At 37.3% G+C, this 127,267-nt stretch overlaps 5 protein-coding genes across 7 annotated transcripts; 3 read left to right on the top strand and 2 right to left on the bottom strand.

Moving 5' to 3' along the window:
• Positions 1–7,785: 7,785 nt before the first annotated feature.
• LOC129740193 (serine-aspartate repeat-containing protein I) lies at positions 7,786–33,266 on the top strand. Its single transcript, XM_055731811.1, has 12 exons — positions 7,786–8,177; positions 26,519–26,599; positions 26,659–27,056; positions 27,705–28,268; positions 28,437–28,529; positions 28,639–29,091; positions 29,225–29,698; positions 29,817–30,138; positions 30,205–30,377; positions 31,484–31,675; positions 31,746–32,009; positions 32,076–33,266. The coding sequence occupies exons 1-12, from the start codon at positions 8,117–8,119 to the stop codon at positions 32,484–32,486; spliced, it is 3,486 nt and encodes a 1,161-aa protein (XP_055587786.1). The 5' UTR covers positions 7,786–8,116; the 3' UTR covers positions 32,487–33,266.
• A 22,149-nt stretch (positions 33,267–55,415) lies between these two features.
• Positions 55,416–56,037, bottom strand: LOC129740190 (protein Abitram). Its single transcript, XM_055731807.1, has one exon. It carries the CDS (start codon positions 56,035–56,037, stop codon positions 55,474–55,476), a length of 564 nt encoding a protein of 187 aa, XP_055587782.1. The 3' UTR covers positions 55,416–55,473.
• A 1-nt stretch (position 56,038) lies between these two features.
• On the bottom strand, positions 56,039–56,558 carry LOC129740191 (COX assembly mitochondrial protein 2 homolog). 2 transcript variants are annotated; one of them, XM_055731808.1, is made up of 3 exons: positions 56,431–56,558; positions 56,271–56,365; positions 56,039–56,206 (listed from the first exon to the last, which is right to left on the bottom strand). In XM_055731808.1, exons 2-3 carry the CDS (start codon positions 56,349–56,351, stop codon positions 56,039–56,041), a joined length of 249 nt encoding a protein of 82 aa, XP_055587783.1. In that variant the 5' UTR covers positions 56,352–56,365; positions 56,431–56,558. The 2 variants fall into 2 exon arrangements, with proteins under 2 accessions (XP_055587783.1, XP_055587785.1); XM_055731810.1 differs by having other exon boundaries at positions 56,460–56,478.
• Positions 56,559–64,645: 8,087 nt separating this feature from the next.
• Positions 64,646–66,880, top strand: LOC129740189 (protein BCCIP homolog). The gene is made up of 3 exons (XM_055731806.1): positions 64,646–64,921; positions 65,009–65,135; positions 66,201–66,880. The coding sequence occupies exons 1-3, from the start codon at positions 64,796–64,798 to the stop codon at positions 66,854–66,856; spliced, it is 909 nt and encodes a 302-aa protein (XP_055587781.1). The 5' UTR covers positions 64,646–64,795; the 3' UTR covers positions 66,857–66,880.
• Positions 66,881–68,402: 1,522 nt separating this feature from the next.
• LOC129740187 (putative aminopeptidase W07G4.4) lies at positions 68,403–120,134 on the top strand. Of its 2 annotated transcripts, XM_055731804.1 has the most exons (5): positions 68,403–68,601; positions 68,673–68,739; positions 82,188–82,231; positions 114,617–115,982; positions 119,723–120,134. In XM_055731804.1, exons 3-5 carry the CDS (start codon positions 82,221–82,223, stop codon positions 119,888–119,890), a joined length of 1,545 nt encoding a protein of 514 aa, XP_055587779.1. In that variant the 5' UTR covers positions 68,403–68,601; positions 68,673–68,739; positions 82,188–82,220; the 3' UTR covers positions 119,891–120,134. The 2 variants fall into 2 exon arrangements, with proteins under 2 accessions (XP_055587779.1, XP_055587780.1); XM_055731805.1 differs by lacking the exons at positions 68,403–68,601; positions 68,673–68,739 and adding an exon at positions 81,893–82,104.
• Positions 120,135–127,267: the final 7,133 nt, after the last annotated feature.

Raw genomic sequence — 127,267 nt, 5'->3', positions numbered from 1 at the left:
ATGTATATGACATATCAAAAACAGAATAAATAAATGCATTCCTCCATGCGACATACACAGCAAAAAATTTCTAAAAGTACACGGAATCTAAAACACGAGTGATCTATTTTTTCACTAGTTTAATTACAAAAAGATATAATTTAAGCTCCTTTCGATGTAATATAAGTCTTTTTTTCCAAAATTGAATACAAATAAACGGTTTTGATTTAATTTTACATTGCGTCATGCAAAAATCAACCGGTCAATGAAATTCATATCATTTGGCCGCCGCCCGTGGCGTAGAGGATAGCTTTCAAGTCTTCTAAGCCAGCGGGCATGAGATCGAATCCCGGTCACGGCATACACAGTACACTTTCTGTGGGTTGGTGGTTTTAGCATTTGTAAGATGCTACACAGAAAAAAATAATGACTATTACGTGTCATTGAAAATGGTTACCTTTAAAATAAAACTGCCTATAATCGAAAAAGCATGTACATTTAAGTTAAAATCATTCAAATTTACAGCAAATGTCCTGTAACAGAATGGAGCATGACATTTGCCGTAGTTTTACAGGTCAAAGGCAATAATTTGTAGTGAGCAGGTTTTTTACAGGCTGGTTTCAAATTCCAGGACAATGAAAATAAAGGTTGTCAATCAAAATCACAAAAGCTATTATGCTAGTTACTGTTCGACTGCCAACATTTTCACAATTCAGGAGATTACACAAGTCAGCTAAGCAAAAGTGACAATTACTCCGAAAACAGCGATGCGATGAATTTGCAGGACCAAGCAGGAGGAAGAAGAGGTAACTTTTTTTTTCATTAGAAGCTCAGAACAGATTTTCAACTTTAATTTTTTTTTCTAGCTCAAAATAAACCGGATAAATGGAAAAATTGTTTTCGGTTGGCTTTTTCAAAAGCCTTTCCTGTGTGATTGCTATTGATTTCGACGCATGGAATTATTTGCATCGATGGAGACGGTCTTACCGCCAACAAACTCGCTGATTTGGCTAAATTAAAGCGGCATTTGACGGAGCAACCTGTACGGAGATGGGTTCTTGTAAGATGGAATTCCATCCGTGTGTTTTCGTTCCCAGGAACGATAGGAGAAAGTATTGACATGATGAGATTAAATAATAATAAATAATGCTTACTGCAAATAGTTTGTTTTTACTCAGAATTGAAAAATCGCCATTAATTCAGGTTACTAAAACATAAACAAGACAAATTCCAATAGGAACGTTCTTTCCAAATTTACAGCCTGTAATTTTAGAGCAGCCTGTAGAAAAATACGATCACGTAAAAATAAATTTCACGTGATATATTTTCGACCTGTAAAATTGCGGTAAAAGTCCTGCTCCTTTTTGTTACAGGATATTTACCGTAATTTTACAGCAATTAATTTTTTCTGTGTAGTTTCATCAAGTTTCATTGAAATTCTGTATGTGTTTGTGTTCGTTTTAAAAAAAATAAAATAAAATAAAAAAACAGTGTAAAATTATATCTGTTCACAGCAAAAAATTTCTTAAAGTATACGGAATCTAAAACACGAGTGATGTAATTGTTCTCGAGTGTAATCCAAAAAGTAAATGTAGGGGAGATGGGGGCATAATGGCCACCTTAAGGAAAACGCTTATTTAACCATAGAGAACAGCTGTAATATGTGAATTACATCATTGTTTCGTGTTCTGACACTCAAATAGTCTATTGCCTAACTGGATGAAACTTGAAAAAGTAGATAAAAACGTTTAAAAATGCATTTTAAAAAATATTGCCGAAAGCTGAAAACCAGTCACTGTAGAGGCATAATGGGAAACCCCCCGAGGCAGTATGAGCACCTTTAATGAAGGCATAATGAGCGTTTTCTGCCGTATATTCTAGCAGCGAATTCGACTCGATGAAGTCAACTGAGTAATAGAGCTACAGCTTAACTTGTATCGTCTGACGATTTGGCCTATTGGTTAGATGTCGGAGAGGTAATCAGAAGGCTCGAGTTCGATTCCTGGTGGAGGTGATTTTTTTTTCATTTATCATTCATGATCATGATTGCACTAAACGCTGAAGCGTAGATTCATCAAACAAAGCAATAACAAAATAATCTAGGTCTGTTTGTAGAATTCAAAGAATTAACAATTGCTCATACATTATGTTTCTGGTGTTTTGTTTGACGGATGATGCTTTGATGCTATTAGCCGTATAATGTAACAATAAAAAAAAAATCAATCATGAATGGTATATGCAAAAAAAAATCCCCTCGAATAGAAATCGAACTCGAGTCTACTGATTACCTCTCCGACATCTAACCAATATGCCAAATCGTCAGACGATACAAGTTAAGCTGTAGCTCTATTACTAAGTTGACTTCATCGAGTCGAATTCGCTGCTAGATTCCCCGGCAGAAAATGCTCATTATGCCTTCATTGATCATGCTCTGTTCGCCTCCAGTGAACAAACTAAAGTAAAAACGCGTTTTAAAATTGGTTAAAGTAAAAAATCAAAAATTTTATGATGCTGAAAATTGAGAAACAATGTGTAAATCATGTTGCAGTGCGTACATTTCAGATCAAGATGATTTAAAGGTCATAAAAGCTTATTTGGTGGTGCTCAAAAATTATAATTTTTTTCTTCACTTGAAATCCTAGCTGGTTATTATTTAATATTTCTGTAAAGATGAAAAGTAATGGTCCGAAAATCGCTCAAGAAAAGCAATCAGGAATGGTTTCTACCTAGAATGATGCTTCCTCCGAGTGCTGTGATACGCACGTGGTAAAAGTACCCATTGAACATATGTCGAAAATCAACACTAACTTGATACAAGAAGATATACCATGCCCCATCGGAGGCTACCGTTGCTATTCGTCACGTGGCTAATCGACGATGATCGACATACTTGGTGATACATTTTGAACGTCGCTCCCTCAAACATTCCCGAACGTCTATCCTCGCATCATTGTTGATAATGCTCGTTATTGATAGACGATCATTAATGTTTCAAAAGAAAAAATCTGAATAAATACCAGGACCACATGTTCAAAAAAGCTGTAGCACATGCTGGACAGTTCATTGTGGTTACCTAGTCATGATTTTGTCCTTCTAGGTAAAGCGAAAAATAAAAAATCATCTGATAGCCTACATAGATCGCTCAGAACTGATACATATCAGTTATGATCCTAAAGGTTGAAAGTCGTCAAGGGAAGGAAATCAGCATCGAGACGTTCGTTGCTGAAAGTCTGCGTCCTTTTTTACCTCATCATGTATCGCAAAAGTGTTTCAAATACGGAAGCGTCGTTGTCATGCATGATTGTTTGTATGATTTGGTTGAAGAAGGAAAATTTGACTGCTTTGATTTTTTGGCTCTGAATGTAGTCAAGCATGGCTCGGTGAAAATGATTGATTTTCAGAAGATTGATGAAAAGGATATTTCTTTTTTGGTGAAAAATTAATACTATAGGTAGTACGAAACAAGTCCTCATGAAAATTTGTTTAAGAAAATACGTACTTATGTAGAAAAATGTAGTGCTTATTATGCCCTGGGTGCTCGTTATGCCCTCATCTCCCCTATTTTCAAGCAATTTTTCTTAGAAAAAACATTCTTGATGATTTTTAGCTTGACGTTTACAACTAACTACGGAAATTCGGTTTTCAAGATCTTATCGAAATAATCGTGCCCTAAAAAGAATAAACAACTAATAAAACCCTTAGCTCCGACGGAGTTTGCAGGGATAGAATTCTTTTTAACTAATAAGAAGTCGGAACAAGTCTAATAGTTATTAAATCTAAAATCTCAAGTTGACTTTTAACTTATAAGTTTAACAGATGATACACAAATGTTACAGATGATACACATAATTCAAAAAAAGTTATTTTTTTAGAAATATTTGGTTTCTGTTAATCCTATAAGATTTAGAAAAATCCCCAGAATTTCATTCGCATGAAGAACTATTTACCAGAGCGGACCATTCCCCAGAAAAGTTTTCACCAGAAAGGATCGTTTCCCAGATATTTTTTCTCCATTTTCAATTTTTGGCGATTCGGCGAGTTTGAAAGTCAAAGCTAATAACAGATAATTCAAAGTAGATAACAGAAGACAACTTCCGATTTATGTCGTCTCAAGCGAGGCCGGCTAAACTCAACTAGTTCATTATATGTATATGGAGCTTTAAAAAATTGCTTTTAATGAAATGGAAAGCCTGCACGATTTTTAAACGAAAAAAAAATTACATATTACATAATTCCTCTTAGTTTTTGTAGTAGTAGTTTTTGCTACAGCCCGTGTTAAATCCTAGAGCCACCAAAGTTTGCACAGTACTTATTGGGACCAAAGGGAATCCGAAACCGTTTGATACTTTTTTGCTTCATTCTTGACTTGTATGCCATATCCGAGAATAAATCGTATGTCCGTCTACAAAGAAGTATACCTAAGACAAAATTGCTCAAGTAAACGTTGAATCTTTCGCACCTGTCCTAAGGAGACTGAAGAAACGCCAATATACATTTATCTGTCTAGTAGAATTCTCATAGAGAATTGTAAGGGATTTTGCTAGAAGCCATATAAACTGAGCGCGCATGACAGTCTGTAAGATCTATCTTTAATCTTAACGAAAAAAAATCTCGATCGTTACTCTCCTAAGTTGAGCGCCGGTTGTTTCGAGTTAGGATTGGACCGGAACAGTTCGCGATCTCCAACCCGTGAAACCATCTTTCTAACGTCGTGGTTTCGTCCTCCTGGATCAACGGTGACGTGTGAGTTATTCGATTCGTTCCGGACGATGTGCTTCTGCTTTTCACATTTACAAGCGCTCTAGAGGAGGAAGTGATGTGCAGGTTGTGTGAATGGCAATGTGAAAATGTCCAACGCACGCCTCGAAGCAGCTAATGCGTGGGACTTTGAACCCTTTGCACAGGGGTCTCTTCTGCTAGTGTCGGCTCCGATCGTGTGACATCACTTGGTGATGGTTTTTGAATCCGATGGACGTTTGGCTCAAAAGATCAACTTCGAAAACGTTATCCCGGTGCGACGAAAAGCCGAAGAAAACGAAGGGAACATTTGTAGGTTAAAAATAGTCTATTTCTCGTGAGAAAAGTTCGGAAAAATCATCCCGAGCCGGCTTGGTGGTGTGTGGGAATAATATTCGCCAAAAAACAACAGTGGGAAATCTTCAAACATGCTGTCAAAAACGTTTCCGTCTCAACAGTCATATTTCAAAAATTATAAAATTTATAAGATATGCGCCAATTTTCTGTTTCTGAGTTTCAGTACGTTTGTTAGTTTTTAATCCCGCTAACTGACGATCCCATTGGAATCATAAAATTCTTAAAATGTTGGAAAATAATATTGGGGTATAATTAGTCACAGATTTATTCAACAACCCCTATTTTTACAATTTAACGAATTTTTGTTCATTGGATCTACCTAATTTGGTTAATTCAATAGTAGGTACTAAAGGTACTGTCAACGATAAAATTGCCACACACAAAATTGATTCGCATCATTCGAGTTTTCATCCGATTGCCATCAAATTTTCAGGAATTGAAAAATAACTATAAAACAACATTTTACTCGTATTTTTCATATAGTCCATTCGCAAATGCCCGCCTTAACCCCAGCCATGAGATTCTGCACAACCTGTGAATCAACCGTTTTTTGCATGTAAACCCATACTTTCTTCAGTTCCTCGACTGTCTTCACTACCTTAGGTCGTTTAAGAAGGTGCTGCTTCATAATCGCCCAGTACTTCTCGATGGGGCGGAGCTCCGGAGTCTTTGGAGGGTTGAACATTTTCGGCACGAAATTGACCTTATTGTCCGCATGCCACTTCAGCACGTTCTTGGAATATTGGTATGAGGCCAAATCCGGCTTCCCGCACATGCAGATGGCTTACCAAACCAGGAATTTATTCGTAAATTTTGACATCTTCTAAGTCGGGATATGCTCCGGAACGCTGAACAAATCTTTGGCCGTGAAAAACAGGCTGCCGGGGATCTGTTTGAAGTCGGCCTTTACATATGTTTCGTTGTCCATGATGCAGCATTCAGCCTTTGTAGGCATTTTGAGGTACAACTTCCAAGCACGGGTTTTGGCGGACTTGTTCTGCTTCTCGTCGCGATTAGGGGCCTTTGGTACCTTGAACGTTCGAAACTCAGCTTTAGTTTTGGCCTTCTGGACAAAACTTTAGCTTAGGCGCAGCTTCTTAGCCATATCTCGAACGGAGGCTTTCGAGTTTCGGTTGAAAGCCGTAGTTGAGGTTGTACTTTTTGGTGTTGTACGGAATACTTTTTCCTGCCTTTCTGGGCTTCCGATTGGTGGTCAATCGTTCTTTGAACCGCTTACTCACTCGCGACACCGTGGAATTCGCGATTCCCAACGTTTTAGCGATTGAACGATGTTAGAGATCCCTGTTCCCGTAATGAATGCGCCATATTTTGTCACGCCCTACCTGTTCTTTCGACTCCATTTCCGCGAGTTTTGATCACAGGACTTTAAAACTTGCAGGATGTAAACAATGCACTATGAACTTAATCCACTCAAATTTACATTAAATTCTACCCAACGGTGAAAAAGTTAGAGCAATTTCAAAGTGTGGCCATTTCATCGTGGACACCCTTTACAACTTTAGAGATATCCTTTTTATTCTATTTGTGTGGGAAAAAGGGAGTATAATAAGCTTTATATTTTCATCTTTATACCCCCCGTTTAAAAGGTTAAACGGTGTCTGAAATCAATGGAGTTTTTCAGACATTTGAACATAAGGAAAGTATTTTACACTTTCAATCTTCCACTAGCAGTAAACATATTGATTGTTTTAACGATTTATTTATACCCTTTTTGCCCACTTTGAAAGTGATAGTAATCAAATTGTGAATAAAAAATATTTAAAAAGAACAAATGGACAAGTGAGTTTGTCAAGAAGATTTAGATTTTCTGTGAATGTTAAGAATATATAACACTTCAGAAAAACGCTAAAACTAGGTGTCAAAAAAATGGCCAAAATATTCTCAAATATGAAGCTTCAACCCGAAATGATAAGGGATAATCGGTTTTGAAACAACACTTACTAACTATTACAGAGCTTGAAGAGGTTTCAATTGACGATGGTTCACTCACTTGGAGATTCAATAAACAGTGAAATCTGAAGTGTGAACTCATATTCTGCTTACTGATTTTGATCAACCACTGATTTGACAGTTTGAATTTTGCGATCGCTGAAGCTGTTCAAACTATCGATCGGTTCTTCTGCCTGCATCTTTAGCATGGTTCTGAATCCTAATTTATAAATTAAATTTATACTTACAATTTCCACTCCAAATCTAGATTCTATTATACTTTAGTTTGCGAATTTGGCTCCGAATTTCGGTGGATGATTTCCGTTTCAATTTCCCACTGTTCGCCGGCTGTTAGACTAGGAAAATTTTGTGCTGGCTGCCCATCTGTTTGCGGGGAAAAACGCTCTCCCAGCTTAGGCTAAACTCAGAGAATGACTTTTCCCATTGCCACCGTTCCCGCTCGGGGTGTTTGGTCAAGCCACTTGAAGCATACCAAGTACGAATGTGAACTAAATACGCCAAAAATTCTATACGCGCTCTTGTCCGTCAGCTATCAGGTTGGAATTTTTTGTTCAAGAAATTCGACATATTTAATAGAACCTGGATGATTTTTTTTCGAATGAAGTTTTTGCCCTAAAGTGATTCATTTTTTTGTTGTTTTTCAACCTAGTGCCGATAGTTGAACAAATGTTTTTCGCCACCAATAGGCTAACTGATCTTGACTGAATAAATCGAAAGCTTAAATCTCGAATAGGTAGTGAGTGATTTTCGAAGCAAAAACGACCCTCAAACGAGGATGAAATATTTCGAATATTAGCAAAAAGATTTAAAGACTTTTGTGTCCTTACGTTGAAAGTTGGTGTTCTGTGCTCGTCACTGTCTTTTTTTGAATCCCTCTTCGCGAGCGTTGGAGAGTGAAATTTTTCAAGCCCGTCGAGAAATATAATTTCAGTACGTCTCAGGAATTCAGCGAAAATACTGATTTTTGTTCGTTTTTCCTCGCGTTCGAACCCGTTTTCTTTTCATCCGAAACAGGACGAAAACGCCAGACGACTCCCCGGAGGATTGAGACGCAGACGACGGAGTTTCCAGCATGGCGCGGTTATCGGTGTGGGTCCTGCTGGGACTTGCACTGTTTACCCTTTCGGTTCCTGGTAGGTCTTGTGAGGTTGAAGGGAAAGGAATAAAACCAAATTTCAAAGGTCAACCAAAGAGTGCGATTTTCAAAAATATCCCAGTGATGCATCCAAATGTGGCACAAAAAGTGATAAGAATTATTCATGGCGGCGAAAAACCTTGGAAGAAAAGTGCAAGTGCTATCACCCATTGCCAAGGGCAGGATCGTGGAAAATCGACAACGATGGCTAGCTGACAGACGAAAATCAAAGTGGTCAAATTGAGTGTATATTTGGAATTTATATAACAGTCGTTATGCAATGGTGGACCGATGGTGAAGATAGTCAAAGCAGAGTGGCGGGGTTTTGAGGTGGAAAATGTGTTCAGCTGATCTTGAGGAATTAAGAGCAGATCAGCTCCGAACTTGCTCTAATAAGTGGCGGTTCGGTTGGATTGATGGTTCATTTACGAGCTGAGGGACATGTAGGAGCTGATCCCAGGTTGCGTCAGCAAAGAATACACATGTGACTGTGTAGACGAGGGAACAGTGCATGATGTTTGAAAAGTATTTTTAAATCCGTTGACTATGCACGGCGTATGACACATTCACCCACGCGTGCATTTTGATAACGTTTACACGAACTGCAGGTAAGGTGTCTGGGAGATTTCAAGTCCAAATGGCAAAAGATCCATAGCCGTGCAATATCATATTTGATGTGTTGTTTAAATTCAACAGATAAGTCAATACTTAAGTAACCATGTTTATTTTATTTTAAGCAAATCTGAAAGTATAAATACAATAACATAAACTTAGAGGTTAATAAATTTTTCGACATACATCTTCTACAATTCTGATACAAGAATATGGCCTGTTCTCGAAAAAAAAATTTTTTTTGATTAACTTTCGATTGCGTGGATGGGATTCCATGAAATTTTCAGCAAAGGTGACAATCACATCACAATCACAATCAAATTTTGAAATAGCTAAATCATGGATCACTACAAATCTGGAAGTATTAAAAAGGGTCTATCTCGGAGCTATGTAAACGAAATAAAAATGTTTTGTGCTCAAATTGTAGGGTTTTTACTGCACTTTTAAGGAAAAATAATAAAAAAATATTCCGATGTTGTTTTGATGAAATTTCGTACTTTTCGTCAAGAACCACTCATCTAAGTTTGGACACCCTATTCACTTACCTCAACGGCCATTCCCTGCCCTCAGCGGCCATTTTGTTCCACAATCTCTTCATCTCTGTTGCATCCCGAGTCATCCTACCATTCTTCTTCGTCTTCTGATTAACAATTGCTCAAAATTTTCCATAGGGCGGAATTGAGGGCAGTTGGGTTGACGTCCTTTTCGACAAAATCCACCAGTTGGCCCGATACCACTGTAGTACCTCTTCGCTGTAGTGGCAGCTAGCTAAATCTAGCAAAAACTTTACTGGTTCTCTGTGAGATCTAACAAAAGGAAAAATACATTTTTCAGGCACTCCTCCTTGTACATTTCGGAGTCCATGGTCTTGTTTTTCACAAAAAACCGGGGTTTTTCGGCCGCAGCTCCAAATATCTTGCCAGATCAAACACTTTTCTGCAAAGTTATTGGCAAAAACGAATTTGAACTTGATGGGGACATCACTCCGACCAGTGGCTTTGTAAAATTTTTGGTCAGGAAGCCTCCTCAAATCAGATTTCGCGATTTTTGAACCAAACCACATCGGATTTTTGAACGTGGGTGTCCAAAATTAATTTCGTCTCGCGGCTTCTATCACGTGTAACTTTTTTGTAACAAAACGAATCGTAATGAAATTTTCAGCACTGATAGAGGAAACATTTCCCAACAAAGTACTGTCAAAAAATTTCAGATCCGACAACTAGGAGCGCTATGGTATAATAAACAGTGCGTCCAGATTTCTGATGATCCATGCTTCAAGAAACGTGAAGAACATAGAAACCAAAAAATGTATGCATTAAATTCAAAAACGTTTCACAGGTAGATCCCGAAATAAATGGAAGTGCACCATTTGATGATTATTTATGTGGTAAAACCGTTAAATTAGGTTTCGAAAACGCAGTTTAAATGCAATGAATAAATGAAGGCATGGAATTTAAAAGGTTCATTCAAGCTTAATCCAAACGCTTCGACTCTGGAAGTGACCATTTTTCTTTCCGATTCGTCTAGCGGACAAATCAACAGGTTGGATTGGACCACCTTCCTGATTGTTCGAAAATCTCGGCATGTGCCGTTTATATATTCCTACAAAGCTCTAGAAGAAAAATGTGACAAATTTTCTACGCATTATATAATATGACTGTAATCTGTGGGTGTAGCAATTTCAGAAAGTCATTTTTAACAATTTCTTAGACAACGGCAAAATAAACGAGGAAAAATGCTCGAAAAAGCACTTACTTAGGTATTGTATCTGCTGAAAGAGAAAAATATTCCAAATCCGTCAAAACTACAATCAAAAGGAATATTCTAGGCTATTTTTAAATGCAGGTTCCAGGAAACGGGAACAGTCCTCTGAAGTGTCCGGCATTTGAAAAAAAAGAGTTAACTGTTAGTGAGAAAGATGGCACCAATAGAAGTTCACAAAATTTGGTTTCTATGTTCTTCTTTACGAAAGCTAACTCAAAAATCTCTTGACAGATTGTTACCGAATTTGCACACAATTCATTACTAACTAAGTTTGCTGAAAATATCAATGAATTCCTTTGACGCAATCAAAAGTTATTCACAAAAGAAAATGGTACCTACATATAGATCTTAGATGTACCGGAAAATTAGCTTAGCTTAAAGCTTGCTTCATTTAATATTGGAACAAATTCTTTTGCTCATTGTGGCGCTCCTAGTGGACGGATTTGGAAACTTTTTTCACCCACGTGTCGGGAAATTCATTACCTTTCACCATGTATTTATGTCATAACACCAACGATAGCATTTTGTAAACAACCGCCATGGAAGCCGAACGGAGAGATCAAATTGTGCACAGTTTTCTTACGAGTACGAGTACGAGAATTTCTTCGAAACAGCAATGAATAATTTTTTTAATTTTTTTTTATGAAAGAGTAAAGAAAATGCTACATTTGTATGAAAAACAAATTATGAATTCGTTAATAAATGACTGAACTACACGCAATTGTTTGTGTTCCAATATTAAATGAAGCAGACTTTACATCCGTCGAACTTGGTCAGCACTTGGTCGTACAGCTTTCGATCACGGATTCTGGCCACATTGTTCTGCTTCAGCGTCCGATTTGGCTGTTTGCTGGCTCGGAATGACCTTATTCCTTCCCGGAGACGAATTCGTCGCACCGTACTGTGAGCGGCCTGGAACTTATTGGCCAAATCGCGGTCTGAAAGATTGGGATTCCTCTTGACGGCCTTGATGACTTTCCCACGCAGTTTCCGGTCGACAGTTCCACTCCGACGCTTCGAATGCGGCTTCCGAGCCGTCGACAATGTTTCCTTGTACTGCTTGATAACACGCCATACGGTATTTCTGGGCATTTTAAGCTGTTTAGCTAGCTTCGATGCCGACAACAATGGATTTTCAAGAAAACTGTGCACAATTTGATCTCTCCGTTCGGCTTCCATGGCGGTTGTTTACAAAATGCTATCGTTTGGTGTTATGACATAAATACATGGTGAAAGGTAATGAATTTCCCGACACGTGGGTGAAAAAAGTTTCCAAATCCGTCCACTAGGAGCGCCACAATGAGCAAAAGAATTTGTTCCAATATTAAATGAAGCAGACTTTAGCTTAATTGACTACTAACATCCAACAAATCATTGAACTTGAAATGCAACATGCAATATAATCTCAATCAGTAGTTCTTTATAAGCTTAGTGAAACTTTAAATGTATTTTTATCGAAATTAAAGCAAACGCATTTCAAATTCCATGATCGCAGGCGTGGCTCAGTAGAACTAATTCCACATCGCCAATGCACAGTGGTGCAGAACATCAATCTAGCTGTACGAAATTAATAGCGCCCAGGGATGAAAAGATAGATATTTGATGTCTTCAGCAACATTGTTCAGTTTTACAAGGAGCATATTCTAGTATCCAAATTTTGGTTGTACTCCATTTACCCGAAAACCATTGCCCAGAATGAAAAATCCCCAGAATTCCAATCGCCAGAAAGAACCATTCCCCAGAATTTTTTTCCCCAGACGAACCATTCCCCAGAAAAATTTTCGCCAGAATGTACCATTTCCCAGAAATTTTTTCACCAGAATGAACCATGTAGGGGGAAGTGTCCCTAAATGCGCATGTTGGGTAATATGCGCATACAGCCGATTGACAATATGGCTGGATATTCAACGTATCTAATCAGTGCAGTTTGAGGGTAATACGCTATTGAAACATGGCATGAAGAAATTTGATGGTTATATAAAGCCAAAAAAATTTAAAAATTCAAACAAGATTTTTGTCAGTTTTGTTATAATATATTGAACTTTAAATTATCGTGCGCACAGATTCTGTGAATAAAAATTTTAATGGGGTTTCTTTCTAATTCATCTGGAAATCGGAAATTCAACAAATTGAAGCTTTTGGCAAAGTTGTAAATGATAAGATATTGGAATAATAGACAGGTTCTGAATGCCCATATCAAGGCAGGTTAAATGCCTATATCAAGAAAAATAGATTAGTCTTATAAATTTTTTACTTTTTTTCAGTTAAACATTTAATCTACGCTCAAATCACGATCTTACAGCGAAAAAAGAAGAACTTCATACTGATCCGATAAAAATACGATATGAACAAAATATTACCATAAAATATGGCCATATGGCATACCTAACTATGTTTCATGCATTAGAACAAGTGATGTAAAAAATTTCACCAAAATTTCAGCCTTGACGTATGCTTAACATCCGTTTCAACCATTTTCAATTAAATAATATCAAAATATTGCAAGTGTTAATGAAATATAGCTAAAAACATAAATATGCGCATTTAGCCTGCCAGTTTCGGAAATCGGCTATTTTGACTTCTTTTATTATAAAATTATTTTCACAAAAACTGTAAGAGATTTTAACAGAAAAATTGCTCTAACGTATATAAAACAGATGTCCGCTCATGTGTATATAGTTTTTAGACTCCTATCTATTGGAATATGGGAGAAAATGAGTGCTTTCCTTAATATGCGCATATAGCCCGCCTCTCCCCTACCAGAAATTTTTTCGCCTGACAGAAAATTGAAAACATTTATCTTCACTAGAAATTATTTAAAAAAAAAAGAATTGTTACAAAAAAATGGGGTTTCATAACTTTATTCTTTTGCGGCAAAGCCGCAACCAACGAGGATGAAGGGGCTGAGGCGGCACAAAGCCGCCAAAGCTCCCAAATCCGAGGAGGCCGCCGACCCGCCGTCGGAAGCGGCGGCCCTAAGACATTGGTCTAGGTCTACCGGGCTTCCTAGGTCTGCGTGAAAGCTAGGGGTGATCCCTTAGCCCCGTCCGCCACGCGACAGCGTGAAGGACAAAACGTCTTTCAAGTTCGAACGCGCAGCGTGAGGAGTCGGATACCAAAACGGTTTTCTAAAGGACCATGGTAAGCATTGAATCAATTAAAGTACCCAAACGATAAACAAAGCACAGTATTGGTTATAAAATAAATTTCGTTGGAAAATTTCAAAGTCGTATTTTCATTGAAAAAATCATTTTTTTAAAAATTAATTTCGAATCATATGAAATATTCAAGAATTCATTAGAAAAAAAAACAAATAAAAATACTAGGGGAAAAAATCTGGGATTTGTGCCATTCTGGTAAATGTTTCATTCTGGGGAAAAAAATTCTGGGAAATGGTCCATTCTGGGAAAAAAAAATTCTGGTAAATGGTGCATTCTGGGGATTTTTTTTTCTGGGAAATGGTTCATTCTGGGGTTTGATTTCGGGTATTTGTCATTCTGGGAAAAATTCATTCTGGGCAATGGTTTTCGGGTAAATGGGATACAATCCCAAATTTTTGCCAAGGGGTCCACCGATAGCGAGATAAAAATGCTAACTTTTTTGTTTTTCAAATTCGGGCTTTGATGTCGTCGACAAAGTTATTGATCTGATCAAAATACATAAGTTTGTTGAATATGTTAAAGTCTTATCACATCACCCTCAGGAGTTACAGTCAAAGTAAAAAAAAATCTCTTGAAAAAACAGTTTTTTTTTGGACCTGACACGTTGTAGATTAGATAAAATAGTTCGCTGTCTTTGAAATAAAGTTGTAACAAGTCACGATCTACAATTGTCTCTAACATTATGATGGGTTTAGAAGTTGCTGAAGCTCTATAGAAAGCATTTAGTGTAATTATTGGCAATTTTGGAAGGCTCGTCGATCGAAAAGTACACATTTTCGCAACACCCCTTTTTTGTGATTATTTTTGATGATAAGCGGAACCATTTCCATTTGAAATTAGCGGGGAAATCGGTGGAACTTGTAGCAATTTGAATGATTGAAAATACACATTTTATGTAAAATTACTTATTTTACTTATAGAAAAAACTTTTAAATATTTAATTGATTATTAAAATGTTGCAGTTTTATTTTATATATTTTGATTTATTAAAAGGCATTTGTAACTGTATCCAAGTAACCAATCTTACAAGCAATTCGCTTTTGTCTTTTCGTTGAGTCATAAGTTTTAATCGAATTTAAATGTCTTTTAATCAAACAAAATATATAAAAGAAAACTACAACACTTTATTAGTTAATTAAATGTTTTTACGTTTTTTTACAAAAGTAAAAAAGGTAATTTTTACATAAAATGTGTATTTTCAATCATTCAAATCTCTACTAGTTCCACCGATTCCCCTGCTAATTTCAAATGGAAATGGTTCCGCTTATCATCAAAAATAATCACAAAAAAGAGGGTGTTGCGAAAATGTGCACTTTTCGATGGACGAGCCTTCCAAAGTTGCCAATAAAATACACTAAATGCTTTCTATAGAGCTTCAGCAACTTCTAAACCCATCATAATGTAAGAGACAACTGTAGATCGTGGCTTGTTACAACTTTATTTCAAAGACAGCGAACCATTTTATCCAATCTACAACGCGTCAGGTTCAAAAAACTGTTTTTTTCAAGATTTTTTTTTTACTTCGACTGTAACTCCTGAGGGTGATGTGATAAAACTTTAACATATTCAACAAACTTATGTATTTTGATCAGATCAATAACTATGTCGAGGACATCAAAGCCCGAATTTGAAAAACAAAAAAGTTAGCATTTTTATCTCGCTATCGGTGGACCCCTTGGCAAAAATTTTGATACTAGAATATGCTCCTTGTAAAACTGAACAATGTTGCTGAAGACATCAAATGTCTATCTTTTCATCCCTGGGTGCTATTAATTTCGTACAGCTAGATTGATGTTCTGCACCACTGTGCAATGGTTGCTAATCTTAGATGTACCAGAAAATTAAAAAAACAGAAAATGAAAGATTTGATTTGTATCACTTAGTACGATGGTGATCTGTGGAAACGCCAATGTCAGTAAGTCATTCATAACAATCCCACAATTAACTGAAAAATATGTGAAAAAAATTACTCTTAAAGCTACCGCTTCCTATTCATAGGTTCCACAATGTTGATACTCTGATTCGGTAGGAACTAGCATCATGCCATTGCGTGAATTCGCTGATGAAATGGTATGAAGACAAAGATGTTATTTGTTGCCGAAGGAGGAAAATCTTTAAAAATCTGAGCTACTCCGAAGGGCAGGATCCAGGAAATAGGTAACATCTTCTACCGAAGATTTGAGAAAAGGTGGCTCAGTGCAAAAATATTACACCAGTAGCGCCTTAAATTTTATGTCTATGTTTTTTTCTGGAAGTCCTTCTTAAAAACCCCATGAGAGATTTTTACCAAATTTTGTGCGAATTCATTTTCAGTTTGATGCTTAAAATAGTATCAGATGTTATTCACAAAAGAAAGTGTTGCTTTTTTAACGTATACAGTCATTCATAAAAAAAAAGTTTAAAAACGATGATTTTGCTTAAAAATAGCTATCAACAAATAAACTAATCAAAATCAAAGAAACTTTGAGAAAAATTTCTACTGAAAGACGATGTTGTAAAGATCGATCGAAGTATATTTCGATATAAATAGATATAACTATTCAATACAACAAAGTGTCAACCATTTCCCAGCCTGGTGGAGAAGATATAGCAACAATTAAAAAATTTACTTACATAATTCAACAAGCTCCCACTAATTGCATCGATGGGGAACCCCAAGTCGATGCCATCCTTCCCAGCCGACTTGTTTCTATTCAGCTGGCGAATGGCTTCCTTAACCTCACTCATCGTTGGGAGTGGCTCCTCTACGTCGTTGGCTACGCCGGCGATGTACCTTCCCCCACCGTCTTGATCTCCTGCATGTGCGCCGTTCAGGTGTTCATCGAAGTGCTGCTTCCACCTTTTCATCACCTCACGATTGTCCGTCAGGATACCCCCGTCCTTATCCCGGCACATTTCGGCTTGCGGTACGAAGCCTTTGCGGGATGCGTTGAGTTTCTGATAGAACTTTCGTGTTTCTTGGGAACGATGCAGCTGCTCCAGCTCCTCGAGCTCCTCCTCCAGGCGGCGCTTTTTCTCCTGGAAAAGTCGGACTCGCTGCCTCTTCCGCTGTCGGTGATTTTCCACATTTCGACGGGTGCCTCTCTGGACTACTGCCGCCCGCGCGGCATTCTCTTCGTCCATCACCCTCCTACACTCCTCGTCGAACCAGTCGTTCCGTCGAGATCGCTCCACATAACCGATGACGTTCTCCGCAGCACTGTTGATGGCTGTTTTGATGGTATCCGAACAGTCCTCGAGAGGGGCTTCGTTAAGCTCGCCCTCTGCCGGCAGCGCTGCTTCGACCGATTGCGCGTAGTCTGCCGCGACCTCAGGTTGCTTCAGTCGCGCGATATTTAACCGAGGCGGGCGCCGGTTTCGCGTGTTGTTCACTACGGAGTGTTTTGGGCGCATCTTCACCATCACCAGATAATGGTCCGACTCGATGTTGGCGCCCCGACAGGATCTGACGTCGATGATGTCCGAGAAATGCCGGCTGTCGATCAAAACGTGGTCGATCTGTGATTGAGTTTGGTACGGTGATCTCCAAGTGTACTTGTGTGGGAGGCGGTGCTGGAAAAAGGTACTACGTACGGCCATTCGTTTGGAGGCGGCGAAATCAATAAGTCTGAGGCCGTTTTCGTTGGTCAGCTGGTGTGCACTGAACCTTCCAATTGTCGGTTTGAATTCCTCCTCCTGGCCGACCTGAGCATTGAAATCCCCGATGACGATCTTGATATCATGTTTTGGGCAACGGTCGTATTCACGCTCCAGCTGCGCGTAGAATTCGTCTTTGTCGTCACCGGTACTTCCGAGGTGAGGGCTGTGCACGTTGATGATGCTGATGTTGAAGAACCGGCCCTTGATTCTCAACCGGCACATTCGTGAGTTGATCGGCCACCACCCGATCACGCGCTTTTGCATCTTTCCCATCACTATAAAAGCTGTTCCAAGCTCGTGTGTGTTGCCGCAGCTCTGGTAGATGGCGCGACCATCTGGATACGTTCGTACCGTGGAGCCCTTCCAGCATACCTCCTGCAGCGCTACGATGTCGAATTTGCGGCTCTTCAATTCGTTGGAGAGCACGTGGGTACTGCCCACAAAATTTAGAGATCGGCAGTTCCATGTTCCAAGTTTCCAATCGCTAGTCCCTTTTCGTCGCGTGGGTCTTTGCCGATTTCCATCCGAAATTTGTTGTTCGTTGTTCGTTGCTTATGTTTTTTGTAATCACAGGCTCGCAAGGCCCGCAGCTAACCCCACTATCTCGCAGGAGGACCGTCGTGATGTTGCTGTTTTGGGTCCCGAACACCACCAGGACGCTGTTGCACTTCGCACGCCGCCCCTGACATGGAGAACAGACGCGTACGAAGCCCCCTGACTCAGTCTGCATGCGACCAAAGCATCCACCGGGGTTGGGTACCCGATCTCCGCTAAGGTTGCTCGCACCCCAGCTAGCACCACGGGGAGGTAGAGAATCGGAGTTGCAGACAAGAGGTGATATGACCACTAGACTGAGTCGATTTGGGGTCATTTTTGAATTTCTCAAACCCTGGGGTCTTAAAAGCTATGGTATGAAAAGTGGTCTTGCAATACTTTGCTAGGCAGCCAGCAGTGGTGTCAATTGAATTTCTTGTTTATCAATGCCAAAAGACATACACCTGTTAAAGAGCTAATAACTTTTTTGTCTAAAAAGATACGGAGTTATGATATTCGACAAAGTTGTTCAGCGGAAAATTTCCTTGAAGAAATTTATAAATTGGCACAAAAACCATTAGCAGGCTCGGTTCCACAGAAGAAACAAAAATGATGTTGATTTTTCAGTACAAAATATTCAATTTTCCCATACAAACCTAAAAGTTCAAATTTACTCATGTAAACGTTACTTAAAAATTCTGCAAAAAATCATGGATGAGTTTTGGACCAAAACGAAGCTTTTAAGACCCCAGGGTTTGAGAAATTCAAAAATGACCCCAAATCGACTCAGTCTAATGACCACTACCCGAAGGTTGGGTGTATGGGGTCTCGAGTTGCACATTGTCTACTTCACTAGCCAGGCAACAAAATGCAGTCAAAATTTGAATATCTGATTTAGTCTATGAGCTATCAGTAAGGTTGCCAGAATTTTTTCCAATCCCATCCGGGCCTAGCAATTCCGGGCATTTTTTCAAAAAAACCTGGCAAAATCCGGGCATGGATTTAAATTTTTCAAATCCAAAAACCGGGCAAAAACCGGGCAAAATTTAGGTGTTATTATATATAAAAGCAAAGAAAAAATGCAAAAAAATGAAATTAATATTTTATTAATGTAATTGCAGACTTACAAAAACATTTTGGAACACTTAAATATTTAAAGGTTTAATAAAGTAAATCAGCGAAATTATTTGAAACAACCGTTGAAAATATCCATACCGTAAATCGATTTTGCTAAAACTTACTCAAATACTTTGAATTTTTTTTTGGTTTCTTTGTGAAAATTGTGAAAAAATCCGGGCAATATCCGGACTTTTTTCACGATATCCGGGCAACCGGGCCGGACCGGACTTTCTCGAAATTTGGCATCAAATATCCGGGCAAACCCGGATAAAACCGGGCAATCTGGCAAGCTTAGCTATCAGCAAATAAAAGTTTCCTATTTCCAAAAGAACTAAGCTTTATTAGCATTTTTCATATTTGTTTTAATTCATGTGCAGTTTTTATCACAATACATAGAAAGAAGTTTCTATGATGAGTTGAAAAAAATAACTTAAATGTAAACGGAAATATTTGAAGTTCCTGAATTTCATATTATCATTATTATTTTTATCATTATTATTATCATTATTTTATTACCATTTTTATGGGATTCATGTCTTCAAATTTCTTTAAAGGTAATTAACATAATGACATCCGAATAAAAATTATATTTTATTATATTATATATTATATTACACTGAACTTTTCAATAGCTCCATAAAGCTTGAAATAGCTGTTTCATCCGATGAATCGTTGTGTAGAATTCCAAAGATATCTCCGGTTATTCCATAATCTCGTCTGGCTTGATCGAATCCATCACAAATTACGAGAATATGTTGAACAGTAATCCGTACTCTACAAAATTGACAGAAAGGTGGCGAGTAAGCTCATCAAATTTTCCGTTTTCGAAACAGTTTTCAGTTTATATTATCCTTCATAGCCACTAAAATACGTCTCGGTGGTCGAGTGGTTAGCGTGATAAGACGAAAATCGCTGGTCCACTGATGGCATGGGGTCGATTCCCATCTCGGTATTAGGTAAAACTACCGGCGAAAGGCTCACCATCAGAATCTACATAAAGGGTGATACGGTCAAAATTTGGTCAAGGGAAAACGTAAATCGGTGAAATCGTTTATTTAAAAAATCAAATTAAATTTCTTTTTCAAGATTAATTAGTATAAAATTCAGGAAAAATATTCAGTTAGGCTTCCGCTTTTCCAAATCCGAATTGCCGGGCCGCTTAACCCCTGCCATCAGATTTTGTACAGCCACCTTGTCCACCTTCTTTACCACAGAAAGCCAGTTTGCCTTGAACTGCTGCTCGTCCTTAGCAGTTTTTTTGGTCTTCTTTAGGATCCGCTTGACAATAGCCCAGTATTTCTCAATTGGCGGAGCTCTGGTGTGTTGGGAGGGTTCTTGTCCTCGGGAATCACCTGCACGCTTTTTACCGTAATGGCAAGATACCAAATCTGGCCAAAACAGTACGGAACAACCGTGTTTCTTCAGGAAAGGCAGCAGACGTTTATTCAAACACTCTTTCACGTAAATTCTTGGTTGACAGTCCCGGAAGCTATGAAAATGCTGCTTTTCAAGCCACAGGTACAGATGGCTTGCCAAACCAGATATTTCTTCGCGAACTTTGACAGTTTCATATGCTTGAAAATATCTGCTATCTTTCCCCTTCCTTTTGCCGTATAAAACTCGTGTCTCGGAAGCTGCTTGTATGTAGTCGGCTTTGACGTATGTTTCGTCGTCCATTACCACGCAGTCAAACTTCGTCAGCATCGTCGTTTACAGCCTCCGGTATCGCGCTTTGGCCGTCGTATTTTGTTTATCATCGCGATTTGGAGCACTACCTTCTTGTAAGTCGATAGTCTGGCTCGTTTTTTGGTTCGATGCACGGTTGTAGACGATACACCCAGCTTATTTGCGGCATTTCGGAGAAAGAGGTTAGGGTTTCGCTTGAAACTACCGGCAACTCTCTTTGTCGTCTCAGAGGCTTCCGGTTTTCGATTTCCCCCCGATCCAGACTTCCTGGCTGTCGACAAACGTTCTCCAAACACTTTAATTACATTTGTAACGGTTGATTTGGCAACTTTGAGCAATTTTGCCAGCTTTGCGTGCGAGTAGCTCAGATTTTGCGATGCGCGAGCAAAATTTCGATACGCTGCTCTTCTTCCTTGGACGGCATTTTGACAACTGAAGAGTGAATTCCAAAATCAAAATAGGAGCAACATTCTACACACACACACACCTTCATAATGAGGGGTGTTTAGGTTTTTTAAATGCAAAATTGAAAGAATTACGTCAAGTTGATATTGGCCAAATTTTGACCGATCACCCTTTAATAAAGGATCGAACGGTGATTGGAAACGTATAACGATGAAATCGATGTGAACATGAGCAAAACATCGGTGACTTCACAATGGTAAAATCTATGTCAAGACCAAGATCGACATCGTTAAAAGCTTTAATAGCCATTAAGACTGGAATATAATTTTAGCTACTACAAACATTCGATTTCAATGACGTGAAAAGCGAAAGAAAAACGGCAGTTTCAAAAATAACCTGCTAGTGCGTAATATCTTCAGCTGACCCTCAAAACGCCTACCTATAAAAAAGGAAACAGTGTGACGTATGCGACAATTATCGGAGGGGTTGCCATGTCAATGTTGAAAATCTACACACTCAGAAAAATACTATTATGTATGCCATAAGATTCTCTTATGAAGTGGCGCCATAAGAAAAATTAATGAAATTCATAAGATTGTCTTATGACGCGAATGAATTCTGAAGATGAACGCCTACTTCAATGAGAGGTTGTTGCTTTTCATAAGAGATTCTTATGGAAACAGTAAATCACTCTCTAATAAGAAAAATTCTCGATATTTCATGCTGAAAACATTCACTTTATTGTTTGCCAAATTTGTTTAAAATTAAATTCTTCATGGTCACCATCAGCAGCGCATCAACAGACGGCTCCATGAAAGTTTTTTTTTTACCGCATCTTAATCTTCGACCTTTCATTTTTTGCCGATCAGCTTGCTGAAAAGTAAACAAATAATGTATTTTAGTTTACTAATATATTCAACGTTCACACCAAAAACATCAAATCGAACTTACCATTCCGGAGATAACAATATCATTTAACATTGAAGGAAAACTATAATAACTATGAACTGGCGATTGCTTCGTACTGTTAGATGATGAAAAAAAACTGATGCTATGAATGAATGTGTTCATCATTTTTTCACAATGCCGTTTCTTCTATTTTTCATAAGAACATCGTATGAAAATTGAAAGAATTTCATAAGACTCCTATGAAAAATTAGTTTGGACGCAAAAAAGTGGTTCATAAGATGTATCTTATGAAATTTATAATAAGATTTCCTCTGAGTGCATGTGTCACGTGTAGTTTGTCCTTGAGATAATTAATAAATGCAATCCAAGAGAATGATTTTTTTTTTATTTTGGTTCGTTCTTTTCATTCAAGAGATGTTTACCGATACAGAACAAAATATTTGGCATTGCGGACACACCAGGCGTCTAACATCGAATATTCGCAAAATGCAGCTATTATAGTAAAGTGGTAAAGGTAAATTTAAGAACCATAAAAAAAGAATTCCGTTCTTGTCTAAACTAAGTTGAACCAGTGCCTAAATTTTGAACAAATAACTTGCCGCGATCTAGCATTGCTAAGATCTGCTCGAGCGCAAGAGAAGCAAACGGCATAATAAGTTCACAGCGATAACGTGCTCTTGCCGCTATTGAAGGTGGTCGTCTACTGCTTCGTTAAATTTAGAAATGAGCTACTTAATGAGCACCAACGCGACAGATTTCGGTGCTGGGAATAGCTAGATATTTTTTAGCTTTGACAAGCAAGATAGAAATAAATTAAGTTTTTCTCACCTTTATGTCGGACGAAGGTATCCTAAAGGTATCCGTCCATCAATAGTATAAATAAATATCTGGTTTGAAGTGTTCAAAATAACATTGAAGAAATGATATCTTTGTATTTGATGCATATTCTCGTTGTTTTTTCCACAATCGAAAGTTAAAAAGTTGAGTATGGAAGTATGTTGAAGCTAGCGGAGTGCAGAAATTTGATTTCTTTATGAAAATTTCACATCAGGGATCCGCATCCTTTATCTCACATTCCTCCAAAATATTATTTAGCTAATAATGATCCATTGACCAAAAGCTGCGAAAATTCAAGTCAGAATCGACATAAATAACGTGTACAATGTACCTACACAAACTCGAAGCAAGGAAATAGAAGCTTTTCGTGAGACTGAAAATATTATGATATGTTTTAAGTTACAGGGGAGTTGATCCTTTACTAAAGGAAACTTGATCCATAATTCAGGGTGCCCTGGCCCTAGGCAAAAATCTAGTAAAATCCGAAGATAAAAGTTCCGTTAACTTTTTTAGATAATTACTACCTGGTTCCTTGGTCGTCTGGTCACCCCTTGCAGGTCGGTGTCAGGTCGTTGACCTCAGGCCAAACTCGTGATCGTCAACGGAATACCAAGAGTCGTTATTCGGCCTCGGAGACGCCTTTTGGTTCGGATTTTTTGAGATAAAGAACACTCGCGGATTCAACTAACTGTTCATATATTAGGATTTAGGCTTAAAAATATAATTTTGTATTTATAACTAGTAGCAAGCAGTTAGATACAGTTCACGAGCGATCGCATCAACATGCGACTTAGGTAACCGGGAGTGGATGCTCAACTGGTCGGTGATGGCAAGATCAATTTGTGTGCAGGTCTCCAGATTGGACTCGGATATTGCGATGTTTTTCAGACAATGGACCACTCTCTTATCAGCTGTAATCTCAGCCTTGGTGATCACCGATGATGACGTTTACTAATGATGATGGTGCCTATTGTCATAGGTAGAAAGAGATCCACCTAGGACTCAAGACTAGATCATCCCAGAGCGAATTCTCCGTACGTGGTCACCAAGCAATTTTATTCATCTTCGGCTCAATATTATGCTACCACAGTGGTTCCTAAACTTAACACTAGATGAACATTAGTTATGGGACATATACATTAGGGTGTCCCAAAATTGCATTACTTCTGGGAATCTGGGGGCTCACCCTCCAAATGGTAGATTAGGATGTGCAGAACAAACTTTTGTATGGAGCCGACTAAACAAAATCATGTTTAGAGGTTCCGCAAGCGCGATCTTTAAAAAAAGTCCACTTTCAAAAGATTTGATTTTAAATAAATTCTGGGTCCATAAATTTTCCTGAAATTTATATATTTTATATTTTTTTTAATTTTGTTTGTGTTAAAAACTACACGTAAAAAATACAAAATGAACCAAATTTGTATCAAAATGTAAAACTAGCAAGCTATTTTCAAGAAAAAAAAATTTTTTGGTCCAAAAATTTTGAATTCAACTGACCAAAATGTGTACCAAGTGTAGAATATTTTTGATACCAATGCCATCAAAAGATGCGGATTTTTGTGCACTTAAACTTTGCTGAACAAAATCGTTGTTTGTATCAACGTGTGAACAGCTATTCACGATTGAATGCTTAACAAAAATAACAATTTTGGATATTTTTTATTTAATTTATCAAATTTGTCTTAATAAATACCTACTTTAAAATCAAAATACTTGCAAAAAAGGACTTTGATGGTTTAAAGGAGTCATCAGAAGGCCATATGCCGAATTTGAGCAGAATCGGACAACAGGAAGGGGTTGCACTGAATCTAAAGTGTGAAAGGGATTCTAGGACATAGTGTTCTAAAGAAGAATAAAAAACTGTTTTTTCATCATGCATTTTTGTCTTTACCAATCGATTGCTTGATTATGAAAGTTTTATTAAAATTTCAATTATGACTAACATTTCACTTGAAGACTGCAACCCGATTGGACTTAAAACAAAAAAGTTATGGCTGTTCCAAGATTGTATTTTTGTGGCAAATTGTCGTTTAACACACAATGAGTACTTTTTACTCATTGAGTTTTACAGGACAATTTGTAACCAAAATACAATCTTTGAACAGCCATAACTTTTTTGTTTTAAGTCCAATCGAGTTGCAGTCTTCAAGTGAAATGTTAGTCTTAATTGAAATTTTAATAAAACTTTCATAACCAAGCAATCGATTGATAAAGACAAAAATGTATGATGAAAAACCAGTTTTTAATGCTTCTTTAGAACACTATGTCTTAGAATCCCTTTCACACTTTAGATTCAGTGCAACCCCTCCCTGTTGTCCGATTCTGCTCAAATTCGGCATATGGCCTTCTGATGACTCCTTTAAACCATCAAAGTCCTTTTTTGCAAGTATTTTGATTTTAAAGTAGGTATTTATTAAGACAAATTTGATAAATTAAATAAAAAATATCCAAAATTGTGATTTTTGTTAAGCATTCAATCGTGAATAGCTGTTCACACGTTGATACAAACCACATGTTTTGTTCAGCAAAGTTTAAGTGCACAAAAATCCGCATCTTTTGATGGCATTGGTATCAAAAATATTCTGCGCTTGGTACACATTTTGGTCAGTTGAATTCAAAATTTTTGGACCAAAAAATTTTTTTCTCTTGAAAATAGCTTGCTAGTTTTACATTTTGATACAAATTTGGTTCATTTTGTATTTTTTACGTGTAGTTTTTAACACAAACAAAATTAAAAAAATATAAAATATATAAATTTAATGAAAATTTATGGACCCAGAATTTATTTAAAATCAAATCTTTTGAAAGTGGACTTTTTTTAAAGATCGCGCTTGCGGAACCTCTAAACATGATTTTTTTTAGTCGGCTCCATACAAAAGTTTGTTCGGCACATCCTAATCTACCATTTGGAGGGTGAGCCCCCAGATTCCCAGAAGTAATGCAATTTTGGGACACCCTAATATACATATTAGTAATTTCATGATAACCAACGATCACGATCCATTCAGATGAAAAATATATCGTTTTGGACTCCAGGGATCAATTATACCCATAACATACACTGGGGCCGTTCACATACCTCGTGGTCAACATAGGGGAGGGGGGGGGGGGTGGGGTGCTTATTCGTTTTTCTTCCAAAATCAGCCAATTGCAATATCAAACAGGCAAAAATTAGATTTAGAAAAAAACAATTTCAAATCTGTCCAAATCCATCCGGGGGGCATCCGGGGAGGGGGGTAGAGGTTTGTCAAATGTCCACGCTTGTCCACGTAGGGGGAGGGGGTGGGGGTCAAAAATCTCATTTTTCTGTCCACCTGATGTCTGAACGGCCCCACAAAACTTAATTTTAGAAACAATTGAGAGTTTAATCAAGGAATCAAGTATTCTCAGGGTACAAGTGTCCTCATTCTCCCCTATACATATATGAAAGTTTGGTTAATAATCAATAAGCTTTCATCATGCGAGGAGCGAGGGCAAAAAACGCTCGATCTCGTTTGAGGCTCAGGAAAAACTAAGACTTGGCACTCTACATACGATCACAAAAAATAATATATGTAAAAGCACTGAAACATAAAAGTTGGTGCCGATCATCACTGAGATATTTTTAAACTTTTTTCATTTCTTGCATGATGTACAAGAATAGAAAAAATAAAATTGTTATTTAAATTTCTAGATCTCCGGGTAAATGCAGAAGCTCCTACGGAATACGAATGTCGGCCATACATTGAAAAAGCACTACAGGATTTAAAATCCGGTAAGAATTGCAAAAATTGTCTTTGCTAGTGAGTATAATTTACACTTCACGTTTTCAAGGAGAAACTGCAAGTCCAGAGCAGGAACCGACTGATGAAACCAGTACAGAGGGATCTCCCATAGATGTAACGAGTCAAGAAGAAGAAGACAACACTGCCGCCGAGGAAACCAGTATTGAAGAAGACGTTCCAGCTTCACCTGAGCAACTGACTGCATCCGAGGAAGTCCAGGAAGCATTGTTTGATGAATCCGCTGAACCCACAACAACGGAAGGAAGCCAAGAAGTTGCTGCAGAAGATGAAGATGACGATGAAGATGATGAACAGACTGACGAAACCGAAGGAGTTCAGGATGAAACAGCGGATGACGAAGAAGATGACGAAGCTGACGATGAAGAGGACGCTGGTGATGGTGAGGAAGATCAATTGACTGCTTCGGAAGAAGAAGCCGATGAAGAGGTAAGACGCATTGACTAATTCTGAAATTTATGCATTAAAGGGAAGAATTGTTCATAGAATAAACTTCAGAAACCATTATTTTTACAAGAGTTTTCAATAGAACTCAAATATGGAATTGTAGGCCATTAGCCTGTATTAAATTCCTAAAATATTTTGTAAAAATTATACTGTGTAAAAAACATCTTAATCTTTAAATTCAAATGCAGTATGCTAACCCATCAATGTAAAAGTTGATCCCGAGATCTATTCTTAACACTGAAACTAGGAGCTGTGAATCAAAACCTCGTTGAATATTATGTGAACAGTTTTTCTGAGCCATTTTTTACTTATGAAGGGTTAAGCAAATCATTTGTGATTGTTTTCCAGAATCAGTACACTGTTATATTCCTTTTTTATCCTTCTAATTCACCGATGAACTAAAACTCTTTGCTAAAATTTTCTATCGCCTATCTTTCGACTTGAGCATGTCGACCATCCCGCCAAAGTCAAACCTGATCAACCGCCTCATTTCGGTCATCAACAACGTTTCCACCAGAACCGGAAGCTTTCTCGTCTGCTTTTATTTGTGTGATGGGTGACTTTCTTGTTTTGTTTGTTTTTTCTTCTAAGTGGCCTTATTAAAGAAAACATTCACTATCACATATATAGGAAGAAGACAACGAAGCTGTCGCCAGTGATGAAGCCGTCGCAGATAATATTAGCGCCGAAGAAGATACTGCCGATGATGACGAAGATGAGGAAGATGAATTGAATACAGAAAGTCAAGAAGCTAACGCTGATGACGAAGATGAAGATGAGGAAGCCGAAGAAATCACTGAAAGTGAGGAAGCTGCTCTTGTGGACGACGAAGATGATCAGAATGATGAAACAACTGAAAGTCAGGAAGCTGCTGCAGCGGAAGACGACGAGGAAGATGACGATGATGAAACTGCTGCAGAAGATGATGATGCAGAAGATGAAGATACGGTTACTGAAAGCCAAGAAACTGCAACCGAAGCTGCAGAAGATGACGATGAACAGGATACGGTAACAGAAAGTCAAGAAGCCGATGATCAGGAGTATGATGATCAGGAAGCGGTTGCAGACAGCCAAGAGGCCGAAGAGCAGGAAGATGAAGCTGACGAAGATGATGCAGAACAGGCTGATCAAGACGATGAAGAGGATGACGAAGAAACAGACGATGATGAAGATGATGGCGAAGAACAGGACCAGGTAGGAAGTTGACGTAGTATTGAGGGCTATATAATACAGGTGACAAAACATAGGTGTTAAGAGTAGGTGTTGGAAACTGAATCGAGTCGATAAATGAAGCACCTGGTATAAAGTCACGTGCTTCGTTTAACCGAGACGATACAGCTCCATGAAGGGTATATGTTCTAGGAAGATGATAATGACGAGACAAACGACGAAGATGATGAAGACATCGAAGATGATGAAGACAATGACGCAGCAGATTTTGCAAGTACAGAACAGGTACATTTTCCCCGGAGATCCTTGAAATGCATAGAGAATTCTTGTGTGCAGAAATAACATCGTTTTCCTAGAGCAATGGAAAGACTAAGCCTCTTTGTATATCATTTAGGACATTGATAAAGAAGAAGAAAATGACGATGACGAAGATGATGATGGAGAAGGTTTAAACATGGATGCTGATGATGAAGCTGATGAGGATGCTGACGAGGAGGAACAGCATGCGGAGGAGGACGATGATGCAGAAGAGGACATGGATACGGAAGACGAAGAGGATGGAGACGATGAAGAAGATGAAGATGATGAAATAGATGAATACCAGGCAGATGAAGACAACATTGATGGTGACGATGAAGAGGTCGATGAGGATGAGGAAGACGACGAAGCAGATATTGATGAGGATGATGGAGAAGATGGGGATGAAGAAGAAGATGAGGATGAAGAACAATATGATGATGATGAAGAAGAAGACGATATCATCGATCAGGATGAGCATGAAGATGGACACGACGAAGATCTAGATAATGTTGACGATGAAGATGACAATGACGAAGATACCGAAGAGGTATTGGAACCCCCGAATTGTCTGTTACTTGATCCTAAACTAACTAAAGTTATCAATCATTCTATGAGGAGGAATTGGGTTACCGTGTTTTGACATTAAAACTTCATTTATAACAGTTAATTACTATTTACAGGAAAATGAGACACTTGACGCATCAGAAGCAGATGAGGAACAGGTGGATGAAAACGCGCAGTCTGCTGAAGTTACCGAAGATAGTGCTGAAACCGAAGATGTCCCAGTTGTCAGCGAAGAAGTGGTCGAAGAAACGTCAACTGAGCAGCCTGATGAAAAAGATGCTGTTGAAGCTTCTGAAGAAGAAGGTGAGGCCGAAATTGCTCCTGAAGATGACACACTCTTAGAAGAGCCAGAAGTCAGCGAAGAGGTTCCAGTCGAAAGCGCCGAGCAACAAGAGGCCGAAGAGGCCACGGATTCAGCTGAAGCAGTCGCCGAAGAAACTGTTGTCGCAGACCAAGCTACTTCAGAAGAAGCGTTATCTGGAGAAGAACCTGTTGAACCCGCGGCGCCAGTGGAGAGTGCCGAAGAAACTGCTACACCAGAAGAAAGTGCCGAAGAAGTTGAACCACTTCCCGAGGAAGATTTGTTACTGGTAATGAAAATCATTCTCTATTTTTTTCACAAACACGCACTTTTCAATGATGTCGAATAATGCTCTCGTTTGTTTTCCATTGTTTGTATCCACTTGAAAACCGTTCGTGTCTCACTAGGAGTACGAAATTCCTACCAACCTTAGAGATACTTCGCACATTTATGAGCTCCTAAACATCAACGAAGAAGCTGTCGAGAAAGAAAAGGCTATCCAACAGGTTGCGGACGTTATATTACGGGATCTGAAGAAAACTTACGATACCGCCATTAAGCCCCTAGAAGTTTTGTATAAGTATCGCGATCTCAGCAATCGCCACTTCGGTGATCCAGAAATATTTTCGAAACCTCTCATCCTCCTTATGGGACCATGGAGTGGTGGAAAGTCTACTATCCTGAACTACCTTACCCAAAACGAGTACACACCTAACTCTGTCAGAACCGGTTTGTATTACAAATGAATAAGTGAAGCCATATGTGACTGAATTAGCTTTCCCATTTTTTTTGCAGGAGCCGAACCATCCCCGGCATATTTCAACATCCTCATGCACGGCGATGAGCCAGAAGTACTGGACGGTACACAGCTCGCAGCCGATTGGACCTTCTCCGGGCTACAGAAATTTGGACAAGGTCTTCTTGATCGCCTCAGGGGTCAAAAGCTCCCTAATAAATTACTTGAACGAGTAAGTAACTTTGAAAATTATAAACGAAATGGTTTGAGTAACTAATTTATATCGGTTCTGAATATGAAAAAAAATATTTCATCCAAGCATTACCAACTTGAAATGTAAGATCTAGAAAAGCTGAATTCGAAATCTTGTCGGCGGGCCGCACTTTATATAAAATTTTAAATAATTATTAATTTTTTTAAGTGACAAATTTTAGACAACAAAATTACTGAAAAGGAAAATAAAACTAAACTCGAGTTTAAAAAACAACAGAATTTAACACCGTTTTTTTTTAATACAGAAGAATAATAGCAGAAATTGAATAGACACAACATTATAACTTAAAATGAGAAATACATATTTTAACAAAATCACTGTCTTCTCAGCGTTGAACGTTCAACCGTATAGAAATTTGAAGACTTGAAATCCTTTTTTCTGTGAGCATTTTTGAAAAGTATTTTCACAATTTAAATTTTGCCCTCAAAGACCCGATTTTTTTTTCTACAAACGGTGAAAAATTCATAATTTGACAGATCCGCGAGGAAAATGACCTTAATGGGACTTAATTTGGAAGGTTGAGCTCAAAAAATATAAAAAAAAATATCATAAATGATTTTCACCAGAACGTTAACTAAAATTAGAACATTGATTTTTAAATGAGTATGAAGTATGAAGATAAAGCGCGAAATGCTGACCAATGTTTTGCGTATTAAATTGGAGTGGTCATTCGACGTTGTATTTTGAATCTAATCTAGGAATAAATTGCATAAAATACCCTGACAGGATCTTGTGAATTTTTGAAAATAGATTGTAAAATTGCGGAGTTATTGGGCGTTGAAATCAGATACATCCAGATGGCGTACCCTAAATATCTCAGGTTCAAAAAGGCCAAATTTGTGAAATTCGTATCAGTGGAGGGCAAGTTCTAGCTGTTTGAATTTTTAGGAACGACTGTTTATGGACATTGGCACATTGAGTGTTACAAGTATGGGCTAGAAAAAAAACAGTGGGTAGTAGTAGAGACGAATACCTTCTGAGGAGTTCAAACCCCTTTATAAAATAGATAAATAAATGGGCCAGTAAAAATAGTTGTATATTGTTTAACTCAAAATAAATTTCAGGTCAACATCGTCGAAATTCCTGGCATTCTCGAAGTGCGCAAGCAAGTCTCCCAATACTTCCCATTCAACGACGCCTGCCAGTGGTTTATCGATCGTGCCGATATCATCTTCCTGGTGTACGATCCGTCCAAACTAGACGTCGGACCAGAAACCGAGGCAATCCTAGACCAGCTCAAGGGCCGAGAGTACCAGGTATTGCTTTTCGATGCCCTCACCATTTTATGCAAACATATATTGATGGTTTTCTTTGTTTCTTCTCCAGACTCGCATCATCCTGAATAAGGCCGATCAGGTTAAACCTGAAGAATTACTTCGGGTGCAGGGTGCGCTTATTTGGAACATTTCACCACTGATGTCGTCCGCTCAGCCACCGGTGATGTATACCGTATCCTTGTGGTCCAATCCCTACGAAACCGGAGCACCCGTCAGACTGTTACAGGCGCAGGAACGTTCTCTGCTCCTTGACCTTGGCCAGGCTATCGACAAGAGAATCGAAAATAAGATAGCTAGCGCGCGTCGTTTTGCTGTAAGAAGTGTTGAATATTTGCAACTTCTTTTTTACCCATATAACCCTTCGATTTGTTCCCTGCAGGTACGTGTTCGCAACCACGCCAAGATGGTCGATTGCTACTTGACGACTTACTACAATCACAAGACCTTGTTCACAAACAAGAAACACATCACGGACCAGATTATAGGAAACCCACAGCAATACCACATCTACGAAGGCTTGTCGACGCTAACCAACATCTCGCGCTACGATCTGCCCGACCCGGATGTGTATCGTGATTTCTTCCACTTGAACCCACTGTACGAGTTCAAGAAGCTGTCCGAGACATGCACTTACTTCCGAGGCTGCCCGATTAACAAGCTAGACATCGCGATTGCATACGATCTGCCCGAGTTGGTTGGCAAGTACAAGAAGATGGTCGAGACTGCCCTGGCCAAGCTGCAAATTCCGTCCCCAACTACCGATTTCGGACGAGTAAAATCCAGTAGTTGAGTGCGAATGGATGTGTGATATCGAACTGTAGACGGTGAGCTATCCTTGTGATCCTGCCGCCCTCAACATTGATTCAGACTATTTCTGTTATAATTTCCAACTTTCTGTCTGTCACTCCTAACCGTTGATTTTTTGTTTTGAAATCCGAATTTGTTCCGATACGATGTTATAGTTACTTAGAGATAGACAAAAAGATACTCTTATACTTACTGCAAACGCATACAAATTGTTCATGAAAGTGAGTAGCGGACGAATGATCTTTGTATAAATCGCAACCTGTCATTTAAATCAATGCATTAGATGAAGAAAGTTTGTATGATCTTATTTATTATTTTTAGTGGAATAGATTTCCCCATATTTGATCATGTTTCTAGTGAAACATCTTGACGCATCTTCTAGTCCAAGCTCCGCGCTGTGTAAAAATAAAAAAAGGGTTACCAATTTTATCTCATTTATCGAGAAGCTGAATGAAGAATAATTGTAGAGAAGAAAGGACATAACCTCAAGAATTTGTTGCTTTATGTGAGGGAGATGCAACATCGTTGGATAAAGTACATCAAGCCTAACTGAGGTCAACCCATTTAACACAATCTAATTCGAACGCTGGGCAAAGAGATCTGCTGAAGCTTCTAGCGTTAACGTGTAAGCATTTAAGTAAATGTTCATCAAACTGGAAAAATTATATGGTTTACATGTTGTTAGAAGAAATTATTCAAACACTGTAACGATATCAGCAACAGCACGACCGCAAGTGTATAGGAAATAAACAAATTGAATGCATGTTGTTTTTCTTTTACATATTTTCGAATTCCCTTCCCTTTAAATGAAGAAAAAACGTGAACAACCTCACAAAAGATAAGCCTACGCTATCACTTCAGAGGTGCAAAACAGGGTTATTTGGTCGATAGTCGTTAGGCCGGATGGGCGATAAGTCGAATGGACGATTGGCAGAGGGCTGTAAGCCGCACTGAACCCAAACTCACACTTACACGCAGAGAAAACTAGGGCCATTCAAACAAAAGAAATACGTTTTTGAATCAAGGTTCTACCACTGACCATACACACTTAGATTGCATATATTCCGCTCGGGACCTCGATTCTCCGAACCACAGGGGAACTGCTCAATTTTCACGAAACTCGTACGTGAACCCACCCGAATTTCCTGATACTTCATTTCTCCTGAAATTTACAGATTCCGTTGAAGCAAAGGAGCCTACGAAAGGCAGGTGTTGATACGTGTGGGGTAGTTTTGAAATCACAAAAAGTGATGGTATTTTGTTGATGGTGGTTTTAAGTGTGTTGCGATATTTGCCTGCCAGGCAATGGCTTTAATTTTTGGAATAAAATATAGTAAAGAGAAACGTGCCTAGTGAAAAAATAGAAGTGCAGAAGAAGTATGGGCCAGCATCATTTCGTTTTCCATTCCGCGACGTGTTCATTCATGAGCATGAGAATCTACCGGCTTGCTGCGATTGATCGCGATGAATTTAGCTTCCAACTAATTGATGTGACCGATATGGAAAAAAAGGGCAGGGAATTGATTGTTTAATGCGTGGGCGTGCAGGGGCCATTTCAAACTGAGAAATCAAGTGAAGCATGATGTGTTACCTTGTTTTGTCGATGGAATAGAAAGTTTTGATTGTGTGCTACGCGGGAGTTTGTTACGGAAAATAGTTTAATAATGGGCGCTTTTGAAACCCGGTTGCATCGATAGAAGAAATTACCAGTTCATTTCTCCAGAAGCAGAGTCGGCGCTTGCGGAAAGGAAACCGGTGAGGAAATTCCATGTTGCTATTTAACTATCTCTCTTTTATCCCGCTTTAGTAATATTAATCAGGTTATTGCCGCTCTAAGAATGGGATACATCTATACGTTCCCACAGGTGCAAGTGGGATGCAGATACCATAGATAAGATCCTTTATGAAATTTTTCTCCTCTCTCTTTCCTTTAATCACTTGATGGTGGCTAGTAGTTTTCGCTAATAGAAAAATTCATTCAAATCAAGTAGGCGACGATTGTGCTTCATTCGGGTCCGCGTGTTGTTCGGGTGACCGAAGACATGACTGAAATCTATTCAAAAATGGCTAGTGGCACAACTACGGTACGGTAAAATGAAGTGATTCCATTCGCTATAGTTTTTCTCATATGCGGGAAAAATGAAATGAAATAATTCAAGACTGGAAACAGGGCGCTAACAATCTATTCTAAATTTTTGTTTTTTCATCTAATGCTTATGTTTTTTTTGTTAAGATAAAAAAAAATCCATTTACTGATTTTTTAAAAGGATTAAAACCAATAAAAATTTTACAAGTTTAATCTTTTAGAACCATCCCAATAATAATTTTTCTTCAGTATGCTCATCTTTTTATTAAACTTAATTCCATTTACTTTCCACCCAGTTGCCAAATAAGAAAAAAAAATCCCCGCCTTAATATTTTAACTATTTTAACGATTAATTCAAGTCCCCACTGGGCTTTCCTAGATGCAGCAGATTTACGATTCGGTGGAACAACATGCGATTCGTCGCAGGTTACAAAACGATTCAACCGTTATCTAGAATGGAATAGGTTGTAGTTGTAGATGTCAAATCGGCATACATACGGGCGTGATTTGCTTAGGAAACGTTTTAAATTTAGTTTGTTTAGAGGACATTTTACATTCAATATTTTGGGAACATCGATAAGAATCTTCAATTTTTAAAATAACTGGGACGTTTATTTGAGTCCCCGCGACGTGGCTTGTCGGTGGAATATGTTTTTTCCTTAATTTTTCATGATGAAATATGGTAATTTATTCAATTTTCAGTTATCGACTTAGACATTGCCCTAAATATGCACCTCAGCACCGGATTCGATTTAGCCATAAATATTAATTCATTTTCGGATATTCGGATTTACTTTGACAATATAACTACCCTGAATTACTATTTGTAGGGTGTGGTCATATTTACTGTTCTTAGTTTTTTATACTTCAACTGAATTTATCTTTTTCGATACTTTGTTCACATATTTTGTCTGCAATTTTTTAAAAAGTTAAAAATTGTTTATTTTAGATGAGATGGAAATAAATATGGTTATGATACCTAATAAGGTCGGTTACATCTAAAGGTAAGCTTAGAGTGTTTTGAGGTAAGATGAGTATAAAGGTAAGGTTATTCTGTTGTATAACCATTTCATTTATTGATTGTATTATATAAGAACGTTCAATCAGTTGCCAGCTGGGCAGGTATCTACACGCATGCGGAATACCTGTCAAAGATTTATAACACTGAAAATGTTATGAATTTTATACGGTTGCGAAACTGTTTGCTTGTTCTACAAATAAGACATACACATACACGAAATACATTCATTACATGACAGTTCAAACGAAGCCATGGTGTCGGGTATGTGGTGATTTGCATTGAAGATTGGCCGAACTAATAATCTAAAGAATGCAATTTAACACATACGTTGGCGAAACTGCGGTGAATCCGTGCACCCATGGTGGATTATCTACATACATACATACATACTTCATTTCTCCTGAAATTTAGGTCGACATTCCTACGAGTGCATAGGAACTCAAACAAACTCCGTGAATTCAGGACAGTATGCTCCTGAATTCCTGAAGACACATTTCTTGTCAAATTTTTTTTCTCTTGCTCTCCTGTAATAAAAAAACAAAATGATTTCTTTCTCTTTCTACCATTGCTTAAACGTGCTTAAACTAAAAAGTTTAATTCGCCCGCGAAAGAGTTCAGTTCGTCGTTATTTTTTTCGGTTGCTTTTCGTAGCAGTTTTAACAAATTTTAAATAGTTTAATGTTTTTTTTTGTTCAAACTGCGAGTGACGACAAACTCAACAGGAGTCTCGTAAAGCGCTGCCGGTTCCGTCGGCCGTGCTGAGTGCATCATCCAGATGAGAATCGGTAAGTTCCATTTTGGTAATCTGGTGGCTCATAAATACTAATGATTAACGAAATTGTGTCCCGCAGATAATTTCTTTGGCTTAAGTGATCGATCTATCGACTTCTTCACCAGGGGCCCCGCGAGGTTTTTGCAGAATGTCTAAGCAGCACCGCTAAAGACACACGTACAGCAGCTTGTTCAGCCGATTTGTCAACATCTTCGAGGAATCCCTAACGACTTCCCTTCGATCCGATTGAACCATTTCTTTTTCAAAATGGGTCGGAAAAAGTGTTTTTCTAGTCAATTGCGTCGATTTTGTAAGTATTCAATTGTGTTGTGTGATAAAAGAAAAGTGTGACAATAAATTAATTAATGTGTGAACGAATAAAACATTGTTTTTATTTATAAACGAGAAAAATCTAAATTGGGATGGGGAACCTGGGGAAAAATCAAAATTCCCTGTAAATCGCGGAAGGAAAGGGTCCCGAGCTTACAGAAAACCACAGGAGGAAACCGTTTCGAACCTACAGGACAATTTGACAGTTGTTTTCCTGAGCGATTTTGCTGTCCTGAAATCGTCCTGTAATTTCAGCTGTTGAAAATACAGGACGAAATCGTCCCGACCACAGGAGAAAAGATTAAGTGTGTACTGACTGGACACTCGATTTCGTTTTCTGGATAATTTTTCCAACAGTACGCAATATCGATTCCAGAGTGCGCATAGATCGATTTGAAGAAATGCTATCCCAGTAAGGAAATGCCACCCAACTTTATCAAAAAAACAGGCAGTTTCTACGATAAAATCGGGCTAAACAGTTAAATTTTTCCTACAGGGCATTTTATGTCAAAATTTTCAGGTTCGCCACCTGCCGTCGATATTGCGAACCTGACCAAATCTGACAAAAAAAAATAGACAGAAAATCTTTGAATTTTTGTTCTAAGTGTCATGTCAGTGTGATCAGTGGTTCTACTGTGCTTGAATGCAAAGTTCATGTACAAAAATTTTGAATTAATTTCAAATCAATAAAAAAAATTCTTTGATTTTGATGAAATTTTCTTCGAAACCAACAACGATGGAGAATTCTCATTGCCGTGAAAGATTTTTGGCGAGTTTTCTCCAAATTTATCTGCAGTAAATTATTAACGTTTAAAAAAAGTTTTATGAAGGATTAATCAGCGTAATTTGTATTTGTAGATTTAATTAATCGGCCTAGCAGTGAAAAGTGATGTCCTTTTTTTTAGTAGGGACATCTAAAGACTATGAATTTTTTTATATAGGTGGGTAGAAGGTTAGATGAAATGAAAGATGTTGAAAATGAGCCTCACGGGCCTACTACTATGAAGCGGTAGATAAAGATAGAGTTGCATCTACCACCACACATTAATAGGCCAAGTGTGGTTCGCCCCATAAGGGAAAACTTGCAGTGCGGACGAACAAAAAGATGATAAAGCATGGATCACTACAAATCTGGACGCACTATTTATTTTACCATAGTGCTCCTAGTTGTCGGATCTGGAATGTTTTGGCAGCACTTTGTAGAGGAATGTTTCTTCTACCAGTGCTGAAAATTTCATTACGATTCGTTTTGTTTCGAAAAAGTTACACGTGATGGAAGCCGCGAGATGAAAATAAATTTTGAACAACCACGTCAAAACCCGACGTGGTCGGGTTCAAAAATCGCGAAATCGTTAAAAATGATCAAATCAACCGTGTGTAGCGTTCTCAAACGGGTCTGTGAGATGCGTACTATAGATCGGCAGGTTCATACCAAGCGTCATAGTGGAATTAAGGATCGGAAACTGCATTTGAAGGTGTTGAGAACGATCAAGGAAAACACAGGGTAGTCGGACTATGACATTGCCAAGAAATTCAACGCCGACCGGTGCACCGTCAGAAGAATTCGTCTACGCGAAGGAATACGATCCTATCGGACCAGTAAGCAACCAAACCGGACATTGAAGCAGAATTTAGTAGCCAAAGGACATGCCTGCAAGTTATACAAGAAGATTTCAACGAAGTTCGACGGATGCATCCTCATGGATGACGAAACGTACGTGAAGATGGATTTTGGGCAGCTTTCTGGCCAAAAATTATGTAAAGCCACTGCAGTGGTGCACTGCACTGGTCATGGTGATGTCCCCGGCAACTTCAAATTCGTTTTTGCTGATAAGTTTGCAAGAAAGTGTTTGATCTGGCAAGGTATTTGCAGCTGCGGGCGAAAAATTCCGGTTTTTTGTGAAAAACAAGACCATGGACTCCGAAATTTACAAGGAGGAATGCCTGAAAAACTTTTTTTTCGTACATTAGATCTCACAAAGCACTAGTTAAGTTTTCGCTAGATTTGGCAAGCTGCCACTACAGCTAGGAGGTTCTACAGTGGTATTGGGCCAACGGGTGGATTTTGTCGAAAAGGACATCAACCCACCCAACTGTCCTCAATTCCGCTCTATCGAAAAATTTTGGGCAATTGTCAAGCAGAAGATGAAGAAGAATGGTAGGACGACTCGGGATGCAACAGAGATGAAGAGATTGTGGAACAAAATGGCCGCTGAGGTCAGCGAATAGGGTGTTCAAACTATAATGAGTGATACTCAACGAAAATATTTCGAAAATTCATCAAAACAACATCGGAATAATTTTTTTATTATTTTTCCTTTAAAGTGCAATAAAAACCCTACATTTCAAGTACAAAACATTTTTATTTCGTTTACATAGCTCCGAGATAGACCCGTTTTAATGCGTCCAGATTTGTAGTGATCCATGCTTTATGTGATCGCTCAGATATATTATGTGTAAAGCACCAAACCGAATAGCGACAGTAGGACTAGCGACGCTTTTTTACTAGCGGGATTCCTGTCATGCGCTGGTTTGTTTTTCTTTTTTCAGTCCAGTAGGCGATTTTGATGTAGTACTCGAACATTGTTTATGTTATTTACTGTACATTTTCCTTAGGGCGTCAATCGCATACTTCAAGTCTCCTAGGAAACTCGCGCTGCGTCGTTATTATTTTCAACGTCGCGACGTATGCGACGTGTCGCTAGTAGGCAAAGCTGCTATGATTACTAGCGCTCATATTTTGGATTTTTTCTGCATCCATAATACTCCCTTTTAACTCGCATCTATCGATGTATAGTCTTCTCAGTTTGTTATCATCGCACTGGTGCTGGTAACTTCTACTAGTTACAAGAACTGTTCAACATTGATTGGGAAAATGTGGTATAGAAATTTTGACACTTGTAGCACACTACGAAAATTTTACCATGCCAAAATGTTTTCAAAATCTTTGGGCGTTGTATTTTTGTAAAGCACTGTTTCTATTTCAGCCGTATGTGATAGAAATAAGAGTTATTTTTGCATGCGAGCATGCGAAAATAGAACACGTGTTGTAAAAAATAGAATTGAAGATCTTGAAAATGTTTTTGCATGATAAAGTTTTCAATATGTGTTACCAGGTGTCGAAAACGACCAAGCATTTTAATCGAACACGCTCAAACAACCGCCACTTATCGAACCGCTCTTTCCGAAACTAGTCTGTAAACTGATTCATTATTTCTACTTCCCCTGTGTTCTTTTCTCTCTTACTCTCCCTTATTGCTACGCAAGATTTTTCTCCGTTTAACGCATTTTAACGACAAGTTCTGTCATTCTGAGAGTCGATTGTTGCACACTTTTTCGTTATCGTCTAGGGTAACCATAAACATTTTGAATACATAGTCCTGGATTATTATTTGATCATGTTCATCTTATTCCCTAAGTATCATCATTTTTTAAGCTGTCAACTTCCGTTTATTCTACCAGCGATATTTATTCTAAATTTATTTCCTACACCAGGGTTTGCATCAGTCATCGTCATTAGTCAAATGACTGTGACTGTTGAGCCGTCAAACTCAATTGACTGTTCCTTATAGGTACCCCAGTCACTTCGTTCTCCAGTCACTAAACTCCAGTCGTTTGAAGCTAAAAAAAATCATAGTCAAGCATTCACCAATCGCATTTGAACGAGTCGTCGATCGAACTGAAGACGAAAAAAGAAACGCATTTATAATTATTGTTGCTCCTGCCCGTTTTCAGTTTTTGTTATTGCTATTGCTGCTCTCTGCTAGCAAGTCGTTCAATTAGTTGTACCTGTCGTCAGCAGCCGATCGAAGTGTAAAGAGCTTTGTCAGTCACTCTCAGGAAAAATTTGACCGTGTGTAGGAGCTTCGCCAGTCACATGACGGAGAAATGTTGATTCACGGAGAAAAATATATAGATTTATCAGTCATATTACGCGCCTACATGAACATAAATATGGTTGTTTGGTTCTGACCTGAAAATACATTCAAGCCAACAATCTGATTATACGTTGCCACAAATGGATAAATGGCTGATTTAGCGATCGCATCAGCTTCGAAAATCCAACAGGAATTTTTAGTCAATCATTTGTATGGCTGTTTTTACTGTAATACGGCTCCCCATGAACGTCGTAAATTGTAGATTCAAATATTAATAAAAATCAATTTGAGCAGTTAACTTTTTTTTTTTTTTTATGCGGCAGCTTGTGAGAAATCACAGAGCCTTTTTAAGGCTAAAACTTCTCACCGCGGGGGAAAGCTAGGTACATGAATTGGGAAGGAGTTGGACGAGACCGTAATACACCAGAGGGACTAAGCACTTGCACTCAATTGAACACTGGTTGCTCCCTGATAGGTTAGAAGGTCAGGGAGCTGTATTACGAGCAAAAGGGTTTTACTTTTCATTGCTTTTGTGATGTGAAGTGCTGTGTTGTGTAATGTAACATACAAATAATAGCCACTATGGGCTGAGGTTTGTTGTTACGATGTCTAATACTGTGTTGTGTAATGTTACAGACAAATAATAGCCACTGTGGGCTGAGGTTTGTTGTTACGATGTCTAATGCTGTGGTGTGTAATGTAACAGACAAATAATAGCCACTGTGGGCTGAGGTTTGTTATTACAATGTGTTATACTGTGTTGTGTAATGTAACAGACAAATAATAGCCACTGTGGGCTGAGGTTTGTTGTTACGATGTCTAATGTTGTGGTGTATGATGTAACAGACAAATAATAGCCACTGTGGGCTGAGTTTTGTTATTACAATGTGTTATACTGTGTTGTGTAATGTAACAGACAAATAATAGCCACTGTGGGCTGAGGTTTGTTGTAACGATGTCTAATGCTGTGTTGTGTAATGTAACAGACAAATAATAGCCACTGTGGGCTGAGTTTTGTCGTTACGATATGTAATGCTGTGTTGTGTGATGTAACAGACAAATAATAGCCACTGTGGGCTGAGTTTTGTTGTAACGATGACTAATGCTGTGTTGTGTTATGTAACAGACAAATAATAGCCACTGTGGGCTGAGTTTTGTTGTTACGATGTGTAATGCTGGACTGTGTAATGTAACAGACAAATAATAGCCACTGTGGGCTGAGGTTTGTTGTTACGATGTCTAATGCTGTGGTGTGTGATGTAACAGACAAATAATAGCCACGGTGGGCTGAGGTTTGTTGTTACAATGTGTTATACTGTGTTGTGTAATGTAACAGACAAATAATAGCCACTGTGGGCTGAGGTTTGTCGTTACGATATGTAATGCTGTGGTGTGTGATGTAACAGAAAAATAATAGCCACTGTGGGCTGAGTTTTGTTGTTACAATGTGTTATACTGTGTTGTGTAATGTAACAGACAAATAATAGCCACTGTGGGCTGAGGTTTGTTGTTACAATGTGTTATACTGTGTTGTGTAATGTAAGAGCACCTGCAACGGTTCAGGCGTAAATATTGGTTTTAAGTATACCAGTTTTAGCACAATTTGAAATTTTAGGATCGGCTAAAACACCCACTCCCCACCGGTGTAGGAGCAAATTTAAAACGGAAACACTTTCATTGCAGACACTCAATAATTGAGAAGAAAAAACCCATTTTATTAGAAAAATTGCATAAGTTTAGAGTTTCACGGTTAATTGTCTTAAAATTAATTCTACGAATATTCTTTTTGACAGAACAATGATTTCAACTATTCTACCAGGATTTCATTAATTTAAAAGCAAAAATGACTACACAACGAGGAAAAAAGGTCAATTGTAACAATTCTTTAATTAATTCATTCAAATTGCTTTGAATCAATGGAATAAGGCTTTGTTAAAATGAAATGAAAAGCAATATTTTTTCAAGTTATTGCTGACATTGATAAAGGAAATGAGAAATGTTTATCCCAAAATCAAAGGAAATTTTTCTTTGATTTGTCGACATTTTTGTTTGACAAAAACTTGATTCACTTTGGGGCCGTTCACATACCACGTGGACAACTTAGGGGGAGGAGGGGGGGGGTATGGAAATGTCCACGCTTGTCTACGGAGAGGGGGGTAGGGGTTTGGGTCATGTCCACGTGGACAAATTTACTTTCAAAATATTTTCTAAAGGTGAATTAATATTCAGATGTTTAAATCAAAATCTTAAAATGGCAAACCTTTCCAGTTTAAGTTTAAACAAAAAGTAGCTACTTAAAAGCAAGTGATAAATATGATAATTAACAAGTTTAAATTTTTTTTATATCAGTAAATTCTTTTTCGGTTTTACAAAATCAGCCATTTTTATAACAAAAAAGGCAAAAAGTGGTGTTTTCCAACTGTCAAATTATAGGTATCTAAAATAAAAACTTTTCCAAATCTGTCCACGTGGACATCCGGGGAGAAGGGTAGGGGTGTGCCAAATGTCCACGCTTGTCCACGGAGGGGGAGAAGGGGGTCAAAAATCTAATTTTTCTGTCCACGTGGTATCTGAACGGCCCCTTTGTAAATTTATGTATGGATACAGAAAAATATGCTGATATTGACGAAAACTCCGAGCAATCCATACGAAACTAAAAATCTCTCAATATCTCAAATAAAACAAAAATTATAGAACAAACAATAAACATTTATTTTACCTAATCGAAAAAGTATTAAAATTTTCTTTTCGTTTATTTTTTTTCAAATTTTAGAACGCTGACTGGATTCACTAATACGTCTCGAGCCCAAATGAAAAGCTTTTTATTCAATTATATTAAATCGAGAATAATGTGACATCTATTATTTATACTTGATATGGTTTTTATTAACATCTATTCTCAATTTATGTTACGTATAGGGTGGTTGAATCGAAAAAAAAAAAACATTCAAATAATATCTCAAAAAGAAACTATTATCACACCCAATGTTACCCAAATATGTGTGAAAGAAATCATTGTTGGCTAAAATTTTCTCACCGTGAACTAAATCGGTCTGTCGTATATTTTGAAATCCTGTTCCAAATTTGCATGAATTTGGAACAAAGGCGTATAACTGTTGGGAATTCTGAAATCGATAACTGTGCTAAAACAGCAATATACGCCACCGGTGCCAGCCGAAATGTTTTAGCGTGGTCGAAAACCGTGTTTTGCATCTACCGTTGGGACAGCCCTAACAGACAAATAATAGCCACTGTGGGCTGAGGTTTGTTGTTACAATGTGTTATACTGTGTTGTGTAATGTAACAGACAAATAATAGCCACTGTGGGCTGAGTTTTGTTATTACAATGTGTTATACTGTGTTGTATAATGTAACAGACAAATAATAGCCACTGTGGGCTGAGGTTTGTTGTTACAATGTGTTATACTGTGTTGTGTAATGTAACAGACAAATAATAGCCACTGTGGGCTGAGTTTTGTTGTTACGATGTGTAATTGAAGAACACGAAAACTCAGAATTTAAAAACAAGGAAACAATTGTTAAAAATATGTCTTAAAAATTAGTTGATTAGAAAATTGAAAAAAAAACTGTACAATAAAATTCGGTAAATTTATTTGAAAATTGAAAAAAAAAACAATATGGAAATAAAAAATATTAGTTTTAAAAAACATTTCAGGAAAAGTTTTTTCCATAAACATGTTTCACCATAACCATTTTGGTGCTTATTTTTATAAATTATTGATTTGGTAAATAGTGTCCTCTACTAGAAATTTCGTCAAATCCGGCCGAACACATTTAGTTTTGGTGATAAAGAGTTTATTACTAGTAAAATTGATAGATAACTGACTATGGAAAAATGTCATTACAAGTATTTTTGACATCACAGCAGAAAGTGTAAAAAAAAACTTGATTCTATTTAAAGCGCATAGATTCATATAAAACTTTTATTTCTAAATAATATGGTTTTGATTTGAGTTTTTGTAAAAAAAAAGTGCAGAAACTTCTCTAAAGATTTTTAATTATTTTCAAAGTCATTTCAATAAAAAAAAGCTGATAGAAATATTTTTTTTTTTTTTTTTTTTTGTATGGGTTTATGAGCTACCTGGCTGACCCGGAAAAGAAAAACAGATCGGGGGACAGAAGAGGAAACTTTACATGAGAGTAGAATAGCTTAGAGAAAGATAGCGGCAACAGAACCCGAGGGTTCTGAAGCACCAGTTTAGGGAAGCGTTAAGATAGTGCTCGACGGACTGGGACAATTGGGCCCTACATGAGCTTCGAGTTAACCCAACCTCCAATTTAACCGAGCAGTAACAGTATGGTAGCAAAAGTTATCATATGCTAACGTCTCGATATCATTGTCAGAAGGGTTCACTATCTTACCGTAGTTGAGTTATTCCTACCTGTCACCTAACCTTACTCGATTCAAAAACTTTGAATTTATGATCGTTTTTACTCGAGATTAATATAGATTGACTAATAAAACATATTTCCCGTATTCAGCACAAAACATCTAGATAAGAAGCTATCTCTCAATGCTGCAATTATAAAATTTCGCTTAACACAAATATTAATTGTACCAAATTTTTTGGAAAATTAAAAAATAAAAAAGAGATACAATTATGAATTGCATGATCAATATCTTTTGTACTATTATTGACTTTAAAAACAACAGGATATAAACCATAAGGCAAATGGCGATTCTGTTCTTCTAAAACCTCAATGCTAATTTTGAACAACTTTTCAAAACAACCTTCCTTGATCTTTGGTTTGGTTAAAATAAATGTCAATTTTTAAAACCCCGATATTATTTTCCTGGACGAGAAGGTTCTTGTTTATCAAAATCATACCTTCGATCTTCTACATCCTTATTTGAATTTCAAACCTAATCGAGCTATAGATGGAACTACAAAAAAAGTAATAAAACAAGAAAGAACTAGATTCAGATTGATTGGGTAAGATGTTTCCCAATGTGTGATTCCTTAGGAATTCCAAATAAATACGCGGCTGCTCTGTAATTATATTAACAACTTGGATACCATAAAACAGAATTTTTAATTGTCTACCCCCAACTTTTGTATTAATTTTACGTTATACAAACAATAAAATAAATAGCATGATTGAATTAATAATCGGACCATACACTCAGAAATGAATAAAATATAAAAATTATTTATTTTTAATTATCCAGTTGTTTTAAGGCGATTAATTTTTTCAGTCATTAAAAAAAAGGTATTGGTATATTATTTTTTAATGCACTTGAAACATTTCTCCATGAGAAATCATCCGGTGCATAAAAATTAGAATCGCGAAACATTTCAATCCATCATCTGTCATCGCTTTGTGGTTTGTTTTCATTCGAAATTCACGCAACCTCACTTTTTCCGGATTGTTCTTTTATGTTAATCAGCCGAAAGCAGGAAGGATCCCAGTCATATTGATTCTTAAAATCTCGACAGCGGCATGAAAAGATGCTGAGTGCATCCGGTGCGAAGGGGGCTTCAATATTCCGGGTTTCCCCCGGAGGTCCCATCAAGCAAGATATCGGTAGTGCAAGCTTTCCCAGTATACTCGTCCGTGACGGTAGGTAACCTGTTATAGTTATGTCTTGTAGGGGTATTTAACAATTTGTTTGAAACGGAAATTGAAGCTCTCCTCTTCCTTTAGACATCTCTGAAAAATAACAGAAAGTAACCTGTTCATTTTTTTTGCTATCGTTGACCATGTACAACAGTTACATGTAACTTCAAAGCTATCGTAATTTAGAATATTTTTCTTTTCAATTTACAGATGGTTCCCGAAATGCTGATAAAAAACCAGAAGTGATCATCCTATAGAAACATGCATGTTCAAAGAAAATCTATCACCGCCACATGCGTCAGCTCGTGTCCTCCGGGTTTTTGAAGCAACACTCCGAGGCATGAAAGTGATTTATTCTCAATGATCCGGGAACGATTTTGTTAGGGTTTTTAGGGAAGTTTTCGGCCAACTTTTTTTTGCAGAAGAGTATGGTAAAGGGGAGGGGAGGGATGGTAATGATAAATTTATTTATTGAATAAAGTTGAAAAATCTCAAAAGATTATTTATTTCCAATGATAATGCGTAATATCCACAATAGTTCCTAAGGTCAACCGTCATATTGAATTTCGTTCTAATAATCACCACCAGATGTCACTGTCGTAGATATTTCTCAATGCATAAATTTTAATAACCGAGATATTGCGGAAATTGCACCTATTTAGACTCCTGTGCAAATAATTTCCACGCAGAAATATTTTCGCACTGACGCACACATAGACAACCCGTGTCAGTTTTTCAAATCAGCCGTTGCTCGCTTCTGATTTTCGAATCACATTTCCAAACGGCATAATTGTTATTGTTTTGGCGAAAATTATTATGAAATGCAAACCAAGAAGTTTAATAACGAAAATTGACCGATCAACAAATGAAAAGAAACGAACAGAAAACAGAATGCATTCTGTACATTCGGGTACAAGAATGTAAGTGGAACAAATAAATCATGCATTATTCGGGCGTTTTTCGAATTACTGAAAAATTAGCCAAAAAATTATGGATTCACTGAAAACTTTTACTGACACACCAGTCGCAATTGTTTTTTATTCAATTTTATCCAAAGATGTAAAAAATATCGATATGTGTCATTGTCTATGTATAGGTCTGTGAGCAGATTTTACTGCGTGCAAATTATTTGCCCGGGGGTCTAAATAGGTGCAATCTGCGCAGTTTGTTAAGGACGGCAACGGTGCGTATGAAAGTTGATTGTTTGGTAGAAATAATTTGAAGTAACTGAACTCTGATGTTGGTCCTTTTTTCATATAGTCCCTTTTCAACTTTTAGCACATGATAGTTTATATAAAGAATGTGATGGTGTTAGTGAGTGCGGAATTGTTACCTGTCAAATCAGATTCTCTCAATAGTCTAAAAATTCATGCAATTGACAATATTTCTAGGCGAGAAATATTTCAATTGCTACACGCCGAGAAATAACTCTGGGAGTGGGCACGGTGAAGCGTGAAAATACATGAAAAATAATAAATTTACATTTTTTTCAGTTCTGAGTGTACTGCTAATGACAATGCTATTCTTCTAAAATTTCGAACGCTTAACAACTTCTTAGAGCAAGTTTCCTCAATCTGTTTCGGATGAAATAAATTACACTCCTATTTATAAATCTCCAATATTATTTTCCTGGACTATCATCTATCTTTTACTTTATTATTTCAATTTCACACCTAACCAAAAAACTGACAAATCTATCAAAAAGTATTGAAACGAAAAGGAAATATTCTTGACAGGAAACTGTCTAAACAGCATCTTGATCCAATTAGCCTCTAGTTCTTGTAAAATGCTTGATTTAAGAATAAGCCTTCGAAATTCATAAACCGCAAATACACACTTACTAGAGCATTGGGGAGAAGAATACTGTTACTTTACCTTGCCTAGTAGCACATTGAACATTGAATACCTAACCATTATTTATTTATTTACATAGTATTCCGTCTCACGACATAACTTGACGAACATAATTCCTAAAATTCACTCGGTTCATAGCAACCGTTCTCCAATTTCTCGGGCACCCCACGTTCGCCAGATCACGCTCCACTTGGTCTAACCACCTCGCTCGTTGCGCCCCCGCTCGTCTTGTTCCTACCGGATTCGTAGCGAACACCTGTTTTGCAGGACAGTCGTCCGGCATTCTCGCAACATGTCCCGCCCAGCGTATCCGGCCAGCCTTCACCACCTTCGGGATACTGGGTTCGCCGTAGAGGCGCGCGAGCTCGTGGTTCATCCTTCGCCTCCACACTCCGTTCTCCTGTACGCCGCCAAAGATGGTTCTTAACACTCGTCGCTCGAATACTCCGAGTGTACGCAGGTCCTCCTCGAGCAATATCCATGTCTCGTGCCCGTAGAGAACAACCGGTCTAATGAGCGTCATATACAGGTTACACTTCGTGCGAGGGCTAAGTCTTCTCGACCGCAGTTGCTTGTGGAGTCCATAGTAGGCACGACTTCCGCTGATAATTCGCCTCCGGATCTCACGGCTGGTGTCATTGTCTGCGGTCACCAGTGAGCCGAGATAGACAAAGTCTTCGACTATCTCCAGCTCGTCGCCGTCGATCGTGACCTTGTTATTACTGGACAAGCGGGTTCGGTCGGTCTCGGATCCGCAGGCCAGCATGTACTTCGTCTTGGACGTATTAATCATCAACCCAATCCTTCCTGCTTCGCGTTTCAGTTTGCGGTAGATCTCCTCCACCGCCGCAGATGATCTGCCGACTATATCAATGTCATCGGCAAAGCAGATAAGTTGACTGGATCTGTTGAAAATCGTGCCCCGCATTTCGCCCACTGCTCGTCGAATAACACCTTCTAGCGCCACGTTGAACATCATGCAGGATAGACCATCACCTTGTCGAAGCCCTCTGCGCGATTCGAATGAACTCGACAATTCACCCGAAATCCGCACACAGCACTGCGTTCCATCCATCGTCGCCTTGATCAGTCTGATCAGCTTCCCGGAAAAGCCGTTCTCGTCCATGATTTTCCATAGCTCGTTACGGTCGATCGTGTCGTATGCGGCTTTGAAGTCGATGAATAGATGATGCGTAGGGACTTGGTGTTCACGGCATTTTTGGAGGATTTGCCGCAATGTGAATATCTGCACTGAACAAAATCGGGCTATAAGGTTTATAGGGTCAATTCAATGAATTTTAACATTTAGTGTGTGATAGAAGCTAACAATAAATCCAATACAAAATATAGAAAAATCCAATGAATTTCAGTAACTTGTTATACCTAGAAAAATTTATAGAAAATTCCTATACATTTAATCATTTTGAAGTTAATATACATATCAGCGTGCCTGAATCGTTGGTTAAGAAGAAACAGGTTTCATTATTGTTCGGGAAACATAAACCGAGAAGAACGATTTTATGTGTACTTCGGTACCAGTAATGTTCCGCCAAAGGATTTAACCAGCTGAACCTCATCGCCGCGACATTAGCCAAAAATTTATGGAGGTAAGTGGAACGACGAAAATATGTAATGGCTGAACGGCTTGGTTTGTTAATATTTTGGAATTTATCCCAACAGGTAAATAATTGTTGGGCTTGGAATGCCGGACAGCAGCACAGAAAAACAGCTTCGGATTTCAGCGAGTACGAGCACAGTACTGTCTTTAACATACATAGGTAATTCATATTTTTGAAAGATTTCTTTTGAAATTCTATATGCGGATTTTTTTCAGAAAACACAACCTCGCTGGAAGAACGTAAAATTTTATGTACCGTGTTTAAAAATCAATGCGTTTAATGATCCGAATATGTCGAGTGGAGCGGATATAACGGAGTCATAAATTCCATCTAGAACAGGAAAGTTTTCGACAAGTTTGTTTGTCATCAGCACCCCGGAATGAATAAGGATTTCGCGTCGGATGAACATGCATCACGTAAAGGAACAACATCCCATTATGGATTTGTACAACAAAAAGTGTTAAAGTGCAGTGCAGATTTAATTATCCATTTTTGCAATTATTTTTTTTAAGTTAGATTTGCTGCAATAAATGTTAAACATCGAGAAAAATTTGTGAATTTATTAATGATGAGAAATATTAGAATAAAATTATTTGAAATACCAGGTATACTTTATTACAATGATAGAACGATTCATTACACAAGGTTAAACAATAAAATTTATTAATTTTGCTCTCTATAATATTCATTGGATTTTCCTTTAAATAAAATCATACGTCTACTGATAAAAAGTATTGGATTTTCCTTTAGTGCGAAATCACTAGAATTCTCGATAAACCTTATAGCCCGATTTTGTTCAGTGTGGTCCGTCGTAGACCGTCCCTCCATGAAGCCGGCCTGATGACTTCCCACGAATCTGTTTGCTTGTGGCGTTAGGCGGCGGAGTAGGATTCGGGACAACACTTTGTAGGCGGCATTGAGGACAGTGATCGCTCGGTAGTTCTCACAGTCCAATTTGTCGCCCTTCTTGTAGATGGGGCATATTACCCCCTCCTTCCACTCCTCCGGTAGCTGTTCTATGTCCCAGATCCGGATTATCAACCGATGTAGGCAATCGGCCAACCTGTCCGGGCCCATTTTGATGAGTTCAGCTGCGATGCCATCCTTCCCAGCCGACTTGTTTCTATTCAGCTGGCGAATGGCTTCCTTAACTTCACTCATCGTTGGGAGTGGCTCCTCTTCGTCGTTGGCTACGCCGGCGATGTACCTTCCCCCACCGTCTTGATCTCCTGCATGTGCGCCGTTCAGGTGTTCATCGAAGTGCTGCTTCCACCTTTTGATCACCTCACGATTGTCCGTCAGGATACCCCCGTCCTTATCCCAGCACATTTCGGCTTGCGGCACGAAGCCTTTGCGGGATGCGTTGAGTTTCTGATAGAACTTTCGTGTTTCTTGGGAACGATGCAGCTGCTCCAGCTCCTCGAGCTCCTCCTCCTCCAGGCGGCGCTTTTTCTCCTGGAAAAGTCGGACTCGCTGCCTCTTCCGCTGTCGGTGATTTTCCACATTTCGACGGGTGCCTCTCTGCACTACTGCCGCCCGCGCGGCATTTTCTTCGTCCATCACCCTCCTACACTCCTCGTCGAACCAGTCGTTCCGTCGAGATCGCTCCACATAACCGATGACGTTCTCCGCCGCACTGTTGATGGCTGTTTTGATGGTATCCCAACAGTCCTCGAGAGGGGCTTCGTCAAGCTCGCCCTCTGCCGGCAGCGCTGCTTCGACCGATTGCGCGTAGTCTGCCGCGACCTCAGGTTGCTTCAGTCGCGCGATGTTTAACCGAGGCGGGCGCCGGTTTCGCTTGTTGTTCACTACGGAGAGTTTTGGGCGCATCTTCACCATCACCAGATAATGGTCCGACTCGATGTTGGCGCCCCGACAGGATCTGACGTCGATGATGTCCGAAAAGTGCCGGCTGTCGATCAAAACGTGGTCGATCTGTGATTGTGTTTGGTACGGTGATCTCCAGGTGTACTTGTGTGGGAGGCGGTGCTGAAAAAAGGTACTACGTACGGCCATTCGTTTGGAGGCGGCGAAGTCAATAAGTCTGAGGCCGTTTTCGTTGGTCAGCTGGTGCGCGCTGAACCTTCCAATTGTCGGTTTAAATTCCTCCTCCTGGCCGACCTGAGCATTGAAATCCCCGATGACGATCTTGATATCATGTTTTGGGCAACGGTCGTATTCACGCTCCAGCTGCGCGTAGAATTCGTCTTTGTCGTCACCGGTACTTCCGAGGTGAGGGCTGTGCACGTTGATGATGCTGATGTTGAAGAACCGGCCCTTGATTCTCAACCGGCACATTCGTGAGTTGATCGGCCACCACCCGATCACGCGCTTTTGCATCTTTCCCATCACTATAAAAGCTGTTCCAAGCTCGTGTGTGTTGCCGCAGCTCTGGTAGATGGCACGACCATCTGGATACGTTCGTACCGTGGAGCCCTTCCAGCATACCTCCTGCAGCGCTACGATGTCGAATTTGCGGCTCTTCAATTCGTTGGAGAGCACGTGGGTACTGCCCACAAAATTTAGAGATCGGCAGTTCCATGTTCCAAGTTTCCAATCGCTAGTCCCTTTTCGTCGCGTGGGTCTTTGCCGATTTCCATCCGAAATTTGTTGTTCGTTATTCGTTGCTTATGTTTTTTTTAGTAGTCACAGGCTCGCAAGGCCCGCAGCTAACCCCACTATCTCGCAGGAGGACCGTCGTGATGTTGCTGTTTTGGGTCCCGAACACCACCAGGACGTTGTTGCACTCCGCACGCCGCCCCTAACATGGAGAACAGACGCGTACGAAGCCCCCTAACTCATTCTGCATGCGACCAAAGCATCCACCGGGGTTGGGTACCCGATCTCCGCTAAGGTTGCTCGCACCCCAGCTAGTACCACGGGGAGGTAGAGAATCGGAGTTGCAGACAAGAGGTGATATGACCACTACCCGAGGGTTGGGTGTATGGGGTCTCGAGTTGCACATTGTCTACTTCACTAGCCAACCACTACCTAACCATGTGTTAACCAATTGTTAACATCTTCATCCACTAATTCTTGTACAATTAAATTGCCTTTCTAATTTTGGCAGCTATCATTCATTTACAATACTGTCTATTCTAATCTAACTTGCGCATGGTGGAAAAGTGGAAATATCAACATTTAAACTGCTAATTGTGATATTTCCACTGCGCAATGCTGTTGTTGTCCAACGGAAGGGAGGGCAAGTGTTTCAACTCCCATTCACCTTATCAACATGGATCATCAAAGAAAAAGTATACGATATTGAAGCACCTTTTAATTTACTTTCTATGATCTCATATCGAATAAGGCTACGTGCAACCGCCCTTTCAGGTTTATGTTAGTATAGAGTCTGTTTCCAAACCGTCAACTTCCATAAACACAGTAATGCACGCCGTCGCCGTGACCCATTACAGCCTAGGGTACGGAAAAAGCTGATAGAAATATTGCATACATATTTAGATTCGGGAAACCCAAATTAGTTGAAATTACCGTTTAAATTCATTGCACCTAAGAAAAATGCAAATTTTGTGGCCTTGTGTAAATTTTTCAAACCATTTTTTAAGTATTTAGAAGAATAAAATTACGAAATAAAATTGAATCTGAAATTGTTTTTTTAAGAATATTTCATATCATCATAACATTTGTATGACATAAAAGATTTTTTTAAATAAAAAAAAATGGTTCGTTTCATTCTCAATCTTAGTTACACTTCTTAATAAAAACGCATTCTAAAGACGAGAAAGGGTATTTGTATATCAAGTTTTGAGTTCTAATACAAAAGCTTGATTGAACTAAGCATTAGAATCTACAATCAAAGTTAGTTTCAATTCATGAACGTTAAATAATGTCGTAGATCGAAATGTCTCAAGCCAAGGGTGATTCATGCCGAAATTCCGCCGGAGGCAAAAAAAGTTCTAACTGACTGATCAAGTAATTTACCGTTACTACCGTCAATATTAACACGCGCAATTCAAATAACTCTTTCATTGATTCATTATCGGTGAAAAAAGTGACTTTTGGTGATAAAAGTGACCATTTTTCGGAAAATAGTGACTTTAGTGACCAAATGATGAAAAAAGTGACTTTTTAGTGACTGATCCAAAAAAAAGTGACCAAGTCACTAAAAAGTGACTCGCTACCAGCCCTGCATATGAAATATACCCGCATAACAGTCCCATATGTGAAATAGGTACCACGGATTTAGTTACTCTTCAATGTTTCTTTCGGCGAAATAGTTCTTGATTTATTGCTTTGAACCATCTAAAAAAGATTTAACTCACTCGATGTCGAATTATGTACACTGAACCCCAATTCACTCTTAAAATACACATGAATTTTCACTTAAAAACAAGGATCCAGTGATTTTCTTCCATTCAAGTGCGACATAAACATTTCACTTGGCAGTCACTTAAATTTCAAGTGAGTTCATCCACATTCACTTCAGTCGTCACTTGAATTTGAAGTGAGAAAAAATATTCACTTCCCCATCACTTGAATTTCAAGTGAACGTCGGGTTGTAATTGTGTTTATTTTCAGAGTTCAAAATGGCAAATTCTAATGAGCAGCGTTTGAAGCTTATGCTGGATTTGGATTTTTTAATTCTTTACTAGGCGATTTTGGCGGTAGTTTGTGTTAAACGTGATGTAAGAAAAAGTTATTTAAAGGTGTTATCATGTTTCAGCTTGTGGGTTGAACTGGACAGATTTTCTGGTTTGCAGCAGGGAAGCTTTAGAAGTCGCACTATCCGCAGTAACCGATCTGCCTTGGGATAACGATGGAATTTTCCAAACAATAAATTTATGGCGAAAGCGTAATGTAAGTACAGACCCCGTTCGTTTTTGGCAACATGCCTTAACATTTTGTGTTGCCAAAATCGAATGTTGCCAAAATCGAACGGTTTTTATTCTGAAATATTTTTTCTTCTGTTTTAACAAAATAACTCTTTTTTTTTATCATTAACGTTATTTTAAGTCAATTTCCGACCATGTTTAGAATTTTTGAAGTTTTTTTTCATGTTTTTAATGCATTTTGCACTATTTTTGTTTTGTTTATAATCTTTGTTTTTTTTTTGTCATTTTTGCTGTTTTGGTCATTCTTCATCATTTTTTAGTTAATTTTATCATTCTTAGTCTTTTGTATGTATTTGTTTTTGATTTTTTATAAATTTTTCATATTTTTGCAATTTTTGAGTACTTTATCAATTTTTTAAAAACTTTTGTTTTTGTTTATGTATTCTATCACCATTTCTGAACGTTAAAACGTTTTTTTGGTGTTTGTCCAAATTATGTTGGTCCTGTTATAGAGAAAACTAAAAGATAATGTCGCTTCTAAAAACCGTTCGATTTTGGCACATGTGCCAAAATCGGATGTTGCCAAAATCGAATGTTGCCAAAATCGAATGTTGCCAAAAACGAACGGGGTCTGTATTTGAAATCGAATTGGTGTTCTATAAATGTTCTTTTATTTAAAAACGCGAGAGATAATTAACTAGAAACTTACTAAAAAATTCAGATAAATTTCGCTCGAACGTCATAGTGTAATTCTCTTGACCGATCACTTAAGTGAATTCACTTGCCCATGACTTAAAATTCAAATGAAATTACTTATGGCGAGAATTTACTACAGATGTCACTTACTTTTTAAGTGAAAATTATTTTGCGTGTGGCTATACTTTTAAATTTAAATCTTGAAAAAGTTTTGAATGTTAAAAAATCTTCACCTAGGATATACGCTTTCTTTTTGTTCTAGAGTAAATAGGTATAAGAGATATTTAAACATTATTGTATAATTATCAATGAAAAATAATTATTGATTTCTAAGAAATATCTTATTTTTTAGTTATCAATAGCTGTTCTTTTGTTAAAAGTTTCGCTTTGATTGCTTCACATTGCTCCGGCTTAGGCATAACGATTGCGATAAACCCTTCTCCTTCGACGGCCAGCCGGTCAATATCTTTTATTACCCTCTGATTGACTTCAACTAGTTTTCCCTGGACGCAACCCCGAATTTTGAAAACGCTTCCATCTTTACAGGTCAACAGTGCCAGGGTAGAATCGGCCTGAATAATCATTCCACCCGCCTTTTTCTTTCCACTGACCTGATTACGGCTGCGATCGATCTTGCCCACCTCGAAGCTGATCGATTCTATACCACGTGCGAAAGCTTCATGGCCCGGAGCTAGACCAACCAGACAAATACGATTGCTGTGGAAAAGAATCTGGTGTGGTTCTGAATCTTTTCCAGATTGAATGTAATAGTATCTTGTATAGAAACGATCCACAATGGAAGGAAAGTTGGGAAAGTAATCCTCAACGATTGACGATACCTGTTTTCCACAGATTGTTTGTGGTTCCTCTTTTAGTAAATAGCTTTCCAACGCCGTAGCTGTCATTTTACGATTTTTCTTCGTCAAACTTCCGCATACGTTCTTGGACCAGGAGCTGTTTAGCTTTGGCTTGTTCCCGATTCCGACGACTTTGGTCTTGCCTTTCTTTACGCAGGCAATTCACTACCTGCTGATCAAATGTGTTGCAAACTCCTATGAATTTCGCAAACTGGTTCTGAAAACGATTAAAACTTTAGTTAAGTCTTAAAACTAGCGAGAAAGTCACTAAGTTAACGAACCTCTTCGTGACACTTTTTCAACAAATTTATCAGCTGGTTACACTCTGGAGTGTGCAGATGAGGCGACAGATCAGAATGCATCACTGGTTAAAAACCTGAAAGTAAAAAGTCGAATTTAAGTTAAATCATATATTGAACAAGAGCAACGTTAATAAGTTACACAACAAATGCAAGAGAATATCCGCGAACCATCTGAAAATCCCGAAACACTGACGTTAAATAAAATTTTTATTCCGTGCATCGCCCACTGCAGCTGCATAGTGCACATGTGTGAGGGTAACAGAGGTGCCAGTTGTCCTGATTTATCAGGAGTTGTTCTGATTTTCAAGAGACTATCCTCCAAGGTGTGTATATATAGGAGGTGTAACGATATGAGAAACTTCTGATTCAGCCATTTTGATTTGGCTACTATGGGGTTCGTGGAGTTTGTTTACCAACAAAGCCCTCAGCTCGAACAAATTTTCCGATGTTTACAAACAAACTCACTGAGCCTCACCGCTGGACATATGGTCGATGCTACCAGTCCAGCGAGTTTTCTCTCGAAGAAACTCAAGTGTGGAAAACCACAAACAGAGAAGAAGAAGAAGAGCCTCACCGCGTTCTCTTCGCCTTCTTAGTGACAAAGTCAGAGAACCTTGTGATCTAATAACCTTGCCATCCTTAAGTCAGGTCCCGGGCAGGCAAATAGAAATTCGTAGCAGCATTTTTTTTTTAACTTTTCGTCAAAAAACGGAGCACTATTTGAAATGGGTTGTAATCGTTTCAGACAAAAACTCGTGCCGGAGCCAATAAAAAAACTAAACTATATTGTTTCATAGATAAAGCATGCTCAGTTTGGTGAAATTTGTAAACCTGTACAATGCAAAACTCTCATAAAGACTTAAAAAAAAAATGATAATATTCATTCTGATAAAAAAAAACTTTTACCTACTCTCTGGTCGATGATTTAATCAGGAAAATTTGAGGTTTGAACGCTTTTTTTCTGTTTTCCAGCCCTGGACCATCCTGAGTTATTTTCATCAACTCTTGAATTGAGCTCATTTTTGAATGTATTTCACCTTTGTTTATGCGATATTAGCACCACCTGGCACCCCTGCTTAAAATGAATCTTTAACCAAGGTGTGTATATAATCAGGAGGTGTTACCGAATATCGAATTCCCGATTCAGCCATTTTGGCTATGTAGGCTATGCAACTATATGGAACTCATGAAGTTTGTTTACCAACAAACCACCGAAAAGCTGGGCAAAAAATAAACAAACTCATTGAGAGCCCCGCTCACTCTTCGCCTACTTACTATGGAAGTCGGAGAACCTAGTGTATCAAAAGACCTTGTCTTTAACGGCGTATTCGTAAACTGATTTGTTTGGGTGATGCATCGATTTGTTTGGTAGATGTCAAATCACCTTCCAATGCTTTTGCATACAGTTTGTTTAATTTTTAAATTTTCAAAATGTGCCGTAACTGTCGAAATTTCTACCACTTTTTCCCAACACCAGTGAATTTGCTCTAAAGACTTTAAAAAAAATTGATAATGATCATTCTGATAAAAAAAAACTTTCACCTATACCCTCTGGTCGATGATTTAATCAGGAAAATTTGACGTTTGAACGTTTTTTTCTGTTTTCCAGCCCTGGGCCATCCTGAGTTTTCAAAAACTCTCAGATTGAGCTGATTTTTGAAAGTGTGTCTTCAAAATGGCCTGAAGTGTCCTGATTTTCAAGAGAAACTTCTCATTTATAATCGAATTTATATATCACCTGTATTTCACCTTTGGCACCCCTGCTTAAAATGAATCTTTAAATTTTGCTTTTTTTATGAGTGCAAGGGTGGCATAAATTGTCCGAACCAGGGGTGCCAGGTGGTTTCGTAAAAAATCAGGACAACACTAAGTTCAAAATCAGGATTTTTCAGGACACCTCTTGATTTATGAAAATACTAAGGATTTCTGCTTAGATTGCATAAATACAGGTGCTGTAAACGCCTCAATATATGCAACAACAGTACGCAGCTTGTTGGCTAGCCGGTATTTTATATCGAAAAACACCATTTGAATATCATCTGAACCGAAGATTACCATATGTTAAATGAGTTTAACAATTTTATAACCTATGTATACGATTTCCTCATAGTTTAACTACAAATTCGATCACATTTAAGAAATTTTTATGAAAATCAGGACAAATCAGGACATTTTAGGGACAAATTTTCAAAAATCAGGACCACTCGAGTTTTTGAAACATCAGGACGGTCTCTCGAAAATCAGGACACCTGGCACCTCTGCCTCTAGGCGGCTGAAAAGAGCAGCCGCTCGCTGTCAGGGCTACCAGGCGTCCTGATTTTTAAAAAAAAACCACTACTGAGCAGAGGTGCCAGGTCGTTTTGTCAAAAATGAGGACACCTCGAAGAAAAAAATCAGGATTTTTCAGGACACCACTAAATTGGTGAAAATAACATGTAGTTCTACACCGAAAAAACTTTTCACATGAACGCTACGTGAAAATGTACATAGATTTTTGCCACCATGAAAATCACGTGAAACCTACGTGAATTTCAGGTAGCAAACAGAGCTCGCGCAGCAAGCAGAATTCACATAATTTTCATATGAGTTGTAGGTGAAGCGTACGTGAAAATAATGTAGATTGGATGTGAATAAGGATTTGATCTACTGCCTACTTTTCACGTAGATTTAATTAAAATATGAACGCATTGTGTTGTATTTCACATCAATGAAATAAAAAATTAAGTTCGGAGAAAAGATTTTATTAAGCTGAATTAAAAACACATCACAATAATTTTTTTAGTAACATTTAACTATTTAAAATTTTACTTTACTTTTCATTTCACTCACTTCACTACTTCTTCGAATAACTGTATTCAATTCGTCTTCATATAGCGGTTGGCTGATCGTCCCAGCTGTTCCAATTCCGCATCCCGTTGAAATATCAAAATATATAAATACCTAACAACCAAACAAAGATATTTTTCCTACTTACAAAATTACAGCTTCTCCGTCACAAAAAAAAAAAATATATTTTTGGCAGACGATAGAACTTGGGTTCACGTGATTCGCGCTTCGAGTGTCAAGCTGAATGGTCGTTTTTTTTTTTACTTCTCGTCGTCGGTCGCATGATGCCTCTAGTATGGTGATCTCATATGCCAAATCGCCATTCCGCCATATTGAAAAAAGTTTTAACAGCTGGCTGTAGTGTTTACGAAAAAAGGGGTCCAGGGATGCCAGGTGTTTGAGATAAAAAATCAGATGGCAAAAAAGTGTGTATGTGCACAAGCCAATCGTAAACGAAAGATCAAAAGATTCAAAACCGTACTGGGGTTTAGTTTATTTTATTATATTTAAATTGAGTTTTCGGAAAAAAAGCAATGATATGAGTATATTCAATGAATTAATTTGTATTCTAAACACTTTTTTATAATAAAATTACAATACAGTTCGGTCTATCCGTATGTTCCGAAAAAGAAAAACTTTTCATTGACCGTTATAATAGAAAGGATCTTAAAGGGTGGAACAAACAACCAAAACCCTAAACCGGATGTTGCATGTTCCTTATTCTTGTTACCTTATCCTAAGAGCTATTTTGTTTCCCTCTAATCGAAAAGTGTTGGATGAAAATAAAAGTAAATCGGTTCTGCTAAAGGAATGCTATAAATTCTGCTATTGATAATTTTCATGATTCAATGATAAACGATTTTAAGGTTCGAATTTTTTTTTCAAATAACTGTTGCATCATGTAAATACTGCTTAAGCCTTTTTCAATATTAACATATTCAGTTAATCTACCTTCACCACCACCCACGAGCAGCGCTGAGCTGAAGCTTTGCTGCACTTGAGGATGACTAGCAATTGGACAGCATCACCTGCAGAATCCTTCAAGGGCTCAATCCATTCCGGACAATCAACAGTCTGCAGTGGATCGAACTGATTCCCTAACCCACTCATCGGACTTATCGTCATGCTGCTCAGGCGCCTAACGTTGCGCCTATTTTCCTATTTAAGCTCATCGGTCCCATCATTCAAAAGTGCCAAAAACTTCATCTGATTTTCCCAAATGCTACTCGATTGGATCTTCTGGAGCAGCGATGGCAACAGACGGGGGTCCTCCTGAAGCAGCTTTTTCATCTCGATAAAGATCGGATGTTCCTGCAGGAGGGCGCTTCTCGGACGATGGAATGTAACGTCTCGCCATGTTACCATCCGATTCGATGACTTTCTGCTGCTTATAGATAGCTCTTGAAAGAAAAAAGTGTTGAATAAGCATAAATTTGTCATAAGTAATGCAAAATTAATGTTACTCACCGCTACCGACAAAGCTGGCACCGTCGTTTATAGGCCCAACTTCTTCCAGCTTTGCTTACCAGCCCGGAGCTCAGCCGGAAGATTTTGTTTCGATTCTATGAATTATATTTGCAAAAATCAAGGCGAAATCTTTGTCTAAGCAATATCTTGGTGATTGGCAAAACTTCGTGTTTTACAAAAAATCAGAGCACCTGGCATCCCAGCCAGCCAGCAGCCAGCCGAACAGCCAGCTGTCAAATTTCGGCTCCTCCTCCGCATCCAACCCTCGTCTACTTTTTGCCAAAGAGAGACCACCATATCTAGAGGCATCATGGTCGGTCGATTATAATCCAATCTTAAGGAGAGTTGGCTGCTGAAAGTGAGGATGGTGATGTTGGTGATAAATTTGTGATAGGAGATCAAAGAAAAGTTTTGATAAAGTCTACAAAAAATTTAAAATATGTGGTTAGATCGAAACTTATCATGTAAAAAAGTGATTAGTTTTTATGGAAACTTACGATTGATCCAATGAAGAGGAATAGAATTGTGCAATTTTTTTTTTTATTACGAATCGGATTACGGATTACATTTGTGATAAAGTGATTGTTAGCAGTCGGTTTAATTATGAAATTGGTAAAAAATACATAGTTTTAGCGCACAACTGGAGTCAGACCAACGCAAGTTCGAACGTGTCGAACGTTTTCATTTTCGATCACAGCAAGCGGCGACTTTTGCAGTGAAGCCGGTGAGAGAGTTCTGATTATTTCTCTTTATACTATCTTTTCCTCTCCTTCCTTTTATCCTAGCGATTCAAAAATAAGCTAATCAGGGTTGTAGTTTGGGGATAGTTGAAGATTTTAGTTTTTTAGAGGTGTGGGTGTGTAACTATGAACAATTTCGTTAGTTCCTTTTTAATCATTAGCACCATATTCAAACGCTGTACGTAAACCGGTTTTATTTAATTTACTCGGATAAGTTATAAATGCGAAGATACGCTCTCCCGAATTTAGAAAATGGAACAATCTTTTCCAACTAATTTTTCATCAGGAAATGTTGACTTAATATATGTACCATAAATTTAAAGTTTGATTTAATAAGGCTGTTATTCTTTCAGTATTCCATGTCACTAAATTTTCATTGCAATAAAAATTATAATCTTATTTCAAATTGACAAACGTTCATTGCAAGTAATTAAGAATCTATTAATTTTGTCAATTCATATCACCGTTTTTATTTCTGTATTATTTTGAGATTTCACCTTTTTTAGTTTATTTTCTTCTAACTGTTTCTTCATTTTACTAAATACTACCTCTTCATCTTACATGTTTCCTACAATATTATATTAGCTTTTAGTTGTCAATAATTCCATTAATAAATTCCACTGTTTATAATGATTAACACTGCCCATCCAGAAGATCTTTTGAAATTGTATCGAACAACGATTCTCTCAGTGATGGAATATGGTAGCTTCTGTTTCCAGTCAGCTGCCAAATCTCACCTCATCAAGCTCGAGCGTATCCAGTACCGTTGTCTCCGCATCGCTCTGGGCTGTATGCCTTCAACACATAACATGAGTCTTGAAGTTTTGGCGGGAATACTCCCTCTTAAAGATCGATTCAATTTACTATCACTCCGGTTCCTCATCAGGTGTGAGGTCATGAACCCATTGGTGATTGTGAATTTCGAAAGGTTACTTGAGCAAAATCTTCAAACTAGATTTATGTCTATATACCATGTCCTCATGTCAATGCAGGTAAACCCTTCTTCATATTCTCCAACTCGTGTTTGTAGCCCAGACTACGATCATTCTTCTGTCCAGTTTGATTTGTCTATGCAGCAGGAAATTCGTGGAATCCCGGTCTCGCATCGCCCTCTACTGATTCCAAGAATTTTCGAAGCTAAATATAGACACGTCGATGCTGATAAAATGTACTTTACCGATGGATCACTTATAGAGGAAACAACAGGATTTGGAGTATTCAACGAAATATCTAGCGCCTCTCACAGTCTCCAGTCACCATGCTCTGTATATGTAGCGGAGTTAGCAGCTATTCACTGGGCTTTAGACAGTGTCACTTCACGGCCAGTTGGACACTACTATGTTGTAACGGATAGTCTGAGCTCTGTTGAAGCAATCCATTCAATAAAACCGGGAAAGCACTCGCCGTACTTCCTCGAGAAGATACGGAATAGTTTGAGTGCTTTATCAAAACGTCGCTTTACCATCACCTTTGTTTGGGTTCCCTCCCATTGCTCAATAGTGGGCAATGAGAAGGCAGACTCTCTGGCAAAGGTGGGGGCGATGGAAGGCGACACGTATCCACGTGAAATCGTCTTCAACGAATTTTACTATTTGGTTCGAAGAAACTCTCTTGTCAACTGGCAGCGCAAATGGGACGAGGATGAGTTGGGTCGGTGGCTCCACTCGATTATCCCAAAGGTAAGCCTTAAACCCTGGTTTAATAGATTGAACCTGAGTCGGGATTTTATTCGTATATTTTCCCGTCTCATGTCCAATCATTATTCCTTAGACGCGGTACTCTATCGTTTTGACATTGCTGGCAGCAATTTGTGTGGTTGCGGCCAAGGTTACCATGACATCGAGCATATTGTTTGGTCGTGTGAGGTCCATCTTGTCGCTAGAACGAATTTCATAGACTCCCTTCGGGCCCGAGGAAAACCACCCTATGTTCCAGTGAGAGATGTGCTGGCCGTGATAGACTTGGACTACATGTTCGAAATATACCTTTTCCTAAAAGCTATTGATCTTCGTCTATAATTCTTTTTATCTTCATATTTCCCTATCTATTTTCTTTTCTATTCTAATAAAAAGTGATGAACTAGATTTAAGCACACAATTGTAAACAAACAAAACGAGTTTGGCTCCTTAAAGCCTAAAGGTATGAGCCGTTTCAAATAAAGATGTTACAAAAAAAATGATTAACATTTCAATTTATCAATATATGAATGTCATTTGGGGTTTTGGGTTGGGCCATCCGGGCATCCAATTGAAGCGATTCTTGAGGAGAGCATTGGGCTACCTCACCAGCACTGAATCGTGAATTGAGGACGGGCTCGTCTCCCCACCCAGCTGAGCGCTCTGCATTGTAATGGTCGACTCAAATGTTAGATAGGTTTATTATGTTCTTTCGATGGAGACAACTCAATCCTTTCCCCATCTAGAGCTATAAGCGCTTCTGCTTATATCTCTTCTCCTTTGGAACAGTCCATTCAAAGGCATTTGAACTTATCAATCGGATGAGTCTGGAACAAATTACAGAGCAAGAGTTGCTCGCTGCTACCGGCTGTGCCTTGCTACCTGGGTGTTAGAAATACATACATACATACATACACGATAGAACTTGGGTTCACGCGCGCCATATTGGGTACCTTTTTTCTTTCACATAGATTTTACGTAATTGAGCCATTCAGAGCTACGTGAACATCACATAGAATTCATCAAACCTGATTGTGATTGTCGGTTCACTGGATTTTCACGTAAATCGAACGTGCCTTTGTTTTGAAGCATGACAACTATGGGAATTTCACGTAAGGATTAAGTGATTTCGTATTAGCTTCTAGGTGCTTCCCGTAAACCCATCAAAAATTCACGTAATGAGTGGCTACGTGAAAATCCAGGTGAATTTAATGTTTCCTTCTCGGCTGAGTGTATACTTGAATTGCATAGCTTAAGGCGAAATATAGGTGCTGAAAACGCCTCTAGTTATACAAATGAAGCAAGAATAACCTTAGCTGACCTGCAGTTAATATTGAAAAACAACATTTAAATATCATTTGAACCTAAGATTATCATTGGTTTAACTGGTTAAACTATTTTATCAAAGATTTTTTTGATGTTCTCATCATTTAACAATAAATTTAGTTATAATTTAGATATTTTTTGAAAATCAGGACAAATCAGGACATTTTAAGGGCCATTTTTGAAAAATCAGGACAATTCAAGCGTTTTTGAAAAATCAGGACGGCCTCTCGAAAATCAGGACAAATCCTGATAAATCAGGACACCTGACACCCCTGGTCCGAACCCTCTTCTGGAACCGGCAAAAATGACAACCGAATAATCCAATTAGATTTCTATAGCAATGTTATGATTGATTGTTTTCTTACTAGAATTTCGTCACTTCACTCAACAACGCGGTCGGGATTGGATCCGGAAATTTTGCTCTAAGTTGAGGAAATAATTTATCTAATACTTCTTTATCATAACCATAATGAAGAGTAAGAAATCAAAAGTAGAATCCTTGGAAGGAACTGAAGAGAATCAGGAACGCATGGAAGCTGACAGTGAAAACGATTCCAGTGATGATGAAAATCCAGATATCTATAAGGGTGACGAAGTAAGTCTTATTGGAACGGCGCGAATGGCAACAGCCATCCGGAGCCTTTAAGGATTGATGCCTTTCTCAACTGTAAAATACTTTCAGGGAATTACTGTCGATTTTGAAGGACGCAATCCGATCGATTCGGATCTGGACGGAGTAAAACAGATGCTGGGCCAACTTTTTGTCAAAGCGCATATTGATTTGGGGGAACTCGCTGGAATTGTAATTGGTAAGCACAGCAGTTTGGGTATGTTGAAAGGGGTGTTGGATTTTGCATGCGCTGTTTTACAGCAGGGAGTGGAATATTTTGAAGAAGGGGATTATTTTCGCAAGCTTTTAAAAGGGGTTGTCATTCGATAGGGTTCTACTTTTCCTGCCTTTCTTAGGGGGCATCCATAAATTACGTAACGCTCGTAGGGGGGGGAGGGAGTAAGCTCGAGCGTTACAAATTGTGACATAGGGGAGGGGGGGAGGTATGCTCATCGTTACGTAACGATTTGTTCCTTAAAAATTTTAGTTTAATTGCAGCTTTTTAGATGTCATGCAATTTTTGCAGAAAATTAGCAAACCAAAATCAACTTAAAATTTGAAGCTTCAACAAGATTGAAAATGGTTTATAACCTTTCCTCTTTAAAGATCCTGAGATAGACTCCATAAAATATGCGTTGAATATCTGTGAAACAACCGTTGGAAAGCCGAATATTAGGTGTATTTACCCCCAAGAACTCAATCCAATCTTAAAACGGAAATTTTACTAGTTTTTTCTCAATTGATTTAAAAAATGTAATTTTGGTTATTCCCACGAATACTACTAAATTTAGTATTTTTTGCATAATAAGTTATGCTCCTGGAACAAAACAAGGTAGATCATCAGTTATCAAGCACAGAGTAACTAGTAATAAGACAAATAATTTATTTTATCAGAGAGTTATCATCAATGAGTTGGAGAAGCGATTTGGATAGATATTAATTCCGTTTTTAAGAACGTTAAATACATTTATGTTAAAATCTTTTTTCAACTTCGAAAATCAGTATTTAAAAACAAGAGAAGATAGGGGGGGGGGGGGGGGGGGGTAATTATCAGCGTTACGTAATTTTCAAAGGGGGGGTACGTCGAAGCGTTACGATTTGTGACATACGGGGGGGAGGGGGTAAAAAAAAAGCATTTTTTGCGTTACGTTATTTATGGATGCCGCCTTATGCATTTAGAAATAAATATCTTTTTTTTCTCAACGTTCATTTTTAATATATAATGTTCACTATTATCTAAATTCGTATTTTTTCCGTTCTTTAGGGCAAAATTACGTCGGTAGCGTTCTCAAGCAGGCCTACAATGACGATGAAGAAGACGAAGACGAAGATGAGGACATGGAAGATCCGTGCCAAATTGTGTTTGGTGTTACCACTGCAATCAATTTAAGCAACAAGCAGGATCAGACCAGCGTCAAGCAGTTGCAAAAAATGATTTTTGAAAAGGCAGAAAAATATGCAACCGAAACTGTCCTGCAACAGTTCAAAGACGCACTTCAGGGTGGAGCCAAAAGTACGGCGCTGCTGCTAAACGAACGCTTTGTCAACATTCCAGCAGCCGTTTCGGTTCCGATGTTTGAAAATTTGCTGGTAGAAGTGGATCGAGCTTGTGCCAAAGGTATGCCATACAAATTTGACTACTATCTAATGTTTGTCAAATACTACCAGAAAGCTGCTTCGGGGAATAAATCGGCCGAGGTTCTGTACTCGAATGATGAAGAGGAGTACTTTATCAAGGATTCAATCGCCAGTTTTGATTACTCTGTCCAAAAAGAAACCACCACTGCTTTGGCTGGAAATTGGCTAGAAGAGGACGAAGAACTGCAACCATTTAGAAAAGTGTTGCTTATCGAGGCTAGCAAAATACCGGAAACGATCGGTACTATAAAAACGCTAGTTGCTAGTGCTGCAAACAACTGAAATAGAAAAGGAATTTTTCTCTTATGGAATATCAAATTATTTCAATATCCGAAGCAATGCTCTAAATCTTGAAGAACATAATTCGATTTGAATACGCTTATGTTGGAAAACAACAAAAAAAACTTGGCAATTTTGATTGTTTTTTTTTTTTTAATTTCTTCCAAATTTTTATATTTTGTTGACATTTCTTACGCAAACTTGCTGAGCGTAAACAAATGAGTCGGGACTTCGGGACAATTTACCTCAAAAACTTTCGATACAAAAAACGCAAAAAACGGGCAGCCGGTCGCCAAACATGGTCATTTTTGGGGTTAATGTTCCCAAAACTGAAAAATGTTTTTTTTTATTTATTTGATCCTTGGGATATTAACATCTGGATGTCATTCATCCCTCTGAAAAATGTTGGAGAAACAGTCACGTCACGAACACTACCAGGCAAAAAGGACTTACCAATATAAGGGTTTCTCGAAGAGGCGAAAACGGCAATTTTGTCTTAGGAAAAACGCGTTTTGAGTTCTTCCTTTTGATACAATTAATCGTTTCATTTTATTTAGAGGTTAGGGCTGAGACCTTTCGGTAAGGTAGTGTTCGTAAAGGTCAATATGTCCTATATTATATTTCAGTAGTTTTTCATAAAAACTTTATTTTTTTAAATAATTGGATACCAAGGAATATTGAAAGAAGGTAGTGCCGAGAGCCATATTGGATTTTTTTTCGTGACGTCACTGTTGCCAAGCTGTCGAAGGTTTATACTGGTAGAACTCAAATTTCAAAGTTAAACACATTAAAGAACTAAATTAAAATTCAATTTGATTCGGATCATGTGTTTAATAGACTGCAGTGTGTATAATTCTTGAATTTGTTATTGAATGCACAGTCATGCTCTATGTGAAACGAGCAAAAATAATAATTTTCCCCTTTCAAAAGGTCTGATTGGTAGTTTATGGCAGTGCACCTCATCGTCATGATTTGAATCTAACATGGTGTACCATATGAATTTCTAATTTAGAACAATTAACCCCAATAAAACCATTGCATGCAACTTTGGTTTACTAAATTCCAATAAAAGATTGTGGTTGGATTCGAAAAATACTATTTTTGGTTATTTTATTTTATCAACGGTTCAAACCTAACTGATTTCAACATTTATAAGCAAAATTTTGAACTAATTATCAAGTTTTGTCAATATGAGTTAGGATACCTCAGCAACTTCAATCGTCTGAATTAAAGAAAAACAATTACTACATTCAACTTTTTTAGTATCAGTCTTGAAGAACAATAATATTTCTATAATTGTGTGCCTTCAAAGTTGAAAAAATCTTAAATTTTTTTTAAATGCTAACAAAAATTGAAAAAATTCCATATAAATTCACAGATTTTTGGCAACAGTGACGTCACAGGCGGTACTAATACTAAAGCAAGGCTGCCTCGGCACTACCTCCTTTAAATATTCCTTGATTGGATACGACTTTTTGAGAAAAACCCACAAATATTAATGTTTACATGTGTTGGTGAAAGGCATCTCGCCATTTTTCTGTCAGTTTTGTTATCATGATCAAAATACTTCGTTTGTTTTTACTGTATGAGCGCTTTGCACGCTTTGTCTCGTGCGTTGCAATTTTGGCTTTTCTGTAGTTTCCACACCGGGAAAGTTATTCGGCAAGGCAGACATACTTTTTTTTGTCAAGTCAGGCCACGCGACTGGTTGTTCATATTCTGCGGAATCATCGTGCGAAATAAAAGTCGTAAGCATTTAGTCTCCGGTTTTTGTGGGTTGCGAATATGAAACCAATCTAAATTGCTCTTACCTTTCTAGTTGGAACATACCGGAACGACTACTGAAGGATCTGGTTGGCATCAACAGCTCTGATCAGGAAGCAAACGTAAGTTAATCCCATAATATGCATAATATAGTTTACGAGCGATTGAATCGGGTAGGTCTGCAAGAAGCTTGAATTGGCAACATAGAATTTTAAAACAAATTTAAGCTAGTTCATTCAGCAATACTACTGGTAGATTACTGGCTTATCTTATGATTTGTACTAGTATACTAGCTGACCCGGCCAATTTTATAGAGCCTTAGAGTTTTCACGAAAATAATGTTGGTTTGTTTTGTTCTTATTTACTCGAGAAGGATTGCGCACCGTGTGTGCAATGACTTTTCGAGGCTATAAAGCCTCATCCACACTCGGTAACTTGAAGTGCGATTTCGGTTGATGAGACTTGTTTTCTAGAATTCCAAAGGTTTTAAAAGGGAGTTTTAAGAGATGCTCCTCTAGTGTTATTTAAGGAATGTGATATTTGAGCTATAATACTTAATCAAACTGCTTGATTTCTTCATTAACATTCATTAGTATGATGCAAAATGATGGAACAAGTCAGGGGAGGGGGAGGAGGGGGTGGTGGGGGGTTCTCTCGACAAGGTTATAACACATTACATGCATATGCAGAAGCTGTATTCTTCCATATTTTCTTGTTTTGTCAATTTCGAATATGATTTTTCGTTTCGAGATATTAGTCCTAGTACCTCCGTTTAATGAAATCTCTTAACAAGTTTTTAAATTTTAAAACGCATCGCTTATGGTCCGATTGTTTTTGGCTTTCTGATAATATTTACCGATTTTGTGGAGGTAAAAGTTCTTTCATATAATTATAATATTCAAAAAAATATTTTTGTTTAGGTTATCAAAAGGCTTTAAATTCCCTATTGAATCAAGTTTTGGATCAAAACTTGTATCGTATGTCGACAGTCCTATCTGTTTTACCTAATATATGTAATTTCTCTTGTATTGACACATGTTCCCTTAGCTTTAGAATGGTTATAGTATTAAGAAGAGTCAAAGCTCCTCTAATATCGTACTCTGATATTTCGTTATCATACGCCCATCCTGGTTCTGGAATCCACTGCTACAGCTTCGTGCAGTGTTAATATCGCTTGTTTCAAATTTGGCGTCACATAAGCTCATTGTAGTCGTCTAACCAGAGCGCTAACTGATCAGTTAAATAAAAATATATAAAATCAAGAATTTGTGCTCTGAATCTCCTGTATGGTTAAGCTATGATTCAGAGGTACTATTGTACCTATATTTACCTTCCACTTAGTGTGTACATGTCCCTCTTTTGCCCACTCTTTCTTCAATGTATGGCAGGATCTAAGTAAGTTAAAAAAAAGTCCTTATTTCCAATAATAATTGAAAAATATAGCTTTATTGCTTAAAAATCCCTATGTGGATAAGCTAAATGCCAACTTAGCCATTAAAAAATCGTTGTATTTGCCCTCATTGAAGCATCCTGGTCAGAACAATTTCTAATCATTATAAACACAAATCTCCTGAACCCTGAATCAATTCGTGATTATGATCAATTTTGATTCATTTCAGCTGATATATACCTGTTTTTCGTTTGCTAGAAAACTTTTATGACGCCTATCCTGTAAAAAGTGTATCTATTTCTAAGAAATACAACTAAAATAAGGTTCTGTCATTTTTCACTCAATGTAGTTATAAGCTTCAATGGTTCAAAGTCCCTTGGCTTTAGGCCCTATATATGTATTAACCCTCATCCGCATTAGGGTGTCATTTTGACACCATTGCAAGTTTGAAGGCTTGTAACTTTTTTCAGAAGCTTCAAAATACAAAAATTTCTTCGGGGACCCTAAATGAATTCAAAAGTTCTTCAATATTGCATCTTTACTTTTTTTAGCTTAGCTTAGCTTAGCTTGATTGACTACTCACATCCACCTTTAATCATTGAACCCGAAATGCTTTGTTCATAGTTTTAAGTAATAAATTAAAATTAATGAATTCCTTTCGACTTTTTAAGTGTATTTAATTATCATTCTTTATTTGCATGGCAATTATGTATTTTAAATTAATTGCATTTCGAATTCCATAATCGCAGGTGTGGCTCAGTAGAACGAATTCCACATCGCCAATGGTTGCTACTCCGTGATTGACCGAGGCCATCAGTTTTGCCCAGAGGTCAAAAGAATGGCGTCTGGGATTGACAGCTCATTCACAATGAACAAAACTGATGCTCTCTCTTTACACATCAATAACGGCGCCGGCCACGTCCTAGTAGTCAATGGATAGGTTGAAAGAGAGAAAAGGATGAAAGATAAATTTTATGCTTTAGGACCGAGGTTACCTCTGCATCCTAGCAAATAATTTTGGTTTGGAGGTGTGGGTGATTGGATATGTTCAGGAGACACTTTTGACTAGTGTGATCTCATTTTAGCATCCTAGTGTCCTACTATTTTGATGGCTATAACCATTACTAGTGCTTTTTAAGTGAGTTGAAAGTTATTGAAAAAAAATCTAGTTAGCATTCCTCGTATATATGAAAAATCTAATATCCCTTACTAAAAATTTTTATTCATTAATGATGTAGCTTAATATTTTCTCCCTGTATTAATTATTTTACAACCAACTCGTTTGAAAAACTCAATTGGATATTCTGTACTACCAAACATTATTTTGACGAATAGGCAAAATATTTTCAAATAAAAGAGTGATTTTCACGTACCAAACGTACAAACGATTTTTAAATTCTTCGATGCTAAATCAATATTTGTCTCAAGGTTAGTAGAAAGTTCGTTTCACGCATGTATCAGACCTTCTTCTCTAAGCTATTTTAGAAAAAGTTTATTGATATAATAGTTTTGAAATAATGTAATGAAAGAATTCTAAAAAATAAAAAATAAAATAAAAATTTCATAATAACTTTTATGGTTCCATATTTTTTAACTTGTTTAACCTTTTTTGCCAACGATATGACTACAAATGTCAATAAACATTTGAACATATGATAAAATAGACAAATCAACAACAAATAACAATGCAATTCTTAAAAGTAAACATTTGAAGATGAATAAAAAAATATATATACATATTTGAAAATAAAAAAAAAAAACACTTGCTGACTAGAAATTAAGAAATTAAAATATTATTCTTCTTTTTAACAATCATAACTGAAAACACCTCATTTCTTATTTAAGAGATCTTATTTTATCAACTTGGGTATAAGCTTGAGTTTGCTATCATCAATTGAGCAGTAAAGAACACGTCAGTCAAACCTAGTACTATAATGATATGTAAGTTACATTTTGATTCAAGCTTCTGTTAAGCAAAAAAAAAATCTTATGTGTAAATTATCGTAAATGATTTCTTATCTGACTTGAGATATCAATCGACACGAAGACTCTTCTCAAAAAAACGCGTTCTTATCAATTTCAACTACCTAAGGAGATATGAAATTCCCATATACGCATTTGATATAATATTTTATAGAATAACACCAATTAACTCTCAAGCGTGTAGTAGAAATTTATGGGGCGGTGAAATGTTTCCTTGAAAATATATTTTGAACTACCCTATGAAGAATAATAAATTTTCAACTCTAGATTATTCATTCGTATTAAAAGTATTAAAAAAACCAAAAAAAAAAAAATGCACTTATCTTGAACGAGGAACAAACGAGAAACTGCATCTTTCTGTTCAACTCTCTTGGAAGGCTTATAACTTATGGTGTTTTTCGATTTTCTGGAAGTGTCCGGGGGCGTAACATTAGCCCCTATCCATTCAGCGGCTCAGGAACCGAAACTGCACTTCAGATTTCAGAGACGAAATCTCACTTCCACGCAATAAAAACACAGCACAGATATTCTTTTCAATTCAACAACCAAGTTTCGGAACAATATTTTAAAAACACAAATTTTCTATTAGTGAAAAACTTACAAACGGAAAAAACGCGACGACAAAAAAAAAACACGTCCGTTCGCAAGCACGGATTGCTGCGACTCCCAATATTGCATCTTTACTTTTTTTATGGACAAACCCTGGAAGCCTGGACAAAAAAACTCCCTTTTCCGACTTTGGGTGTCATTTTGACACCACAAAAGTAAAATCTATTTAAGTCGTTTGAATTATTATGAACTTCATATAAAACTTATATCAATAGAAACCTTGTAATGTCAGTAAAATATGTTTAGAACATTATAGATAGCTAAAGTTACAAGTTTTCTCGTTATTCAGCATGAAAGAAAAAAAAATCCGAAAAAACATGCCTCACGAAAACTGCTGTAGTTCATATATTACACGTCCAAAAAAATATTTGCCTTATGCATATGAATTAAAATTCTGCTTGTAGTTCTAGAAATTCAGGAATGATTTTACGTTTATAATTTTCATATTTTTGTGAAATCTCACAGCGTGAATTGTAGCACCTCACTAGAATGTAGATTAAATTTGCTTTCCAATGAATATACTCTTGATTGGTCCAAACAAAGTAAAAGCACTGATAATCCGGGTACAACCTGACGGTGGACCACAAAAACAGATGAAATTTCAATTTGTTTAAAAATCGCGCAAAGTAGTGAACTTTGGAAAATTCTAGTAAATTCAATTTTTGTTGCATCAAAAATCTAAAGACAGCAAAATGTTGGAATTTTAATACATTTTGTAGTCATATTTTTTTTCAAAACTCTACCATCGCTCAAACAATATTTACTAGCAATCGAATGAAAAGTAGGTTTTTTAGACCACTTTTTTGAACTTTTTGTGACCATTTCATTAAAAAAAATTTTAAAAAATATTTCTTGTCTTCATGATGTAGGCATTAACTTCAGACTTCATATGCATAAGGCAAATATTTTTTTGGACGTGTAATATATGAACTACAGCAGTTTTCGTGAGGCATGTTTTTTCGGATTTTTTTTCTTTCATGCTGAATAACGAGAAAACTTGTAACTTTAGCTATATATAATGTTCTAAACATATTTTACTGACATTACAAGGTTTCTATTGATATAAGTTATGTTTAAATCGGTTTAACACGCCAAAAGTTATAACGATTTGAGCTTGTGGTGTCAAATTGACACTCCTAGTGCTGATTAGGGTAATGAAATCTAATGCGGATGAGGGTTAAATAAATTTTTAGCCCGTCCGAAGTATACGTGTTCACCAAATGTAAACTTCGGACCAACCAGATTTTATTGTATAGGTTAAGGTAGTGCCACCTCTATCCCGGTACTACTTCTCCTAAATAATGAAATGTTGCGGGGTAAAGTATAGTGTACGATAATAAGTTTTCCTCGCAACATGCTCTTTCGCTCTTTTCAACATCTGTAAATTTTCTCCTCACTTTTCTATCCATCTATATCAATTTTCAATTCTTATATTCCTTCTCCAAGAATATAAATTTTCACCGATATGCCGAACATAAATTTACAAATATTAAATAAATTTTCTAATCCTTTTTATGGTTTTCAGGTTTCTCAGGTATATGATGAAATCTGTGAAAAAAGGTTAGGCACAATTATCCCGTTTGTTTTGATAACGTGCCTCTTTCAAGCCTACCCTTTTTCTGATATTGATGGTATCTACCTAATGTAATAAGTTATATTTTACAGAATTGCTAGGGATATTTCGTTTAGAAATTCCAAAGTTTTTCCCGATTTTATCCCGTTATTTTCCATTTTTTTTTGTAAATTCTTTACTTGAAACGGCTTATATCTTGAGGTTTTAAGGAGCCAACCTCGTTTTGTGTGTTTACAATTTTTTGCTTAAGTTTAGATCATCACTCTTTGAACAAAACAGGAGAAAGATAGGAAAATATGAAAATAAAAAGAATTACAGACGAAAATCAATAGCTTTTAGGAAAATATATCATCACAGCTAACCCATCCCTCATTGGAACGTCGTGTGGTTTTCCTCGGGCCCGAAGGGAATCTATGAAGTTCGCTCTGGCGACAAGGTGGTCCTCACACGACCAAACAACATGCTCGACGTCATGGTAACCTAGGCCGCAACCGCATAAATTTCTGCAAGCAATATTTATTCGATAGATCACCACATTCAAGGAATAATGGGTCTTATTCTGCGACTCGAGTGACGTGACTTACGGAATTTCATATCGTTTTGTTGGCTTAAATATCCTCTATAGACTCGAAATTTTCATTCGGATGAGCTGCTATTGGTCTTCAGATCTCATCGATATTCAAATTTCTTTCCTCAAGCCATTTTCTGAAGTCAGGACGAAGAAGTGAAAATTCGTGAGTCACGTTACTCGAGTCGCAGAATAAGCCCCTATGATTGGACATGAGACGGGAAAATATACGAATAAAATCCTGACTCAGGTTCAATCTATTAAACCAGGGTTTAAGGCTTCACTTTGGGATAATCGAGTGGATCCACCGACCCAACTCATCCTCGTCCCATCTGCGCTAGATATCACGCTGGTAAATGTTGCCTTCCATCGCACCCATCTTTGCTATAGGGAATCTGCATTTCATTGCCTACTAGGCTTGCCAGATACTTTCAGAAAAAAGCGGGACACAGCCGAAAAAAGCGGGACATTTTAGAAACTTGTAAAAAACAGCTTAACTGTATAGCCAAACATCATCTAAAGTTATCCATAGAAAGTACACTAAGGTTTTTTTTTTAACACGGAATGATTTCGTTCACTTTTTTCTCACATGGTTTCTATTTTCCTTAGCTTTTGACACAAACACGTTTAATTTTTACGGTTCTCGAGAATTTGAGAGAAAATATATTAAGTCCTAAATGTTAACAGCGGATTTCATACCGCGTATAAAACCATTGTGTATTAATAAGTATATTTCAAATTTAAAAACTTAAAAAAATCAAGAAAACTTCCATCATTGCATACTTTGGCTAATTGAGTATTAAAAAAAATTGGTTTATAATATACGGCAGTTTAATTAAGATTCAGACGAAAAATTAAGATCTTTAACCCTTCATTTCATGATTTTTTATTTTTTCTCGAAAAAATTCTCAATAGTGCGCAATGATGAATACATGAAGGGAAAAATAAGGAAAAAATATTATTTTCACATAATTCGGTTATTTAGCAAAAATATTAATTGTTGCATATTTGCAACAACATGAAACGGTTACACCTTTTTTTCTTCACACTTGACAACTGGAAATAAATGCTTATTCCTAATTTCTTTTGCACTAATCATAGTTTTCGCACAAGAACTTCGCAAATCTAGATTTCTGGACACCGGAAAGTTAAGAATTTATCTGGGAGTAGTTATGTATGTTGGTTTTCCACCATGGGTGCACGGATTCACCGCAGTTTCTGCCTAAGTATGTGCTCTCATGCATTCTGGAACCGACCCCATGGCTTCGTATGTAGGTATATTTTGGAAGAACGAGTCAATCAGGTTACTTAGAGGTATTCCGGCATCCGTGCATATACCTGGCCAGCTGGCAGCTGGTTAAACATTCATATAATCAGTTATAAGAGGAAACACATCTTACCTGTCGGCTTCTTATGGGATTCGAACCCAAAAGTTGTCTCGCCGATACCGGGAATCGAACCCAGCCTGGCACATCGGAACCAGACTCGCACCAGCTTATCCACTAGACTACAAAGACTCTCGAGAAATTAGCTAGGAGTAGTTATGCGATAATATACCACCTACTGAGGAAATTATTTCTTACGTTTGCTTGAAGGTGCTAAAAAAACGAACACACACATATAGGATCTCAGTGAAACTTCATGTTTCTTTGAAGAGATCTAATTTACTTAACTCTAAGGCGTACATCTTTCAAGGATTTTATGGCTAGCATCTTACCACCAAACCACGGAAAGAGCACTATATGTGTCGTGATCGGGATTCGATCTCATGGACTCTGGCTTAGATGGCTGGAACGCTATCCTCTAGGCCACGACCGGCGGCAAAATGGAAAGCTTCTTACCTATACAACTTTTCTGAACATAACCTTGAACAAATCAACACATATCAATTCTGAAAACGTATTTAAATTGGTTCTGATAAAGATTCTTAATCTTAAATCATACCATAACTTTATGCCAGTTTTAATAAACAAACTTGATATTGAAGAGCAAAGTCTCAATTTAGTTTTGAAGGAATGATCCAATTACAAATTACATTAAACTATTAAATATCATTTGTTGGCAAAACTAAAAAAACAATAAAGATTTCTTCGGAATGAGCATTAGAATTTGGAACATGATTCTAAAATTAGAATTCAAACTTGAAATCAGTTTAAGAATAAAAAAGAAATAAAAATAAAACTAAATTCGAGAACAAAAAGTTTCAATTTAAAATCAACTTCCAGAGCTTCCAGGAAAAGGTTAAATAGTATAAATAAAGAGCATTTTTCGTCGATTGATAATAAGAAACGGCTCATACTTTAGTAAAAAATAATGAGCATTGTAATTTTCAATCAAATCATTCCTTCATCTCTAAGAAAAAAAAAGCAAAACAATACTTCAAACCTCGGTTATCGAATGTTGGCAGATAGTACTGAATTTTCAAGTGGAAAAATAAAAAAGCGTATTCGTTGTTTGTTTTTAGATTTTTAAACTCTCTGGATAAAGCCCCGTACTTGAGTTTGAATCACGTTGAATAATATAGAACTTTTGAAAATTGGTGTATGCTTATTTTGCAAGTTGTGAAGGCATCCGACATTTTTTTTTATTCAAAATATGTATTTGTTATACCAATGGGCCGCGGAAAAAAAAATCAAAATAATGTGTTTTACATACGCTGAATTACAAATCCCAAATAAGTTAATTATTCGGACCCGTCCTAGTTTAAAGCTTGATAAATTTTGAACTTTTTATAATATTTTTCTAGTTTTGATAACGGTTTAGAGCAAAACTTTTATTTTTTTCACCTCGGGGGCCCTCTTTATTCAGGGGGGGGGGGGCAATTTTTCTCATCCCCCCCCCTCTTAATACGGCCTGAACATGATAATAAATCATTTATAACGAAAACATTGTCATCGGGAAACAAATACACTGTTTAACGATGCAAGTTTCGAAAACACACTATGGAACCCATATAACTAGCTAGGGTACTACCGTTGCATGGTGTTGCAAATTTGCAACAGTTATTGAAAACCCATTATATCAGAGAAAAAACAAAAAAAAAATCTCAAATTTTGTTTATTATGTAAATTACTTTAGTGGGAATACGAAAATATTTTTTTTGAGTCGAAAAAAAATTCTCAATATGAATTACACTAGGCCAAAAATTTGAAAAATTAGGCTTTTTCCACATTCCATATTTTTCAGATTCAAGTGGGTTTTTTTGGTTCCTATAAACACTAAAAATATTTTTTTTTTAATTGAACGTGATCTTGAAATTATAAATATTATTCCCATCGAAAAAAAAATTTACTTTTTAGCTAAATGTGAAGTTTAGAACAGTTTTAATTAATTGTTGCATATTTGTAACTTTATGAAACGAAGGGTTAATCATTTATAAGCAACTTAAACAACATTTTCATCATACCATGTTATCATAGTAATTTACATTGCATTGGTTAAACATGCTCCGAGGACGGTTAACTGAATCAGAATCTTTCTGAAATACTAAGAACATTAGAGTTGTCTTATATTGTCTTATATAAAATATGAAAAATGCTGCATTTTCAGAGAAACAAGTTTTTGAAAGCTTTTGTGTTGAACGAATGACTTTAAATTGAGGCTAAAGTTTGATTTTTTCTATTGTAAATAAGTGAACTTTGTAAAAGTTTTCCAAGAAAAAAAGCGGGACATTTTGGGGAAAATGCGGGACAGCGGGACATTCAACAAAAAAGCGGGACATGTCCCGCTTTTGCGGGACGGATGGCAACCCTATACTATCGAGCAATGTGAGGGGACCAAGCCAAAGGCGATGAAAAAGCATCGTCTTGAGAATGTAATGCTTAGTTCTTTTAGAAATGGGACAGTAACGAATGCGTGTATCTCAAAACCCATTCGTTTGGAAGGTAATCTTATGATAATTCATTAAAAAATTAGAAAAAATTATTTATCGTTTTTTGTAAGAAAAATCTCTACTTTACTCTTGTTACCTCCTATCGGCCGGCGCACACTTTTTTCAGTCATGATATGGCTCAGTTTTTTCAATTTTTACTTCGTCCAATCTGTAAGCTAGGTGGCTGCATTCTCCTCCTTCAATTTCTACTACTTTTTGGTCCAATACTTCTCTTTTAAAAAAAACTAAGAGCAATTTAGTGGATAAAGGTGTTTCAAAATTAACAAAACTTGATTATTTTTGAGCCACTTAAAAGCGTTTTAAATGGAATTTCTGCTGGCAAAAGCTGGCAATAACGAAGTAAAACCATCATGAGATTAATATAAAAGCATAATCGGTTAGTGTAGATCATAGGTTGCGAAGGGTACATGAAAGATTACTCTTTTTAGACTTTTAAAAACTGCAAAAATCGATGTTTTTGTTTTGAAAATTGTTGTTTTTCTCCATAGGATCAGAATCTTGGCAATTCATTATAATTTATACAAAACAGCCATCAAATACATACTTTAATATGCGAGTGACCTAACCACAAGCAGACATGTTATGGCATTCAAGTTCTTGAATTTGTTTTATATAGAGTTTTTCACAAGTTTTGTCGTTCTTCAGAAATCACCTGTCTCATTGCCTCGGTATCAGCTTTACAGCTCACGAGCTCTGGAACTAGCAATTTTTTTTTTGTTTGAGGTTAGGTTTGAATTACTTATAATTAGGCAACACTGTCAGCTTATCACAGAAAAATTTTTTGGACATTTCACCGATCTACACTTAGTTTTTCATTTATTCAAAATTAAAAATTCTGGTCTGAGTCTTGGCTTCCCTGCTGGCCCTTAACCGTAGTTGCTGATTATGTGCTTAACTAAAATGCTTGATTTGAACTTAGTGGACATTTTCGACAGTGTTTGCATGCTTTTCCACTACTCACACACACTAATTCTTCGAATAATCAACGATTTTGTCAGCTATCCATTTGATAATGATGGTTTTTAAAGGAAACTGTGCAAGATATTTTTTTTCTTTTTCTCTTGCGTCGTAAATATCTCAAAAACGCCTGAATTTAAAATCTTGAAAAAATAGGTCGGTTAGTAATTTTCACAGGCAACAAAATGCTGTCAAAATTTTGAATGTCCGATTACTAGTAAGTGAGCTATTAACATGAAAGTGTCCCATTTCTAAAAGAACTAAGCTTAAGTCAATATGATTTAATATAATATTGCTATATTATAGCGTATTTTTTCGAGGAAGTACGGCGTGAACTTTCCTGGTTTTATAGAGCGGATTGCTTCAAAGAGTTGAGACTATCAGTTATAATGTAGTGTTGGCTACATTGGCCCAATAAATCGCTGCTAACTCCGCAATGTAGGGAAAACTTGTCTACTACAGGTTTTTGAATATATTGAACATTCAATTAAGCCTTTTAACGCTTACAATTTTTTTTGACAAACCAAGATAAAACATTTGTTTCGAAAAAACTATGACCGGATAACAAAATCCAAAGTCAACCCACATATCACGACATAAAGATTTTAGCGAGAAAATCTTTCAGAGTCAGAAATAAAAACTTCCAAATAAGCTCTACGAACATTGATTCTTTATTTTGTAGCGGAAAGTGTAATTCTTTTGTTTTATTATAGAGATTTTTAATAGGCTCATTCATTCGTCTCTGTCGCAAAAAAAGTGTAGCTCAATCGAACGCATGCTTTATCGTTTCTAACAAAGAGCATAATAATAGCGCTCAACGTTGTTCAACGTTTAAAATCTTCCGTCGATGACATATGGGTATGACTAAGCAACTACATTACAGAAGCGCATCTAGATTTAGGGGAAAACTGTACAAGACGCACCAGCGGGGTAAGATGGCCCATGCCATTATTTCTCAAATATACACTAACCTACGGCTTCGAATGATGTTTTTCTTCATTTTTATTGTAGCAAACAAGCTTTTTCATCATTCAATAGATGAAAAGTTCAAAAAGTCTACTTTAGTTCTCAGAAACTGAGGAATTTATGGAATCAGCGTGAAACTTGTAATTTTTCATAAGTAACATATTAGGTTTTATGGTAAAACAGCCTGCGCAATCTGATCAAACTACAGCTTATCGTTTTATCACTCATGTGCACTTTGGAAGACTATAAATAATTTGTTGTATTTTATTAACTTCCTACAAATTTTTGTCGAAAACCATTCATATGAAAATTGGGGCAGAATGCCCACAAGATCACGTGTTTTACGCTCAAATTTTGAATGCTGTTAACTTTTGAGAAACCCCGAATATCAAAACAAAATGCCATTCTTTTTATTTGCTGACTCCCAAATTACGATAACAATGCATAATTATAACATATTTTGTCCTTGTTCGAGTTAAAACGGTGCACCAATATTCGACTCGAAAAAAAAAAATCGGCCGCCATGTTTTCCGCGATATCACTATATCAGGCCAAAAAATTGAATTTCGTTGCCTACTTGAAGGCGTTTTATCTTTAAGGATATAGAAAAGTTTATTTTGGAAAGTGAAATTTTCGATGAATTTTGCAATGCTAAATGATTTTTAGCCAAAAAATGGTAGTTTACAAAAATACGATGAACATGTAATTAAACATTTGGTGTTACAATAATTACATTCCGTATAATCATTGTTCTATTTCTTACCACCCTTCCTGTTTGGTGCGTTCTGTCCACTAGTTTTGGCGTTCTACCCCGCGGTTTGTTTTCTGGCTGTTTTAGTTTTTTACAAAAATATAGTCAAAATCGTGTTTTTATCATATTTTTCCTTTTCGATAATACGTAAATTTCATCCTTGAATCGTCGTCAACTTTCAATTTGGTTCTTAAATGATTGGTATCGTTGTAAATAGCAATTATGCTTAGCTGGTGCGTCTTGTACAGTTTTACCCTAAATGCGTCAACGTGCCCTCCAAAAACGGGTGCAGCTGATTACAGAGAATACTCCTTGTAACGTGATATGTGTACTGCAGAGACCAACATTTCGGCAACATAGTTCGCCTATGAACTGGTTATAAAGAAGAAGAAACAAACATTAAAATTCTTGAACAAAAGAGTAAAACTTCTTATTTCATTTCCTATCTTAGGAGACGCATACTAGAAAATGCATAACTTTACTAGCTTCGCAGACGTCTTATGATTCAGACATGTGAATACCGCGGAGTCTTTTGTTTGCGGGCAAAATATGTTTTAATCTCTCTAGCACCAGAAGCTCCCCGCTTATCGATCAATTCGTATCGGACTGGCGAACGGTTTGGTGGCATTGTGTTGTTTTGCTAGCATTCGCTGGCGAGTAGTTGAAAAAGGGGAGGGAGCTTTATTTCTGAATTATTGTTGTCTTATCTGACGAAGTGGGGCTTTCATTGGCACTGAATAATCTTCTCCGTAAACCAATTGGTGTTGGTTTTACGATAACGAGTGTACCTAAGTGACGGTGCGTTGTGATGAATATTTTGAATTAATCTCTGTGCTTCGGAGCCAACCCTAACTGACAGTTGTTTCGTTTTCTACTTGCAGTTGTGAAGTACAAAGTGCGAGCTACCGAAAGTGATGAGTGAACGGTAAGTTCCCTAACTGATTGTTAAACTTTATTTAAAAAAAGGGTATTGATGAGCGGTTTTTGTTATGAAGTATATATAATTCGAACAGATCATAAAGTCCAAATTGGCATACTGGAATTATATTTTCCTGAACTGTACTATCCACGAAATTTTCAACCCTTTCAAGTAGTGAACTCACTGCTCTCTTTCGAATTCTTGGTCATCTACTGAATTTCTTATCAATGAAACACCTAGATTGTTTGTTGCATGCTGGCGTGCGCATTTTAAAGAAGATCGCAACAAAGTAATGATGTCATACAAACTCTACAGTCTTAACATCTGCTTAACTCACAATGAATGTCAACATAACTCAATTCAAAAAAATTTCAGTAGAAAAGCGTTTGGGGTTAGCGGAAGCTTGTACATATAATCAGATATACTTTAATAGATAGACACCACTTAACCAGAAAACGGGAGACACGAATAGTTCTATCTGGCGACAGAAGTGGAAGTATTAACTGTTATTTTTTCGGAGCTTTGTCAGAGGGGCTAGGTGTGTTCTGGTTATTAATGATTTATTCTTATTTTATGCTTTTTTTTCTTTTGTAAAGTTTTTCATTGAAACGGCTCAAACATTTAGGCCAAACTTGTTTTGTATTTTTTCAATTTGTATGCTCAGCTTAACACTTGTTTAGAAGAAAAAGGGGGATAGAAAGGGATATATGAAAATAAAAAGGATCAATAGCTTTTGGGAAAAGATATATTTAGAACCACAGCTCCAAGTCCATCACAGCTAACACATCCCTTACTGGAACGTCGGGTAGTTTTTCCTTGGGACCGAAGGGTATCTATGAAGTTCAAACTGGCGGAAAGGTGGTCTTCACACGACCAAACAATATGCTCGATGTCATGGTAACCTCGCATGAATTGCTGCCAGCAATATTTATACGATAGAGTACCGCATTTAAGGTATAATGATTGGACATGAGATGGGAAAATATACGAATAAAAGGCCGACTCAGGTCCAATCTATTAAATCAGGGTTTAAGGCTTATCTGATTAAATGTTTGTTATGTTGTATTTATGATTTTAAGCCTTTCGGTTTTATTCATCCCGTACATACAGTTTCATACATACTAAAGTCCTGATTTTCAAAAGACCGTCGTGGCGTAAGTCTGGTAACCTAGGCGTTCTGGGTTCGATTCCCGGTATCGGCAAGAAAACTTTTGGGTTCGAATCCCATAAGTTGCCGACAGGAAAGATGTTTTTTTTACTTGAAGTTGTCCCTGATATGGGGGCCGCTAGGGCCAGCGTTGGCCCAACTTGCGTTGGTAAGATGTTTTTAATTGTATTAATAACTAAATGCATTAAATATTTCAGAGGGAATGCATCTGGGGATAATCTGAAGAGACTATTGCCAGCGGAGTGGATAGCCAAACCATTGTAGGTCTCTGAAGGTTGGATGCCTTCCCTCGACGAACCATCGGCCAGGGCTTCCACGGCACACAGGATTAGGCTGAACCTTGCTACCAATGGGGGAACCATACATACATACATACATACATACATACATACATACATACATACATATATGTTTATGCAATCTAGGGGTGTCCTGAAAAATTCCGTTGTTTTTCTTCGCGATGTTCTGATTTTTGACAAAAACGCCTGTTGGACATTCGCAAAAAGTGCTGAAGTATTATTTTTTATTTAATATAACTGGCATCCCCGACTAAGTCGTGTCCAGAATACACGCTAACAGAAGTTACAGAAATTTCTCGAATTAATGCTTCCCTTTTGTCCGCTAGAGGATGCTGATGCTCTCGCCTTTTCATTGTATGGAGAAATCGACTGTGATCAATATTGGTTAAATATATTTGATATAATTCTTGTTTTTTCATCATTGGGATTGCTTCTGCGATTGTCTCAAATTCGTTACCTAGGTCGATGACATAGTGAACGCCAAAAATAGCGAACGCGATCGGGAGCGAACTGAGGTGGAGCTGTTAAAACCTTTTCTCATTTACTAACCATTGATATCGCTTTGAGCTGACATACTGAACGCGGCGAAGTAGATGCAAATATCTCACAGCGATTGAGTTCGCTTTTCCAGCCAGAGGTCAAGAGATCGAGTCACGGTCTCGGTATAGTGTTAAGTAAATTAAATCTCTTCAAAGAAACATGAAGTTTCATCTCGATCCTATATGTGTGTGTTGGTTTTTTTAACTGACTGCTTCGCAGATTTTCGCTCTCACTATGTCATCGGCCAACCGTAAATCTGTTCCATTAGCAAAGGCTTTCTTGTTGAGACTGTTATACCGGTTTCAGAAAAGCCTTTGGCCGCTTCGACATACATTTTTTAATCCTTGATTAAAAAAATATCTCCCATCCAAATCTACCTTCCTGGTTCAAATCATATTCCGATGTCGAATCACAAATCGTTCGGTTCAAAAATGAATTATCCAAACTCGTAGCTGTAACCTCTGGTGTGTCTCAGGGGTCTCATAGAAGACCTCTTCTTTTCATACTGTTCGTAAATGACGTTTCCTTTATTCCTAAATGGATTGAAAAGAACATCAAATACGCTATATTAATATTAATATTAATCTAGTTCTGAATATCAAAACAACCGAGGTTGTTAAAGCGTTTCAAAATGAAATCAATGTTTTCTTTGAATGGTGCATAAATCTACTTCAATTGTGCATAAATCAACTGTTGTCATTATGTTCGTTTATTAACTCAGAAGTTTTGCCCGAGTTTTGAACCTCAAGCAGGCGGTTGCACCCAATGAGGTACAAAGAAAGGTGACGAACAAACACGCACACTATTTCAGAACTCGTTGTTAAAGAGGTAAAACGTGTGGAACAAAGTTTACAAAAAATCACACTAATACACACAAATACACTGACATCGTCTGTACTCGCCGAGCTGATTCGATAGGTACCTATAAAGGTATATCTAAGACCCATAATTAATGATCTCCCAAATCGACCGATAACTATACCTTTCTGAAAGAAAGGCAAAAAGGTAAACAACGCCTACGTCACTTGCCAGGATGTTTATGTGTCCTAGGCGAGAATCGTAAACAGCAGTTGCCAATGATTTGTCAGTGTTGGGATGGGTATAAGGGGATGTGTAGTGTAGTGTGTATATATGTATCGTCCTGGGTGACGATTTTGTTTGTTAATAAATAAGGAAATTAATTAGTACAAGAATGTACGTAAATTAGTACGTGTATGTACATTATACCGCTGAAAGATTGTATGGAAACTGAAAATTAATAATTTTTTACACCTCCCATAACTTTTTAGGTTGCTTTTACTGTCAAAAATAGCAGTTAAAATAATAAAATTTTTGAAAGCGATACTCTCAGTCCTGAATAAGCGGATAGAGCTTTAATTTTGTACAGAGTTTGTATGGAAAAACAACATATTTCGTTCAAAAAGCATCAAATATGTACCGAAAGTTAAAAAAAATATAACCCTAATTATGAAATACCCAAAACTTCTCAGGTGCCATTACTTTCTTTAAAACTTTGCTATGATAAAGCTTAGTTCTTTTAGAAATGGGACACTTTCATTTGCTAATAGCTCGTTAACTAGTTATTGGATATTAAAAATTTGAACAGCATTTTGTTGCCTGTAAAAAGTACTATTCGACCTATTTTTTTCAAAATTTAAAATTTACGCGTTTTTGAGATATGTACGATGCTTGAGAAAAAGAAAAAAAAATTTTTGCACAGATTCCTTTAAAATTCGTCATTATCAAATTGATAGCTGAAAAAAACCGTTGATTATTCAAAGAATTACTGAGTTTATGTGGTGGATAAGTATGCAAACACTGTCAATAATGTCCACAAAGTTCAAATCAAGCATTGGAGTGAAGCAGATGATCGGCAACAACGGTTAAGGATCATCAAGGAATGCAAGTCTCATACCAGCATTTTTAATTTTCAATAAACGAAAAGCTAAGGGTAGATCGCTGAAATGTCCAAAACAATTTTCTCCGATAAGCTGAAAGTGTTGCCTAGTGATGACTCATTGAAATCCAACCTCAAACAGCCATTTTTTGATAGTTCCAAAGCTCTTAAGCTGTAAAACCGGTACCGAAAAAAAACGTTCAAAAATGTGATAAAAAATAACCAAATTTGTTCATTTCGAAACAACTGTATCCACTAAAATGCTTCCAGTTTCCAGTTTCCAGAGAAGTATTGGACCAAAAAGTATCAGAAATTGAAGAAGGAAGGTGAAGCCACCTAAAATATAGATTTTACAAAGTATAAGTTGGAGAAACTGATCAATACCATGACAGAAAAAAGTGTGCGCCGGCCAATGGGAGACACCAAGAATAAAGTAGAAATTTCTTTTACAAAAAACGGTAAATATTTTTTTTCAAATTTTTTCATGAAATATCATAACATTGCCTACTTTTCCTTCATAGAAAGTATTTCGTTCAAACGAATGGTTTTTGAGATACAGGCATTTGTAACTGTCCCATTTCTAAAAGAACTAAGCTTTATAATCGGTTCAGTAATTTCTGTGTCATTGATAATCACATAAAAAAATGTCTCTTATTTTGATTGGTTTTTTTTGAAGTTATTGCAACCCTGAAAGAGTCAGTGTCGAATACATTAAACGTTTATCAGCTCATGAGATAAACGTTTAATGTATTCGACAAAGTTTTATGATTTTTTTTAAAAATATTGTAATAAAGTAGGCCTCTATCTTTTCACAGCTAAGTCGGTTACGATCTGAAGGGTGTTAGTGCCCAAATGAAAACGCGCTTCAAAGTTGCCAAGGTGCTCGACTTTTCATATATTTTTCGAATTTGAGCAATTTTATCTTTCAATGGGTTTTTAAAATATATAAAAAAGCGAGTTTTTCACCAGATGTAAAATGAGATATGACAATTCGAGTGGGATTGGTGATTTTTACACACCCTTTGATCCTGAAGGCCTCAGAATTTTTTGTCAGTGTCTCTGGAATTTTTAACCACCCTAAAACTGTTTCAGTCAAAATAACTGCTTTCAGTTGTCGAAATTGCAGTGTTCGGCATCGGTAACTGAAACGTTAACAGCGCTTCTTGGTTCGCTAACTCGTTCAAAGTTAAGGCTGCCTCACAATACCGCGTCGGACGTCGCGTCGCGTCAGCTGTCAACGCTGTCGTTGAGTACTAAAACGCTGACGCGATGCACTGGAATTTATTTGCAGCACAATACAGCGTCCACTGACTAGGCTTTCCATTTTTGAGACAAAACTCGGGGTGCCTTACATTACAAAACACAGAAAAATGACGATAATTTTATTTGAGTATATTTGTGTCAAACTTTGACAAAAAAAGCATAAAAAAGGAATATTCAAACCCTGCTGACGCGCTGGATTTTTGATTTATTTCAAAACAAAAACGTCGACGCTGGAGAACGCTGCTGTTTAGAACAAGTTTAGCGTTTTAGTACAATGCTGTCACTGACGCGACGCACCATTGTGGTGGCTCAAACGGAAAACGGTATCCCCAAAATGAAATGTCAACGCGACGCGACGTCCGACGGGCTATTGTGTGGGCGCCTTTAGCGATGGCTAATTAAAATCGTGCAATGTTTCGTATATCTCTAATAAAGCGCTTATCGTTAACCCCAAAAGAAAATTTAAAAAAATGTTAAACAATATACAACTTTTGCATACATTATTATTATATTGATTGATAGAGTGGTAATGTAAAACAAAAATAACAGGGACAATTTTTGGATTACTTTTGTAATATTTCTGTCCAAGCTTCGTCAGTATACGACTAGATTTAATGTGGTGGAAAGGCAGAACCAAAACATTTGAACAGGCTTATAAAGTTACCATCAGCACTAAAGCTTTGATTTTTTTTAGCTTTATACCAGCATTCAAGTGCTAAATTACACTATATCAGCACATCAAGTGCAGTTTTGCATTATAACAGCCCTTCGAGTGCTATGCTCCATCATATTAGAACTATAAGACTCTTAAAATGCCACTTCGTATCTAATTAGACAAAAAAGTTTTAGGAGTTGAATGGGGGGGGGGGGGGACATGACTTTTGGCATTGAAAAACATTAAATTCAATTGACATCACTGCTTGGTGCTTAGCGAGGAATTGCAAGACTACTTTTTATGCAATACTTTGCGGGGCACCGGCAGTGATGTCAATTGAATTTATTGTTTTTCAATGTCAAAAGACGTACCCCTATTAAACAGATAATAGCCTTTTTGTCTGATTAGATACGAAGTTAGGCTCTTCAACAAAGTTGTTGAGCGGAAAATTTTCTTTAGAAATTTTATAAATTGGCACAAAATACAATTTGCAGGCTTGGTTCCACAGAAGAAACAATTTTTTTTTTCAGAACAAAATATACAATTTTCGCATACAAACCTCAAAGTTCAAATTTTTGCTCATTTAAACGTTACTTGAAAATTCCGCAAAAAATCATGGATTAGTTTTGAACTAAAATGAAGCTTTTTAGAACCCAGGGTTTGAGAAATCCAAAAATAACACGAAATTGACTTAGTGCACTAATACAGTGCTTTTATAGGGTTATACTCTGACTAAAGCAGCAGTTTATTTCGCCAAACCTGGCTCAAAGAGCTAATAAAATGCCCAGAATCAAGTTCAATAGCTGACATTAGAGCAGAATTGGTGGTAGTTTTTAGTGCTTATGGTTACTTGGGAATTTTATGTTTATCATAACAATGTTCTCGACCAATCTCATTAAGCCTCTGTATTGGGATATAGGGAGGAAGCATCCGTCGGGATGAAAATCTCGGAAAAAGTGACATGATTGTGTGCCATAAAACAAGTTTTCTTACCGATCTCCTATCGATTCGTAAAAAATCAGATCAAATTTGAATTAGGTAACTAAAATTTCAAACTAAATTTTGTCCACTTATATATTTTTTTTGTGAAAATTTCAGTGTGCTATTGAAAGAAAAAAGGATTTAGTGAAATGTCTTTAGAAAAATGTGAGCAATCCCATCGTCCAGACTCTGATGACGATGACTCGATTGTTTTACAACAAACTTATCAGAGAATAACCAGTAGTGTCGTTCAGAATGGTTACGCAGATGGTGTGGCAGATGGTCGTGATATGCACTACCAAAAGGATTTCGATCGAGGGTATCAGGCTGGATTGGAAATGGCTTTCCGGCTAGGTCAACATCAAGGATACGCTTTGGGGCTCGGTCACAGACATTCGGAAACGGTAGAACAACACACCACTCCGATCGAACAGTTGAAGAACGATCTTATTTTAAAACCGGAAATATGTCGTGCACATTGTCAGATGTGTCTGGATAGGTCTTTGGAATCCAAACAGATGGAGGAAATATGTTCAGTTCAAGCAAATCACAACCGAATAATATGTGAAAAACTTCTCGAAAGATACCGATTGTTTGAATAGAACTTTGTTTTAAATGATATTACTTGTTTAAGTATCATATATATTTGGACGGAAAAGTCTTGTATAATAATTTACTGCTCCGCTGAATAAACGTCTGAAGTGAAGTGTTTTTGTTTCCTTTTTTCGAACAGTTCTAATTACCCGTTGACGTTTATATTTTCTCCGTCTTATAGTGGTCCATTTTTCCTTAAAAACGAAATGAGGATCCACTCGTGCCGCTTGCAATAATCTCTTTGGGTTATCCCCAGATGCATTCCTTCTAAAATCATTTGTATCTGGAAATGCAAAGTATAGCTGCATTCAAACCGAGTAGTTCCTTCCACATTCCACAGCATAAAACGAAAAGAGGATCGAATTGCATATAAACTCCGTTCAATTTCTATAACCAAAAATGTTTTTTTTTCTATAGTAGTATTGTTGCACAGGGAAAAGAACTGTATTGTCTAATGGTTGTTGTGGACTTTGTCTATCTCGGCTCACTTGTGACCGCAGACAATGACACCAGCCGTGAGATCCGGAGGCGAATTATCAGCGTCGCGTCGCGCCTACTATGGACTCCTCAAGCAACTGCGGTCGAGAAGACTTAGCCCTCGCACGAAGTGTAACCTGTATATGACGCTCATTAGACCGGTTGTTCTCTACGGGCACGAGACATGGATATTGCTCGAGGAGGACCTGCGTACACTCGGAGTATTCGAGCGACGAGTGTTAAGAACCATCTTTGGCGGCGTACATGAGAACGGAGTGTGGAGGCGAAGGATGAACCAGGAGCTCGCGCGACTCTACGGCGAACCCAGTATCCAGAAGGTGGTGAAAGCTGGCCGGATACGCTGGGCGGGACATGTTGCGAGAATGCCGGACGACTGTCCTGCAAAACAGGTGTTCGCTACGAATCCTGTAGGAACAAGACGAGCTGGGGCGCAACGAGCGAGGTGGTTAGACCAAGTGGAGCGTGATCTGGCGAACGTGGGGTGCCCGAGGAATTGGAGAACGGTTGCCATGGACCGAGTGAATTTTAGGAATTATGTTCGTCAAGTTATGTCGTGAGACGGTATACTATGTAAATAAAAATAAAAAAAAATAGTGGTTGTTGTGTGGGAGGCGCCCAATGTAATAAACGGAGAGCGAATATAAATAACATCCCTCCGCACGGCCGCTCATTAACCTTCCCATGCCGTTCGGGTCAATATGACCCGAAGCGCACATTTAAAATCTCTTTATCATCATTCCAATATACTGAAGAACTTGGAATTTTGACAGACCAAGTATGTTCTATGAAAATATTGATCAAATTAACGTCAAAAAATTGAAATTTGAGTTTTGAAAATCAGTTCATTGGAAAATGAAATACAGCTAAGCAAAGCAAAAATTGGATATCGTTTTTTTAAAGTTAGATTTTTTTCTACCGGAAGATCTGAGATAGCGGTCAAAACTTTCATTGGACCCCAACATATCTATACACTGTCGGATAGATGGATTCTTGACGATTTCAAACATCAATGAAACACTTAAATACAGAAAAGCTGTTAAAAGTTATGAGCATTTTAAAAATAAAATTGATTTTTCGGACTTTTTACTTTCTGAACCAGTTTCTGATAACTTGGTAATACATATCGACTTTATTTTAAAATTTTGAGTAATAAGAACAAATTACCTACACAATGAATATAATATCATCAAAATCGGTTAACATTTACAGCCAGGAGAACGAAATCAAACTACAACTCAAATTTCCCCGAAACGGATATTTTGCGAACGGCATGGGAAGGTTAATGCTGTTTATCCTCATCACTCATCGTCGTTGATATGCATCGCTGATACAACGGGTCTTGCCCGTACCTACCTGTCGAGCAAGTGACTGAACCTTCAACTGTGCGCTTAAAATCCCTTGAGAAAAAAAAAATGAACCTTCAACTTGACATTATGTGGTTAACACATTTGGCGATCCTTCTAGGAGCCAATTTTTGGCCAAACTGAGGTATTAAAAATAATTGAAATATTAAGAGTAAATTTTAAGAATTATATTTAATGAATTGATCTCTTGAAATGTGAATTTATAAATTCACATCTATATATATAAAAATGAATGTTTGTCTGTCTGTCTGTTCCCTATAGACTCGGAAACTACTGAACCGATCATCGTCAAAATTGGCATCTGAGGGTTTTTGAGGCCAGGGATGGTTTCTGTAATAGTCAAAACTCCATCCGACTTAAGGGAGGGGGGGCTTCCATACAAAATTTGTAGTTTTTCGGTACAAATTGAAGTCATGACATCCATTTTCTCGAGATTTTTTCTTCCTTTGGGCGGTTTGTTTTTCGTCTCCAAGGTCGAGGCGTCGAGCCAACGTCGCAAAAGGATAGTAACCAAGGCATAGCATACTGATCAGTGGGAATATTTTGGCGCGTTTTTCTCAACCAAGAATATTTTCAATGCGAGAGGTGGCGTTATGAAGCCTTGATGTGATTTTTTTCTACTTTATTCCCAGCTCATTTGTACAGCACATGGTTATAAAGACGCCTAGATGAGACCCAGATTGACATTTCGTCGATCGAATAAAACATATACCTACATTTTTTTGCCAAAATCTGAAATTGAAAAAGTCATGGCATCCATTTTTAGATATTTTCTTTTATTTGAAGGGTTTGTTTTTCGTCTCTATGGTCAAGCAAACGTCGTCGCAAGTGGATAGTAACTAAAGCATACTGTTCATTGATCGCTGGAAAAATTTAACAATCAGGCGCCTGTTTCTCAACCAAGTACCTATGTTTCTTATGCACGTGGGGCGATATGCAACCTAGATGTGTTTTTTTCTTGCTTGATTGCACGTGGTAATAAATGACGCCTAGATGTGACACGGATTGGTATTTTATTTTATCAATCGAATCATAACCAATTGAAAGATTCGCAAAAATACTTCCATATTTAGTTCGTGTTAATGTAGGTAGCATTCAACTTTTCATTCAAGGAACATTAGAACATGTTCAAACGTTCAACTTTTTCTGTTAAAAAAAAAAAATTAAAAATTATATTTTCTTCTAGAAATTGTTACTTCGGCCTAAATGCACAACAATTCAAGTACGTACTTAACATGAAAAGTGTTTTTGTGTTACATGGCTGCATAAAAGAGACTTTTGATCCGCTTCGTTTTTGAAAAGCGAGACTTTAGAACTGATATTTAACTGGACGCAAAAATTTTATAAGAAATTTTCAACTTACACGGTGGGGCAAGGGCAAACGTCGAACTTTTAAGAAATTCATCTTCAAAATGATTCAATATGTTGGGAAGACCAGAAGGAGTATTCTTAAATGTCTTTGTAAATAACCTTTGTCTTTCCCTTTGAACGGCATTCGTTAAAAGTGGAGTAAAAACATAAATTTATACTGCAGGAATACTGCAGATATATCAGTGAAACTTGATAGACCAAAAACAGGAATAGGTATTAAATCCATTTTAAAGCCATTACTCTGACGCATCTGTAAATAAGCTTTGCATTGACACTTTCCCAAATATACGGGACAAATGTAAACTTAATAGATTGTTTTTGCCAGCATTTTTATATATTTGACTTTCTGCATTTGATATTTTTTTGAATATTTATATTTTTTGCCGTAGTAAATTTATTAAAAAAAAATAGAAATTTGCACTGTTTTTGATACAAAACTAATTTAAAATATTTACCATGATAAGTGCTGTTTTGGAAAACCTCAAGCTATAATGTCTCAAGTCCACGAGTTTGGAATATGGCAAAACATTTTTTTAAATTAATTTTGGCGCGAAAAAGATAGATTTTCAAACTGCTTTCTAGGCGAGGATGGTGAAAAAAGCTGTTTGAAAATGGTTATTAAAAATCCTTTTCATCGTTTATTTTCAAATTTCTATAGCTAATATTTTTGACTCCAAAAAATACCCCAAATGCTCTCTAAAATCAAAATTTGAATAATTTTTTACAAATTACACTTATTTTCGGTAGGTGTAGCAAAGCACAACGGGTCAGCTAGTTCATTATAATTTGAAAGTGACAAACGAAGAGTGCGTGTTGAACTGTAACCGTACGTAGTATAAAATTGTTTTAAGGACGTGCATGATGCACATGCGATTTTGAATGCTGCGCTGATGCGAGTCAAAGTGCTGCGCTTGTTGCGAGCTTGAATGCTGCGCCTGTTTTGAGCCAAAGTGCTGCGCTTGAAGCGAGCTCGAATGTTGCGCCTGATGCGAGCTGAAATGCTGCGCCTGATGCGAGCTTGAATGCTGCGCCTGTTGGGAGCTCAAAATGCTGCGCTTGATGCGAGCTGGAATGCTGCGCCTGATGCGAACTGGACTGCTGCGCTGAAGTGCTGCGCTTGATGTAATCTTGAATGCTGCGCCCGCTGCGAGTCGAAGTGCTGAGCTTGAATGCTGCGTCCGATGCGAGCATGTTTACTGCGCATGCGAAGTGCCGGATGTGAGCTTTGCTGCCATCGATGTGAGCTAATGTGCTGGTTGCAGCTGCGACTATCTAAGCTGCGCCTACTGCGAATTTCGAATGTTACGCCTGTGAACAGACTATGCTGAATCTATTGAAAGCTTGCGTAAACTAAACGTGTGCTCTTCTCAAAGCGTACTTGAAACAGTGACGCAAACGTACACCCTCACCCAAAGTTTTTCATAGAGAGTATACAAAGTTTTTTTTAACGTAGATTGATTTTGCTCAGTTTTTCTTACACGTGATTTTAAACGGTTCTCGCGAATCAACTCGTTATTCGAGATAGAAAATATTTCAAGTCGTACGTGTAAACGGCAGATTTGATATAGGATAAAAAACCTTGTGTAATTTGTATAAAATAAGTTTTGTTTGGTAATTTATTTAAAAATTTGAAAAGACTTTCACGTTTATATACTTTGGACAATTGAGTCGGAAAAGGTGGTTTAAAATATAAGACAATTTAATCAAGATTCCGGCGAAAAAATAAATCTCTATAATTGTATAATCTACAATTTTTTCGAAGCAACTTAAATTAAAATTTTCTCTTCATACATTGGTTGAACGTTCTCCAAGAACACTCAACTGAATCTGAATCTCACTGTAATGCTTTAGAGTTATTCAGTGTTTTCTTATATAAACTATGAAAAATGCTGCTTAAAAGAATTGATTTTTGAAAGATTTCTGTTCATTACAGAGTTCAAATTGAGACAAAAGTTTAATTTTTCCAGTGTTAGTCAGTTAACTTTATAAAAGTTTTCCTAGAAAAAAAGCGGGACATTTTGAGGAAAAAGCGGGACAGCGGGACATTCAACAAAAAAGCAGGACATGTCCCGCTTTTGTGGGGCGGATGGCAACCCTACCTTAGTTAAACCAAATTTTTATGTTGAATTTTATGGGAGTCCAAGGGAGGGATTATTTTATTTTTTTACGTAGTTTTCCGTCTCACGACATAACTTGATGAACATAATTCATAAATTTCACTCCCTCGGATACATTTCTCGTATCCAAATATCTTCACATGCCAAATGTTGCAAGCACTTTTTGACCACCGTGCGGGACAAGCGGAAAACAGAATGAGATAAAGGGAACACTAGAAAAATATTGTATCAGCTGTTTGCGATGTTTATGTTCATGGGCGCTGACATGTTTAGAAAGGTTGTTTTTGAGAGAATGGCGAATGTACCATTTTGGAAATAGTTCGTTGGAAATATAAAAGAAAGCGAAAAGAGCTAGTGCAAGAATTCCATTGTGATTGTAAAAATTGTGTTAGAGAGACGTGTAAGGAAATTGTAATATATTTTAAATGTGAATTCGAATGATATTTTAATATTAGTTTTTCAAAGATAGGACAAATTATCGTTCCGACTGATTGGTCGACTAATTGTATTGTGGTGACCAACTGTATTTGAAGACGTACCGTGAGTAGATGTTAAATACGAACAAAACAATGACATTGAGACAAAATATTTCATTCGAATAGGTTGATGACTGAAGGAAACCGTTTGAATTGACAACATTCAAGTACATCTCATTGAGAACTTACCGTAAGTCACTTTTAATTGTACTTAAAGCAGAATTTGATGAACATTTTATTCAGGACTAAGCGCCCATCTAAGAACTGTGGTTTTGGACGGAAAATCAATAGAATCAGGGAGAAACTTGTAATGTAAGTTAGTGTAATAGGGCTTGATTATTATTATTATTATTAATACCAAAATAAATTGTAGCTTTAAATTGTCTCACGATAAATTTTGAGGATTTGTTTACTGAACCTGACTTCAACCTCCGGAATCCGCCAAAGAACATTTTTAAAGATTACAAATGGCGACAAGAATGGCCAAAGATTACCAGTTCCCGTGCTGTGACCAAGGTAGCGACTTTGACTCCAGTGTTCGCTGCAATAAATGTGAAGAGTGGTACCATTTTTGCTGCGTGAACGTAGATGAAGAGGACGTCGAGGGTACTCTTTGGTTTTGCAACAAATGTATTTGTTCAGAGCCATCCCTCCTGGAATCCTTTGGAGCAGCTGGACAAACCGCCACTCGTCGCCAACCGCATAGGGCAGCCAAAAAGAAAGGTAGTAAAGAGCCTGCAGTCGGTAAGTCGAAAATAACTACGAACAAGAAGCTTAGTAATAGTAAAAGCAAACGACAGAAGGAAGCTTTAGCAATTAAGTCAGGAAACAAGAAATCTGCCCAAGATTCAGGTTCTAAAAGTAGATTGTCAAATGCTTTGTCAAACGGTGGTCATTTACCCGGTACAATTGAAGCGCGAAGTGAGAGTAAGATGCGAAAAAGTGGAAGTGAGTCGTCCAAAAGTTCAGTGCGCGAGGCAGCTAAGCGAGAACTGCAACGACTGCGTGAAATTAGTATGAAAAAAATGGAAGAAGAAGAAATTGAGCTTAAGTTGTTGGAACATAAGCTAAAAACGGTTCAACGTGAACGAGAAGAAATGGAATCTAGGCACGTACAAGAGAGGCTCGCTGAAGAAACAAGTGATTCAAGCGAAGATGATTCCGGCGAAGGAGATGCAGATGATTTTCTGGAGAAGGTAGAAGCATGGAATGCCGGTCAGGAAAACCAACATCTGGAGGATCCGGTTGCAGTATCAAAACACTCAGTTAGTCTTCCTGCTCAAGCAAAACAATCGACCATGAATCAAGACGAAAACAGAAAGCGATCATCAGGAGCGAAACCTAAATCAAACCGGGCTTGTCGTGAATCGATTCCAGGCAGCATTAGCAGCATAGTAAGTGATTTCGAGGCTCCATGTGGTGTTATGAGGAAAAGGTTGCCTGCAATTCAAAAGGTTCCAACACATCTCCAGATAGCTGCTAGACAAGTACCCCAAAACGTTGCCCAAGTTCTCAGGAAGGCCAGAAGAGTGGCCAATGTTCATAAGTGCATACGAGCAAGCTAATGAATCTTGTGGTTTCACTGACGCAGAGAATTTGGTTAGGCTTCAAGAAGCATTGTTGGGGAAAGCACTTGAAACAGTACGCAACCGTCTGCTGCTTCCAGAGAACGTTCCGAAAATTATCGAAAAGCTTCGCAAAAGGTTTGGAAATCCTGAAATATTATCCACTATGCTAGCTTATCGTATACAACGCCTTTCGGGACCCAGTTCGGAAGATTTAGAATCTTTGATCGAATTCGGCAGTGCTGTGGAAGAGTTTACTGAACATATGAAAGCGGCTAAACTTTTCGACCATCTTAAAAATCCAATCCTTATGAAGAGTCTTATGCAGAAACTCCCTCCGTGTTACGTTATGGAATGGGTTGAGTTTAAACGTCGCTGGTCTGTGGTTGACTTGGAAACTTTCGGAAATTTTATGGAGGAGTTAGTCGATAAAGCGTTGGAAGGTACGTTTGAGCAGTTTGGTGCAGATGACGTTATAAAAGGAAAGAAACGGGAGAAATTCGGAACCAAAGGACTTGTGAATTTGACGGTTGCCGAGCCACACGATCATTGTTGTACGTGTACTCAAAGGGAATCGACAACAGATATGCAGAAAAACCAACAAGCTGTCGGAGCTATTCGGTCCGTGACGTTAGACCGCAGCTGTTCAGTTTGCAAGAAACCCGGATATTTCGGAAGAAACTGCAACGAGTTTTTGAAGTTGAACTTAGAAGAAAGATGGAGTACTACGAACCGATTACAATTATGCCCTTTATGCCTTTTCAATCACGGTGGAAGAGAATGTTTTTCAAAGCGAAGATGTAACGTCAACCAGTGCCAAAAAAGGCATCACCCAATGTTACATTGGGAACCAACTGAGGGGACATACGCTATCAGAAATTGTAACAACCATCATCGTTCAGATCACTCAGTTCTCTATCGGATAATGCCAGTTACCCTGTACAGTTTGGAGAAGCAAGTCCATGTATTGGCTCTTATCGATGAGGGTTCTTCCATCACTTTGATAGACAACGAATTAGCAAATCAGTTAGGAGCGGAAGGAGAACGAGAACAAATGTTCTGTGGCGGATTCCGGAGGTTGAAGTCAGGTTCAGTAAACAAATCCTCAAAATTTATCGTGAGACAATTTAAAGCTACAATTTATTTTGGTATTAATAATAATAATAATAATCAAGCCCTATTACACTAACTTACATTACAAGTTTCTCCCTGATTCTATTGATTTTCCGTCCAAAACCACAGTTCTTAGATGGGCGCTTAGTCCTGAATAAAATGTTCATCAAATTCTGCTTTAAGTACAATTAAAAGTGACTTACGGTAAGTTCTCAATGAGATGTACTTGAATGTTGTCAATTCAAACGGTTTCCTTCAGTCATCAACCTATTCGAATGAAATATTTTGTCTCAATGTCATTGTTTTGTTCGTATTTAACATCTACTCACGGTACGTCTTCAAATACAGTTGGTCACCACAATACAATTAGTCGACCAATCAGTCGGAACGATAATTTGTCCTATCTTTGAAAAACTAATATTAAAATATCATTCGAATTCACATTTAAAATATATTACAATTTCCTTACACGTCTCTCTAACACAATTTTTACAATCACAATGGAATTCTTGCACTAGCTCTTTTCGCTTTCTTTTATATTTCCAACGAACTATTTCCAAAATGGTACATTCGCCATTCTCTCCAAAACAACCTTTCTAAACATGTCAGCGCCCATGAACATAAACATCGCAAACAGCTGATACAATATTTTTCTAGTGTTTCCTTTATCTCATTCTGTTTTCCGCTTGTCCCGCACGGTGGTCAAAAAGTGCTTGCAACATCCTCCCCCGCGTAAGCCCTGAAGTTGACTAGCAGGGGTAAACTTCTGGGCTTACTCCTCAAAAATTTCAAGCACTGCTAACTTCGCGACAGGTCTCTTCCGTTCTCCTTTGTCGGTTTTTACTGTTGCTGATCGCACCCGACCGTCAGATCCTTCAAACACCTTGGTCACCAATCCTCGTTTTCGATGATTGTCCTCCATAACGAAGACTAAATCTCCTGGTTTAATTTGTCTACTTTCGTTGAACCATTTTGGTCGTTTGTTCAGTCCCGGAAAATACTCGCGACACCATTGTTCCCACATACAATTACAGAAGCTTTAAATACATTATTGGACGGTGGTCGGTTGACAGACGAAATCCTGTTGACAACACTGGTTGAGGCTGAAGATTTAATCAACTCGAGGCCATTAACTTATGTATCTACAAATTCCAGAGATGATCCGGCTGCATTAACCCCGAATCATTTCTTAAAAGGAGTCTCGGCAGAATGTTTGCCACCTCGAAATCCCGTAGAAACAGCAGCAGCACTAAGGAGCAAATATTGTCGAGCTCAACAGCTCGCAGATAAGATGTGGGAACGATGGTGTCGCGAGTATTTTCCGGGACTGAACAAACGACCAAAATGGTTCAACGAAAGTAGACAAATTAAACCAGGAGATTTAGTCTTCGTTATGGAGGACAATCATCGAAAACGAGGATTGGTGACCAAGGTGTTTGAAGGATCTGACGGTCGGGTGCGATCAGCAACAGTAAAAACCGACAAAGGAGAACGGAAGAGACCTGTCGCGAAGTTAGCAGTGCTTGAAATTATTGAGGAGTAAGCCCAGAAGTTTACCCCTGCTAGTCAACTTCAGGGCTTACGCGGGGGAGGATGTTGCAAGCACTTTTTGACCACCGTGCGGGACAAGCGGAAAACAGAATGAGATAAAGGAAACACTAGAAAAATATTGTATCAGCTGTTTGCGATGTTTATGTTCATGGGCGCTGACATGTTTAGAAAGGTTGTTTTTGAGAGAATGGCGAATGTACCATTTTGGAAATAGTTCGTTGGAAATATAAAAGAAAGCGAAAAGAGCTAGTGCAAGAATTCCATTGTGATTGTAAAAATTGTGTTAGAGAGACGTGTAAGGAAATTGTAATATATTTTAAATGTGAATTCGAATGATATTTTAATATTAGTTTTTCAAAGATAGGACAAATTATCGTTCCGACTGATTGGTCGACTAATTGTATTGTGGTGACCAACTGTATTTGAAGACGTACCGTGAGTAGATGTTAAATACGAACAAAACAATGACATTGAGACAAAATATTTCATTCGAATAGGTTGATGACTGAAGGAAACCGTTTGAATTGACAACATTCAAGTACATCTCATTGAGAACTTACCGTAAGTCACTTTTAATTGTACTTAAAGCAGAATTTGATGAACATTTTATTCAGGACTAAGCGCCCATCTAAGAACTGTGGTTTTGGACGGAAAATCAATAGAATCAGGGAGAAACTTGTAATGTAAGTTAGTGTAATAGGGCTTGATTATTATTATTATTATTAATACCAAAATAAATTGTAGCTTTAAATTGTCTCACGATAAATTTTGAGGATTTGTTTACTGAACCTGACTTCAACCTCCGGAATCCGCCACAGAACACCAAACTTGGCCACATTCGCTGATTTCGCTTTCGAACAATACAAAACTCCCGCCTTCTATCATCTCACTGAATGGGACCAACAAAATTCGTGGAATTCGTGCCAAAGTACCCTTACATTTAAAATTTGGTTACCATTGCTCGATTAGTGATCAAGATATTAAAAATGACTGCACAGGAGAGTTTTTTTTTACCCTTCCTATCTCCTCAGTGCACTGGAAGCAGAGAGAAGACTTGATCTAGCATACACTTCTTCAAAAACTTCTTAAAGCCAAATTTGATTACATGTTTAATGTTTCTCGCGTAAAGTAGGCCATGGACTACACAACATTTGTACAAATTGTGATTGTTTGATTCTATGCAATCCCAAAAACAAATTTCGCGCGAACACAAACGATTGCTGACGAAAACAGTAACAGCAACAACAAAAACCAGCAACAACAAAAACCACCTTCACACCGGCTGGGACTGAGTAAATGGCCTGAAGTTTGTACAAACAGCACCATACACCATGCCGCAGAGGGTGGTTTTTACAAAATATTTCGATCGCGACCGATTTTACTCTAACCGTTTGCGCGATCATTGAAACAGTGCCATACACGATGAAAATCGTATTCACACCGACCGAGTTTTATCGCATTTGCACAAATGTGGTGTAGTCTATGGCCCGCTTAAATGTATGGGAGCCTCTTCTTCTACTTCCAGTGGAGAGGAAGTTGTTTCAAACCACCATAGGAACCTTCTTCGCAAGCAATGCACTTTAGAGTTTGTTATGTATCTGTATGAACAGAAACATTGTTATTGTTTTGTATTGAATAAGAAATGAAAATCAGGTAGGGTAAATGTACCCGACATTGGCACCTAAGGCATGGTTTACCCTTTTTTCGACATTCCTACCTTCCTGTTGAGTGCACCATATAACATCCTTTGAAGAATTTACTTGCTAACTTGCTTAGAGTTCAACAAAAATATGTTTTCTCTATGGAACTTCCATTAATGTGAGTAAAATGCATGCAAAGTACTCACTGCGGTGCTCCAATTACTTGGCCGCCGTACCAATTGTTTGCCGTTTCGATGATCCGATTCTTGGCCACCAGCAAAGTGCAATAGATCTTTACCAACAATGCTCAATTGACAGTTAACAGAATTGTTGGCTATTCTGAATATAAGGCCACTGAGGGAATTACGTCAGCTGAGCGTATTTGATTGAAAGGGAAGCACAAAATAAGCTTTCATTTCAAAAAGTCGGAAGTCCAGAAATTCCGCAATGCCATTGCGACACATAGGGTTATTTTCACTACCAAACAACTGTCTTCATATTGTGGAGTTTGGCTTCATAAAGTAAGAAATTGAAAAATTCCTTCAATGGTATTTTAAAATTTTGCCCTTTTGAATTTGTTAGCTGAGATTATGAGCTTCTAGCAAGAGCCATCTCGAATGCCCGGGGCGTTGCGCAGTGGTTTGACACGCCAAATAGATGTTAGAATGTAAACCTTGCTAAAACATTTTTTTTTAAATTCGACTCACGTCAAATATTTTAAGGAATAATTGGAAAGCAAACGATATTTTCCTGAACTTCCAGCTTCTGTTTCCATGAAAAAAGATAGAACAAAAATCCAAAAAATTAAATCTAAACCATATACCTGGTTCCCAAGCAATAAAAAACGATTCCAAAACTCAATTAATTATGTATTTTATATACTAAAGTAATAAATTGCCATCGATCTAACAATTTTTAGATAAGAAAAACATCTTAAATCTTGTGAGATGCTTAATTTAATTGAATTTTTTTTTAATATTTCGAACCACTGTGTTCTGTAGGAGACCGCGTGGCTTTTACTCGGCAGACTGCAATGCAAATGCTGTTCGCACGCATACCAATGTACCTTCGATTCATGGTTCCCAAATAGCGATTTTTGCATTTTCAATGCTCGGATATGACTTTTAGTTAGTCGAATCACTTATATTCTCCAACTTATTTCGAAGCTTAAGTTGATAGCAACGGTCTTATCATACAACCCAATTAGTATGAAAACATTTGTGCGTAGTTTCAAATGAAGTTTTAGGGAAAACATCAGCCCAAAAATACCTCTTTAATGAACATGTATTTTTTCCAGCTTCCAACACCTGTGGTGTATTTCGATTGAAGTTGCATGCCAAGGAAAGGAACAAAATTAGTTTTAAATTTTTATTCAAAATATAAATAAATATTCACTATTTAGTCTTTCTAGTATATTTTGATTTTTTGCCGAGTTTAACTGTAAGCATGAGTATTTTTGCAAATTTTTCAAATGAATGTTCGCGTTTGAAATCGCATGTGAACTTAACAGTTGCACTAGAAAGGTGAGTTCATCTGATTTTCATACGGTGATTTCCAACATAATTTCCTCGGATGCAGATCGAAAAAAAATTAACTTCTTCATTGAAGTACAAACAATCAAAAAATTCGGTATGCACAGATTTAAAACAAATTATTCTCTTCGCAATGAAAATATATTCAAAATTTTTTAAGCTCAATTTGGACCTGAAAAACATGAAAAGGCATGTTGGCATGCCAAGAAAAGGACCATGCCAAAATAGGACTCACTTACCCTAACCCATTATTAGAAAATTTATGAAGATATGTTTTATGAATTATGCATTACAATCGGTAGAATATAATAGACATATATTTTGTAGCGCTAAGTGATCAATTCCCGATTTATACGGACTTTCATTGACCTAAAATAATAATATAATCGCTTACTTTCTTTGTCCTTGACGCGTTATATGCAGTCCTCGATTCGATGTGTTTCCTCTTCTCGGAAAGAAAAAAAAAATCACTCATTCAAGATGATTCGCCTACACTCGGCCACCGAGATCGTTTCACGCTCCACAAAGTCAGATTGTCCGGCAAGTTCATCCCCTCGATGATGGAAGGTGGAGTCCTGAGAAGATTGAGCGACGGGCGGGCCGAGCAGAGGGAAAAAAAATTAAATAAAAAAGAACATTCGAACCAGAGATAACTGTTCCTGTGGCCATGTTCGTCTGACCCACTTTCGGATCGGAGGCACGGTTGTAGGTATTTTAGTTTGCTGGAGTGGTCGTTCTTTGCAAATCACGTCTCAGGTATTTTCATTCTCCTGCCTTGGGAAACCACACAGCAGCAAGCACGCGAAACTGTTTAGAGAACGGGTTTATGGATTCGCCCACCGTGGGGGGAAGAGAGGCGGAAGAACACTCCCGCGGCGTTGTAAATGCCGTACGTATGTGGGTACAACAAGAGACCCGTTAAGAGCAATGGTCAAGCAATCGCGAGAAATGCGAGAGAACACCTGTACTAGGGTGGGTATTTAAATTAGTACTAAATCTTCTGAAGAACCGTCTAATGAGTCAGATACAAGAAATCTATTTAGGTATATATAATAGCTGACCCAATGTGCTTTGCTATACTAAGCACCATTCATAAACAAGTCAAAACTTTTCAAAACTATAAGGATTTAAAAATTTTATTGAAAAGAATAACTTATTGTATTTTGGTAAAAATTTGTTTGCCAATGCATCAATCATCTAATTATTTAAAACACTTATGTGTATTGGTTTTTTCATGAAAATTTCTCGAGAATTATGCGAGTTTTGTCATACTTTTGGTTATTTTGTATGGGAGCCCCCTTTGAAAGAAACCGAAAACGCTTAATTTTTTTTAATAAGGTCGACACCTAATTTCAAATCTTTCTTTTGTCACTCAGAGTTGGAACATCGCAAGGGGGGGTTATTAAAAATAATGCGAAAAACAAATAAATTGAAATAAATTGCACAAAAGCTTGTATGCAACAAAATTGTTTACAATACCATTGCACAAAACCTCTAAATCAACTAATTTTTCATTGAAAAATTCAATAAAAACCAAGAATACAAAAGTAGAAATAACCCAATCTTCTAAAATTTATTTTTTGGTCTTGTAATCATTTGGATATTTGAATTTTTCAACAAAAATTTACATAAAATAGTTCAAACTTGGTTTATTTCCCCCCTTTGGGTTTTTTTTTGGAAATTTCGAAGGGGGGGGGGAGGAGGGAGGGGGTGATAAAAAAAGATATTTATATTTGCTCCAGCCTTATCTTATCACTTGAAAACTTATGTGTCAGCATAATTTGATCGAAAAAGTTTGAAAATTGTTCGAATTATCTCACATTATATTTGGATTTTACATGGAACACACCTCCCTCCCCCCAACATTGGCAACGGATTGCAATACAATAAATTTTCTTAATATGTCAACACTTTTTCAACAATTTATAAAATAAATCATTCAATGATGTAATGATGTAATATTGTGGAAAATTTGATGAAAATTTCTATGGATTGTATTTTGTGATAATTTTGTATGAGAGCCCCCCTCCCTTCCCTTACGTTCCATTAAGTCGGAGAAAGTATTATTGAAACCAGCCCAGGCACCTGAAACCGGGGAACTGAAATGAAGGGAGAAAAGTCGTCAATGATCACACAAATTGTGCAGCCAATGATTGAATTTGTGGTAATTTGTGGCAATTTGTTAGAGAAAATTAGAAGGTTTGAGTTCAAATGAGAGAAACCAGTGCTCAGAGAGAGTGTAAATGTGCTAATTGTTGCAAGTTGCAAATTATTGCAATTTGTGAAGCAGTTGTGGAATTTTGATCATTACCACTCCAAATGCAAAGAACTCTCTCTTGATTTCAATGCTTTGCCCGAGACCCTCAGATACCAAATTTCACATTCATTTTCACATTTCATTTTTATATGAGGCCTTGGAACCAAAGGTGTATCTATATATATAAAAAGCAATTTCTGTATGTTTGTTTGTTTGTTTGTTTATTTGTCCTCTATAGACTCAGCCGTCTTAAGAGCTAGAGAGCTGAAATTTGGCATAGATGCTCTTTAGGACCAGGAATGATGAAAAATGTGTTTAGACTTTCAGATGACCCCTTCTGAAGGCGGTCGTCCATACAAGACAAATATTGTTTTCGCGATATTGACGTTACTTTTCGTCGGATTGTGTTGAAAATTTGCACATGAGTGTTTTGAAAGACAAGCGATCGATTTCAGGTGTCAAATTTTGTGTAAGGGGTCATCCAAAGGGGTCGTCCATATTAACTGTTTGCTGTTTTTGCGATATTGACGTTGTTATACATCGTATTCAGATGAAAATTGATACACGATAGTTTTGAGTGACGTGCAATCGATTTGAGGTATCAAATTCAGTGTAAGGGGCCGGCTAAAGGGGTCGTCCATTTTAAATTTTCAGTATCTTAGTGATATTGTCGTTTTTATACATCGGATTGGGATGAAAATTTGCACATAGGAGTTATCGGGGGCAAACAACCGATTTCACTTATCCAAACTAAAATCAGGGGTCGGGCAAAGGGGTCGTCCATGTTAACTATTCACTGTTGATGCGATATTGTCGTTATTATACATCGGATTCAGACGAAAATTGGTACACGAGAGTTTTGAGAGATGAGCAATGGATTTCAGGTATTAAATTCAGTTTAAGGAGCCAGCAAAGGGGGTCGTCCATATAAACCTTTCAATCTTTTTGCAATATCGTCGTTATTATACATCGGATTGATATGAAATTTTGCACACGGTAGTTTTCAGGGACGGGCAATCGAGTTCAGTTGTGAAATGTTTTGCCAGGGATCGACGAAAGGGGTCGTTCATATAAATGAATTTTTCACTATTTTTAGCAATATTCACGTTATTATACAATGGATTGCTTTGAAAATTAGCACACGGGAGTTTTGAGGGAAGGGTAATCGATTTCAGATATCAAAGATTATATAAGAGCACCCGAAAGGGTTTTAGCCTTTTGGCAATAATTGCGTTGTTATGCAATGATTTAGTCGAAATTCATACACGTGGTTTTTGATTCCTAATTTCAAATTTAGTAGCAGACGACAGACGAAGTGATCGTCCAATATTTTTGCAGTTATTACTTAACAATGAATTCAGAAGTACATCTGAAAAATGCTTGGCAATTGACTTTCATTCAAACTGTTCATGACATATTCCAAGTTGAAAGCGAAACGGAGTTCGTATGGGATCAGCTAGTAAGTGCATAAAAGCTGATTTCGAGAAAAAAGCGCTTAAACTTCGTTGTGTTCCAATAAATTCCTAGATATTTTTTATGAACCTTTTTTAACCTTTTCCTTCCCACGAGGTTTTCCACGTTTTAAAAATAGAAACATTGATTTACAAATACAATTTTAGAACAAAAGATGCATAATTTAAAGCTACTTGAACTTGTATTTACTAAAATTTAAAAACTTCACTAGCCTCGTGATGCTGAACTTTTTTTCCATTTTACTATTTACGAGTTGTAACCGAACAAGTGCTCTTAAGTTAAGCTTTTTTTATAAAAAAAAACATATTTTTAGCTCGAGTAAATGTACTAGGGTGGCCCAAAATTGTACTATGTCTGGGATTTTGGGGGCTCAAGCTTCAAATGATAGCTTAGGGTGTAAGAAACAATATTTTATATGGCGGCGACTCAGAAAAATGATGTTTAGAGGTCGTGCTGGTTCGGTTTTTGGAAAAAGGTCATTTTTTCGACATTTTGTCCTAATAACATTTTCAGATCTTGAAAAAGTATCAAACATGTGGCTCTAATATTTTTTAATATTTTTTTAAATTTTCTTTATAATGTAAGTTTTAAACTAAAAATTTATTGGGAATGTTTTGAACTCTCAATTTGTATGTATGATTTTTTAAATTACGCAATACTATGAATTTTTGTGAAAAAAAATTAACAATTCATAAAAAAGTGTACTTTGGAATAACATTTTCATTCAACATTGAATTCAAAAGATGAGCAACGTTATGATGTGCAACATTGCAGAAGAAAGTGTACAGCTATAACTTGTCGTTTAAAAGTTATCAAGTTTTTCTGAGTGAAACAGTCACAAATTTCAAACTTTTGCTAAGAATTGCTCTATATTATGATGTGGATGAGTTTCGAGCAATCATAAAGCAATTCTCAGCAAAAATTTGAAAATTGGGACTTTTTTCCACAGTGAAACTTTAATTACTTTGAAACGACAAGTCATAGCTATACACTTTCTTCTGCAAAGTTGCACATCACAACGTCGCGCATCTATTGAATTCAATATCAATTAAAAATCTTAATCCAAAGTACACTTTTTTGTTAATTTTAATTATTTTTTTTACAAAAATTCATAGTATTGCATAATTAAAAAATCATACATACAAATTGAGAGTCCAAAACCGTCCCAAGAAATTTTTAGTTTAAAACATTCATTAAAATTTAAAAAATATTAGAGACACATGTTTGATACTTTTTCAAGATCTGAAAATGTTATTAGGACAAAATGTCGAATAAATGGCCTTTTTCCAAAAATCGAACCTGTGCGACCTCTAAACATCATCTAAAGCTATCAGCCCCCAAAATCCCAGACATAGTACAATTTTGGGCCACCCTAATGTACATCCACCCTATGCGATAACAAACGGCAGACTGATCTGAACAAGCGGCCTATCATCTTACCGTTTTCTGGATGAGATCTGTTAAGCACGGAAAACCGAAGAGGCCCAAAGTCAACAAACTCTGAGTAAGTATCGGCATTTTTTTTTCCATTTGGTGTACGGTACTCGTTCATGTCCACGAAGAGGAACAGCGATGGTCGCGAGTTCGCTTTCAGGAAGAACCAACCACGAAATGTAGGTTAATTAGCAGTATCGGATTGCTTGCGATAGTACACTGATAATACATTTCACAAATTTTGAAAAATTGTTTCACACATTATCAGCAAATGTATGGAGCTCTCAAATTGAAGTGTGATTTTCACACACCACCATGGATGTTCTTCACACATTATACGTATTAGATTATTTTTAATGTTTTTTTCTAGATCCTTTGTGCTATCAGCTGCCTGCCCACTCGGTTGGATAATCATTAAAAGCCTCCTATTTGTAATTTTATGTTAATATAATTTTATTAATAATAGCACCTCGAAAAAATCAGCAATTGTTGTGTTTCATTTGGTTTCGAATCATAAATAACACTACTGAGCACGTTTGCTTGATTTTACACATTTTGATCGTTGAGCTATGTACATTTTACACATTTATCCACCAAATTCAATTTCGCTTTTAAAACTTTTATTTTGGCTGCTCTAAAACTTTTGCCTGACAGTGTAAAACTGCATAATTTTATCGACCAGTATAATGCTTCGTTTGTTTTGATTCCAAAATCAATCACCACATTTAATTTCAAGTGCGTTTTCAAATAAACTGAAATTGTAAAATTGGTGCAATTTTCGCTAGCCAAGTGTAGGGGAGAGGCGGGCTATATGCGCATATTAAGGAAAGCACTCATTTTCTCCCATATTCCAATAGATAGGAGTCTGAAAACAATATACACATGAGCGTACATCTGTTTTACATACATCAGAGCAATTTTTCTGATAAAATCTCTTACAGTTTTTGTGAAATTAATTTTATAATAAAAGAAGTCAAAATAGCCGATTTCCGAAACTGGAGGGCTAAATGCGCATATTTATATTTTTAGCTATATTTCATTAACACTTGCAATATTTTGATATTATTTAATTGAAAATGGTAGAAACGGATATTAAGCATACGTCAAGGCTGAAATTTTGATGAAATTTTTTACATCACTAGTTCTTTTGCATGAAACATAGTTAAGTATGCCATATGGCCATATTTCATGGTAATATTTTGTTCATATCGTATTTCAATCGGATCAGTATAAAGTTCTTCTTTTTTCGCTGTAAGATCGTGATTTGAGCGTAGATTTAATGTTGAAATGATAAAAAGTAAAAAAATTATAAGACTAATCTATTTTTCTTGATATAGGCATTTAACCTGCCTTGATATGGGCATTCAGAACCAGTCTCTTATTCCAATATGTTATCATTTACAACTTTGCCAAAAGCTTCAATTTGTTGAATTTCCGATTGCCAGATGGATAAGAAAGAAAAATCATTAAAATTTTTGTTCACAGATTCTGTACGCACGATAATTAAAGTTCAATATATTAGAACAAAACTGACAAAAATCTTGTTTAAATTTTTAAATTTTTTCGACTTTATATAACAATTTAATTTTTTCATGCCATGTGTTAAAAGCGTATTACCCTCAAACTGCACTGATTAGATATGATGAAATTCCAGCCATATCGTCAATCGGCTGTATGCGCATATTACCCAATAAATCTTTTTTTGTAAAGCTAGCCCTTTTTATTACCTTTCTATTGATGCAAAAAATATACAAATTGGTTGTATAGCGATCAAGTTATTAAAAGATGTTTGCAACAAACTTGATTTGATAAAATATTTTTCATTCAAGTTTGCTCCTCACCAACTTGTGCACAAGAAAGAATATTTTATTCAATCAAGTACCCCATGACGGGGCCAGGAGTTAAAAAAAGCGCGCGCTTTGATCAAGTTGTAAGCAAGTCCTCTTGATGCCACGTTTTTCATGTTGCATGAAGCTAAAACTTGAACAGCAACATAAATATGATTTAAAAACTGGTGCATAAATATTTGAATAACTTTGCTCCTATTCTTGCGATAATTACATTTTAAGCATCAAATGAATGGTAATAAACAAGGCTATCTTAACAAAAAAAGATTTTGTGAAACATATTTTTTTCTGATTTACTACAGATTGTTAACTCTCAACTTGTAAGTAAAATTTCTGTACAAGTTGGTAGTTTATGATTTTTTAAATTTTTTCGGTTTGTTTTGAACGATTATCTAGAACAGATTCATAAAAATGGTCATAATATCAACCACCATGCATCATAAAATTATCGTTTAATATTAACAGTGGCTTGCTAGAACTCTCATAAGAATATTTTCAAGAAAAATGGTCTTTTTTCACAAAAACTCATTGCGCAGAACAGAGTTTAGTTCAAAAGATCTCAAATTTGGCAGAAATACTTGAAAATGCATGAGGAACAACCTATATGAGTCCGGCTTTGATCTGCGAAAAAAACCGAAAAGTGAACTAGTCTAATATACATTCATTCAAACCTCCCCCCCATTAGGAGGATCTGCTCTGAGAGACACTATTCGTTTGCTGCCCCGAACGAACTCTCTCAACGTTCGGTTGCTACATGATGCATGAAGAAGACGAGGCACACATACTCATTTACGTTCTTGAATTTGAATAACTCCAGCCGATAGCTGTCGTTGAGGAGAACATCTTCAACCTCGCCGCAAAGGTTGAGGCAGCAACAAAAACAACCGAACTTATTGCGTTGCACGGCCCGCAACGTATAGTGCAAAGAGGGGGGAGGAAAAAGAAACGAAAAAACTAGCTGCCTGCGTGCGGTTGCTGTGCAATAATAGCAATAGCAGAAAAACCTCACGCATTCGATCCAGGCACAAACGAGGAGACTCGGGTTTGCTCTGCCTTTTGAATTCGGTTCGCTCAAGGTTGTAACAGGAGATGAGTGAGAGCCATTCGTTTGGTTTTTTGGATTCGCTGCCTCGAATGTATACTGCTTCTTGAAGGCGTGCCATATTGAGAGCATATGCATCATCGGTTTTGTCGTTTTCGCTGCCTCAAAGCAACCTTTGCTTCCGAGTAAAGCAGTGAGCGAGAGAAGGTTGATCAATTCATGCTCAGCAAAATTCAATCACTGGTAAAGTGACAGAGGTTCATCGCTAGGTGAGTGACTGAGTGAACTCATGTGTCAAACTAGCTCGTTTTTTTGCTCGCGCTTCCGAATTTTATAAATAGTTTTTTAAACAACAAGTACAAATTTCGAGTCGTAAAGGGTCGCAATCTGATTTCACGGTGTTAGCAAGTCTTTCAAGCCGGAATTGATGCCTAGATTTGCAGCGGATTTGCCGGTGACTGGTTGGAGCAAAAAAAAAAAAAAATCGCAAATCAAATGCCCAAGCCGACAGATGTGTTCACCGACCAGTGCGTCATAAAACGGATTCAATTTAGCTTTTATAAGAGCAAGTTCACTGGTATTGGGAAAAAGAGGTAGAAATTTTGACACTTGTGGCGCATATTGAAAACTTTACCATGCAAAAACATTTTCAAGATCCTCAATTCAGTTCGGCCTTCAAATTTTTTTACAACACGTGTTCTATTTTCGCATGCTGTGATGCAAAAATAGCTCAATTTTCATCACATACGGCTGAAGTAGAAACAGTGCTGTAAAAAAAAAACGCCCAAAGATCTTGAAAACATTTTCGCATGGAAAATTTTTCAAAATATGCTACAACTGTCGATATTTCTTCCACTTTTCCCCAACACGCTCTTAGAGCAAGTTCACTGGTGTTGGGAAAAGTGGTAGAAATTTTGTCATTTTGAAAAGTCGAGTAAGACGGACACAGCGGGTAAAACGGACACTTTCAATATTTCGAGAATTACAACGTTTGGCACTAATCTAATGATGGGAATATGTTCGCCTAAGTGTATCAACACTTTCGAGACCCTTTGTTTATTTATAGCAAGCAAGGTCCCGTAATAGTAAACAAAACAAACAAAAAATTTGAGAATCCATTATTTGATGTAATTTTCTCTCCTCATAGAATAGTTCATAACTCGCAAAATTTTCGAAAATGTCAACCGTTTTCAAAGGAAGATTGTTTTTTAGGCTTCTTTTTAACCATATGGAGAAAAATCAACGAGTTTCGGTCAAAGGGCTTGAACATCAATCGCTTAGAAATAAAAGTTGCTAAGGCGGGTAAGACGGACACCTCAAGGTCGGGTAAAACGGACACATAAGTTTCTCCAGGTATTTTAAATTTTTCATCGGTTTGATCCTCCATATGCCTTCAGAAGACCTTAGCAAGAGCAATTGCCAGTCGAAAAGCGCTCAACATCTCAAACAGGCCATAAAAACTGTAAAAACAGGATCTCCGATGAAGAAAGCGCCTACAAAATACGGAATTCCGAAACCACACTGTTTCCATTTTGGTTTAAAAACGTTTTCTTATACTTATCTCACAAAAATATCTACATTTACAGCAATTTTTGCGGAAAAATGTACCTTTTCTGAACAGTGTCCGTTTTACCCGACCATTTTTGAAAAGTGTAATTTGCAAGCATTTTTTAGATGGCTATAAAAACAGTCTTTATTAAGGAAATTTACTAATTCCAGTGGTTAATGCGATAGCAAACAACCTAAACTGCCCATCTGCACGAAAACTGCGATTAAAATAGCAATATCTGGGTTTCTATTGCGATTCTACCTTAGGGTGTCCGTCTTACCCGACTTTCTCCTATGTGATAGAAATTGAGCTTTTTTTTGCATCACAGCATGCGAAACTACAACCCGTGTTGTAAAAAACTTGAAGACTACAGATCTTGAAAATGTTTTCGCATGGCAAAATTTTCAAAATGTGCAAAAAGGGACAAAATTTCTACTACTTTTTCCCAACACCAGTAAACTTGCTCTAAGTAAGTAGCTAAGAAATATTTTTGCAGGCAGCTTATAACACTAAATGTGGTTTTCTCCTGTTTTTAACCCTGCATTTCATGATTTTTTATTTTCCCTTAAAAAGCGTTTTAAACAGTTGGAAATGATTTGTACATCAAGAAAAAAAAATTAAAATAAAATATGATTTTTAACTTTTTTCATACATTAATTGTTGCAAATTTGTTACTTTATGAAACGAAGGGTTAAGTAATTTATTTGGAGCCTCCCTAACTACAGCTGAAGAAGAAAAACGTCACGATCGCTGCTGGAGAATCTATTAGTTCAACCGCTTTAGATTTCCGAATGGCAGCTGATCCCGTTGGACTAATTTATGCATCAAGCTGCAAGCTATTGAGTTAGACAAATTGCTCGCCATTGATTACCAAAACATATTAAACTTTCAAAGTCCCGAAGATTTTCTGGTTGATATTGTTATTTTTAAATGGTATCAAGATTATTTGAAATATAAAAACTCTGATTCAATCAAAAACTTACTCCTCACTTGTTTTATTATTCAACGTTGATAAAGTCGCGAATGCCATAATGATGGTAAAACGATTAGAATCGAAACAAAAAAAAAAAGATTGTTTAGAGAATTTCACACAAGAAAATATTCTGTTGTATAGTTTTCATAGGTTGCCACCTTACAGATTCGAGGATTCTCGTATTGGGTCCGCTATGTGTTAAGTAATTAAGGAATTGGAACTCAGAATAACGAACATTGGAGGCTGCAGGGTTTGACCGAAAATTACCGTTTTTGACCTGAACTGCCCAAAAAAATTAAAATAAGCTTAAAAGCTCTACACAAGAATATATGTAAGTGCGAAAAATTTATTCTATTGGAGAATTCGCAAAACTCGGATTCGGAGTATATAGGTACTATACTTAACATCGGACAGATTTCTAATAAAAGAAATTGCGATAAACTGGAGTGCTATACACACAGAAAAATTTTGACTTTTGCGTGTCACTGAAAACTGCAACCTTTAAAATAAATCACCTGTAATTAACAAAACCTGTAATTTTAAATTGTTTTCCTTGGAAGTTAACGAAGGTTCATTCAGTATTACAGCAAATGTCCTGCAAAAAAGTTGTAGGCTAAAAATTAAATGTCACGTAATCATGTTTTCGACCTGTAAAATTGCGGTAAATGTCCTGCTCCTTTTTTGTTACAGGACATTTGCGTAATTTTACAGGAAATAATTTTTGCTGTGTAGAAAGTGGTCAAAGTGTATGTATGACATCCATATAAATCATTTACATATTTTCCGACACCTTTGAAAATTAAGAGAACCGATATGAAACTGAGCCCATGGGGATCATGATTAATAACCAATTGATTTTTGTTTTGTTCCAAAAAAAACGCTGAAAATATAGATAAGATAAGAAGATTGGAAGAAGGGGGTTTCAAAAGTTGAACAACCAATACTATCTATCGCATTTCGGATCAGTTATCTAAATGGAGTTCTCCCATTCATAACATCTACCTATTATTAGTAGAAATACATTAATTAAACACATTCCGATTATCGATTGATAAACATACACTTTCTTATATGTCGCTGTTGTGCAGGGTCACAATTATTGTACCGGTTTCTGTTCTGACGGAACGGAACTTCTTCATTTTACATAAGCACTCAAATGTCCTTTCCATTTTTGTTCTAAATCTGCCCTCAGGTTTCTTCCATGCCGGTTGCTGGAACCGGTAGCATCCCTTAATCGGGATCAGCTGAAAACTTCCAACTATGATACGGTTTGCATCATCGATGGCGACCACGTGCCGACCGAGTTAGAAGCCTGCTTTCGCACGCATCGTTCGATAGATGCAGCTTTCGACTGTGTGACGAGCTGTTTTTTCTCGGATGCGATTGGGTGCCGGGTTGTCTACAGCCCACTGGGCAAGTTGACCGATTTCGACGATGTTCGCCGGTACGCTGAGGCTGCAGGATGTGCTCTAGGTCGCGCTCTAAAGGCTGGCGCTAAGCAGCCTCTCTTAGTTTTGCCGGAAAGTAAGGACTTCGGCGAAGCTGCGTTGGTCTCGGTTTTGGGTGCTCTTGCTAAGCTGTACGTACCGCTTCAACTACGAGAAGACTGTCCGGAAAAGGCGACATTCTGTTCGTTGGGATTTATGCATTCGGAATCTAATAAATTGATAGGAATCCTTAAAGAAGCTAAAGCTTTCGAAAATGGACGTTTTGTTGCCAGGGATATTGGAGGAGGAGATCCAGAACGGATGGCACCACCACGAGTTGAGCAATATCTTTCGGCTAGTGTTTACGATCGGAATTTGATATTCCAGACTGTGATATCAGATGAAGCGGTCCTGTTAAAGGAATATCCATTGTTTGCGGCGGTTAATCGAGCAGCGAAATGTGTTCCTCGTCATAAAGGGCGACTGGTCTTCCTGGAGTACAAATCCAACAGCCCTCCTAAGAAAACGTTGATCTTGGTGGGCAAGGGTGTCACTTACGATACCGGTGGTGCCGATGTGAAGGCTGGAGGTGTTATGGCTGGAATGAGTAGAGATAAATGCGGAGCTGCTGCAGTTGCCGGTTTCATGAAGACAGTGGAACAACTTCAGCCTCAAGGTATACACGTGATCGGAGTCATGTGCTTGGTTAGAAATTCCATTGGCGAAGAGTGCTACGTTTCGGATGAAATGATAACTTCGCGAGCTGGACTAAGAGTCCGTGTGGGAAATACAGATGCCGAAGGTCGTATGGCAATGGCCGATGCCCTTTGCCACATGAAGGAGCGTGTTATTTCGGAAAACATGCCAGATCCGCATTTGTTTACCATTGCCACCTTGACGGGACATGCCGTACTAGCCGTTGGTAACCATTCAATCGTCATGGACAATGGACCGGCCAGGGCTGCTGGTCATGGGCTCCGCTTGCAGGAAGAAGGTGAGAAGATTGGAGACCCATTCGAAATTTCGATTCTTCGAAAGGAAGACTTTGACGCTCACTGCGGCAAGTGCTTTGGCGAAGACGTTCTGCAGGCCAACAATCTTCCATCATCAAGAACAGTTCGAGGTCATCAGGTGAGTTGTTGTTAACCCTATTATAATTGAGAAACATGTAAGATTTTTAATTGTTCATTTCTTTTTAAATTTTAATAAGATGACAAATTTAAAAAAAATCACCTGAAATTATTCAAATAATAAAGGGTGTCCACTGTCCACGATAAAATTGCCACACACAAAATTGATTCGCAAAATTCGACTTTTCATCCGATTGCCTTAAAATGTTCAGGGATTAAAAAAATAACTCTTAAACTTCATTTTACCATTCTATTCGTATTTTATTTACAGTCCATACGAAAATGCCCGTACCTTGGCCTTAATTTAACCCCGGCAATAAGATTCTGCACAACCTGTAAATCAACCGTTTTTTAGATGTAAACCCATACTTTCTTCAGTTCCTCGACTGTCTTCACTACCTTAGGTCATTTAAGAAGGTACTGTTTCATAATCGCCCAGTACTTCTCGATGGGGCGGAGCTCCGGAGTGTGAGAATTTTCGGCACGAAATTGACTTTATTGTCCGCATACCACTTCCGCACGTCCTTGGAGTAGTGGCATGATGCCAAATCCGGCCAGAAGACTGTTGGGACGTTGTGGGTCTTCAGGAGAGGAAGCAGCCGCTTCTGGAGGCACTCTTTCATGTACACTGTTTCATTTCCGTTCATCGTGTCCTGGGCCCTGGGTCACGAAAGGTGCACTCCGCTTCCCACACGTGCGGACATGCTTCGGAACGCTGAACTTATCCTTGGCCGTAAAAAACAGGTTTCCGAGGATCTGTTTGAATTCGGCCTTCACATATTTTTCGTCGTCCATGATACAGCATTCAATTTTCGTCACAATCGTCATCCTTGTTCTCTTGATGAATGCGCAAGATTTTTTCACGCACGATCTTTTCTTTCGACTCCATTTCCACAAGTTTTGATCACAGGACTTCAAAACTTGCAGGATGTAAACAATACACTATGAACTAAATGCACCCAAATTTTCATTAAATTCTACCCATAGGTTAAAAAGTTAGAGCAATTTCATGGTGTGGCAATTTCACCGTGGACACCCTTTACGTAACGCATTAAGGGAGAGGGATGTTAGAGTTTGTTACGTTTTGAAGGTTTTGGCTTAAAAATCTTATATGAATGTGTTACTTAGGGAGAAGGGAAGGGGGTGGGGCGAAAATGATCGAAAATTGCGTTACCACGGAGAAAAAGTATAGTTTTTCCTGTTATATTCCACTTATGTTCAACTATCTTTCTGATTGATTCTCGGCCAACTATAAATCTGAAGATTTCAACTATATATAATAGATTATCTTATTGGTATTTTGCGTTTAACGTTATATATAATGGATTCAAATATAGTTGTATGATTGATTTTATGCATTCAACTATAAATATAATAGATTCAACTATAATCATATGATTGATGTTGTGCATTCAGAAATAAATATAGTAAATTTAATTATACTGGTATTAACTGTAAATATAATGGAACCAATTACATTTCTATGATTGATTTAATGAGTTTAACTGATTGATTGATGATGATATTGTAAGATTGTTTTTTTTTATTTCAATCATACTTTTGATTAATTTTATGGTATAATTTAGTGTTTGGTTTTTATTTCATATAAAAAATTGTATACATTTAATTAAAAAAAAGTTCGACGTCCATTAGGCTGCCCGTGAATATCATAAAATTTGGTTCGGCAGCAGGATGTTGTGCTTTGCAAATTCATCTTGCTCCAGCAAATGATTTGGCCGCTAGCTGGCCGTAAATGTCGACGAAGAACAACCTGCGATTCATCCTGATATTTTTTTTGGGTTTGGCCAACGCAGGACACCTCGCTCCAACAAATGATTTGGCTGATAGCAGACCGGCGTATCATTTATTTCCTGGGAAATGGGAATCTTCGGGAAAGTCATTGGTTTTTTGTTTGGTGCTGCGAACAAATTCACGTTCTGAATGAAGGGCTAGTGGGGCTTTTTCGGGTTTAAGAATGAACCAATTTGCCGACTAAGGACCTCTGGACTCGGTGCATCCAATGGAGAGTAACCTAGATGTGGAGAAATATAATAATTTTTGATTTAACGAACAAAATTCAACCAAGTTAACAAACTTACCTGCCGATTTTGAGGTTGTTTTTTTCTGCAGCACACATTACACTCATGCAGTAGAACATTCAAATCGTGGTTCAAATCGAGCTTATCGAAAATCTCAACTTTATGAATAATTGTTTTAAAATAGTTATATTTAAATTCAAATACACAGATATAATTGAAATAATTAGCTGAAATTATTGAATCAACTAATCGACTTTTTTCCGTGACGTTATATTTGAATGCCCCCCTAAGTGAATCTATGTATATCCCCGAAAACCCATTAACCCAAGGGAGGGTTCGAAAAATGTCAAAAAATTTGTTAGTTTCATTCAGACATACTGAAAAACCAGATTTTTTTCAGAAACTAAATTTGTTATATGAAAATAATAATCAGATTAACAAAAAAAACCAAAATGTGATGTTGAAAAATCTGTTCATCCTAAAGTGAGATACAGCAATTCAATGCCAAAAACAGATGTGTATTTTGAAGTAAGAGTTTTTTTCAACCGGAAGTTCTGGAGAATCGGCCAAACCTTCCATTGGACGCCTACATATTTGTACATCTGTAGATTAGGTAGATAGAATTCTTAACAATTTCGAAAATCGTCAAGTTATTAGCATTTCAAAAAGGGCACTTTCTTTTATTTGTCTCAATTTAGGCTTTAAGAAAATCAACCATCAAAAACAATCAGCTTGTGATGAAAAAAGTTATTGATGAAAAACCAGTATTTTTCGTTCCTCCCGGGCAAAATAACTTAAAACTTTATTCACGTTTGAGACTCAAGCAACCCCTCCATATGGTCAGATCTTCCTGAAATTTGGCATGTGGCCTTTTGGTAAGCTAATAAATAATTTTGACTTGGAGCGAGTGAGATTTATCATGTTTCATTCTTCCTATACTATGATAAGTTTACTGCGGTTCGTTAAATTATTAAAAACTACAAAAAATACTATTATGGTAAAGTAGCCATAACTTCTTCAATTTTCAACCGATTTTGATAAATAACCACTTGAAATCTTTGTTTTAAATTGGCATTGAAGCGCAGAAGAAAATCAGATTTTTTATATGTTACCATCGAGTCTAAAACTTTCGCTGAAACAAAATTTTCTCTAAAAAAATTTATTTTCATATTTTTTTCTATCATAAAGTCACTAATATCAACAACACTGTTGATCATACGCAAAACAGTGTTCAGATGATCGATAGATTATTTATTTATCTTCAATATGCAAAAGAGTGATTTCAAATTACTGTTATGCCGTCCGAGATATTTTCATCTAAGTATGTACTAAACATTTTTTTATTTTTCCAAAATTTCATATTTCGAGCATAACTCAAAAACGGTTCTACTGAGATTTTTTTTTAATTTCATTTTCGGATACAGCGCCCGATTTTAGATAAAAAATATTGGTCAGTCAATCAAGTTCACGTTTTTTTTAAATTTTGTAAACTAGTGTTATCAGTGCCTTATTAGTTCAGGTCAAATTTTCAAATGGAATTATTCAAATTTTTGTTTCACAAAGAGATTTGAAATTTAAATTTTTATTGATAGAGTATGGATTTCAAACAAACGTCTTTTCAGATTTTCGCTTCGAAACTTGAGTACATTATATGAGAATATCCTTGTAATTTAATATTTAATTCTTCGTATCATCTCTACAGACTCCAGCGGCATTCATGATACTTTCGACGGGACTGGAAAAGCATGGGCTGAAATCCGATCGGCCGATAAAGTACTCGCATCTGGACATTGCGGGCAGTGCCGGAGATATTCCCGATCCCCCAACTGGTGCTCCAATTATGGCCCTGGCTAGAACCCATCTGCGTTAAGGTATTTGCATTTTGTACGGGTTTACAAAGCCCGGTAACTTCATTACATCACATGTATGCTTAAAGCGATAGAAAGGAAAACCTTCGATAGATTAGATTGATATAATTGGTACTTCAATTAGGAACTCAGTGAACGATCGTAACGTGTAGTACTTATCAGCGGGGAAAGTAGTAGGGTTTATGCAAAATCTTCATCCCAATGAAATGGAAATAAAACGACACAGCATTCAGTAAGAAACAGCAATCCAATCCGATTCAGGAACTTCTTTCACGAGATCCGAATGCCTTACGTCCGGTCCAAGCTGGTCTTGGCAGTTGAACGAACTCTCTGGGAATAAGCCGAGGTGGGAGTTGCCTCGAGTTGTTGGTTTGGGAGGGGGGCGGTGAAGGGGGAGGGAGTTCCGCTGGCTGACCGGCCGAAACAGAGCAGAGATCACCTCCGCCACGCCACGCGCGCTCTGCATCAAAACTTCGAATGATACAATTTCTGGGGGAAATGTATAGAGTGCAATGAACTTCAAACGTTCGCGCTCTGCTATTAAGAAAAGGTTTGTGTGATAAATACTGTTGCATCGCTTGGGCCGCCCCATTAAAGAGAAAGAAAGAGCCAACTTTCACCCGTTCGCGACCGGCAGTTTTGTATTCTCCCGAACGGTTAAAGTCCACCAAGCGCCAGCATACAGAGGCGGCGATGTGTATTTCCGCCATACTCGTTGGTGTTGTATTTTATATTTCATTTTTATTTTATATGTTAGTTTTTGTTGTTCGAATAAACCAACTCACTCAGAGTTGGTTAAAGAATATTCGGAAGGTAGAATATTCGAACTCATGTTTTATTATGCTAACGAGAATGCTGAATTGCTGAACAATTTCATCCATGTTTTTGGCTTCTAAATTTTAATTATTTAGGGATTCTTTTTCTTAGTACAGGCGTACGTGTTTTTTTCTCACTAAAAGTTTCAAATATTAATTAGGGATATCGGTTCGGATACTAAAGTGTTTTAACATAGTTTAACCTATTTTTTTTTTGCTCAACTCACACTTGTGCTCGAAATGTTTACTAGTACTTTTTGTCAAAAAATGTAACTTAATCTCATTTTCAAGAAAGTAACTAATCATACAAGAAACAATAAAATTGGGTCAAAATGCAGTTGTACGTTGTTGTCAAGCCAAAGAATAAGGATTGTTACTGCACCCTTGATCAACATTTGTTGATCATTTTAAAAGTATAATTTTCAAGGCAAGTATAGGTGGCGTAAAAGTACGGGTCGGGTAAAAGTACATTTTGAGGCTGTTACCAACTGAGAGCAGCAAAATTCAAAACACTGGTGTGGATGAATGAAGATTTAGACTGCCAATATTCAGACATATTTTTTTCCGTAAAAGTTGAAAATACTCCAAAAAATGAGGTATAGGGAGAATATGGTCATAACGAGCACCCAGGGCAGAATAAGCACACATTTTTTCTACAAAAGTACGTATGTTCTTAAACAAATTTTAATGAGGATTTGTTTCGTACTACCTATAATATTAATTTTTTCACCATAAAAGAAATATCTCTATCATCTTTACAGAAATATTAAACAACAATCAATGACGAAAATATTATAATTTTTGAGCACCACCAAATAAGCTTTTATTACCTTTAAATCATCTTGATTTGAAATGTACGCACTGCAACATGATTTACACACTGTTTCTCAATTTTTACCATCATAAAATTTTTGATTTTTCACATTAATCAATTTTAAAACGCGTTTTTACTTAAATTTGTTGACCTGGGGCGAACAGAGCACTTTTAATCAGGGCAAGATGAGCGTTTTCTGCCGTATAATCTAGCAGTGAATTCAACTCGATGAAGTCAACTGAATAATAGAGCTACAGCTTGACTTGTTTCATCTGTCGATTTGGCCTATTGGTAAGGTGTCGGAGAGGTAATCAGTAGACTCGAGTTCGATTCCTGTTCGAGGTGATTTTTTTCACATACCATTCATGATTGATTTTTTTGATTGTTACATTATATTAAGCTTGCCAGATTGCCCGGTTTTATCCGGGTTTGCCCGGATATTTGATGCAAAATTTTGAGAAAGTCCGGTCCGGCCCGGTTGCCCGGATATCGAGAAAAAAGTCCGGATATTGCTCGGATTTTTTCACAATTTTCACAAAGAAACCAAAAAAAAAAATCAAAGTTTTTGAGTAAGTCTCAGCAAAATCGATTAACGGTATGGAAATTTTCAACGGTTGTTTCCAATAATTTCGCTGATTTACTTTCATAAACCTTTAAATATTAAAGTGTTCCAAAAAGTTTTTTGAAGTCTGCAATTACATTAATAAAATATTAATTTCATTTTTTCTGCATTTTTCCTTCGCTTTTATATATAATAACACCTAAATTTTGCCCGGTTTTTGCCCGGTTTTTGGATTTGAAAAATTGAAATCCATGCCCGGATTTTGCCAGGTTTTTTTTTAAAAATGCCCGGAATTGCTAGGCCCGGATGGGAGTGGAAAAAATTCTGGCAACCTTACATTATATGTCTAGTAGCATCATCCGTCAATCAAAAACACCAGAAACATAATGTATGAGCATGTGTTAATTCTTTGAATTCTACAAACAGACCTAGATTATTTTGTTATTGCTTTGTTTGATGAATCTACGCCTCACCGTTTAGTGCAAAATGCATCGATCATGAATGATAATGAAAAAAAAACCTAGACCAGGAATCGAACTCGACTCCGCTGATTAGCTCTCCGACATCTTACCAAAAGGCCAAATCGTCAGATGAAACAAGTCAAGCTGTAGCTCTATTATTCAGTTGACATACCTAGAACCGAATTCACTGCTACATTCCCCGACAGAAAACGCTCATCTTTCCCCGAAAAATGGTGCCTATACTGCTCCAGGGGGGTTCTCATTATGTCCCTACAGTGACTGGTTTTCAGCTTTTGACAAAAAAAATTTTTAAAATGCATTTTGAACGTTTTTATTTACTTTTTCAAGTTTCATCCAATTAGGCAATAAACTATTTGAGTGTCTGAACACGAAACATTGATGTAATTCATATATTATAGCTGTTCTCTATGGTTAAATAAGCGTTTTTCTTAATGTGGCCATTATGCCCTTATCTCCCCTATTTGTTTTTTTGCATAAGCTATGTAATATTTAAAGTAACGGCAAACATATTTAAGCAACAATAATTCTTGTTTTCAATTGAAGTGTTAATGTGTCTTTCTAGTTGTTTCCGATCACATTCAAATGGCGAAGATTGAGTTTCAGTAATGCACAATAAACAGTGTATCACAATAAATCTTGAAGGGGAAAAAGCACGAACTGTAATTGCGACAAAAGTTCGAATGCGGCCACCTAAGTAAATCTACACTTAAAATTTCGACCTTAAAAAAATACACCGAAAACATCTGGGCATATTTCTGTTTCCACAATCACCGCTCGCGGAAAATCTCAACCACGAAAAAACTGAATTCCGTAATCATGTGGAATATGGGCAATTATTGAAGAAACCCTAATTCGTGCAGGTTGGTCGTCCATGTATTGGATTTGTATTAGAAGTGAACGCAAAAGCTGTTGCAGGAAGCAAAGATTTATAAAAAAAAAACAATTTTTTGCTTGACTTCATTCAGAAAAGAGTGGAATTTTGAATGGTCGTACTTGAACCCCAAATCGTTAGAACTTTTGCCCCAGGGGTTGGGTAAAAGTACGTTTCAGTAGCAGTTAGGCATTTTCACTACTGCTAATAAGTCCTTTCGTTCGATTATCTTCATAATTGTTTAGGAGAGAGATAAAAATCCAAGGAATCGAAAGCTGTTCTTGGGTTTTTTGGAAAAACAACTACAATTTAAAAAAAAATAGGATAGCACTAAGGTCGTACTTTCATATTAGTTTCACATAGAATCTGGTCGGATAAAATAGATCATTTCTGTGGTCTGCCACATTTCTTCAGTTTGCCCTTAGCTATTGCCCAATATTTCTCGATGGGACGAAAATCCGGACAGTTTGGTGGATAGATACTTTATTCAACAAAATCGATCTTGTTCTCCTTATACCACTTAACGACATCCCGGCTGTAGTGGCAGCTTATCAGGTCCGGCCAGAACTTCACCGGACCTTTGTGGGACCGAATGAATGGCAAAACCCACTTCCGGAGACATTCTTCTTTGTAAACATTTCCATTCATTGTGTCCCCAGTGATGAAAATCTTAGTCTGCTTCCCACAACTACAGATCCCTTGCCAAATCACCAACTTACGAGCAAATTTATCTGCGAAAACTAACTTGAATCTACCCGCAACATTCCCTTTACGCTTCGCAAGGTAAAATTTGTTACCGGGTATTTGTCCAAAATCCATTTTGACGTAAGTTTCGTCGTCCATCAAAATGCATCCGTTGTACTTGGTCAACACATTCTCGTACCACTTCCTTGCCCTGGTTTTGGCAACCAGGTTTTGTTTTAGCGTCCTATTGGAGTGGTTGCTTGCATGATACGACCGCAAGCCTTCTCGCAAACAAATTCGTCGAGCTGTACTGTGGTTCGTCTTGAACTTTTTCGCCAAATCACGCAAGGAGATTCCAGGATTATTGTGAACTGATCGAATTACCTTTGCTCGCAGCTTCCGGTCATATGTTCCACTTTACGCCTGGTTTGTTTTGCTCGATCCATCGTAAGGGTCTCCCGGTAACGTTGCAACACCGAATTTACAGTCGATTTTGGATATTTCAGGAATTTCGCGATCTTTACCCCTGACCACGTCGGTTTCTCTACGTGAGTGTGCAGGATTTTCTCTCGCCTTTCGCGTTCCATCGTCGATAACTTGTGACTGACTGCTTCAATCTTGATGAAATTTTCACCACTAAGTAAACAAACCATCCGGATCCAAACACTGTCAATAGATTCGCGATGTGACAACTAGGGGCGCTGCAGAGTTAAGAAAAATGAATCTCTTCGAGGAAACATCAAGTTTTAATGAGAGCCTGTATGTGTTTGTGTTTTTTATTTGTTTTCTTTATTTGTTTTCTAGTCCCAAATATTTGTTCTTTAAAATCCTAAAACTAACTTAGCCCAAAATATAAATTACTAAATTATCAAGAAAAGCAGGAGACACTCTTTATAATAAAACCTCATGAATGCTCTTTACTTCAGATTATCCTGATCAAATGTACACAAAAGATTAATTTTCAATGCAAATTAATCTTTCTGAAAATTTCAATATTCGATTTACAATCAATAGCTTAGTCGTCAGGATTCTATTTCTTATACGATAAATACAATCAGGGATGAGAAAATTTTATTAGATTTTCCGGCAAAGTTCCAATTGTAGCCAGAGAATTTCAGATTAGATCATGTTATTGACATATGGAGTTGGAGTAACGCAAAAGGTAAGACAAGTGTTTTAACAGGGATAAGTATGGTATTGCCTTTGAATAAACCATTAGAAGGTTAAGGTTAAAAAATATCAAAAAATTTGTTCTAGACCTCCAGATGGAATATTTCAAGTTTGGGCTCAGCTTTCGATTGGTGCAAAAATTAGCGATGGTAGTTTTTGAAAAAAAAGTTTTTTCCTAGTGATTTTTTTTCATTTTCAATTTTGCCAGCGATCGAGATATTTTGTTCTGATTTAATTGGGTTATAGAAATTAACGTACTCAACTTAGAATTGTTAACCTAATTAATTTGCAGAATGGAAAACGCAGGTGAATGCAAAAGTAGCATCTGTATCTTCTAAGAAGCATGTATGTCTTAAATTGGTGCTATATGGAACATGAAAGTTCATAACGGTTATTTGAAAAGTTCGTCAACATCCAATAAGAAAAAAATAGAACATAAAACACAATATCAATGATTGATTGGAGAAATTGAACTTCAACCAATTTAATCCTTGAGTAAAGAATTTCAATTGCTTGCGACGTTTAATAAGATATCTTTTAATAGTTTGATATTGTCGATCGAAATCGTAAAAGCGTGTAAAAAAAATTGGCGGCCAATTGGATGGAGCTGGGTCCATCAGTTCGGCAGAGCTTTCCTCAATACCGTTTCCGATCGAGGTCATCGCACTGGATGCAAATTTTCTTCCTCTTCGTTTTGATCAACCATTACGGAACATAATTGCATTAATCTAGTTGCTGTTACATCACCATGGCGGGCATCGTGTCTGTTTTTATTTCCCCGGAGAACGTTGCCCCGAGGAACCGCCATCCAGACATAACCTAGAGTAGGAAACTGCCTGCCGGCCACCACCACAAAATACCGCTCTTCGAAGTCTGTTGTAGGTAGGTACAAAGACCCTGATCGTGGCTGGCTGGTGACGACGAGATGGGATGGCGGAGACATCGTCGGTCATGCTAAAAGAAACCTGGCTCAGCACGAAACTTCCGCATTGGATACATGTTCTTAATCCCCCATCCCTCTCGCCCTGCACTAGATATAAGCAGCAGAGAACATAATGCAAACCAGCTGACTGGATAAGCTAGAAACGTAGACCGTGTTGACGGTACGTCGTTTTCAACAATTTACAAATTTTAAGAAAATGCATTAGGGAAAGAAAACAATTCTACTATGTATGCCGATTTCTGCCCATTACTCTGTTAAATTGTTAAGTACTACAAACTTGTAATGATTAAATCAAGGTATAAACAAATTTGAGGCTCTCCTTTTCATGAACAGTCAAATAGTAGAAATAAAGCGTAAAAAAACAAGAGCACGCATGATATCTTTCGAAATTGATTGAGAGCGCATTCGATCGCATGGAAAGATCATTTCTCGCGTGAGCTTCCATTACGAGGGATTGCAGTGGAGAGAGAATTCTTTGCATTTGGGAAGGTAATGATCAAAATTCCACAACTGCTTAACAAATCGCATCAATTTGCAACAATTAGCACATTTTCACTCTCTCTGAGCACCGGTTTCTCTCATTTTAACTTAAATCTTCGAATTCTCTCCAACAAATTGCAACAACAAAATTCAATCATTGGCTGCGAAATTTGTTTGATCATTGACGCTGATTCTCCGTTTATCTCAGTCCCCTGTTCCATTACGTCGTATGAAACAAAATGTGAGTTTTATTACGAAAAAATACAAAAACTTACATAAACTAGTCGCAACTTCTTTACATTTAAAATATTTGTAGCCTGGACAACATATTCCACATGCAAAATACAAATTTTGAAGTTGTTTTGTTTACTTTTGTAGCAGTTTTCTGTGAGTTCTTAAGATGTTTCATACGACGTAATGAAAGCTCACGCGAGATTTTATTTGACAACACTTCTCTCTAAAGTTGGAGATTCAGTCCGCTCAAAAATTTGGATAAGTGGAGCACATGATTTCGAATTGAGAGATCTTCTCAACAGACTGATCCGATCGCGACGCATC

Source organism: Uranotaenia lowii, chromosome 1 (assembly GCF_029784155.1).
Source record: "Uranotaenia lowii strain MFRU-FL chromosome 1, ASM2978415v1, whole genome shotgun sequence".
NCBI classification, from domain to species: domain Eukaryota; kingdom Metazoa; phylum Arthropoda; class Insecta; order Diptera; family Culicidae; genus Uranotaenia; species Uranotaenia lowii.
Note: the sequence above shows the minus strand (reverse complement) of the source record. Positions and strands in the feature narration are given on the sequence as shown.

Coding starts and splice junctions, on each gene's coding strand:
- LOC129740189 (XM_055731806.1), top strand. CDS start 64,796: ATGAAGAGTAAGAAATCAAAAGTAGAATCCTTGGAAGGAACTGAAGAG. Junction 64,922..65,008: donor ATATCTATAAGGGTGACGAA/GTAAGTCTTATT, acceptor AAATACTTTCAG/GGAATTACTGTCGATTTTGA. Junction 65,136..66,200: donor ACTCGCTGGAATTGTAATTG/GTAAGCACAGCA, acceptor TCCGTTCTTTAG/GGCAAAATTACGTCGGTAGC.
- LOC129740187 (XM_055731804.1), top strand. Junction 115,983..119,722: donor GAACAGTTCGAGGTCATCAG/GTGAGTTGTTGT, acceptor TCATCTCTACAG/ACTCCAGCGGCATTCATGAT.
- LOC129740191 (XM_055731808.1), bottom strand. CDS start 56,351: ATGCATTCTGATCTGTCGCCTCATCTGCACACTCCAGAGTGTAACCAG. Junction 56,207..56,270: donor TGAAAAAGTGTCACGAAGAG/GTTCGTTAACTT, acceptor AATCGTTTTCAG/AACCAGTTTGCGAAATTCAT.
- LOC129740190 (XM_055731807.1), bottom strand. CDS start 56,037: ATGACAGCTACGGCGTTGGAAAGCTATTTACTAAAAGAGGAACCACAA.
- LOC129740193 (XM_055731811.1), top strand. CDS start 8,117: ATGGCGCGGTTATCGGTGTGGGTCCTGCTGGGACTTGCACTGTTTACC. Junction 27,057..27,704: donor AAGAAGAAGCCGATGAAGAG/GTAAGACGCATT, acceptor TCACATATATAG/GAAGAAGACAACGAAGCTGT. Junction 32,010..32,075: donor CTAGCGCGCGTCGTTTTGCT/GTAAGAAGTGTT, acceptor TGTTCCCTGCAG/GTACGTGTTCGCAACCACGC.